Raw genomic sequence first — 132,255 nt, 5'->3', positions numbered from 1 at the left:
ACGCCATATTCAAACTTTTGCATTCCCTAGTGTAATTTTTTTTTTAGCTTTTATTTATTTATGTTTTTTTTTGGGCGAGGGGGGGTTGCATTTTGTCCTTTAATAGTAGTAATTTTATGACTCAAAACTCATTTATTATTGCTGCAGAAACGATATTCCATATTACAATTTGAATAAGTTAAGATCTGTATTTAGTAATAATAATAATAAATTATTCATTACAGCTAATTCCATTTTTATGCCTAAACCTGTGATTTCCTTTTATTGGAAATCTTAAATTCCTCATTTGTATGAAACTGAAAGTGTATAGAGACATGCTTTTAGCAAAGATTCGCCATTCCAGTAATTTCAGCTAAAATAAAATTGAATGCACATACAAATACATTCTAAAGCTTTTATTTTCAGTTTTCTTATGTTGCTGAAGACACTGCATTCCACATCACCATTTGATTGTGTACAATTATAAATGTTTATATATTAAAACGTAATAGTAATTTGCACACCATTTTTTATGCTAGAGTTCTGTCATTCTTTCTGTGTTTCATGTATAGTGGAAGGCTGAAAGTGTATGGACACTCTCAATGAACCAAGTTTTGCTTTTTGAGTAAATGTAGTTCAGGGGTGCCCAAAATCTTTCCTATAAAGAGCCAAAAAATTAAACTTGATTAAGGGCTGTGGGCAAATATTCAGTTCAATAGTTCTAACTTCTAGTTAAGTCCAGATTTCAGAGTTGAAAAATATACCAAAGCATATTACAATAAATTTACCAAGGGGAATTTCCTCATTTATTTTTGGTAATATTAAAAACGAAAAAGAAAATGCTGCTTTAAATTATAGTAACTAACCCAGTATCATTTTTAACATTTTATAATAAACTTATTACTGTACAAACATTAACAATTCCATTTATAACACAATGAAGTTCAATGCTGAATGCATTACTCAAGCTGCTCCTGCCTTCACCTTGATTTGCTCGCATGACTTGTGCATTGTCCTCGATCTGTCAAGTAACAGTATTTACTGTTAAATTCAGAATTATTAGCCCCCTTTGGAATTTTCTTTTTTTTATAAATATTTCCCAGATGTTGTTTAAGAGAGCAAGGAAATTTTCACAGTATGTCTGATAATATTTTTTCTTCTGGAAAAGATTTTATTTGTTTTATTTCGGCTAGAATAAAAGCAGTTTATAATTTTTAAAATTATCAAATTTTCAAAATTATTAGCCCCTATAAACTATATAATTATTCGATAGTCTACAGAACAAACCATCGTTATACAATAACTTGCCTAATTACCATATCCTGCCTGTTAACCTAAGTAACCTTGTTAAGCCTTTAAATGTCACTTTAAGCTGTATAGGAGTGACTTAAAAAATATCTAGTCAAATATTATTCACTGTCATCATGGCCAAGCTAAAACAAATCAGTTATTAGAGATGAGTTATTAAAACTGATGTGTTTAGAAATGCATTGAAAAAAATCTATCCGTTAAACGGAAATTAGAGAAAAAAATAAACAGGGAAGTTAATAATTCAGGGGGTTTATTAATTCTGACTTCAACTTTATATTTTTAAAGTCTGATTCATATTTGACATTTAATTTCAGGTCGTTCAGCGATAAAACAAAGAAACAAAAGATTTTGTTAAATTCAATACGAAGATCTCTGTCAAAAGCATTCGCTCCAACCCTCTCCATCATTCTCACTCTTTTCAGATGTGATGTTGGGCCAAATCTAAGGTTACCATGAGCCAACTTTGGCCTGCGTGCCCTACTTTGGGCATCTCTGAGCTAAAACTAAATTTAATGTTACACCTACAAATGCATTCTGGGGTGTTTTTTGAGGAAAACGTTTTTTATTTAACTGGTTATCCAAAAGTACTGTACCTATAGTGTTAAAAATGCTGCACTAATTGTGTATTTTTGTTTTTATTTTTTGAACATTACACACACACACACACACACACACAGTCTTGCTGGAATGTTGAAGTACTGTCAGTAAGCAGTGATTGGTCTTCCTCTTTCAAAGATATTTTCATGACTTTACCCCCAAATCCTGAAGTTGTAATTCCTTATTCTCTGATGTGTCTCCTCTGGCAGCACAGTTCCTCAATATGATTCACAGTAATGAGTTTCTGCTGAAAGCTGTAACTGTTTCAGAAGCGCCATATGCATATATTATCCTTTGCAATAACAGTTATTTCTCTAAAGTGCAATCATTTGCTCATTTGTGCTGCAATACCACAATACAAGTGACAGATGGCGACCAACGGTGTTTATAAAACTGCAATAACTTGCGCTGTTTTTGGTGACGTGTTTGTTCTTTTGCTCGGGACCACATGTATTCGTTTCTCTTTCTTTGATTTTAATATATATTTGTTTGGTATTTGGGGTATACGGTCATTTTCAATGGCTTCCCAGCTGTTTCTTTAGCTGACATTTAATTGTTGTGTTTATTGCGATGTACGTTCACCAAAAAAGACATGGGCTTGATGTAGTGTCTGCTATGACTGTGGAATATAGTTGTGATGTAAACAGTACTCTACAATGTTCATACTGTGATTGTATTTTCTAAATAAACACGATGTCATGATTCATATTTATTCTTTTCTTCAAATATTGAATCTTGTGAGTGACTGCCTGATAATTATTAGCTCGGTCAAATTTAAAAAAGGTTAGTTGCAAAAAAAAACAAAACAATGAGCTCTATTTTAACAGTTTAGGTGCAAAGTCTGACACGCATGGCGCAAAAGCATTAAGTTTGTGTCCGAATCCACTTTTGCTATTTTAAGGATGGAAAAATCTGCTCTGCGCTGTGGCGCATGATCTAACAGGGTTGAGATTATTCTTTTAATGAGTTATAGGTGTGTTTTGAGCATTATGTGCATTAAACCAATCAGAGTCTTGTCTCACATTCACTTAGAGCACAGGTGTCAAACTCAGTTCCAAAAGGGCCGCAGCTCTGCACAGTTTAGTTCCAACCCTAATTAAACACACCTGATCAAACTAATTGAGTCCTTCAGGCTTGTTTGAAACCTACAGGCAAGTGTGTTGGAGCAGGGTTGGAACTAAACTGTGCAGGGCTTCAGCCCTTTTAGAACTGAGTTTGACACCCCTGCCTTAGAGAGTCAGATGTGCCATTGGAATAAAATCAGTCATTAAGAACAGGATGAGGAGCCTTCAGCACATAATCATTCTCAGTCTCAGTGCTGCAGGCGGAAATGCAGAGGAATTTTAGAATATTAAAAAACCTAAAGACCTTGTCACTGGTGTTTACTAATGCTGAGTTCTTGTATGATTTTAGCCGATTTGGACTCGCTGACAGGTTTTGAGAAATCGCCGACAAATGCCTGAAATCACAGGCAAATCGGTGCTTGTTCATGCGAGTAACAATCACACAATAGGAAGTGACGATGTACAGTCATTTTCAGATCTCTAGAAATGTTCAATAGGATTTAGGTCTGGGCTCTGGCTGGGCCACTTAAGGACAGTCACAGAGTTGTTGTGAAGCCACTCTCTTGATATTTTGGCAGTGTGCTTTGGGTCATTGTTCTGCTGGAAGATGAACCATCGCCCCAGTCTGAGTTCAAGAGCACTCTGAAGCTTTAGAATAATAAAAAAACTAAAGGCTGTGTTACTAGTGTTCACTAATGCACTAATGAGTTCAGACTGCATGATTTCAGCTCTGATTTTGACTCGCCGACAGGTTTTGATAAATCGCTGACAAATGTCTGAAATCACAGGCAAATCGGTGCTTGTTCGCGAGTAACAATCACACAATGTGAACTATCAAAGATGCGATCTGAGAGAATCGCCGATGTCTGTGAGATATTTGCCATGCTAAATATTTGGAGCTGTCTGCGTTTTAAACCATGCCGTGTAAAATGAGTTTTGACTGAAAATAACATCGGCGATCACCTACAGCTACTGAGAGAGTGAAAGGTTGAAAGAGAAGTGATATTGCGCTCATTTTCAGTTTATTTGGACCCAACAAATGGAAGCAAACTAGTATAAATTTAGCAGGAGCACCCGTGTCTGTTTAATGTGTCATGTGAGCTATATCACAACCTGGTCAAAAAAACTCCCTTCAAACCCAGGTGAGCAAATATTTACATTTTCTACCCAATTAAAGGCTTCTTTCTCATTATGTGGTTAACAACAAAATATATACTACGTGTTTTTGGTTTTGAGATCTAGTTAGGACGAAGTTGTCGGCGATTCTTTCTATTGTAAAGTCATACAATGTGAAAGCCCCTGTTGCCCATTCATCTTGCAGTGTACACAAAGCAGTGACAAAACCCTAGCCCAGTGGCCCATTTCAGAAAGGAGGTTAAGTGAAAACTCAGAGTATTTTAACCCTGAAATGTGAGAAACTCTGGGTTTTCCGTTACAAAATGGCAGGTTTGTTGAACTTGAGAAAGCAGGGTAAGTCAAGCCTGTTTCTGAAAGAGAAGTAACTTTAACTCAGAGTCAGTTACCGTGGTAATTTACACCGTGAACCTAACCTGGTCAGAAGCAGATTTTATTCTTAAAACTCAGAGTTTCTATCGGTTTCCTCCCCTTTTTTAAAGATGAAGCTTGTTTCCACCCACCTATTTTAATGCTCATTTTGGATATGCACATAAAACCGAATTGTTGGAAACGTCATGATGCAAAAGAGTTTTAAAAATATGCATAAAAAACATGCGCATAACTAAGTAGGATAAACTTTTATTTGATAGAAAAGATGTGCCTAAACTACGATGAAAACATTTTTACTGAACTACTTACAGTATGTGCCATAAAAAAGGTTTGTTATGAGAGATCATATGATGATAAAAATGTGTGTGAATAGACAAACCAATCTTAAATGTTGTTTTGGTCATTCTAAAACGCCTTAATTGTTTCAGTATTAATGTTATTATATTATTAATGACATCCAGAGCATCTGGAGCGTGTTAAGAGCGTCTGTTCTCTGCGTCTCTTAACGATCCCACGTGTTTATTGTGTGTCAGCATTGTCTTCTAAAGCACAAGTACATTTATTAAGTAAAGAAAAGATAAACGCAGCTTCTCCTACACAGTAAATATTGTTTTTACTGTTGATATTTGGCGCCCGTTTAATCAGGAATTGACGATTTTGCTCTCTTTAACTTGTTGGATAAAAACGCTGCTTTATTTTCGCACATCTTTTATGCGTTATTACAGTTTTGCACATAAATTTATTTAATATACTTGAATGCAAACACAGCTATTGCCTACATTTCAGTCACACAAAGAAAATGTCATGTACAAGAATGGCTTGTCCTTTTTTTAAAAATAAATAATTTGCTTAATTTCACTTACCTTCAACAGGGACATGTGCTGTAACTATTCATTCATTCATTTTCTTGTCGGCTTAGTCCCTTTATTAATCCGGGATTGCCACAGCGGAATGAACCGCCAACTTATCCAGCACGTTTTTACACAGCGGATGCCCTATTAGCCGTAAAACATCCACACAATCATTCATACACACACTCACACACTATGGACAATTTAGCCTATACCCAAATCACCTGTACCACATGTTTTTGGACTGTGGGGGAAACCGGAGCACCCGGAGAAAACCCACGCAAATGCAGGGAGAACATGCAAACTCCGTGTGGTGTAACTAGATTAATGGAATTATTATTCTTTCTAAAAACTATTGCTTAGTTCTGCTTATATACTAAATGTCATATAAACCTCTATCACTTGATCAATAATAGAGGCACACATGTGCACTTGTAAACCTTTTAAAACTAATCAAAGTGTATAAAAGCGGGAATGTGTGTAAAAAATGTTATAAACGTCACACATAACATTACTTATTTTATTATACTGAAATATTTAAATAGTCTACTTCAAATGTAAAATTACGCATCAACTTAAGCAGCTGTTTTCCCACACCGTCTCTGCTTCACTGATGAAGTGGTGTTGCTTTTTTATATGATCATATTTGTTATAACTTTGCATGAGCAGATCAAGTTCAGCTGGAGAAAGAAATGCTGATCTCTTTTTTAAGATGTTGCCAGTCACTCATATCCGAGTTATAATATCTGCGCTCCATTGATAATGCCTTTTTATAGTTTTGGTGTGCGCGCTTCCCAACTCAGATCTTCTATTCTAAAACCAAAAACTCAGAGTTTTTAAGCTCTCGGTAAATCAACACAGAGTTCAAGTTTAAACTCTGAGATGGTTGAACCTCCTTTCTGAAACAGGACCCAGATAGTCATGCAGTGTGACAACATCTGTGAAACGATTACATCGAAAATCACACAGTCTGAAATTGGCATAAGGGGGTAAACCAATGGGTGTAAAAAAATGGCACCTTTTGCTATTTAAAGCATTGAAGGCAAAACGCCTCGTGACGGGCACAAAAGGTCGCAAAACATTGCTGAAATTTGAGCCTAGGCATGCGCAGAATATGCTTTATGCTTTGAAAGCCTTCATGACTGAATGAATGAAACACACTTGCTGCGTCCCAATCCGCATACTATCCATCCTAAATAGTATTTGAAAATAGATTTGAAAAGAAGATTGAAAAGATTATGCCAGCGGTTCCCGGATGATTTGCTATTTCCGTAAAAAAAAAAATTAAGTGTAAAAGCCTCCATACTCTTACCGCTAATATTGCCCACAATACATTGCGCATTGGCGAGGCAGTGGCGCAGTTGGTAGTGCTGTCGCCTCACAGCATAAAGGTCCCTGGTTCGAACCTCGGCTCAGTTGGCATTTCTGTGTGGAGTTGGCATGTTCTCCCTGCCTTCGCATGGGTTTCCTCCGGGTGCTCCGGTTTCCCCCACAGTCCAAAGACATGCGGTACAGGTGAATTGGGTAGGCTAAATTGTCCGTAGATTGTAAGTGTGTGTGAATGTGTGTGTGGATGTTTCCCAGAGATGGGTTGCGGCTGGAAGGGCATCCGCTGCGTAAAAACTAGCTGGATAAGTTGGCGGTTCATTCCGCTGTGGCGACCCCGGATTAATAAAGGGATTAAGCCGACAAGAAAATGAATGAATGACATTGCGCATTGGATTTGAATTTGATTAGAACTATACAAATGCGTGTGAAAAGTGTAAATAAACTACAAACCTGATGGATGCGCGAGAACAACCATCAAGTAGAGAGGCTTCGGTAAAAATGTTTGTATGACTGTTAGTCAATATCTAGCCCACTGGAACATATTTAAATGGCATGATCTGTGTTATATTTCATTTGCAACAACAATACTGAACTTATATAAAGACACGTTTGAACGTCTGAATGCATATTTACCCAAAGACCTGAGGAGATTTCTCTGCATGAAAGACCCGTGAATGGGAGGTTAACCTGCTGCTGCTGCTTCTCCAATAAGGTAGAAAAATAAATATGACAGAAATTTGGACGGTGTGGATTGATTGACAGGGGGCATAACTAAGCAACACAACGATCTGTTAAAGAGGAAGTAGTATGTCCCAAAGCTTGCATACTCTTCTGATGCACACTCAAAAGTATAAACTTTTCCTTTTACGGGAAAAAAATACTTTTAGGGCGTAGTATAAGAATGCAAATTGTGACGCAGCAACGGTTTTCCACCAAGGCAACTTGTGGGGCTGAAATATAATTGGCTAAACAGGCAGAGGGCGGGTTAAATGTCTAAAACAAAGACAGAAGTTTTGGCACGTAACAGAAATTTTCAAAGCAAAATATCTGACTTCAGCTTTTATTTTCAGATAAACAAGAATGTTCACTCAGCATAGTTCTTAAATATCTGCAAACATGTCATGTATTTTGTTTGCTTTAGAATATTCAAAAAAATGACATACAGCTCCTTTACACATAAAGAAAGAATAATTTACTTGTTCCTTGTGACCCAGAAATGTGCATCTGATAGACAGTTTACCTTGAGACCACGGAGTCCAAACCACAGGCTCATACCTGTCAACCTTCCCGTTTTTCTCGGGATCCTCCCGAATTTTACAGTTCTATCTCGCTATCATTCCATAAAGGTGTTTTCCTGTATTTCTCCCGTATTTTCATTGTTTCTCTGAAGGGTGGCAAGAAACATTTAAAGGGTCACAAAACACCAAAACACATTTTTTGAGCTGTTGACGGTCGTATATGTGTCCCACACTGCTAAAAAACACTATTAGGACACATATATTTCACTAAAACGTGTAAATTGTTTTTTTTTTTTTTTTTTGCGTTATTTCAAGCAAATTCTTCCGGTTTGAAACAAATTTTTGAAGCTGCGTCACGACCATGACAAAATAGCGTTGTATTCCAGCGTGTAGACTGGACGTCCGTACCAGAGTGTGTCTTATTACGTCTTACTGTGTGCTGCATTAATGCATGAGTAAAGCTTGGTTCAAACCAATCAGCGCACCCTATTGTGCAACTTCATTAATATTCATTACTGTCACAGTGTTTAGACGACAGAGACGCCACGTTGTGTTGGCAAAACAAGCGTGAAGTGTTGCTTTTATAGTTTGCTGCAGTTAAGTTTTGTTTTCATTTTCTCTCTGTGAGAGTGCAGACTCACGTGTGGATTAACAGTGTACGCAACGCTCGACAACAATAACTTACGTGTCTAAGGAGGATTATTGTTTACCTGAGAGCTGTTCTCATCTGCAAACGCTGAGATCCGGATTCGCTTGTAGTATTCTCTTAATAAAGACGCGGCTCTAGTTGCTGGTGATTGTCCTGTCTCTACAGATTTGGTAAGTGAGCGAGCAGTGCTCTTTGTTTTTTCAGTTTGTTCGTATCGAACAAACTATTGCACTGAGTGTAACCATGTTAGCACCACAACCAAACTTTAACCATGTGTATGATTTTCACGGCATTTTGTGACCGGAACAACACACGCGGCTTTCTGACGCTACCAGCAGTTTCTGGGAAATGCTGAGGGTTTTTTTTCCTCATTCGCCGTGCGGTATCAAACATTGCATGAAAAATACACACTTAGAGCAGTTCCTCGAATCAAATATCTCGTTTGTCATGAGGGACGTGAATGTATTCCCTGAATGAAAGAGCCAAACTGCAGTTAAAGTCCACCATTTAATAATTTGGCAAATAATTCGACTACAGATGTCCATGTAAACACAGTCACTTTCTTCCCTGTGTGTGTGTGTTTTGACTCTGAAACTCAGCACGCCCAAATAGACACTCCCACACCATCCCACTTTAGTTCCTCCGACACTCCCCCCTAAACAGAGCTGGACATGCCCACTTTTCAGACTTTTTCCAAAGTAGACGTGTGAAAACACCCTGCTGAAACAAGGGGGTTTCATGGCCCTTTAAGAGTCGAGCCTCCCTAAACGCAACCCATACCGCCGAACAACTAGGGGCCGCCCCTGGCTCCTAAATGTGAGTCTGTTTTGTGCTTTCACTTTGTTTAGGCACGAAAACACTGAAATAAATATAAAAATGGCGCGATTCCCTTTACTTTTCATTACAGGTGCCGTCACCCCTCCTATGCAATCCTCTAAACAGTCATATATCGGTGCGTTACTGTCAGCTACGATCCATAGTGATAAATAGACGCTGTTTCCCTATTGGACTGTACGCGATTTGAAGCGGATCGAAAGTGGCTTTTGGCTGCGTGTTTTACTTATACACATAACTAATAATAATAATATCTAAAGATATCGATGTTGGTGTTTTTTTCTCAAATACAACAAATTTCGTCTTAAATGAGCATAAAAAGCAGTCAAATGCCTTCATTATATTGTTAGATTTGTGCATTTTTAAAGTGACACCTGTTATTTAATGTAATCAAACAAAAAAAATCTATTTTTTCTTTGTACATAATATTAATAATAAAAAACATATTACTGACCATTTGACTGTATCCCTAATTATTAGGCGTATCCCTAATTATGGTGGGCATATCCCTTATTTTCACATCCCAATGTTGACAGGTATGCAGACTGGTCCACGCCAGACAATTTCCTTGTGAACTAAGCTAATGCTATAGTGACCTCTGCTGGTCAATAATAATGTAATTACAGTGGCAATTTCAGTTAACTTTAATCAAGTTGTTTTGTTCTTTGGCAACCAAAATGTTTTTTTTTTTATTTTTTTTATTATTATTATTTTTTTACATATAAAGGGTTAACATGAAAATATGTTTAACATATATAAACATTTTCATAATTCATTCATTCACATGATGTTCTAAACCTTCGGGATGTTTATTTTTTCACAAAAGAAGACATGTTGGTACTCAAACCATTTGAGAAAACCTTTTGTTTCAGTTTTATGCCTTAATGCTAACAAAAACCCATACATTTCTTAAACTGTCTTAAAACCACCTACACGATTGGAGCAAATGTGCATGTTAGAAAAAGTTTTTAAACCCTGTAATTTTAATTTGCAGTGCATACAGAAAGTATTCATAGCGCTTATTTTTTTCCACATATTTTTATGTTACAGCCTTATTTCAAAATGGAATAAATTCATTTATTTTCTTAAAATTCTACACACAATAGCCCATAATGACAACTTGAAAAAAATGTTTTGGACATTGTTACAAATTTATTAAAAATAAAACTGAAAAATCACATGTACATAATTATTCACAGCCTTTGCTCAATACTTAATGCACCTTTGACACCTTACAGCCTCATGTCTTTTTGAATATGATTCCACAAGATGCCACACCTGTCTTTTGGAATACTTGCCTATCTTTGCTGTTTCTCTCAAGCTCTATCAGGTTGGATGGAAAGCGACGGTGTACAGCTGTTTTCAGACGTTCAGTAGGATTTAGCTCTGGGCTCTGGCTGGGCCACTCAAGGACATTTACCAAGTTGTTGTGATGCCACTCCATTTATATTTTTTCAGTGTGATTTGGGTCATTGTTCTGCTGGAAGATGAACCGTCGCCCCAGTCTGAGGTCAAGAGCACTTTGAAGCAGGTTTTCATTCAGGATGTCTCTGTACATTGCAGCATTTATCTCTATCCTTACCTCGTCTCTTTCTTTCACTCTGTCCTCACTAGTCTTTCAGTTCCTGCTGCTGAAAAACATCCCCACAACATGATGCTGCCACCACCATGCTTCACTGTAGGAATGGTATTAGCCTGGTGATGAGCGGTGCCTGGTTTTCTCCAAACGTAAAGCCTGGCATTCAGTACAAAGAGAGAATTTTAGTCTCATCAGGCCAGAGAAATTTGTCAGATACCTTTTGGCAAATTCCAGGCAGGGAGTGGCCGCTCTACCATACAATCCTCTCTCCACAGAAGAACGCTGGAGCTCAGACAGAGTGACCATCGGGTTATTGATTGTCTCCCTGATTAAGGCCCTTCTGTCCTGATCGCTCAGCTTAGATGGTCGGCCTGCTCTAGGAAGAGTTCTGGTGGTTCCAAACATCCTCTACTTTCAGATTGATGGAGGCCACTGTGCTCTCTGGAACTTTCAGAGCAGCAGATATTTTTCTGTAACCTTCCCCAGCCTTGTGCGTTGAGACAATCTTGTCTCGGAGGTCTACAGACAATTCCTTTGTCTTCATGCTTGGTTTGTGCTTTGACATGCACTGTCAACCCTGGGACCTTATTTAGACAGGTGTATGCCTTTTTAAATCATGTTCAATCAACTGAATTTTCCACAGGTGAACTCGATTAAACTGCTGAATTGTCTCAAGAATGATCAGTGGAAAGAGAATGCTCAATTTACAGATTCACGGCAAAGGCTGTGAATACTTATGTACATGGGATTTTTCTGATTTTTTATTTTTAATAAATTTGTAACTTTTTTCCAAAAACTCTTTTTTCACATTGTCATTATGGGGTATTGTGTGTAGAATTTTGAGGAAATAAATTGATTTAATCCATTTTGAAATAAGGCTGTAACATAAAAAATGTGGAAAAAGTAGAGCGCTATAAATACTTTCTGGATGCACTGTAAGTAAATTGATGATTATTTTATATAAATTTAAAATACAGTCAAGTATTTTTGATGGGCTGGGGTTACAAACAAACCTAAAGTGCAAATTCCCTTATTATTTATTATATTATTATTATTATTATTATTATTATTATTATTCCACATAATAATTAAGGTTAAGTTTTTTAACGGAAATGTCTCAACAAATTTAAAAACTCAGAAAGACATAGTTGTACTTAAAGATATAGTTCACCTCAAATTGAAAACTATTTAATAATTTACCCACCCACTACTTGATTAAAACACGTTTGAGATTCGTTCTATTGTTGAACTAATAGAATAATGTTGGAAGCTGGTAGCTATTGACCATAGTGTGAGTGTGTTTTTCTACCATGGATGTCATGGCTATATTTTCCCAACATTCTTCAAAATAAGAATGTTGTTTCTAATGTGTTCAGCAGAAAAAAAAAAAGTTTTGGAACAAGTTAGGGGAAAGTACATTTTATTTTGGGGCAAACTCTTTTACGTTCTCCAATTTTTACAGTTATTTCTTTAAAAATAAATTTTTTAAAAACATTGAATTACTTTCAGTAGTACATCTGCTCTATGCAAGATTCCAACATTTAAATGCATATCATATGACATGAGAGAGTACTGAGCCGTTTTGAAAAGAGTGCCATTTGGTTGAAAAGGGCCCTAATAAATTGTCTCTTGAACTCTGATTATATTTAAAACAATTGTTTTAGGCTCATAATTCCAAAGTGTGTTTTGATACTCCTACAAAAGGTTTACTTTTTATTCTGATAATACACAATGCATTATAATCTAAATGAGAGGCTTACTTGACACTGATTGGTCATCATAACCCAATCTTTTGTGACTGGTTCAACTTTATAGTGCACACTGGAAAACAAACAGCCAACAACACCATATGTGAATTTCAGCACTTTATAGCTGGGTTTCTATCACCCTGAGTTGTTGTGCATTTAGAAGTATTACATAACACAACTGTAAGCTCACAAAATGGTGGGTGTCCACCAAACCTGTTTTTCACCTTCTATACTGTTGTTATCATTGGAAGCATCTCATTTTTAGAACGCCCAGAGCTGATCGCTTTCAGCTTTTTAAAAGCTTTGACTGTTGTAGAAGTGCTCCCAGAGTGTTTGCACTCGCATTTCTGCTTCAGTTGACGCACATTCTTAAGGTAAGTTTGGCTTTGTTTTTGGAAAACAAAGGGTTTATGCGAATAATAGGAGATGGAAACGCTTTTGCAGATTAATCTCTGACTTATATGCGAACATTTCACCCACTCACAGCTGTCTCAGACATGCTTGCCTTGTTTACTGTTAGTAGGTTACCAATACTACAGTCTGTTACTCTAACAACTTAAAGGAAACGCACCTTATTTAACTTAAAAGATTCACTTCGCATTAGGATGGAAACATCAGTTCAGACCTACTGTATGTTTACAGTTATGCAATTGACCCTTTTATGCGAAGCAACTCACTTATCTCATGAGTCATAACATTTTATCAGTTCTTGCTTTCCCTGGGAATTGAACTTAAAACCTTGCCTTTGCACAGCACACTACTATTCGAGCTTAAGGAAAGCAATTTAAAAAGCAGTCTAAATTAAATGTTAGAAGTGATTCAATGGTCAATTTATTAGGTACACCTTACTAGTACTGGGTTCGACTCCCTTTTGCCTTCAGAACTGACCTTTATCCTTTGTGGCAGAGATTCAACACGGTACTGGAAATATTCCTCAGATATTTTGGTCCATATTGACATGATAGCATCACGCAGTTGCTGCAGATTTGTCAGCTGAACATCCATGATGCGAATCTCCTGTTCCACCACATCCCAAAGGTGCTCTATTGGATTGTGAGCTGGTGACTGTGGAGGCCACTTGAGTACAGTGAACTCACTGTCATGTTCAAGAATCCAGTCTAAGATGATTCGTACTTTATAACATGGCATGTTATCCTGCTAGAAGTAACCATCAGAAGAGTGGTGGTCTTAAAGGAATAGACAAGGCCAGCATCAATACTCAGGTAGGCTGCGGCATTGATATGATGCTCAATTGGTACTAATGGGCCCAAAGTGTGCCAAGAAAATACCCCCCAAACCACTACACCACTACCACCACCAGCCTGAACTGTTGATACAAGGCAGGATGGATCCATGCTTTCTTGTTGTTGACGCCAAATTCTGACCATATCATCTGAAAGTCGCAGCTGAATTGAAAACTTATCAGAACAGGCATTTTTCCCATCTTCTAATGTCCATTTTTGGTAAGCCTGTGCGGATTGTAGCCTTAGTTTCCTGTTCTGATCTGACAGGAGTGACACCTGGTGTGGTCTTCTGCTGCTGTATTACATCTGCCTCAAAGTTGGACGTGTTGTGCATTCAGAGATGCTCTTCTGCAGACCTTGGTTGTAACGATTGGTTATTTGAGTTACTGTTGGCTTTCTATCAGCTGGAACCAGTCTGGCCATTTTCCTCTGATCTCTGGCATCAGCAAGGCATTTGCGCCCACAAAACTGCCGTTCACTGGATATTTCCTCTTTTTCGGACCATTCTCTGTAAACCCTAGAGTTGGTTGTGCGTGAAAATCCCAGTAGATCAACAGTTTCTGAAATACTCAAACCAGCCCGTCTGACATCTACAGTTATGCCACATTTAAAGTCACTTAAACCCCTTTTCTTCCCCATTCTGATGCTCGGTTTGATCTGCGGCAGATTGTCTTGACCATGTCTACATGCCTAAATGCATTGAGTTGCTGCCATGCGACTGGCTGATTAGAAACTTGGTTTAACGGGCAGTTGGACAGGTGTACCTAATAAAGTGGCCGGTGAGTGTATACAGGAGAAAAACATCATAGAAACACTTTAAACATTAATTTCTGCTAACAGGCCTGCAGAATAAGTCATATGATACCAAGGAAAGGGTTAACTGTGATCACGCATCGCCCAGCCCTCTAAAACCCTTTCACCTTTAGTGAACCTTTTCACACTTAGTTCAGCTCAGTTCAGCTTTTCATGTGTGACATTAAACCTCAAACTACTGTTAAAATCATGCTATGCATTCTTTAATGTCATTTTAACTTAGTTAAAGATTATTTTAACACCTGCAAGTCTCATCTGCTGGTTCATCATTAACTGCACATTTCAGAGCATTGTGAAAATCTAGTGAAGCCGTTTATGATAACATTTATGACCAAAGATAAAGTCTTGCATGTCTGTGATGTCCGCATTTTTTTTTAACAAATTGTTCATTCCAGTTTGATCCACCTTAAACTGGTGCCAGCCAAGACAACCCCTTTCCTTTGAGACTTCAGATACGCTCATTTGGTTGCATAACAGGCGAATTTGAATGAGACGCCTGCAAAGGAAAGCTTCGCTAACAAATAGGGAGAGAAAAACATCATTTGAACAGTTTTGAGCACTGACGTCTTCATTCAAAAGGTAAGCATTATTACATGTGTGTTAAGCTTGCAGCATTTGTTTAGATTGGTGCCTGTGTTTAAATCAACATGTGCTGGCATGTCATGTTTTATTAATGATTAACCAATAAATAGCAGATCTGTGCCAAATATTTTGAGTGAATACCTTTGCAAAAATGCAAGGCACAAGCAATGTGGGGACACTAATAAAACGGTTTGTCCCTAAATAATAACCTCCATACGCATGCTTCTTTTCAAGTGATCATTGCATGTTAGACTGGCAGCATGGTTAAACGTGTGGCTGTGATTGGAGCAGGCAGCTCTGGTCTGGCTGCCATCAAATGCTGCCTGGATGAAGGACTGGAGCCGGTGTGTTTTGAAAGCAGTGATGATATCGGAGGACTCTGGAGGTTTAGGGTAAGCTTTTCAACATGAATGAGCCTACTGAAGTTGCACATATAAAAAAAAGAAAAGACCCTAGCACCGACCCCTGAGGCACACCTTATTAAAGACAATTAATTAACATGTAATGAACAGCTTCAATATAAAAGTCAAGTTGTTATTTTTTTCCATCAACAAAAACAAATGATACTCCAAGAACGAGTGTTGACAAGTAAAGGATAACACACATCCTCTCAGGTGTTGTCATGGAATAATCTCCAACAGTTTGATCAAAACTAGTATCAACTTTAATAAACTCAATGCTTTCACAAAGAAAATGTTTGCTATATAGTAGTGACTTTTAACTTTACAAATGAACATGTGGAACTAAACAAACACCAGAAGTAATCAATCACAAACATGTTAAACACAAGGAAGATACACTTCAGAATGTTGGAAACCAGAGGCCATTGACTTTCATAGTAGTTTTTGTTTTTACAATAGATGTCAATGGCTACTGGGTTCAAACATTAAGCATATCTTCATTTGTGTTCAACAAAAGAAAAACATTCATAAAAGTTTAGAACCACTTGATGGAGAGTAAATTGTAAGGATTTTTTTTGGGTGAACTATCGCTTTATTTGATACAGAACAGTCATGACATTTATCAGATGGCATTCTATGACATAAAATCATACCTGTTTATTATTTCATAATCCATTATGGTGTTTAAAACAAAACATCCTGGCAAGATGAGCAAAGCATCACTCGTACAGTAATATCAATGTCATCAGATATCTTTTATACACATAAAGAAATCTGATATATGGCAATTTCTGAAAAACACATGTGTGACATACAAGTTCATATTTGGCTTCACAAATACTATCTACAACCCCAAATCAGAAAAAGTTGGGAAGGTGTGGAAAATGCAAATAAAAACTAAAGTAGTGATTTCTAAATTTACTTTGACTTTAACATTATTAAATTTGTTCCTCATTATTATTATTTTTTCAAAATAAATAAACATAATTTTGGTTCTTGCAACACCTTTTAAAAAAGTTGGAACAAGAAAGCATTTAGCATTTTGTAATGTTCCCATTCCTTTTCACAACACGTAAAAGCTGTTTAGAGACTCAAGACACCAAGTGATGAAGTGTTTCAGGTGTAACTTTGTCCCATTCTTCCTGCAAACAAGTCTTAAAGTGGGCAACACCACAGGTTTTTTTTTTTTTAGCATTTTGTGCTTCAAAATGCACTAGACATTAGGAGACAGGTCTGGACTGCAGACAGGCTAGTCAAGTACCTGTACCCTCTTCCTGCACATCCAGGACTTTGTAATGTGTGCAGTATGTGGTTTTGCATTGTCTTGTTGAAATATGCATGGGCGTCATTGAAAAAGAAGGCTGCAAATTGTGCGTCAAAATCTCTATGTACTGTATTTTACAGGCAGTGGCGCAGTAGGTAGTACTGTCCCCTCACAGCAAGAAGGTCGCTGGGTCGCAGGTTCGAACCTTGGCTCAGTTGGCGTTTCTGTGTGGAGTTTGCATGTTCTCCTTGCCTTCACATGGGTTTCCTCCGGGTGCTCCGGTTTCCCCCACAGTCCAAAGACATGCGGTACAGGTGAATTGGGTATGCTAAATTGTCCGTAGTGTGTGTGTGTGTGGATGTTTCCCAGAGATGGGTTGCGGCTGGAAGGGCATCCGCTGCGTAAAAACTTGCTGGATAAGTTGGCGGTTCATTCCGCTGTGGCGACCCCGGATTAATAAAGAGACTAAGCTGACAAGAAAATGAATGAATGAATGTATTTTACAGCATTATTGGTGTATCACAGAAGTGCAAGTTATCTTTGCCAAGGGCACTGACACAACCCAATATCATGACAGACAATGGCTTTTAGACTTGTTGTTGGTAACAGAATGGATGATCCTTTCTTCTTTGGTCCTGAGCACACAGTGTCCACTTCTCTTCAAAAAAATACCTGAAATACTGATTCATCTGACCACAGAACATGTTTCCACTGTATTATGGTCTATCCTAGATACCTTTGAGCCCACATAAGTCGACAACAATTCTTTCTTTTGGCACAGTACAGCTTTAACTGGCATTTGTGGATGTAACTACGTATTGTGGTCCTTGACAAAAAAAAATACCTGGTTTGCCAAAGTAGTCCTGAGCCCAGATGATTGCTTATAGATGAACAACAATTTTTCATGCAGTCCTGCCCAAGGGATCGGAGACATGTTTAGGCTTGTGCCTTTGTCCTTTACACGCTGAAATTCCTCCAGATCATGCACTGTTGAAAGTGAAAAATCCAAATATCTTCCTACCTTTCTTTGAGAAACTATCCATCCTTGGCCCATCATTGCTCCTAAAGGACTAGACACATTATTATTTAACCAATTTCCCTGATTACCAGTCATAAACTGCTCTGGTATGTGTTGAATGTTGGGTCTGAATGACAGGAAAGAATGTATATTTATAAATGAAATGAAGTTGACTAGACATAACATGAAATATTTTGTGTTCATATTGTCTGCTATAAAATAAAACTCAAAGTAAATTTGGAAATCACTAGTTGGTTTGATGATATAGTCATGTTAAAATATTTATTAGTAATAATATTTTGTAAAAAAGTATGATGCAGTATATATGTATTTCCTTCTGTTTATTCACAGGAAAAGCCTGAAACAGATCGTTGCAGCATTTATCACTCTCTCACAGTGAACACCTCTAAAGAGATGATGTGTTATAGTGATTTCCCTGTGCCCGATAATTTCCCAAACTTCATGCACAACTCTTTGATCGTGCAATACTACAGGCTCTACGCTGAGCACTTCAACCTGTTTGAACACATCCACTTTCAGGTGAGTAAATCCACATTATTGTAAATTTGTGTGTGTGTTTTTGATAAGTGTTTGATGATTACTAAATGATGCAGGATTGTTGTTTATTTCAGACCACAGTTCGCAGTGTGAGGCAAAGGCCTGATTTCTCTGTCTCTGGTCAATGGGAGGTGGTGACCGCAGACAGAGACGGACAAGTGGAGACACATATGTTTGACGGTGTGCTGGTGTGTGTAGGACACTACACGCAACCCATTAAACCCCTCTCAGAGTTTCCAGGTGCTTAACTGATATAATATATAATAATTCACTCAGTGGATAATTCATTGTTACACTTTAAAAAATTCTGGGCTGGAAAATAACCAAGACATTGGGTAACTATGGATGGCTCAGTGGTTAGCACTGTCACCTCACAGGAAGAATGTCGCTGGTTTGAGTCCCAGCTGGGTCAGTTGGCATTTCTGTGTGGAGTTTTCAAGCTCTCCTTATGTTGGCGTGGGATTCCTCCAGGTGTTCCGGTTTCCTCCACAGTCCAAAAGACATGCACTATAGGTGAATTGAATAAACTAAATTGGACGTATGAGTGTGAATGTGATTGAATGATTATTTCCCAGTACTGGGTTGCAGCTAGAAGGGCATCCGCTGTGTAAAACATATGCAGCCTAAGTTGGCAGATCATTCCGCTGTGGAGACCCTTGATGATGAATAAAGGGACGAAGCGATCAGAGAATGAATGAATGAATGAATTAATGAATGAATGAATGAATGAATAACTATGGGACAGAACACTGCTAGGTTGTTTTGACCCAAGTTACTCAATTACTCATCAACCCGCATGTTGACAGATCGAAAACTGCAAAAACAGTGAAATCATAAACTAATAACATGATTTTATATATTTAATATTGGTTAATATTAATATAATCTCATTAGTTTACCTTAATCCTGCTTTTTTGGAGCTCAATGACATCAACATTGTGATGAATTCAAAAAGTTTCATGTACAATGAATAAACCGGTTGGGTCAAAATGTTCAACTGTATGAGAACTCCTTACTGCCCTTTCAGTTGGGTTAAGCATGGACCAAGTTCAGCACTTCCCTTGAAGTATGGTGATTGTTTTGTCTTGAATCATATATGACTGTTCAACTATTTTAAGCACTATTTGAGTGCCAGAATCTGTACTACACTGTAAAAACAAAACTGTCATTTTGCGGTTTATTTCCGGTTGCTCAGGTATTATTACGGCTGTTAAATTATAGAAATTTATCGTAAAATAATGGACAGTAAATTACAGAAATGTTCTTTAATTAAAATTTCTGGTAAGTTTCAGTAATTCAACTGGTTATTTTACAGTAAATTTCTGTAACTTAACGGCCGTTATTTTACAGGGTTTTTCCTGCACCCCAGCTGCTGGGAATAAAACGTAAAATTATGGATTTCTTTTACAGTGTAGTCAGACCAGGCAACTTTTATTTAATCTTCTATTGTTTTATTGAGTCTGTCTAAATTATAGTCTCAGATTCTTGTTTTGTTATCTGCCTAGAGGGCTCATCTTCTTTTGCTACTGTTGCTTATCTGCTTCAAGGTTTGATGTGTTCAGCGATTCTCCTCTGCAGACATTGGTTGTAATGAGTTAATATTTGAGTAGTTACTGTTGCCCTTCTATGAACTCAGTCTGGTCATAACTTTTGTCATCAACAATACCTTTTTCTCAGAGAACTACATCTCATTGAATTTATTTTTTTTTTCTGACCAATGTATTGAGATGGTTGTGCATGAAAATCCAGATAGATCAGAAGCTTCCAAGACACTCAGATGAGCTATTTTAGTTCTGTTTAAAAAACCTAAATTTATTTTCTTTATCAGTCTGCTCAGTTTGAACTACAGCAGATCTAAGCAAACCGAGTTGCTGCCATGTTTGCTTATAAGTTATTCACATGAATAAACTGTTGTACCTAATAAAGTGGCCGACTAATGTACATTGTGATAACAGAATGGTTAAAATGGTTTATATTGTTATAATTTAACACTGAATGAAATACAGCTCTGTGTAATAAAATACATTAATTACATAACTTTACTTCAATTTGGTCTGTTACAGGTATTGACACATTCCCAGGAACAGTAATTCACAGTTGGGAATATAAGAAGCCTGATCAATACATTGGGAAGAAGGTTTTGATCATTGGGATTGGAAATTCTGGTGGAGACATTGCTGTGGAGCTCAGCAGAACATGTGAAAAGGCAAGCAGGAATTTGTAATCTAACATTTCTTTACACATATTTGATCTATTTTAGGTTCTCAGCAGGGTCACATAAACATACAGTGGGCACGGAAAGTATTAATACCCCCTTAAAGTTTTGTTGACATGTTGACATTTTTGCAGATTTATTATAAAATGAAAAACTGAAATATCACATGGTTTAAAGTGTTCAGACCCTTTGCTGTGACAGCTTTTTATTATTTAGCAAAAAATGCCCAAACAAAAAAATTTTCAACCAGGACGTTAAACAAAAAAGGCTAATAATATACAAAAGTAAAGGCAATCGTGTAATCTGGATGTTAAAATAATGACACAATAAGCAAATCTCAGGCATGTTCGTCACATTTTTGTTACGAGTCAGGTTTGATCTAATCTTTTGTGTTAACTTCAGCTGTTTCTTCTTTCAATAAGCGCTGGCGTGCAAGCATTACTCACCTGTTTCCATTTGAGTCTATTGGTCCCTCCTTACCTGTTCCCTCTTGTTACTCTTTGTCGGATTGTGTGTTAATCTATATTGATGTACCTTCTCTCGCTCTCTAATAAATTCTAAGTTATACCCAGTCTAGTCTAGTCCAGTCAAGTCAGTCCGGTTTCCTAGATTTACACTTAAAATTTGCTGCACTTAAGGTCCCTTAGAGCACAGTGGCCTCCATAATCATTGAATGGAAGACAACTGGAATATCCAGAACCCTTCCTAAAGCAACTATCGGGAAGAACAGCCTTGAAGAGAGTGGTAAAGAATATCCTAAAGATCACTGTGGCTGATCTCTAGAGATGCCGTCAAGAGTTGTAGAAAGTCAACCATCACTGCAGCCCTCCACCAGTCGGGGCTTTATGGTGGCCAGACAAAAGCCTCTACTCAGTGCAAGACACTCTAAAAAACATCTGAAGGACTCCAAGATGGTGAGAAATAAGCTTTTCTGATTTGATGAGACCAAGATAAAACTTTCTAGCCTTAATTCTAAGCGGTATGTGTGGAGAAAACCAGGCACTGCTCATCACCTGTCCAATACAGATCCAACAGGGAAGCATGGTGATGGCAGCATCATGCTGTGGCGGTGTTTTTCAGGTGCAGGGACAGTACAGAGAGAGTACAGAGCAAGTACATGGATATCCTGGACAAAACCTTCTCCAGAGTGCTCAGGACCTCAGACTGGGCCAAATGTTTACCTTCTAACAAGACATTGACCTTAAGCACACAGCTAAATAACAAAGAAATGGCTTCACAAGAACTCTGTCACTGTTCTTGAATGGCCAAGCCAGAGCCCTGACTTAAACCCTATTGTGCATCTCTGGAGAGACCTAAAAATGGCTGTCCGCCAACGTTTACCATCCAAACTTTGGGTCTTTCCCAATTAGATCAAAAGGTGCTTCTACTAAATACTAAGCAAAGGGTCTGAATACTTACAGTAGGACCATATTTCATTTTTTCTTTTTTTTCTATAAATATGCCAAATGTTCAACAATTCTGTGTTTTTCTGTCAATATTGGGTGCTGTCTAGACATAAATAAGGAAAAATGTAATTTAATTATTTTAGCAAATGGGCGGGTCGTCATAATACTTTCCGTACCCACAGTAAATAAAACAGCAACTTAAATGGTCCTCCATCATCCTTCACTGTCAGCAATCCTCTGAGCTTTCTGGAGCTCCTGTTACCCTTTTCCACCAAGGCACTTCAAACAGTGGTTCAGAGAAAGAGTCTAGTTTCAAATCAAGTTACAGGCTGTTTATCAATATGTGTTCCTCCGTGATCTTGCGTCCTTGTAAAATGTCATTATCAAATGTCAAAGTTCATTTCCAAAACTCAAGACCACAATAACACGTTAAAGTTCCCGGATGTCTTCTTGATATTGAGAATAAATCAATGCAGACTTGAGCGCAGCACTCGCTTTAGAAGTCACAGAAGTCATAGCGACTCGAGGTGGGAAGCGCAGCATTTTATATTGATTTATTATTAAAGTTCAGAGATATAACTTATTTACCTCAGGAGTTTCCCTAAACGAAATGGTGAAAGTAAACATTACTATGAAAAGTCCTAATAGAGGCATAAACACATTAAGGGTGTTTATTTGCTGAAATTTGTGTTAAAATTTGTTTTATTTGTATTGTGCTAAGTATATTTGTAAGGTCTCTATGCATAGTATATATTGTGAAAAGGGGGGAAACTATAAATTGCCTAAAAGCTGTAATGTTTAAATAATTTTCTGTTAAAAATGTGTAAAGGTCATGTGACCATCAGGAGGAACCATAGTAGAATGCAGCATCTCATTTCTCACAGGATGTGTTCTCTGTTTTCCCGGTCTTCCAAGTTGGTTCTTCCGTGGTAACTTGGCAAGACCGGTCTCCACAAGAACACAAGTCTGTTTTTAGCGCTTTTAAAGATTGAGAAACAGCCACTGGCTCTGAAACAGAAAGTGTTTCTTGAGTAGCACCAAAATATCGCTGGGCTAGAAGTAAGAACCACTTGTGTCAGGTACTGAAGATAAGGTTATTGTGACCAACGAGATTAACAGAAACAGTTTTGAGCGTCATTTGAATTAATAGTGGAACATAACTCTGAACACATTAGCACTTCTAATCTGTCTTCTCAAATGATGGTGGGTTTAGCGAACACATTATTCTCCCATGTTTTAAGCCTGTGGCTTCTTTTTGAAAGCCTGTCACTGCTTCCTTTGCCTCCATTTGCTTTGTTTTTACATCCATTATTTTCATATTAATTTGGCCAGCGGAGAAATGAAAATAGTCGTGCCCAACTGAGTCTGGTTTCTCTCAAGGTTTTTTTTCTTTCTTCACTCTCCTATCAGTGAAGTTTTTTTTTTCCCCTCTCCGCTGTCGCCTCTGGCTTGCATGGTTCAGGATCGGTAGGGCTGCGCATCGTTGAATTTGCTCTTCAGAGTTTGGACTCTCAGTAATGACTTTAAACCACACTGAACTGAGCTAAACTTAAAACTAAACTACCCTGATCCAGTTACTATGACCATTTATGTGAAGCTGCTTTGACACAATCTACATTGTAAAAGCGCTATACAAGTAAAGCTGAAATGAATTGAATTGAATGTCATTACCCATTTTCTCCAAGGATTCTGTGAATTTACTCAGGATTCTATCAGGTGTAAAGTATCAAATACAAATGCAGCATTAATGATCCTGATGTTACTAACTTTGCAAACCTATATCAACATTTAAACATGGATAAATTTAACATGTTCATGCAGCTTGTCATAGTTAAGGCTCTGAGAAATTCCTGTGTTCTAAGAAATCCTTTATTTCGGATAGTTTACTTTTTTCTTACTGTCCATTTTCTTTGATTTCAGCATATCTACCACAGTTATACCAAGTAATTGTCGTAGGTCATTCATCGTTTAAACTAGTTAAGGAGGGCTATTAAGATTTACTTACTCAGGAGCTCTGTGTACTATCTTTTTCTATTGCTGCCACAACCGGAAGTCTTTATTTAAGAATCTTAAACATTTACCGAACTCATTCTTCCTGATTCATCTTTCATCTTTATTACAGTGGGAATGTCTACAAGCAGTTGCTATTTATTATTTTGTCAAACTCAGATGGTCTCTGCTTAGTCCACTAATTCTGACTCTACTTTGTCCTTTCTGTTCCTCGCCTAGACATTCCTTAGTACCCGAAAAGGGTCATGGGTCATAGGTCGCATGGTTGAAAAAGGGCTGCCTCTAGACATGATGAACATTAGTCGAGTTCAAGACCTGATGCACTGCCTTATACCTCGAGCGCTAGTCAACTGGATTGGGGAGAGAAGCCTCAATCAGAGACACGACCACAAGCTTTATGGATTACAACCGAAGCATAGGTAAAGGACCAAAACTTTTTTGTAAAGTTGACGATTGAAGTAAAGTCCAAACAGTTTAGCTAAATATCAATATTCCTTCATCCACAGTGACCTCTGTGCATATTTTGTCATTCCAGGATCCTTGACCATCGTCCTGTTATCAACGATGACCTCCCCGGTCGCATTCTGGTAGGAGAACTGGTGTTAAAACCAAACGTGCAGACGTTTCACGGCTCAACAGTGGTCTTTGACGATGGATCTATTGAAGAGAAGATTGATGCAGTGATCTTATGCACAGGATATGATTACAAATTCCCCTTCCTGCCTGACTCTTTAAACTCTAGTGCTGATGGAGGCATGAAACTCTACAGAAGAATCTTTCCTCCTTCTCTAGAGCGTCCAACACTGGCCATCATAGGCTTATTGCAGACCAGAGGTCCGATCATGCCAGCTGCAGAACTGCAGGCACGCTGGGCAACCAGGGTCATCAAAGGTAATGAGCGAACTAAATTTCGAAGTCGTTGTTACTCCAGTATGGAGAATTCTTGTTTTTATAGAATATTTCAGTGTTTATCCTGATTTACTCATGCAGCTACATGTTGAATTACAACATTACAAGTCTTGATTTGAACACAAAGAACACTGAAAACCAAACAAAAAAAATAAACATATCAGGGGGCCAGGAGACCTAAACACAGGAAATGGCAGCATGAAAAAGAAACAATACATCAAGATTCCCAACAACAACATCAGTCAGTCTGCTGAGAAACTTGGCCTTGGGTACCAGTGGACATTTCAGCACAACAACGACCTAAAATACACAGCAAAAGTGTATTAATACACATTAATATTTTGCAGTGGCCCAGCCAGAGTCCTGACTAAAATCCAATAGAGACATCTTATTATCATTTGGGAGAAGTCTGTGTCATTTCAGGTCAATAAAAACAAAAATCTTGCTGGATGAATAAAAGTAACTTTAAGCTAGAATTTGCGAATGAATAATTTCGCCTTGACTGTATATACATAAAGATATTTAATATTTACATTTACATTTAGTCATTTAGCAGACGCTTTTATCCAAAGCGACTTACAAATGAGGACAAGGAAGCAATTTACACAACTATAAGAGCAACAGTGAATAAGTGCTGTAAGCAAGTTTCAGGTATAATAGAAGTGTAAGAAGCAAAACATTAGTGATTTTTTTTTTAATTTTTAAAGTTTTTTATGTAGTTAGTGGAGGAGTCAGAGAGGGAATTGCATATTAGTAAGGAAAGTGGAGACTAAATAGTTGAGTTTTTAGTCGTTTTTTGAAGACAGCGAGTGACTCTGCTGTTCTGATGCAGTTAGGGAGTTCATTCCACCAACTGGGCAGATTGAGCGCGAGAGTTCGGGAAAGTGATTTCTTCCCTCTTTGGGATGGAACCACGAGGCGACGTTCCTTCACAGATCGCAAGTTTCTGGAGGGCTTATAAATCCGCATGAGTGAGAGCAGATAAGAAGGAGCGCAGCCAGAAATCGCTTTGTAGGCAAACATCAGAGCTTTGAATTTGATGCAAGCAGCAACTGGCAGCCAGTGCAAATGAATGAGTAGTGGAGTGACATGTGCTCTTTCAGGTTCATTAAAGGCCGCTCATGCTGCATCGTTCTGAAGCATCTGAAAAGGTTTGATATAACTAGCTGGAAGCCCAGCTAGCAGAGAGTTGCAATAGTGTAGTCTGGAAAGAACAAGAGCTTGAACAAGGAGTTGAGCTGCATGTTCAGATGGGAAGGGTCGGACTTTTCTGATGTTGTAGAGTGCGAATATGCACGATCGAGCAGTTCTAGAGATGTGGTCAGAGAAGTTTAGCTGGTCATCAATCGTTACTCCAAGGCTTTTCACCATTTTGGATGCAGTAATGGTTGCCCCATCCATCAGGATTGAAAAGTTATGTTGTGGAGTCGGGTTGGCAGAAACTTCAAGCATTTCTGTTTTTGTGAGGTTAAGCTGAAGATTATGATCTTTCATCCAGAGTGAAATGTCTGACAGGCAGGCTGAGATGTGAGCCGGAACCGAGGGATCATCAGGGTGAAAAGAGAGGTATAGCTGGGTATCATCAACATAGCAGTGGTAGGAGAATCCATGCTTATATTATGATATATAAAGATATAATATTCTATCTAGGTTTGGATTGTCCAGCTTTTCTTCCAATGGACTTGCTGTTGGACAATTTCAATCACTTTAGAACTGCAGTAATATTAGCAATTTATAATAATAAATACTACAGTGTTTTAAACCATACCATAGTTGAGTTCTTGAATTAGTCTGTTGTGGTAATTATGTCAATCTAGGCTCATTCTGAAAACCTAGTCCCACAAACGTTTCTGGAGACCGCGGAATACATCCCGGGAAATACGTATTTTTGCAGTTTTTGTTTTTGTAAATCCACGAGAGGCCACTGTCTGTGCTTTTTTGCATCTCAATTGCCTCTCACGAGTGCTGTTCGTGCATGCGCTGTTCTCACATAAACCCCACCAGTGGCCGCTGTCGACCGACTGAATGACTGTATGATTGACTGGGCGACCGGCCAATCGACCGACCCATCCTCCTCCTTCCCTAAACCCAAACAATTTTACCGATTGACCTGGCCACCTGCTTACTTCCCTAAGCCTAGCCAATGGTTTACAAAAGCCGTCTAGAAAAAGAAAACCCCTTGTCTGATTTTTATCACACTTTTGGATTTTACCACATTCTCACCCTGTTGTTCACTTGTTCGTTTTATTTTTTGGATTCTGTTTTTGTCTTACCTGATTTCTGGAAGCGCTCTTTCCAGTAGTCGAACCAGGTCATCTTTGTCATCACGGTCAACTCAACTCTGCGTCTCAAGTCCGCCAATGTACACGATGAGCTAACTGGACAAACTGGTTGTGGCAGGCAAGCCCTCCACACGGAGGTAAGCTGTCAGCTGATAAGTGCAGAAAGGAACGGCGTCATACCGCCCCGTAGCGCTTGCTTAAAAAATGAAATGCAACCATACGCACCTCCGGCTACGTAATTTGCGGTCTCCAGAAAAGTCAGCAGGACTACGTTTTCAGAATGAGCCTGTGTTGAATTATGTAGTTGCTATGGTAATACAACTATGTTAATATAAACAGATCACCCAATACTGGTTTGTTTTCTACAACTATAGGGTATTTTATAATAAACCACACATCAGTTTAGTGTAATAAAACTAAAGTATGTTACAGTATTTGTAACAGTTTATCCATTCTACCTACAGTTTAATAATACATCAGGTGCCAAATTATCACCAAAATCTAGAAGGAAATGAAAAGTGCCTCTAATTTTCAATAGTATTCCTTTTGAAATATCTGATTTTATTCAAGTATACAATATACAACATTTAATAACAGTATTACAGTATAATAGCTACAGTATACACTATTTATTTTACACTTCATGAAATTAGGCTTATAAAAATTCTCTCTTGCTCCAGAGCTTTAAATAGAACTACTACAGATTTAAATAGATGCATTTTTTTAATGTCTATTAAATGCTAATGAATTCCAATGACAACTTTTAATAATGACTTTTGCTTTTCATTTATCCTGTCTCTCTGTTCTTCAAGGACTAAACCACCTTCCATCTGCTGAAAAAATGTCAAAAAGAATTGAAAAAGACATAAAACCATATTTGAAGAGGTAAATGTTTACATAATTTTATCACATGATCATTTTAAAGTGTTAGTGGTAACGCTTTAATTTACAACCTACAAAGTGCCGCGTAAGTACAGTGAAATAACAGTGTACTTTTCTGTAAGTATGGGTTTTATAACAAGGGGTGTTTGGTGAATAAAAGGTTTACAACCTGTTAAATTATAACACTTTATTGTATACTGTATGTATTTTAAATCTGCATTTCAATTTAACAAGGTGTATGCAGTTTATGAGGAAAACAAATGATTTTTAAATATATAGAATTCCATACACTACTTACCTTATAAAAGCTTACTCGTAGATTTCAAAACTACTTAATCTAATTAAAACTGCTGCTTTAGTTTTCTCTGTTCTTACTGTTCAGATGTACACTTGTGTGTTAAAGTCCAGCTTCTTCCCTCCTTGTTCCCTGTAGTTACAGGGTAAATGCTGCATGTGCGGGATGTAAATTAAAGCGGTGTGTTGTTCCCTCCTCGTTCCCTGTAGATACAGGGTAAATACAGCATGTGTGGGTTGTAAACTAAAGCGGTGCATTGTTTCCTCCTAGTTCCCTGTAGTTACAGGGTAAATACTGTATGTGCCGGTTATAAACTAAAGTGATGCATTGTTCCCTCCTTGTTCCCTGTAGTTACAGGGTAAATACTGCATGTGCGGGTTGTAAATTAAAGCGGTGCGTTGTTCCCTCCTCGTCCCCTGTAGTTACAGGGTAAATACTGCATGTGCGGGTTATAAACTAAAATGGTGCGTTGTTCCCTCCTCGTTCCCTGTAGTTACAGGGTAAATACTGCATGTGCGGGTTGTAAACTAAAGTGGTGCGTTGTTCCCTCCTCGTTCCCTGTAGTTACAGGGTAAATACTGCATGTGCGGGTTGTAAACTAAAGTGGTGCGTTGTTCCCTCCTCGTTCCATGTAGTTACAGGGTAAATACAGCATGTGCAGGTTGTAAATTAAAGCGGTGCGTTGTTCCCTCCTCGTTCCCTGTAGTTACAGGGTAAATGCTGCATGTGCGGGATGTAAATTAAAGCGGTGTGTTGTTCCCTCCTCGTTCCCTGTAGATACAGGGTAAATACAGCATGTGTGGGTTGTAAACTAAAGCGGTGCATTGTTTCCTCCTCGTTCCCTGTAGTTTCAGGGTAAATACTGTATGTGCCGGTTATAAACTAAAGTGGTGCATTGTTCCCTCCTTGTTCCCTAGTTACAGGGTAAATACAGCATGTGCGGGTTGTAAATTAAAGCGGTGTGTTGTTCCCTCCTCATTCCCTGTAGTTACAGGGTAAATACTGCATGTGCGGGTTGTAAATTAAAGTGGTGCGTTGTTCCCTCCTTGTTCCCTGTAGATACAGGGTAAATACAGCATGTGTGGGTTGTTAACTAAAGCAGTGCATTGTTTCCTCCTCGTTCCCTGTAGTTACAGGGTAAATACTGTATGTGCCGGTTATAAACTAAAGTGGTGCATTGTTCCCTTCTTGTTCCCTAGTTACAGGGTAAATACAGCATGTGCGGGTTGTAAATTAAAGCGGTGCGTTGTTCCCTCCTCGTTCCCTGTAGTTACAGGGTAAATACTGCATGTGCGGGTTGTAAACTAAAGTGGTGCGTTGTTCCCTCCTCGTTCCATGTAGTTACAGGGTAAATACAGCATGTGCAGGTTGTAAATTAAAGCGGTGCATTGTTCCCTCCTCGTTCCTTGTAGTTACAGGGTAAATACAGCATGTGCGGGTTGTAAATTAAAGTGGTGCATTGTTCCTTCCTTGTTCCCTGTAGTTAAAGGGAAATTACTGCATTTGTTTCCTCCTTTTCCCCTGTAGTTTACATGGTAACTCTTAAAGTTGGCAAAATAAATATACAAACACAGAATATATTTCTCTATTTTGTAAACTTAATTTTACCAAATAGGGATTTTAAAACACTTCATCTCTCTCAAATATTTTCTCGTCTCTATGCTTAAAGAACAAAATTATTAAATATATTTACGTGGTACTTTGCCTGTTGCATATCTGGTTGTTATCCCCTTATCAGGCAAACATTACAGTTAGTTCCTTTACATGTGTTTTTTATTCTTATACTATACTTGCTTAATTACTTTCTTTATTCTTATACTACACTGTTATTTCACTGTACTAACATGGCACTTTACTGGTTGTAAATTAAAGCGTTACCGTGTTGGTTAAGTGCAAAATTAAAATTATGTGTGTACTTATTAAAAGAAATTTCTCTTGTTGGTGAAACTTTTAAATAGATATTAGCTTGACTGTGTATCTCTGCTCATCTTGAACTCTCTGCAATTTCTCTACAGTCACCCCTGTCCCAAGCTGGCTTCCCTTCAAGTGGACTACATTCCTTACCTGGACTCAATAGCCAAAGAAGTGGGTGCTTGTCCCAACATTGCTTGGCTGCTCATGACGGATCCTGCTTTGGGTTTGAGGGTTTTCCTTGGGCCTTGCACCCCCTATCAGTTTCGGCTAAGTGGACCAGGACATTGGAAAGGTGCCCGTCAAGCTATTCTTACCCAATGGGAGCGTGTGGCCAAACCCATGAAAACTCGGCCCATACCTGAACCTTCGTCCTTCAGTTTGTTGTTTTGGCTGGGGTTGTCAGGTGGGGGTGCTGTGATTTTGGCCATTATAGCACTGCAGAAGAAGATCCCATTGTTTATGGGGATCAGTTAAATTCTAATCAATCAATCAACAATATGTAGCACTTTACTACATGCAAAGGGCTGCCACCAATGCTTTATAATTAAAGCACTTTAGAAAATTAAGAACATAATCAAAACAAGAATGTCAATAAAACATTAAAACAGTTAAATAAAGGTATGATTCGATCCTGGATGAACATCTATGTTAATCCTGGAACGTCATTTTGGTTTAAAAATGTAATCCATACATAAATCCTACACTTAAAATCATTCACAACTGCAAATTATTCCCAAATCACAGGGAAATAATGGATAACAATCATTTAGAAGTAAGTTTATCTCTTAATTCTGATTGGCTGATTGGAATGTTGTTCCGGGATCAACAAAGATGTTGATCTAAAAACATGTCTTGGTGAAAACACATAAACCTTATGCAAAGTGGGGAGGATGCACTACTAAACATCAAAAGCTACTCTAAATAATTGGGTTTTGCTTTAAGCAGTGCTACGTTAATGTGTAGATTGATGGGCAGGGTATTCCAGGCTTTCGAGCCAGCCTCTGAAAATAAGCGATCCCCCTATTGACCTTATTCTAAAATGCGGAAGTGCGCCTGTTTTCGCGATTGTCTTAGAACATCCGATTCAGTCGCCTATGGGAGAAATGACTAGGAATAATAAACGGCAGAAAACGGTCAAACTACTTGCTCTACAAACAAATGTTTGCATGACTATACAGACCAAGTAGAATAATATTATAAGAAAATATCATATTGCAACATCAAGCAGCGTAATGAGCAGTTTTTAACGCCAAAAAATGAATGGAAGTGAATGAGACCGGAAGTCTCAAGCCAAAAAGATTCAAATGGCAGCGCCCACTCGTCGGCGGAGAATAAGGTGAATTGTTTACACCTGGAGTGGGGATTTTCCAGCAACATTTAGCTATGCAGATTGTTGGGCCCTGTTAAACTTGTGAACATTTAAAATCTCACATAAACATGAAAGCGCAAGGTCATTAACATCATTAAAAACAAGCAAAAGTTGTTTGATGGGGACCTATTATGCAAAAACCACTTTTATCTGGGTTTAGACACAATTGTGTGGCAACAGTGTGTGAATATAGCCAGCCTATAATGGTAAAAATGAATTAATTGTATTTTTTATAATCACACTTGATAAAAAAATAAAATAAAATTCTGCAGAAACACTTTGATTGACATTCTCCCTTTGTACGTGTCATTAGAGGGGGAAAGCCCCGCCCATTAGTGACAATCTCTCCCTTATTAGCATAGACAGCCCTGAGAGAGAAGCAGCCGTCCACCATTAGTATTTTTAATCTGCTGCTATGCTGAAACATAGACGTTTATAGTTCCACCCACTTTTTAAACGGCCAAATTTGAATTTAAAGGAACAGAAATTGTACAATTTGAACTAAAACCTAAAAAGGACAGTTTCGAAGAGTTATAAAAGTTATTTGTGGGATATTTTGAGATGAAACTTCACATACACACTTTACGGACATCAGAGACTTATTTTACATCTTGTAATTTGTGGCATAATAGCCCCCCTTTACAATCAAATCTGATTTTAACAGGGAGCCAGAAAAGTGAGGGAAAGAAAGGACTGGTGTGGTGTGCTCATCCTTTCGACTATTCAACAGGAGTCGAGCAACAGCATTTTGCACAAGTTCTAAAAGATGAAGCAATGATTATTTAAAGAGCTCCATTATACATTGAAAAGGGTCATATTTTGGGTTTAAGGGTCTCCACCAACAGGGTGATATGCATGCAAGCTCAAAAAACACACTCATTGTCTTATAATATGCATTTAGTTTTATCTAATTATTCTAGCGATTCCCATATGATTCGTTCAGCGATTCATTTGTTCCCAATCCCCTCATTAGCACAAAGCTAATCTGTGCAGATTGGACCAATGCCAGTTTGTTGCGATTGGTTGACAGCGTTCAGCATGAGACAAAGAGAAATGCCCAGCACGGCATTTCAACAATATTGAAGTAGTCAGAGTGCGTAGTGTATGTGTGGGCATACCTGCCAACACTCCCGTATTTTAGACCCATCTCCAGCCACGCTCTCATTTTGTTATTTATCCCGGAAAACTTGCGAAATGCATGCACTCAGTTTTGTTTTCATTCAGGCAGAGAAAATTCTCTAACAGCCAAAATTTGATACAACAACTAAACATCTGTGAAGAGATTTAAGTGTATCAAAAGAGTCTAATGCAACAGGAAGATATATTTGAACATGATCAGCGTACAGATGAAAAGAAACCTTAACATGATTGAACCTAACAGCAACATGTTTAATGAGAATAAAACAGAGTTCATTAGGTTAACTAGGCAGGTTAGGTTAATTAGGCAATTTACTGTATAACGATGATTTGTTCTATTGAAAAAAGTTGCTTAAAGGGGCTCATAATTTTGACCTTAAAATCGTTTTTATTTTATTTTATTACTATTATTATCAAAAACTGTTTTTATTCTAGCTGAAACTTTCTTAAGCAGAAGAAATTTTATCAGACATACTGTGAAAATTTCCTTGCTTTGTTGTGCATAATTTTGGAAATATTTTAAAAAGAAAAGAAAATCAAAGGGGGCTAATTATTTTTAATTCAACTGTATATACAAAAACATCCATTAAAATAATAATATTATAAAAACTCATAAATAAATAAAAATTGCCCACTTTAAGTATTAGAATAAACTTTTTGGCAATAAAATGTAAAAAAAAATATGGGTTAAATGATGTTAAAACTACACATTTGTGATCTTGGACAACATGAATGTTGAGATTCCTGATTCGTGCTATTTTTTTTTATTGAACATTATTTGACAGAGATAAAAATATTTGTAAATCTGGAATATGTTCAAAAAAGAACAATAATAAAAATGGGAAAATCTAAATTAAGTGCTTATCAATGCACATTCCTAATCAAAAAATTTATTTATACAGTAGGAAATGTATAAAAGCAACAATGGAACATGATTTTTATTAAATGTTCTAATGATTTGTGGTATAAAGAAAAATCTGTAATTTTGACTTTAGTGTAATTTTGACTGATGACCAATTCAACGATCACATTTGTCAAAAATACACTTTTTTAATGGGACGTTGAAATCCCTGTAAAATAAAAGAGGTGACTTTACTTTAAAGTGAGTAAACCTATTGTTTTAAAAGAGTTCAGTTCCCTTAAAATTATATGCAGAATTATAAAATTTGTTCCCAGCTTAAAAGTTACACTGACAAATAAAATTTAAAGAAAACTATTCAGTGAAATAATTTTATTATTTTTGCTGAATTTAAACTGTGAAAATTTCATTTACTTAATATTTTTTGAGGTAAAAGGTTTACTTAATTTTATTTAAGTTAACTATATCACTTTTAAAGCAACGGGTTTACTCACTTTTTTAAAGTAGTCACTAACATCTTTTTTACCATGTCTTATTGTTTCTTTTAAATGTTGTAAAATATAAACAGATGGACTTTTGTCCCAAATTTAGCATGTTAGAGATCATTCATTGTGAAATCTTTAAAAAGGCATTCTGAAATTATTTCAATAATGATAGTCATTTGACAGTCCGTGACGTCATTAAAGACCCTCTGAAGGGGTGTTGTGAAATTTGTTTATTGGTTGTAAATATTAGATCATTTTGTGTTTTCATGATGTGATAATATGACTTAGAAAATTATTTAAATCAGTGAAGTGCTGAAAAGGACTTTTATATGCAGTAAATAAGTATAAATAATGCAAAAAGAAATGTATGTTGTGTATTGTGTGTTGTACAATTTGTTCAAGCATCGTTTGATAGAAGTAGCTGGTGGAAAGTCTGCAGTATAAGCTGAAATAGTAGTTGGGTCATTCAGGGTAATGTTTATTTGATCAAAGTGGAACTTTGATTGGATTGAGTGTGATGTATAGATTATAAATCCTCTGTCGCCCTGTCTCACCACACTTGTTGTCTTTATCTCACTGATTGACAGCAGACAGATAACGATTTTAGCACCTTATCTGTGTCTAATAAATGAGTACTGTTTAGCACTTTCAGATAAATTATTAAATATTAACATTTAATGCTTTTTTGTGTTTATTTGTGTCCTTGCTTTAAAATCTAGTTCTTTAAGTTTTTATTTTTGCAGACAGTGTCAGTTCTATTTACAGTACATCTTATTGAACTCTCAGAAAGAAAGGTACAGGAGCTGTCACTGGGTGATACATTTTTGTACCTGAAGGGTCCATAATGGTAGCTCAAAGGTACTGTTTAGGTACATTTGGGCACTAATATGCACCGTTGGTGTACTGTGAACTCTTGAGGTACAAATATCTACCTTTTTAAAAGGTACTGCCCCAGTGACAGATCCTACCTTTATTTCTAAGAGTGTATACTGGAGGTGAAATGGACCCATGTGTTTAAGTTAAGATTCTCTGCATTATTTTCTGGACCTTATAGTTATTAACATACTCTCAACTGTTAAATGATTTCTTTCTCATGATGTCTGTTCATTTTAACTTTGAGATTGTAACTTTAATCGTCAGCAAGCATTTTAACTCTGATGCATTTGGATCCATTTTGACCTGGAAAGGAGAAATAAAAAAACTTTCAAATTATAAACTTTCCCCCCTCAGATTTATAAAACTAGATATAACCATTAGTCTGACATTAAAAAAACTTTGAGTTGAATGAACATTTTAGGTGTCAAAACACTTTTCATTTTTGGAGACATTTCAAACGTATTTCACAAATTGCAAAACTAGGATGTCTGGTAACAGGAAGGAGAAAGAAAACTTAACACAAAACACAACCCCCACACCCTGGCTGGCTTAGACCCTCCTCAGAGGTCAAAGAAACACGAACTGTGAAGAGCAAGAGAGGGGGATGAAAAGAAAATAATGATAACAATTATACAAAATTAAATAACAATTGAAATGACTAAAATAATGACTAAACTCATTAAAAACCTGCCAATAACATTTTATCACGTATTATATCTGAAGTTATAGAAGCGTCTAAAAACTTTGTAAAAATTAATTAAACCATTCTACACACATTTGAGTCTGAATTGTAAAAGCCTATCTATTAACCCAATGATGAAACTAACAGCATGGTCAAAGGTTAAATGTGTGTAAGCCTTTTCTAGTGCTTCTGAAAAGAATTATGTTGTTTATTATGGTGGCTTAAGAAAACCAACATACTGTTATACTACATAAACTTAATATCAGGGTTCATACGGTCATGGAAAACCTGGACAAGTCATGAAATTTTGACAAGGCATTTTCCAGGCCTAGAAAAGTTTTGGAAAAACATAAAAGCCACAATGGTTTTGGAAAAGTCATAGAAATTACATTTACATTTAGTCGTTTAGCAGACGTTTTTGTTCAAAGCGACTTAAGTTGTGGTCACACTAGAGCTTGTGCTTGCAAAATTCTGTTGTATGACGCTGTGAAAAGGGGCGGGGTTAAACAATATGATTAGACATTTAAAAAAATGAGGTATTGCTCCATATTTTAAATTTCTTATTTTAAATGATCTTCTATTGGTCTCATGCAGTCACCTGATGTGATTTCACAAGTGATTTCTCAAGCTTGGGGAAGTTCACCAAGAATGCTGTGAAATGCGAAACTTGTCGCACATGCTTGCATTTTGGTCTGCCGCATTCGCATGCCTATGAATGGAAGTCTATGGAGCGAAAAGTGCAGTGTGATCGTAGCTTAATAATAGAAGTAGTTTTACCTACTACTAGTTTCACAAACTATTAGTTACTAATAGTTAAAAAAAATATTAAGATTATCTAAAATTAGTTTTACAAATACCTGTATAATGGAATGGAGGTTAGTTGTTTTTACTTCTTCTTTTTTTTTTTTTTTTTTGGCCAAAAACAGGCTCTCATATTTTTAGTGCTGTGTAAGCATCATCTATTTTACAGAGATATAAAAATACATTGAAACTACTGCATGTTTTATGATATGTTGTAAAAAATTTAAATGTTTCTTCTGATTTACTACGGCTATGTAGACATTAAATGAAACATAAGACCATGAAAATTGACTTGAAAGTCCTGAAAAAGTCATGGAATTTTTGTAGTAAAAATGTGTAAGAACCCTGTATTATCTTCCGTCTTCTTTTTCTTAGACTATTTTAAGAACGAATCTCCTCTTAGACCACTCATACTAAAAACAACAAACTAACTCCAAACCTAACTCCAAACCCCAGTCAAAACATCACTGAATTAAGTTGCTATATCTTTTCCAACTGATCTGACTTACAGTTTTCTGAAAACTGACCCGGTAAGCTCAGAAAAGTCCGTTTGACTTAACATTGAACCAGACTTTGTGACCTCATAACTTTGCGCCAGACTGTCATACACACTTACATTTGGCTCATTTTACTCAGATTACCAGTCTGCCAACCACAAATGTCCCATAGACTTCCATTGAAAAAAAAACTGCCATTGACATTACATTTGACATACTAACAACATACCAATCCATACTAGAAACATACTTACAAACATACTAATCATACTAGAATACTAACAATACACCAAACCAAACTTTGTATTTGGACCCTCTTTATAATAAGGCAAATAGATTAGTAATACTGTAAGTAAAGCTGCTGTTTGTGGAGTTGCTTATTGATCAATTTGATTCTCTGCTGAGATTTTAATAGATTCAATGTATTATATTTCAGCTGATTTTGTCTAAAGCTGTGATCATAGAGTTTGAGCTTCTGAAATTCTGTTGTACGGCACTGCGAAAAGGGGCGGGATTAAACAAGATGATTAGACATTAAAAAAGCGAGCGATTGCTCCATGTTTTAAATTTCTGTCCAGAGAGGTCATGTTTTGATCCTCGATTGGTCTTACGTAGTCAAGTGATGCGATTTTGCAGGTCAGAGATCATCAAGCTTGAACTTTGCACCACAGCGAACTGCGAAACTTGACGCATGACTCTGCGTTTCCGGTCTGATGCATACGTGTGCGTATGAATGGAAGTCAGTGGGGAGAAAAGTCTAGTGTGACCGCAGCTTAAGGCTGTGATTGAAGTCAGCAGTAGTTTTGTGTTTCTCTTCTGTTTCTGCTTAATAACAGTAGGTGTTCATCATCCTTGTATTTTTAATTGCAGGAGCCGATCACATTCATCATTTTTAACTCCATTTAGAATTTAGATTTGTATCTGATCCCATACTCTTCAGTTATATGCTCATTAGGAACCAAACGCCACTTATAGTTGCACGCTCTGGGATTTTGTGTCTTCTCACGGACACTATCTCGACACTCTGAAGTTATCTAGCAGGCACATAACATCATAGGATGTTATTAGATTAGATTTGGGTCATGAGGTCAGGTGACCAAAATGCAATGTCTAGTCTAAGACAATTTAGTCTAGGACATTGTCTAGGATTATTTTGATGTCCAATAACATAGTCAAATTACGTTAATATAGTTGATTTTAGGTTGCGTTGAAAAGTGACCAAAATCCAACGTCTGATAGATGTCACAGTGGGAACGTCCACACAATTTCAAGGTGTAACATTATTAGAAGTTAATATTTGGTTGATTTTAAGTTAGACATTGGACATTAACGTCAGCCTGATGTTGGGATCCAACGTCAACCCGATTTTTATTTCCAAACAAAATTCAACGTCCCACAATGTTGGGGTACGTTGGGGTACAGCATCAATATGACGTCATGTTGATGTCCTGTGCCTGCATGGCAGTCAGAGGATGCAGGGTTAACTAATACCCAATTAGTCCAGTTGCCTCCAGCTCACTTGTAAAAGAGTAGCTAATAATTTCCATACAACTTGTTTATATCAGTGATTTGATGATTAAATGCTGCTATTCCACACTACTCTGTACAGTCAAATGTGCCTTAAAACCTAAAAAAGTAAAAAGTGTTAGTGCAGACACTCCATAATCTACTGGATATAAAATATTTTTTAGGAGAATTCAGAAGGAATCAAAATGTAACATTTTATTTTCCAGATAAAAGTGTATTATTATACCAATTACAGAATCAAACAATAAAGACCAGTTCAGAAGTAACTGCACAACATCAATTACTCAAAGATAAATCTAAGAGTTCAGATGGATGAAATATGTTGCAACATATAACCCAGCAAACAATTTTGTGTTTAATAGACGTCTAATAGACATCTAAATGTAGACAGGCTAAATCAAGGCTAAACTTGGGCTGACAGTGAAAATCTATTAGACGTCTAAGAAAAGCCCAAAGCTAGACTAGGGGCCCTATCATACACCCGGCGCAGTGTGGCACAAGGCGCGGCGCAATAACCTTTTGGTAGTTTCAGCTTGGCGCAAGAGTCATTTTGAGGCGTTGCGCTACGCTGTTCAAATAGCAAATGCATTAGCGCTCTGTTGTGCGCCCATAGGCGTTTTGGTCTAAAAAAGGAGGCGTTCTGAGGCGGACCGCTGGTGCGTTGGTATTTTGAGAAACTATAATAGATTTTTCATTAGACCAAAACTAACCCGGTCTAAACTCCGGCACAGAGTTGCGCCTCGCTTACGCACTGCTTAATACGCACAAGAGAGCAATAGGCAAATATCTTTACATATGAAAAAATGTAAATATTAAGGATATATATAGGATATAATAAGAATAAATATAGAATATAAATAAATAATACAAAACATATTATTTTCTAGCCTACATAAATATGAAAAATCACTGCTTTTATGTCTTCATCTCGGGAGGCTTTTTCAGTTCATTCATAACAATTTGCTTTTGTATAATGTTATTATTATTAGCAGTATTATTTATTATATCCATATGTATATTTGTTTTATTAAAAACAAGCTTAGATTTGTCCACCTGTCAGGTTTTAGACCATATGGGGCACAGCATGTATTTTAGGGTATAACTCAGGTTTTTGAGCACATTTTGTTATTATTGTTCATTTATTAATTTGCTGGAAATTAGAACTGAATTTAGAAATAGTTTTAAAATGAATATTTGCGCTTAACAAACAATAGTATTTATTTATAGGCTAATTGATGTCTGTGCATAAAGGTTTCCCTATCCAAGAGCGAAAGTGAAAGTGATCCATTATCTCTCATTCTCACGCAGTAAATGCTCTGTTTAACAGTTTTATGTAAAAAAAAAAAAAACTGTCAACTGTTAACTGTTTGCTTGTAAAATGCTCATTTTTTCCACTTAGACTTACTTTGCGTCCTGCAAATAGCAAATGCGCTTATGGCGCGACGCAGCTGACTCATAAAGGGAATGGGAGATGAGACTCTAATTGGTTTATTCTCAAAACACACCTATAACTCATTAAAAAAATAAACTCAACCCTTTTAGACCATGCGCCAAGGCGCAAAGCAGATTTCCCGTCCTTAAATTAGAAAAACGCGTCCTGACACGCCCTGAAAGCGTTTGCGCCCTGCGTTTTGCGCTCTGCGCATGGACCGTCAAAATAGAGCCTTAGTTGTAAAATAGGCAGATTAGAAAGATGTTATATGTAAAGTCATTCATTTCTGTTTATTTGATGACTAGTTTAGTTTTGTCCTATTCTTAGACGTCTATTAGATTTTTAACAGCTCAAATTTATCCATGCAAATGTTTTAGCCGAGACGACCATGCTTAGAGGTCTATTAGACATCTATTAGACATCTTTTAAAAACAAAATATGCTTGCTGGGAAGTCTTGATGCAAAAGCTCAGAGATTCAAATGCTTAAACGCTCAACTCAGAACAAATAGCCATAAATTCAGGACAATAAAAACTTCACAAAAGACCCTTGTCTGGTAATCAGTTGATGTGTAAAGTATTTTCCCTGGAGTGGAGCATCTGGCAAATATCTTATCAAAGTGAAAACCCAAATCAACAGATATAACAGGAATTGTAAAACATTACTGTGAAATTTATACCACTTTACCAATCACACATTTTTGTGAGAACTATTTATTGAGAACTTGGTGGTTCTGTGTGGAGCTGGGTTTGTGGGCTGATCTGATGAAGAAGGTAAAATAGAGGGCAGAGAGGGGGCCTCAGGGTGTGTGACTGGGACAGTTGAACAACTGGTTTTGTAGCTGATCTTCTCAGATTAAAAGTTTATGGAGTCAACCTCAAGCCTCATGGAATTCCATAGCAGTTCTTAGTAAGCCTGGGCCCAATAAACAATATCATATCTAATTGCTATAAAATTTATGTCAATAGCAATGATAAGCTCTGGACTTTTTAAATCCATATTGATCTAAGCCAATCACACAGCAGAATTCTGCAACAATGGGAATCTAACAGTGTATTGAGATTAGAGATGTATCAATTTTTCGGCCACCATTCCGAAACCCTCTAATTTTTGAGCAAGTTGCTTTCTTCGGGGTTAATTATTGCAATATCCTTACTGCAACAGAGAAATACTTTAGACTTTAATACTGCAGGAAGATCTCATTGCATATAACATGTCATTGCATGTCACGTTCAGCCTTATAATCTTAAAATGTAGGCAAAATAACCTGTTTTACGCTAAAGAATCATTCAAATCCAAGCTGTAAAGCGACGTTATTGGACAAATTAATGTTATTAGTATAAGATACAACTGTTAGATAATCTGGGAGGGTAAAAAAATATAAATATTAAAAAAATCACCTTTAATCACCTTTGTCTAAATGAAGTGTTAAGTAATGCACATTACTAATCATACATTTTTGATAGCCTATATTTATGCTAGTTTTGATAGCCTATAATTATAGTAGGAATTTACTAAATGTCTAGTGAAACTGGATATTTTACTTAACAGTCTAATGATTTTTGGCATTAAATAAAAATCCACAATTATTTTAAGGTTTTACACAATTGACAAAATTAAAAGTTTTTTTTGCTACAAATAATAATTAATAAATATGCTGCAAAAAGGATTAAGTATATATATATATATATATATATATATATATATATATATATATATATATATACATATGGTGCGACGATGCGGGCCCCCTGATCACGCCACTATATCTGTTCCTTTATTCAGAACTGTTGAATTACTTTGCAGTATTTAAGCAATTATAGGTAACTCTTATTAAATGACCTAAAATGTTAAGTAATCCTTTACTTTTTCAGCAGAAAAAAGTAATATAATTACAGCAACAAGTTACAAGTAGTAACTAATTACATCCAACACTGTTAATATGTAGCCAACATGAATGCATTTTGACTGCTTCTGAGCTATGTTAGTTTTTATGCTATGCATTATTTTATATAGGATTAAAATGTAGATATTTACTATTTTTACCAAAGTAATACACAGATTTTCAATGCACTGTAGGAAAGACTATTCAGCATTAGCCTACTTACCATAGTGAATGGCGGCAGGGTCTCCTCCCCTTCTCCATTTGAGGGTGTGGTCTCCAGCAGTGGAAGTGTGTTGTGTAGCTGAAGGGCTCGAGTAGACTGACGGACATCTACTGCCGCTGCACACTGAGGTAAAGTGCGCCACAAACTTATTTTTTTTACTGTATTATCACTTATCGTCTGAAACGGGTGTATTTATATAACGTGACTTCTCTAACGTTTACGGTTTGTAGATGTTATTTTATCCCTGCCTCACTGAATAGAGGGTTCGTGCTTAAGTTTGTTGTTTTCATCGCTTTTGCAATTCAGTTTGCAAATCAACACTGCGTAACGTTAGACATGATTCAACAGCGATGAATAAACCGACATTGACTGCGTAATGTTTTTTTTGCTGCTTTTTGTACTTTTTAACGGCAATGATTATCTGTATTGTTGACCATTATTTCATAGGCTTTCACAAAAAGCCTCAGTTGTGACCATGGACAACAAAACCAGTCATCGGTGTCGATTAGTAGATTTGTTTACACATCACATGAAAGCTGAAAAAATAAGCTTTTAATTGATGTTAGGATTGGACAAATTAATGTTATTTGTATAAAATACAACTGTTAGATAATCTGGGAGGGTAAAATAAAAATCTAAATATTGACTAAATCACCTTTAATCACATTTGTTTAAATGAAGTGTTAAGTAATGCACATTACTAATCATACATTTTTGAAAGCCTATATTTATGCTAGTTTTGATAGCCTATAATTATAGTAGAAATTTACAAAATGTCTAGTGAAACTGGATATTTTACTTTACAGTCTAATGATTTTTGACATTAAAGAAAAATCCACAGCTTAAGGTTTTACACAATTGACAAAATTAAAAGATTTTTTACTACAATTGATAATTAATAAATATGCTGCATAAAGGATTAAGTGTATACAGTATATTTAATTTATTAAAAATAAATAAAAGTTTGGATCAACAAAAAAAAAATTTATTAAGAGTGACAATGACAAGAATAACTTGCTTTGCAAGAACTCATAGTAAACAAATGCTATCTGCATTCTTTAAAAATGCTGATAAACATTTTCTCATGAATTATATTACTGGATTCTTATTTCTCCCTCCACTTCCTTACCAATGCCTTTCCCACAATCTTTCTCATTTCATCAGGATGCTTCACCAATTTTTACCAAGATGCTGGGTTATATGCACATAGTGTTTTTCAGCCAATGATGAACTTCCAGTGAAAGGATTATGTGACTATTTTAAAGTTCATAAGGCTCCTTTTACAACATTAATGTTTTAATGTAATTCAAATATAATCAGTCATAGATTTAAGCATCCATTTGGTTGTTAAAGCGTAAAAAGAGACGAAAAACCAACGCCGGCGCTGTCATCAGGCTAATGTAAAACTCCATTGAAAAGACTGGGGTAAAATGAATTTCCATATTTTAAAAACATGATACAGAAAATAGAATTTATTTGCAGTGCTGCTTGTTTTTGTTTTTTTATATCCACTTTATATTGTATCTCAGCCAAGCAGTGAAGATCACGGTTTTTAAATAAATCAGATCTTAAACTTTGTGATTTTGTATTGGATGACAATTCATATGAACTCCTGGGGCTGACTGACTGAAATTAAAAGTGTGTGCATATATCCCATTCCAAAATAATCTACATAATGCACATTTTCAGACCCGTAGCCAGGGGTGTTCAACTGGTTCGAAAGGCCGACGCCCCACTGACAAAGTCCAGAATTTGGCCCCTATATCAGCTAATTTTTTCCATTTTTAATAGTATATCATCATAAATTGTTAGACTTCTTCGATCAGTTATTTTCACACTGACAGACTAAATTTTTAATTATTCAAGTGGACAAATTCTGAATTAAGGAAATGAGCTGGCCGCCTATAGGCTATGGCTTTTAATTTAAATCAGGTATTAAACCGTTTCATGATAGTTTTTTTGTTTTGTTTTTAATGATGAATAATATAAATTTGAATTAAAAAAGCGTTTTTTCTTATTTATTCAAACCTTTTAAAAATTATATACAAATTTCATAACATTATTAAAAGTTATTAATAATTGATAGTATAAATGCACATTTATAAACAAATTGTTTGTGGTAAAATATTATGGTTTAACAAAATTGTAGGAGCAAGAAGGTTGCTGGTTCAAGTCCCAGCTGGGCCAGTTAGCATTTCTTTGTGGAGTTTGCATGTTCTTCCCGTGTTGGCGTGGGTTTACTCCAGGTGCTCTGGTTTCCCCCACAGTTTAAAGCCATGTGCTATAGGTGAATTGGGTAAGCAAAATTGGCCGTAGTGTACGAGTGTGTATGGGTGTTTCCCATCCACTGTGTAAAATATGCTGGATAAGTTGGCGGTTTGTTCTGCTGTGCATATGTTTGTTCTGCCAGATAAATAAAGGGACTAAGCCAGGGGTGTCCAAACTCTATCCTGGAGAGCCGGTGACCTGCAGATTTTGGCTCCAACTTGCTTCAACACGCCTGCCAGGATGTTTCTAGAAAGCTTAGTAAGAGCTTGATTAGCTAGCTCAGGTGTGTCTGATTGGGGTTGGAACAAAATGTTGCAGGACACCAGCCCTCCAGGACCGAGCTTGGACATGCCTGGACTAAGCTGAAGGAAAATGAATGAATGGATGAAAATTGTAGGAAATTTAGCTTTCATCAAAAAGTATGATGATCACCATCCGACAATCTAATCCAGCACAAATTAGTGCTTAAAAAGTGACCAAAATGCAGTACTTATAATTGAATAGAAAAAGAGGTTAATAACTGAAAAAAATGTCCACTTATTGAGGAAAAAGAACATTCCCTTTCAATATGCTGGCTACGGGCCTAATGTATATATAATAAGTTTATCACCTTTATTAATCCCACCATGGATCCTTCGCAAAGCCACTCTCAAAAACCGCCATCCACTAATCGTGGCTTAGCAACTGTAGCTACGCGCAGTGGCTCTGTCAAGCTTTCAAGCGAATACATATGGAATGTGCAAATCTGATACCCGGTCTCCTTAAAGTTTGAACGGGATGGTGGAATTTTTTCCCTTTTCAAAACCTAAACCCCTAGAGGAGAAATGACAGCGTGGATCAAGCTGTGTAAGGGGCGCTAAAGAAGCGGAGCTAAGTTGGTTTTGTTTTGATATTCCTGACACATTCAGTGATATACAGGCGGCAATAACTCACAGACCTCTTACCCTAAACAGATCTAAACTGTGTTTCCTACAAAAACACAAAGCAAGTTATGTTTCACAGTTGTCTTACTCCTTTTTTTCGCTCGATATTATGATTAATGCTCCTTTTAAGCCTTCGCCATAACGTTAGTAACGTAGTCATACTAATAGCGAATAGATCATAATGACATGAGTTATTAATCCGGAAAATCTGAGAATCTGTTGCTAACTTTACTGAACTTAATATTTCCATCTATTTCAACTACGAATATTTGAAATTACAAATCAACAGAACAAAACCGAGATATGATCACAAACTGAGCATCTGCGATCAATATACTTTACCCCCAGCTGTTTTTCGGTCATTTATAAAGAGCACACAAACATACTGTGAGTAATAGGTAACTTACTGTACATTGTTATGGGTCAATGATGCTAATATTCGGCACTAATCCATCAGTTTCCCTTTCTGGCTGTTCTTTCTATGAATGAACTATGTAAAAGCACTGTCATGCGTGTTTTCTCACGGGTTAGTAAGGTTATATTTCATTGCACACCAATGAATTAATCAGGCTTTTTGGCTAAAAATAGAGAAGTCACGGTTTAATTTATTATTATTAGATTATTTTTAAATGTCACCTCTCCTGCTGAGCAAGAACTAAGCTGTTGAATGGTTAGCGTATGAGGCGGCTAGGCTAAGCTAGCTTCAATTTTGATTGATTTATTCTCTAATCGGTTGCCTATTATGTGGTGAATATACCCCTGTAAGGCATACTACTTGTCTGGCTTTCTCGTATATCTCACCTGTTCACCAAAAATGACATTATATCCCTTGCTGGCAATGACTGAAACCGGCGCACACACATTGAAAAAGCTGTGCCAGGCACATAAAGCTTGACAGGCGTAGCAACAGTAACTAAGGAGGGCGAGGCTTAGTGAAGGGTCCATGGGATTAGGGTAGTGGCATTTCATGATACAACAAACTCATAAAGAGACAAATCACTTGCAAACAATATTAAAAAACACAATTCAGCATGCTTCATAATGGCTTCATAAATAGTAAAAAAAAACATAGCAAAGACCCATTTATTTAAAAGGTACATTTAAGAGTTGCTTAAATGTAGTGTTGTTAAGCCTTATTGCCTTTGAAACAAAGGTAAATTTATATCTGTTGGAAGAGCATTTGATGTTTCTTAACCTTCTTCCAGAGGGCAACAAAACAAACAAAAAAAATGCTTTAGAGGATGGGAGCACACATTGCTACATCTCTTAGCACACTTTGAGTTTTCCTTAATACTTTCTTTTCATGTAACCCTGTTAGACTCCTCAGAGGTAAACCAATAATCTTTGGGCAAGTCTTGACTAAGTTTTGATGTTTATAGGTTCTTCGTATGCTTCTGTTGAAGAAGTGAAATATTACTATTGAATAGAATACATTCTTTAAATTGCAATTTCATTTATTCATTCATTCATTCATTTTCTCTTCGGCTTAGTCCCTTTATTAATCCGGGGTTGCCACAGCGGAATGAACCGCCAACTTATCTAGCACAATTTTATGCAGCGGATGCCCTTCCAGCCGCAACCCATATCTGGAAAACATCCACACACTCATTCACACTCATAAACTACGGACAATTTAACCTACCCAATACACCTGTACAGCATGTCTTTGGACTGTGGGGGAAACCTACACGAACGCAGGGAAAGCATGCAAACTCCACACAGAAATGCCAACTGACGGAGTCCAACCAGCGACCTTTTTGCTGTGAGGCGACAGCACTGCCACTGTCCCCCTTTATATATACTGTATATATACTGTATATATATATATATATATATATATATATATATATATATATATATATATATATATATATATATATATATATATATATATATACTGTGTGTGTATATATATATTCTTTACAATTGAATTTCAGTTCTTCTCACCTGAACGTGCCTGAAGTCTGACGGTTGTGGATCATCATGGCTAAACGTGTTGCTATTATTGGAGGAGGAACCTCTGGACTGGCCTGCATCAAATGCTGTCTGGATGAAGGGCTGGAGCCTGTGTGTTTTGAGACCAGTGATGATATCGGAGGACTTTGGAGGTTTAAGGTGAGCTTTTCCACATAAGCCCACTGAAGTTGTGAATTTAAAGAAAAGAAGAGGGCTCAGCACTGAACCCTGAGGTACACCTCATTACAGAAAATTATGGAGGCAGATGGGTCTCAAAGATAATACATTTACAAAATAGAAATCATACATCCAAAACACATTTTACATTTACAAAATCCGATTCGTAGGTTCAAAACATGATTCAAAAATACACATCCAAATTTTGCAAATATAAAAAACTATTTTAAAAAAGTGCTAATTCAATTCATAAACTCAAAATAGGATTTAAAATACACAAATCCAATTCGTAAGTTCAAGACACGATTCATGAATACATTAATCTAATTAATTTGGTGAAAATATTTTAATATGAAAAATGTATTATATTATTTACTTGTAAATTTGTGAATTGTGTTTACAGATGTACAAATTGGGTTTTGTAAATGTGAATTGTGCTCTGCATGTATGAATTTCATTTTGTAAATGTATTAATTTTTAAACTGATCTGGTTTTATAAAAAGTCAATTGTCAAGAGAGAACCTGATCCAATGTTTTTATGCTGTATTTCCATCTAAGGAAAATCCAGATGCTGACCGAGCCAGCATTTACCACTCACTGATTATTAACACTTCGAAGGAGATGATGTGCTATAGTGATTACCCAATCCCTGCTCACTTCCCTAATTACATGCACAACTCCCTCATCATGGAATACTTCCGCATGTACGCTGAAAACTTCCAACTTAAACGGCACATCCGTTTCCAGGTCAGAACTGAAAGTTATTATGGCACTAAAAAGCATGAAGTTATGAATGCATCTCAAAATTAGCTAAGGATAATGGCAGATTTACAGGTCATGCTTTGTGCTCCTCAGACCAGAGTCCTTCATGTCACACCAAGGCCAGACTTCCCTCACTCTGGACAGTGGGATGTAGAGACCGAGTCTAAGGATGGTCTAAGAGAGAAGCAGGTGTTTGATGCTGTGATGGTCTGCACTGGTCACCACTGTCACCCCCACCTTCCTCTAAAAGACTTTCCAGGTGCAGTGACAAATAAGGCAAACAGATTGTGTGCAAAGTACAACAACTTTAAGTCAATAAAACATTCTGGGTGTACAAGAGTCACTAGGCCTTGTTGTCAGACCTTATATATTGCATTTACATACATCAATATCCTGTCCTTTACATCAGAGGTTCTCAAATTTCATATCACCGCGGACTGGTCAACGATTGACAATTGTACCAGGGGTGGGAGGGTGTGGCGGTGTTATATAGGTTGTAGGTTGCTAGGTGTCCATCAACCGTTTTCTCAGAAGATAAGACAAGCTGTCATTCTGATACAAGTTTTATTTATGAAGAAAATTACAAAGCATTGCAGTGTTTGGGTGTTCTGTGTTTGTCTGGGATAATTAGTCTTACCAAAATGTGTATTTTCCATACAAGCTGCTGAAGCTGATCGGTCAATTTTTGTCCCGTGACTTGCGGGATTCTTTTAACTGGGCGCATCATGCAGCTTGTGCATGCAAGGCGCACACTTCCATTGGAAACAACCAACTTGTATGCACTCTATAAAATGTCGCGATATGTGAACGGCTCCCCTAAAAGGCCACCGTCATTTGAGATCCCCAGCAGTTAATATTCTTGCACAGCCATGGTGTATTCACCTGATTTGTTGACAAATTGCGGATCCATTCCTTGGCAGTTTGTAAGTCCTTCACTGGGCCTTCTTGTTAGAAAAGAAATGTTACAAAGACGTCTGTTTCTTATTCATTTAGCTTCTTGTGGGTTAAATTTGGTTGCTCAAGTGAACAAGATGTAACCAAGAGAATACGGTCATTTTTCAAAATAAAAGACTTTTTTTTTTTAAAAAAAGATTCGGATATTAGAAGACTCGGATAATAAATAAAACGAAAATAATTAATGATTTTTTATGCGACCCGGAACCAATTGAACCAGTGGTTGAGGACCACTGCTTTCCATAGTAATGCTTACTTGTTCATATCCTCCCTTTAGGAATAGACACATTTAAGGGGAGATTCTTCCACAGTCGTGACTACAAAAACCCTGAAGACTGGCGAGGGAAGAGGGTAGTTGTGATTGGCATTGGAAACTCTGGAGGAGATATTGCTGTGGAGTTGAGCAGGATGGCCCAACAGGTGAAATGCCAAAACAACATAAAATAATTATAGCTTTTCAGTCATTATAATCTTATTAAGGAATTTGTGTACCTAATTGCCTTCCCTTTTTTCATTTCAGGTTTATCTGAGCACACGAAAGGGATCTTGGATATTGAATCGTGTGGGTAACAATGGCATTCCATCAGATATGTTGTTTAATAGGAGATTACAAAATTGGTTCCTTAAAATGTTGCCTGTTGGATTTGTCAACAACATGGGAGAGAGTCGGCTTAATAAACGCTTTGACCACAAGCTCTATGGGCTGCAGCCTGAGCACAGGTACTGTGAATACTAAAGAACAACATTTACATCCCATTGGTTAGTCTCAGTATTTGTACTTTTTCATGATGTTATCTTTTTTATGTTTTATTATCTGCCCTATTCAACATGTATTATATTACGTCTGTTGCTAATTTATCAGGTTTTTCAGCCAACATCCCATGGTCAATGATGATTTGCCAAACCGGATCCTCTCTGGTACCGTCTCAGTCAAGCCCAATGTGCAGGAGTTTCGTGGATCTAGTGTGGTGTTTGAAGATGGCACTGTTGAAGATAACATTGATCTGGTGGTTTTTGCCACAGGCTACACTTTCTCATTCCCCTTCCTTTCCTCACATGTGATCCCTGTTTCAAACAACAAGGTATCCCTGTACAAATTTGTATATCCTCCAGGATTGGAGCGCTCAACTTTAGCAGTGATTGGTCTGATCCAGCCTCTTGGAGCCATTATGCCCATCTCTGAGATGCAAGCGCGCTGGGCCACACGTGTTTTTAAAGGTATCAAACATGATGTTGATACACAGAAAAATACAGAAAGTTTTTAATACGTTATATGATATATTTCAAGCATATTTAAAATCCTCTACTTGATTTCTGGTTCATAAAAAGCCACTGCTTTAGAAAAATCAGGCCATACCAACTAAGGGAATGCTGAACCAAGAGCCAGCAATAAAATCCTTTGTGCTAGGTTCACACCAAATGCAGAATTAAGTATTCACATGAGTAAGGTTCAAACAAAATCAATGCAACACATGGAATTCAGCTCAATCACGTCACAAGTAAAGGCCAATCATGTTGGCCAATCAGAAAGGAGCATTGGTGTACACACTGACCAATCGGCAACCTCCCGCTTTCCCTCAGGAAGCCAATACGGAAGTAACTAAAACTGCAATTCATCCAAAATTCCGCTAGTCCTGGCCGCTCCTGGCTCCAAAATAGAGCAAATTTCAATTGAGCCCACTGTTAGAATGGCCAACTTTACAGCAGAAAAAAAGGTGTTTACAGTCTGGTACAAAGAAAGATTTTGGTTAATACAGCTAATATTACCCTTCAAGACAACTGTGAGGGGGATTAATTTTTTTTATAACTCATCTGTTTCCTTTATATTAAGTTATATTAAGTTTGCATAATTAAGGGAGTGGCCACTTGAGTGACAGCTAGGTCTCGTTGGTCGCCGTCACGTCACCTCAGCTGAATCCTGCAGATTAGCCACTGAACTCGGCATATTTATCATATTTCTGTGTTGTTTTATGTGGCTTTACACAGTCAACTGCCTTTTGGACTTGTTCCCTACAATTATTAGATAGCATGGCATGCTGAGTGCACTTAATTGTGCTCACAATCCATTCACATGGCCTCCGTTTCCCATGTGAGTAAAAATATATACTTATATACCATCTCTATACATGTATTTGTTTTATTTAAGATCATTTATCGTTTATATTTATATTTAGAGCTGTAATGCACTTCAGAATCTGTCAGATTGATTAGCTGTAGGCTCTAGAACAGTCATCTGAAGCGTTGTCATACAGTGTATGCTGGATTTCATCAATAGTCTTACATTAACTAACACAGACTATATCTGAAGTGTTTGGAAGTAATTTGCGTTTTCCTCCTGTTGAAAAATGTCATAAGAACAATGTTTAGTGGCTCAATGTATTACAGCAGTGTTTTTAAAAGTCTAAACACTTTATTGATATAGTATACAACCAAGCACATGTGGTCAGAATACAAACGAGTCACAGGTGATAAAGTATTAAGCTTTCTTCCAAAGTAAAGTGTGTCTGAATCAGGTCCAAGCAAACTGTCAGCAGGTGTCTGTAGCTCCGCTCACTCTCTGCCTCTTTGACCTTGTTTGGTATCCCGCCGTGGGTGTGATGACGCGTGAACAAAATGGCGATGGTTGGCCGCGCCTCCTTGTGGCTTCTTTTGCGCTCTTTAGAAACCAATGGGTGACGCCACGGATACTACGTCCATATATTTTACAGTCTATGACACTGACTGACATCATAAGAACCCAGATTTTCATGGTCACATGACCACCCTGTTACCTGAGTTTCTGAAAATCACTTGGGCCAAAGTTTTCCAAAAGTTTTGGAATCAGTCACCTGATACAGGACAGTAAACCTTTTGGCACCCACCAGTTTAGACACCAATGATTTGATTTATTTTCCTAAAAATCACATCAATATTTCCCTGACTACCTAAGGACAACAATGCTTAAAACATTAGGACGTTATCTTATTTTAAAATATTACACACTGATTATTCAGATTGATTTTGAAGTAATACAACATGTCAAAGCATTAACTGTATGCAACTCTTATGTTCACCCAGGACTGTGCAAACTGCCTTCAATGAATGCAATGATGAACGACATTAAATCTAAAGAGGAAGCAATGGCTCGAAGGTTCTCTGCACTTCACCTCACATTACTACAAAACACATCACTTTCACAGTTTTGAAAGATAAAATGCAATATCAGCATGATTAATGACTCTTGATTGTGCTCTCATGCAGGTATGTGGTCAGCCAGAGGCACACCATCCAGGTGGACTACATCCCCTACATGGATGAGTTGGCTAAACAAGTGGGTGTCCGTCCTTCTATCCCGAGGTTGCTGCTGACAGACCCAAGACTGGCTTTCAAAGTCATCTTTGGGCCCTGCACCCCATACCAGTTTCGCTTGCATGGACCAGGCCAGTGGGAAGGTGCACGTCAGGCCATCCTGACTCAGTGGGATCGAGTTATGAAGCCTCTGAAAACACGCTGCAGAGAAGAACCACAGTCACAGAGCTTCTTACATTCACTCATATTCTCAGTGTCTGTTGCAGGGGTCCTGTCTGCTCTGTACTACGGCAGAGCCAGTCTGCAAACATTCTTGGAAAATCCTTCAGCTTTACTGGACAAGATCAGGGGGTTTGTACCATTGCCCACACAGTGATCATGTTATATTAGTCAGAAACATACTTAACTTCATATGTAATCTAACATTAGTTTAATTGTCCTTATTCAGATTGATTTTAAAGTCAAACGAATGTCAGCATCATGAAAATGTCAGAATTGAAACAGAACTTTTATACAATGCTGGGTTCTTCTATTTATTAGAAGCAAGTGCCTTAAATTTGGAACAGCTTGTGTATAAAGAACATTTAATTTGATTTGAAATAACGATTTTGTGTGTTTGAATAGACTATAATTGTTGGTGTAATTGTATATTTGTGCCATTTTATTCACTAGCATGCACTACTACTACTAGCAGTCTTTGTTGTGTCAATTTAAATAATATTTGTCTGTTAAGTAATATATGTCTGTGAAGCAAATTAAATAGTTTCAAATAAGATCTATAAAATTTTTTTTTTAAATGTCAATTTAAGTGCACTTTAATGATACCTACTTTTATGATAATGCACAAGTGTACTTTTGAAAAGTGCATTTTTGATTTAATAATAATGTTATATTAAGATTTGATGTTCAGCAGCCACATCGCCCAAGAATTAGGGAAGCAAGCAGCCATTTTCTGCAACACCTAGGGAGCAACTAGAGTTAGGTACCTAGCTCAGTGGCACTTAAGTCAGAGTGGAAGAGAGTGCTAATTAATTACTTACCCCGCCCACAGCATTCTTGTCTGTACAGGAAATCGAACCTGCAACCTTTAAGCTAGAATTTCAACTCTCTTCCCATCAGGCTACAAGCAAAATCCCACCATGAAGCTGGAGTCGGAGCAAATGCCAGAGGCTTTCCATTGTTCGCTAGGCCAAGCTCGTTGCATCACTTGAAGTGCATGACCCTGTACCTTCACTTGACATTAAAAAGGCATTATTGTGTAGTATAATGGCATTATTTACACCCCTTTACAGTTATGTCACTGAGGGTGAGCTGTGTCAGGTTCCCAAATATACATTTGGTTGTGTGGTAAACAACTGTTTTGAGAGCCTACAAATTCCAGTATTCTGATTTCAAACCAAATCTAGCCACAACAAAGTTCTTTTTAGTTCAAAACAGCTTACCATAGTGAACTTTTTAGGGAAGTTCCTTTATTTCAAAACACTTTTGAGCTACCATTTTTTCTACAATGATTACACAATTGGTGGATGTGTCATGAAGCTCCATCTTTTTTGACGTACTTTGTATTCTTACAGTTTATAGTCAGACAGAAGAAAAACATCCAGCACATCAACACAAAATTAGCAACATGAATACATTGGAGGGTCGAGAAGCAGAACTGGTACAGATGTATTCGCACCTGTACTATCACAGCAGACGAGAAACGCAACTGCGTCGTGCCACCTCTGATAAAGCTCCAAACATTGTTCAGTGTCTGTCCACCACAGTAGTCTGTCTATGAAACAGTTATTCTCAGCTGCTGTTGTTGTGTTTAGCAGTAGGCTACTCAAGCAGGAGGACACAGTTAGAACATAAAACTTTGTTTGAAGTATACCAGGGCCTTAATTCTATCTTGTTTCTTGTTTCATTTGTCCAGATCCAAATCTCTATCATGAATGGTCCAACCCAGCCTCCTCTATTTTTGGGTATTCTGCTGCCTCATCTCTGCCTTATTCCTTAATCCCCTCAGGTTCTTTTCCTGTGGCTTCATTGTGTTGTTCAGACTTGCCATGGGCTTTCCAAGCATCGGCTCTGCCTCAGTCATTGGATTCCTCAGCTTTGCCTTGATCCTCTGATTCCATGAATCCACACCCATAGGTTCCCCCAGACCTTATTGACCTTTTGTCATCTATTATCATTCTTAGGGATACCTTGGGTCTCAGCCTGAGGCTATGTCCATAGATAACACCTACTAACATCCCCATGGCAGAGGCAGTGCCAGCCACAATGGAGCCCAAACTCACTGACCTGTGCATTCTTTACTTATGTTTTAAGCCATGCTCACACTAGGAGATTTCAGCTACAAATTTGTTATCTGAGACAAACTTGAGAATTCCTAAAAGATTCCTGAAACCTTAGGAAAAAATCTGTAATCTTTGATCATTAGTTTGATATGTTAACAGACAGCCGCTTAGCGCCCTTTGAGATCAGATTTTTCTTTCGATAAAGTTATGGCAGTTTCAGGAGACAATTCAAATGACAGCGGGAAAATGTCACAACAGTTTTTTTTTAATCTTCCTAGTTATATTATTTAGACACACTGTGTGCAAAATTGCTGCTACAAATTGTTTACGTTTTATGTAAGGAATCATTTCAGAATGCAGGATAGTAAAAGTGTGACGGGTGGATGACGTCAAACTCCGAAGGCTTTTTCTTTCGTGTTTGGCAAATCTTCATTGCTGTTAAAAACTTTATGACAACTGAGATCTTGCAGTGTGTCATGAGAGCCATGTTCGTGCAGTCTGACATGCAACATTGGTTCAGGATTATACAAAATCACACAGTGTGAGCCGGCCCTTACCCATAAAGCCATTACCCTGCTGGTTTGGTTCAACATATTGCATTGCTCTGCTGGGATTGTATACCTGTAAGCACTTTTTAATTCTGTCCAGTTCCCTGTCCCAGACCCACTGGTTCTCCTCTGCTTGATAGGTCTCTTGGTACCATTCTCTTGCCTTGCTCTTACTCCTCTCTGGATTTACTTCTTTTCTTGCTCATCATCCTCTGACATATCGGCTACTCTGATCACTCCTTGGTCCACCATTCTTCCCATGGCCACAATCTGGTCTACAGAACTAACGTGGTCATTAGAGTTGTCGTATGAGTTTAAATCTTGATGCTTCTTTAAACCAGGCACAATGTGCCTTGGAATATTGATCCCCCTGCTCCGGTGTAATCTGTCATCCATCTGTAGGTTTTGGCTTCACCAGGGTCCTTTGTCTTTCCAGGCAATCCTTGGTTTTGGGCTCCACCTCTGTTTCTGCTCCAATTAGTCGTCTAAACTACAGATTCTTATGTCCTTAGAAAATATTTTTAAATGTACTAATAAAAATTACATTTAAGTTTAATTATATTATTTTTGTTGGTACTTAATGTGATTTTTCCATCTGTATTTTTTGCATGTGATTATCAAGACTGTGACCATGAGATGTAGTGCAAAGGCAAACACATAAAATTAAATGTCAGCATTTTCTAAATGAACATTGACCAGTCAAATTGACAGGAACCTCCGCCCCTTTTACAACCCTACAAGGGGAGTGGTGAGTGTTAATATTTCTCTGAAGTGACCATTATACATTAATTTCTTCACCCACAGCTTCACAGTTGGTAAGATACAATGCAACATACTTTGCATTTACACTAATGTGACTAAAGTTTGCTAAACTATATATTACTTAATTGTTGCTTAATTTTAAAATGATGTGTTATTTCATCTAAATGTTTTATGCTGCAGATAATTGTGTGTACTAAGCATCAGTACTTTATTATGTCAACTGTAATATACATTCCCACATGTGTTGACCTAGGGATGACGCAGCAGTCTTTCAAAAGGACTGTGCAGTAACGGAGCCATATGGCTACAACCATTAGTGGCGCATATGTAGTGTATACATTACCTAAAGGATTACATAAGAAAAATAGACCTTAACCTTTCGTAGGGTATCGTCAGAAAGAACTGCATATTTGTTTTGAATGTGTGCTTAAAATTGTATTTTAAAAATACTGTACCTAAAAATATATAAAAAATAAGAAAATAAAAAACAAAAGAGAATCTTTTTCTAATTTAAAATTTGTTTTAGGTAGGTATTTTTGCTGTGATTCGGTTTATTTTAATTGCAACATCAATAGAATTGTAATTAAAATCTATTTTTTTGATCATTAAAAAAATGTTTCTGGTTGCACATAAATTGGCCTCCACTTGCCTTGGTTGCACCACAAGTAACAATGGCCATATAAAACGTTATCATATATAACAATTAACTTTGCTTTAATGGTATGCTATAAACTCCTTTCTATAAAAAAAAAAAAAAAAACTTACTCCCAGGGATGTTTATATCGAAGTTGACATTTAGCCAAACGCTGTTGGTGTTTAGTAACATCTAATTTTTATGGAGATGGGTCTTTAGCCCAACGCTCAACCGCCAACCTGGAGGACCAAGACATACATTATAGACAATTTTGCTTACCCAAGAGGAAAGCTAAATTGTAGGGGAAAGAGAAACACCCAGAGGAAAACCCATACGAACACAGAGAGGCAAACTCCACACAGAAATGCCAACTTACCCAGCCGGTTCTCGAACCAGCGACCTTACTGCCTGTGAGGTGACATCGCTCTGCCACCCATAAAAACAACAATAATAATTATATATTTCATTATTAATTACTGTCTCCAGCACATACCTAAAATCTAACGGTTGTGGATCATCATGGCTAAACGTGTTGCTATTATTGGAGGAGGAACCTCTGGACTGGCCTGCATCAAATGCTGTCTGGATGAAGGGCTGGAGCCTGTGTGTTTTGAGACCAGTGATGATATCGGAGGACTTTGGAGGTTTAAGGTAAGATTTTCCACATGACTGAGCCTATTAAACTTGTGCATATAATAAAATGATGAGGGCTCATCATTAAACCCTGAGGCACACCTCATTACACAAAACAACAGTCAAGAGATAACCTGATTCAGTATCCATTTTGCCTTTCCATCTAAGGAAAATCCAGATCCAGACCAAGCCAGCATTTACCACTCACTGATTATTAACACTTCGAAGGAGATGATGTGCTACAGTGATTACCCAATCCCTGCTCACTTCCCAAACTACATGCACAACTCCCTCATCATGGAATACTTCCGCATGTACGCTGAAAACTTCCAACTTAAACGGCACATCCGTTTCCAGGTTCTGACAATTATTATTGCTTGTTAAAAGGGGGAAACTTATTAATATAAATAAATATATATATATATATATATATATATATATATATATATATATATATATATATATATATATATATATATATATATCATAGCTAAGGATGTTTTTGACTGGCAGAGGTTTAAAAAGTCATGTTTTGTGCTTCTCAGACCAGAGTCCTTCATGTCACACCAAGGCCAGACTTCCCTCACTCTGGACAGTGGGATGTAGAGACCGAGTCTAAGGATGGTCTAAGAGAGAAGCAGGTGTTTGATGCTGTGATGGTCTGCACTGGTCACCACTGTCACCCCCACCTTCCTCTAAAAGACTTTCCAGGTGCAGTGACAAATAAGGCAAACAGATTGTGTGCAAAGTACAACAACGTTAAGTCAATAAAACTCAAAAGCAGACACCCATAGTAAACTAAAGGCCTCACAACAATAGAAAATGATTGATACCATAAGTCTAGATAATGGCCAGATCTGACAGAACTTACTTATCCATATAATGAATGTTGGAATTGCTAACAGGGCCCATGAGTCATAGATGAAATAGTCATATGTGTATATATATCTCTTTCATTACAGTGGAATCTTGTACCAATTTTCTTTTTAGGAATAGACACATTTAAGGGGAAATTCTTTCACAGCCGTGACTACAAAAACCCTGAAGACTGGCGTGGGAAGAGGGCAGTTGTGATTGGCATTGGAAACTCTGGAGGAGATATTGCTGTGGAGTTGAGCAGAATGGCCAAACAGGTGAAATGCTTGACTTACATGAATTATTATAAGTTGGAGATGAAGGTCTGAAATGAAGTACTCAATTAAAAATACAGATACTGTGAGGGCAGGCGGAGCAGAAGATGGGATCACCACGATAGGGCAAGTAGGGAAGATCACTTGTCTGTGGATGAAGACCACTCTGACCAGACTCTGAAGTCACGGAGAGAAGTGTGCTCTGGAGTGGAGTCACAATAACAAGCTCTGGAGCAGGAGTCACCAAGCTACCTTCCTGGAGATTTCAGTTGTAACCCTGACCAAACACACCTGTCTGTAATTATCAAGTGCTGCTACCGGTTCTAATTTATTAGTTCAGGTGTGTTTAACCAGGGTTGGAGCTGAATTTTGCTGGCGGGTAACTTTCTAGGACAGGGGAGTCCAAACTCGGTCCTGGAGGGCCAATATCCTGCAGATTTTAGCTCCAACTTGCTTCAGTATGTCTGCCAGGATGTTTCTAGAAAGCCTAGTAAGAGCTTGATTAGCCAGCCAAGGCATGTCTGATTGGGGTTGGAACTAAATTTTGCAGAACACCAGCCCCCCTGGATCGAGTTTGGACAACCCGGTTGGTGACCCCTGCTCTGGACGGTCAAAAGCAGTAGAGCACTGTGCCATCCACAAACACAGGAAGGTAATCCACATAATGGGCAGAGCAGCAGAGAGAAACCCACTAAGTATACAGCAGGGTTGTCAAACTCTGCAGAGTTTAGTTCCAATCCTGCTTTAAAACAATTACCTGTAGGTTTCAGACAAGCCTGAAGAACTCCATTGGTTTAAACAGGCATGCTTGACTGCGGTTAAATCAGTGGTCTCAAACTCAATTCCTGGTGGGCCACAGCTCTGCACAGTTTAGTTCCAACCACCTCTAATTCACACTTGCTTTATAGTCTCTAGTAGTCTTGAACACCTTGATTAGTTGGATCAGATGTGTTTGATTAGGGTTGGAGCAAAACTGTGCAGAGCTGCGGCCCTCCAGGAATTGAGTTTGAGACATATGGGTTAAAGTTAAACTGTGCAGAGCTGTGGTCCTACAGGAACTGAGTTTGACACTTGTGGTCTATGGAACTAGAGTGCCAAGGCTCAGTGGCACTTGAGTGTAAAGACTCTGCAACATTTCTAAGTGAGGACTCATGTGTGCCAAAACGTTAAGCAACATAGTGAACTCTTATAACTATAATTGCATGGAAAGAAAAGAGTGTTCAATTTTAGGTGTATGTGGCTTCAATTTCAGGTTTATCTGAGCACACGAAAGGGATCCTGGATCCTCAATCGTGTGGGAGACAGCGGCGTTCCTTTCGATATGATGTTTAATAACAGAGCAGTAATGTGGTTTCTTGACTCGTTGCCTGTTAAATATCGTAACAAACTGGGAGAGAGTCATCTGAATAAACGCTTTGACCACAAGCTCTATGGACTGCAGCCTGAGCACAGGTACTGTAAATACTGAAGAACTACATTCAGATCATGCTGGTTACAGTTAAAAACAGCATACTGTCTTATATTGCTGTCTTCAACATTGTGGTGAATATTGCTGTTTTTTAATCTGGCAGAATTTTCAGCCAACATCCCATGGTCAATGATGATTTGCCAAACCGGATCCTCTCTGGTACCGTCTCAGTCAAGCCCAATGTGCAGGAGTTTTGTGGATCTAGTGTGGTGTTTGAGGATGGCACTGTTGAAGATAACATTGATCTGGTGGTGTTTGCCACAGGCTACACTTTCTCATTCCCCTTCCTTTCCTCGCATGTGATCCCTGTTTCAAACAACAAGGTATCCCTGTACAAATTTGTATATCCTCCAGGACTAGAGCGCTCAACTTTAGCAGTGATTGGTCTGATCCAGCCTCTGGGAGCCATTATGCCCATCTCTGAGATGCAAGCGCGCTGGGCCACACGTGTTTTTAAAGGTATACAAGGTGTTCTTTTATCATGAAATAAAATACACTTTCAGTTTTAAAGAAAAATATCTTTATATATTACGTATAAATACATAAATTTGTCATGTGTTATGCTCACTAGGACTGTGTAAACTGCCTTCAAAGAATGCTATGATGAAGGACATTAAAGCCAAAGAGCAAGCAATGACTCAAAGGTCCTTCACATTTCATATCACATGATTATATAACAACATTAACACAGTTTCTGGGGTTAAACTGTAATTTTACTGTATCCTATTGACTCTTGATCTTGCTTTCATGCAGGTACGTGGCAGCCCAGAGGCACACCATCCAGGTGGACTACATCCCCTACATGGATGAGTTGGCTAAACAAGTGGGTGTCCGTCCTTCTATCCCGAGGTTGCTGCTGACAGACCCAAGACTGGCTTTCAAAATCATCTTTGGGCCCTGCACCCCATACCAGTTTCGCTTGCATGGACCAGGCCAGTGGGAAGGTGCACGTCAGGCCATCCTGACTCAGTGGGATCGAGTGGTGGAGCCTCTGAAAACACGCTGTACAAAAGAACCACAGTCACAGAGCTTCTCACATTCACTCATATTTTCAGTGTCTATTGCAGGGCTCCTGTCTGCTCTGTATTACGGCAGAGCCAGTCTGCAAACATTCTTAGAAAACCCTTCAGCTTTACTGGACAAGATCAGGGGGTTTGTACCATTGCCAATGCCCACACAGTGATTATGTATGAGTAAGAAACATACTTTATGTGAAATTAACATCTCATCCTTCTATTCTGATTAACTTTACCAGTGTGTGTATAGAGCAGGGGAAAAAGAATGTGGTAAATTCTGTGAATTTGTTATTGTAATACTGATACTTTGATTTATCAGCTTAAACTTTGGAAAAGCAAATCATGCATAATCTACATTTCACTAAATCTGATTTCAAACAAAGTTTTGTGTGTCAGCCTAATTATATTAATTGATGTGTGGTTTTAACAAACCGACGTTCACTGTAAAAAAATATGGCATTAGGTTAAATTATACTTGTACGACTTCTAGCTATTATTGTAAATTGAAAATATAACAAATAACATTTGAATAAATATATTTGTTGCAATTCTTGGTGTATATTGAATGCATAAATGTACTTTTGTGGTAAAATACATGATGTTAGCAGTTGAGCATACTAAATTTTATCTAAATAGTATAAAAAATCATTAATATTATTATGAAGGAATATCTTTAAGTTTTGTTGTTGTATTGAAAAAGAATAATAAATAACACAAATAAAAAAAACTGTAAATCTTTGTTTTAATTTTACTGGATCATCATTCACAGTCTAAAATTAACTATGAAGTGCTCTCTTGGGTGACGTAGTGGCGCAGTAGGTATTGCTGTCGCCTCACAGCAAGAAGGTCGCTGGTTCGAGCCTCAGCGTTTTTGTGTGGAGTTTGCAAGTTCTCCCTGCGTTCGCGTGGGTTTCCTCCACAGTCCAAAGACATGCGGTACAGGTGAATTGGGTATGCTAAATTGTCCGTAATGTGTGTGAATGAGTGTGGATGGATGTTTCCCAGCGATGGGTTGCGGCTGGAAAGGCATCCACTGCATGAAAACGTGCTGGATATGTTGGCGGTTTATTCCACTGTGGCGACCCCAGATTAATAAAGGGACTAAGCCGACAAGAAAATGAATGAATGAAGGAAGTGCTGTCTTTTAAATTTTAGTGTAGTAAACCTATAGAAAAATAATTTTATTAACAGAGCTGTGAAAGATGCTCATTGTTTAATATAATAATAATAATAAAAGGTATGATGTAATTTCAGTTGTGTTCAATTGCAAGTAAAACATTGCTATTATAGTAGTACTATAATACTAGTTAGAACGGTTATTTTAGTAAACACATACTAAAATTGTTGGTCAAAAACATTTTTGTTGACTGAAATAAAATTCAAATTAAACTAAAAGAAACACCAGTCACTGAACTAACTAAAAATACAACTTCACAGAAATAAATAATAGTTTTCTAAATTCAGAAGCACAGTCGGGTGGAAAATCTGTGGCTGTTTAGAGAAGTGCCTGTAGAGCTCTTACAGCCAAACACATCAGTCAAGTGTATTATTTAAAATCTATATAAAAAAGTTATATTTTTTTAATTTCTTAAAAAATGGCAATGCTTAACATATGGGCATGTTCAACATATAGAGTATGATCTTTAATATTAATATGTTTGTCTGAATTCTTTAGTTGTTACTTTTATTTGTTTTGGATTCAGTGTTTTTGCACACAAGTAAATTTATTAAAACCTCATTATTTCATTTTTTAAATTAATTTATTAAATTAATTAATTACTCTTGAAATATTGCAATTTATTTCTTAAAATAGTTGAGCAAGTACATGTGCAAATTAAATAAAAATCAATCAATATTAGGTTTAAAAACACTTTTCATATATTTAATTTCTTTTCAGCTCTTTTTCACATACTTTTATTGTACAACATACAGTATATGCCATGTTTAAAATTAATGAAGATTAATGAATTAATTAATAAAACAAATGAACAAACTGAACAAAAGGCATTACACACACTCACACTACATACCCTAATAATATCATTTATCCATATTCCTTTTTGAGCCACAATATTATAATGTAGCTTCTTCTTTTGATGTACCTTAAGGTAAATATTAAATTGGCATTGCTGTCTATTGAAGGTGTGTGCCTGCTGTCAGCAACGATCAGGGAGGGCAGTGGTGGTTCTAGTTTAAATGACACCCTGGGCCAACCACCCCATACACCCCTTATATTGTTATATTTGTTTTTCAATAAATATAACAACTTAACTATATTTATTCTAAATAAATACAAATATTATTAATATTATTATACAATTATTATTATAAATAAATAACAGAAAGCAATCCTAAATGTTTCTGGAAAACAATGTAACAACTGCTTTCACCAGAGTTGAACCAGCGCTAAGGGGAAGAGGCAGTGAATCAACTACACACTGTACGTCAATGGCACCAACAATAATTTAGTGCATTTTATTTATTTTTTTAAATATTAGGAATTTACATTAGCACATTAAATTAATTATATCAACAGCAAAATCCTATTGGGGGGGCCAGAGTTTACCCCTTGGGGGCGCCCCTGCAGGAGGTGTAACTTGTTTGTGTCAATTGGTGTAACCGGTATTTTTCATGAAAATATAAATATATTCATGGAAATAGTGTTAAATTAAACTTAAAACGAGCGCCACAGTGGGTAGCACGATCACCTCACAGCAAGAATGTTGCTGGTTTGAGCCTTGGCTGGGTCAGTTTGCATGTTCTCCCCGTGTTCGCGTGGGTTTCCTCTAAGTGATCTGATTTCCCCCATAAATACATGCGCTACAGGTGAGTTGGGTAGGCTAAATTGTCAGCAATTTATGTGTCTGAATGAATGTGTGTGTGGATGTTTTCCAGTGATGGGTTGCAGCTGGAAGGGCATCCGCTGTCGCTGTGTAAAACATGTGCTAGATAAGTTGGCGGTTCATTCCACTGTGGTGCCCCAGATTAATAAAGGGACTAAGCCGAAAAGAAAATGAATGAATGAAAACAACATCAAGCTTGTATCCAGCATGTTTTTTTTCGATCTGCAATCGATCACTGGGAAATACCCATACACTTATTTACACACAAAGACTACGGACAGCTTACCCAATTCACGTTGTTTTCATGGCCAATAAAAACAAAACACAAAAGAAAGCATACCTCTCATTTTCAAGCCATTCCATTCAGTCTTATTATTAGGCTGGCTTGTGTAGCAAGCCAGACTATTGTTATCCTCTGAGACTAAAAATTAAACTCTATCTCCTCCTAGAGCTTTCAAGCTTTGACCACCAAACTCCCACCAGACCTCCAAACTGGTCTGACTCGGGTTGCTATATCTTTTCCGACTGATCCGACTTTTGGTTTTCCGAAAAACGTCCCGGGACCGTCTGAAAAATCCCATTGACTTAACATTGGACCAAACTTTGTGACCTCATAAGTCTGCATCAGACTGTCCTACAGGCTTCTAACTGGGCTCATTTAACTCAGACTACCAAACTACCAATAACTGATGAGCTTTTAACTTTTTAGCCACACCCCTAACAACCAGATATGGCACCCTAGCAACGGTCCCATAGACTGCCATTATAGAGGTTCAGATTGATATTGTCATGCTGCTGTGTGATAGAGACATGGGTGTTGCTTTTAACTGTTCATACTGGCAAGAAGCTTTGATACATCATCAGTCAACAAAACAGACTAACCTAGCAACGATACAACAGCAGCTATATCTCAGTATCAGAAAATCGTAGAGAAGCGGGGGTTGGCTTGTTTGACTTATGCTAGCACACCATCCATCCATCCCTCCATCATCTATCTATCTATCTATCTATCTATCTATCTATCTATCTATCTATCTATCTATCTATCTATCTATCTATCTATCTATCTATCTATCTATCTATCTATCTATCTATCTATCTATCTATCTATCTATCTTTTCATACTTTTTAAAACTGTTTAAACTAAATAAACTATTACCGTCAGGCTTTCACAAGCCAGCCTCAAAGTTTGTTCTCAAACTTTAAGAATCTAGTTTGAAGTGATATGCTTCAGTTCTCTAATAATGGAAGTTTCCCGAACCGGATGTGCAACCCATAATTTGAAAAGCAGAAGTCACATCAGAAAAAAGGCTGAATCTACACTATTAGTTTGTTGATATGCACACTCTGCAACCGTTGTGTATAATTTTGTATTATCACTTCGTTTCAATAAAAAATAAATCAGTGCCAGAGATGGAACAATCTGGCTGCTAAAACGTACAAATGGCGCCATCTGCTGTGTCTAGGCCTTTCCTCGGTCACTAGCGCTACGCAGCGTCTGTACGTGTTGACGTCAGGCTCTCGTGGATTGGCGCTCTGCCATCTTTGATTGTGCGACAGGCCGCGGCGCGAGCGGGGCCTCTCTCGAGCGCACGAGAAACCGCCAACCGCCCGTTACTGCTCACCTCACACCGGCGGCGCAACCGGAGAGATACCAGGAATTAAAAACAACCGAGAGGGGAGGAGAAGCGCGTCTCTCTCGTCTGTGAAAGGGGTTTTTGTGGGTCGCTAACCGCTCGGCTAGCTGGAACTAGCATAGCACGAGCTTTTGTAATCCACAGCCGGCCTCTCTCACACACACGCGCTGAAAGACACAAAACAAAGGGCCCGGACGCAAAGCTTCTGGACGGAATAAACCACAAGGTTACACCTGAAGAGAGAGACGGGACCGGCGGAGACAGGTATGGTTACGGTTGGTCAGCGTGCAGCAGCTGCTGTGTTTGAATAGAAAGGAGTCAGTCTGGCTAATGTTAGCACTGCCATGAGCAACGACAAACCACGCAACCACAACCCTTCACACCTTCTCTCATACCAATCACGTTTATATGGGAAGGATTTGTGTAGAAATTGCAGAAAGATGTTAACCGGGTAGCCGGAGGCAAAAATCTGGGGGAGATAGTGGGGATTTGGAGGCCACCTCACAGGGCCCAATTGACATGCTCTTTCCAATAAATGACTCATTTGCCGGCGAAATACTAATAGGGACATTTGGACATTTTTTGGCTTGATGAATTCATCACGATCTCAAACTAGTAGTTTTATTGTTTCATTTTTAAAGACGAGTTCGCAGCCACGAGGAAGGCACTGGTGGTTATACAGTGTCCTATTCTTGGTTGTGCTTGTGCAGAGGTAGGTTAGCCAAAGGTGATGGTGGCTCACATGACTTTTCCAAGTACATCAAACAAAACATTAAAATCAGTGCATGCAAATGGCCAGTCACTGTGTGCATGGAGGTACAGAGTAGTGCGAAGTTGAATTGTATGCAGTATACGTGTGGTTTAAAAATCCTGCTGCATCTCACACTGTACCAAGTGTGCACAGAGCCAGAGAGGAGGAAGGTGGTGCTATTCATTTATCCTCCCAACCAGGTTGACCTGTGCATAAATGGCATTTAATCCTAAAAAAAATCTGTTGTATGTGGCAAGTGTGCCATGTAGACATGTGCTTAGTGTTATGCAGACTTAAAAGATATTGCATGTCTGTTTCCCATCCAGGTGCATGAATACGTTTATGAACTGCATGAACTGTTTCACCCATAGATCTTGCTAAATAGTTGAGAAATCCATAGTGTAGTAGAGAAATGTAATAGTGTAGATGTTGAAATTCATAGAATAGTACTATCTATTTAGTCCCAAATCATCCTGACTTCTACATGCATGTATGAATTAACGCCCGAAATCCTACAGTATCTCTTAAAACTGCACGATATTGGAAAAAATTGGCATTGCAGTATTTTGTTTTGCTGCAATATATATTGCAATATGAATATAATTTTCCTAGATTATTTGCATAGATCTATTTGTAAACATTTAATTCCTTTAGATCACCTGCATTCTTAGAAATGGAGGTTCAGGAGCTGTCACTGAAGCAGTGCCTTTTTAAAAGGTACATATTTGTACCCAAATAGTCCACAGTGGTACCTAAAAGGTGAATATTTGTACCTAAAAAGTACCTTTGTAGTAGCGTTGTAGACCTTTCATGTACTAATATGTACATTTTGAAAAGGTACTGCCCCAGTGACAGCTCCTATACCTTCATTTGTAAGAGTGTGGGGTGATTATTGTGTATGGTTCATCTGTATAAAATAAACAAATGACAAGAAATAGAGCAAAAATAAAAGTTAAATAAAAGTCTTTCATTGTTCTAACTGAATTGAAATATGGAAATTGAATAATCAAACATGAAATAGCATGGTTATTGTATTCACAGCACAATGATATCTCAGCAAGAAGGTCGCTGGTTCCCGGCTGGTGAGATGGCGTTTTTTTGTGGAGTTGGCATGTTCTCCCTGTGTTGGAAATGGTTTCCTAAAACATGCACTATAGGTGAATTGATTGTGGAAATTTGAAAGTGTATGGGTGTTTCCCAGTACTGTGTTGCAGCTGAATGTCATCCGCCGCGTAAAACGTATGCTGGATAAGTTGGCGGTTCATTCTGTTATGGTGACCCTGATTACTAAAGGGACTAAGCTGAAGGAAAATAAAAAATATTTTATAAAATAATGTAAAATAATATGTATTAATATCTTTATTCTTTAATGCTTAATAAAAAATGAAATCCTGCGATGTGACTATTGCAAATACACGCATTGCGATATCGATGCTTAAATGATATATTGTTCAGCCCTAGTATCTAAGCATGAGGGAATAACTCTTTTCAAGGTATGTTGTGGTTTGGAAAAGTCAAGGTTTTAAAACTGGTAAAATGTTCTGCTATACCGTTCCTAAGTTATGTGCAAGATTTGTAAAAAAAATTTTAGGACAACACTATCTCCAGCAGAAAAGATATCCAAAGATGTCATCTTAAATTGCAAAGAAATGTTTTTTTTTTTTAAACAAATGAAGACAGCAGAATTCATTGATTTATTTGAATTAATTAGCCCAACATGTTTACTGTTCCAAAATATTATAAATGTTTCTCAAACTAAAATATGTTGTTTTCAAACGGGAAAAAAAAGTTTTTGTTTTTCACCCAGACATTTAAAAATAATATATTTTGAGCAGTAATCACAATACCATGAAATACTGTCAGAATCTTATACCGGCCCATGCCTACTAGCATCTCATTTAGTTGGTGAATGTCTAAAGGATCTCAATTATCAATTAGTTTTGTTTATCAGTTTGGATACTCCAGGCCTTTTGGGGACTTTTAAGTGCGTTTCTCTTTGCCATCATTGTGTTGCATCATTTGCTTTGTCTCCACCATTAAAGCTACAGCTCTTTGTCCTTCATCTTTCAAGTAAGATGATAATTATCAAATGGTTATATTTTCCATTTGATAACTATCATCTTACTTGAAAGATGGATTATGTAGAGCAACACAATGATTTATATGAGTTTATGTAAGGAGTTTGCTACTCCTTTACATGGATCATATGATTAAATTGAATATCAGAATTTCAACATAATAATGCTCTCATTTGCAATGGACTGGGTATTTTGAGTGTCCAATATCCATTTTCAACATTATATTTGTTGTAATTTATCAGCCTTTGCATGGTACGACCTAAAGGGTTAGTTCACCCAAAAATGAAATTGTGGTAGTAATTATCCTCATTCCATTCCAAATCACTGAGCCTGTCATTCGTCTTTAGAAAAAAATACAGTTCTTCCAGGATTTTGCGAGAAAAAAAATATTGCAACAAATGGTTGTGGTGAGTTTTGTTAAATTTATAGCAAATTGTGTTACATTTCTTATATTGGTTTGCTGTGAAAATATGCACAAATGTACACCATAATTATTTGTAATTTTTTTGATCTCAAGACTTATTGATTATGGTAATTTGTGTAAAGGAAACACTGAAAGAAACAGAATGTAGACTTTACCCCTAAAGCTGCTGTTCAATCCCGAAGGTGAAATCTTTGACATCTCTTACCCTCCATAGAGAGCAATGCTCCTGACCTATTCAAAGTCCAGAAAAATACAAAGAAAAAGACCATATACCTTCAGTGGTTCAATTGAATTTCCAAGCTACACTAATCCATTTGTGCGCACATAAAACAAAAATAATGACTTTATTCAGCATTTCGTTTTTCTTTACGTATATACACTGAATGCGTCCGTGCTTTGATTACAACACAGGAAGTCGTGTATTGGGATCTGGGGTAAACCTTGATGCACAGTGCTCTTGTGTGTGTACACCATATACTGACAATGAGAAGAAACTTTTGAATATAGTTGTTTAATTAAACTAACCTTAAAGTGACACCCCCCCCCCCCCCCCCCCACCCACCCCACCCCAAAAAAATGAAAATGCTTATTTGATAAAATATTTACAAGCAAACCAAATTTATATCAGTGGCTTCTGATGATGCATTGAGATGAAGGAAAAACATTCGCCCCTGGCTCATGAATGCTGTCAAGACAATTTTTATGTGGATTAACGGTACTAATTGTACTCGTCAGTTTTTTTCTTTGACTGATTGTTTTGGCCTTTTAAGACCTTGATTTATTGTCAGCAGCCATGGGCATTATTAATTTTCAAGTTCACTAAGATCCAGTAACTGTTAACTTGCATGTGATGAATCACCCAAGATTACAGTTTCAGCAACAAAAAATAAAATAACATTCTACTGATGGAGAAGAAAAAGTCTTTGAGGGTTTATAAATTAACCACAAACTTATATTTTTTGAGGATGAACTATCAATAGATTTTATTTTTATTTTTTTGTGGCTCTTGAATCTTGAAGCAAGTCCGAAGCCTTTGAGGTCAACGCACAACAGTGTCTTTCAGCAGATGCAGGAACCAGTCAGATTTGATTCATCAAAGTGACAGCAGGAGGGAAGATATTTGTGAGCGTCAGGAAAGGACTTAAGCATTTAACTTTTGCTTTAAAAGCTTTACATATTCATAAGGGGAAATGCCACCAATGACACCACTGGTTAAAGCTGGCCTTGTGTGTTTTAACAAAGGAAGGGATGGAGCCACAGGAACAGGAGATCAAGTGAAGGATTTGATGTTTCCTGGTAACGGCGGATTTGTTTGAGCTGTGAGGTTTCATATGAGTGCATATCTCTCTGCTTTAAGAACAGCCCTCGTCAATATTGAAAAATATATTGACTTTTCTTATCCCCTAGGGGCCGTGGCTCAATGCCAGTGATTGCTTTGATGCTCTTTTGGGAATGTCAAGGGAAAGCAGGGATTGGCTTGTACATTTGGGAGGCAGATGGCCAGGTGATGGGGGCATGGTTGGATGTCAGAGGTTGGGGTTGGAAGAGTAATGAAATTTGACTGAAGCCTTCAGTGTATCTGAGGCTCAGTATTTCATTGCTTAATATAAGATTTACACATTATCATTCTAAACTGTGTGGAGATTTCTCAGTCATTTAAAATGTAAGTGAATTGCTTCACAATTCTGGAATCATTGGCTTAAAACTCGGTCTTTCCAGTCTTAAAGGGCCATGAAACCCCCTCGTTTCAGCAGGGTGTTTTCACACCTCTACTTTCGAAAAAGTCAGAAAAGTGGGCGTGTCCAGCTCTGTTTAGGGGGGAGTGTCGGAGGAACTAAAGTGGGATGGTGTGGGAGTGTCTATTTGTGCACGCGCGAGTTTCAGAGTCAAAATACACACCCACACAGACAGGAGAAAGTGATGGTGTTTAACCTACATGGACATCTGTAGTCGAATTATTTGCTGAATTAATAAATGTTGGACTTTAACTGCAGTTTGGCTCTTTCATTCAGGGAATTCATTCATGCCCCTCGCGACAAACGAGGTATTTGATTCGAGGAGCTGCTCTAAGCGTGTATTTTTCATGCAATGTTTGATACCGCACGGCGAATGAGAGAAAAAAAAACTCTGCATTTCCCGGAAACTTAGATGCACACGGCAGGTAGCGTCAGAAAGCCGCGTGTGTTATTCCGGTCACTAAATGCGGTGCTAACATTTCTGCACTCAGTGCAATAGTTAACTTAATTCGATACGAGCAAACTGAATAAACAAAGAGCACTGGTCGCTCACTTACCAAATCTGTAGAGACAGGACAATCACCAGCAACTAGAGCCGCGTCTTTATGAAGAGAATACTACAAGCAAATCCAGATTTCAGCGTTTGCAGATGAGAACAGCTCTCAGGTAAACAATAATCCTCCTTAGACACGTAAGTTATTGTTGTCGAGCGTCGTGTACACTGTTAATCCACACGTGAGACTGAGCTCTCACAGAGAGAAAATGAAAACGAAACTTAACTGTAGCAAACTCTAAAAGCAACACTTCACGCTTGTTTTGCCAACACAACGTGGCGTCTTTGTGGTGTAAACACGGGGACACAAATGAATATTAATGAAGTTGCACAATAGAGCGCGCTGATTGGTTTGACCCAAGCCTTACTCATGCATTAATGTATCACACTGTAAGACGTAATAAGACTCACTCAGGCACAGACGCCCAGTCTGCACGCTGGAATACACGCTATTATGTCATGGCCGTGACGCAGCTTCAAAAATTCGTTTCAAACAGGAAGTACGAATTTGCTTGAAATAACGCAAAAACAACCAATTTACACTTTTTAGTGAAATATAGGTGTCCTAATAGTGTTTTTAGCAGTGTGGGACACATATACGACTGTCAAAAGCTCAAAAAATGTGTTTTGGTGTTTCGTGACCCTTTAATCATCTTTGACTTAGACTTCCCAAGAATGACTCGCACTCCACAGGGGGTTTTATGCATTCATCTGTCTGTCTCCACCTCTTGACTTGGCAGTCTGGCATAAAGAGGCATTTGAATGATGTTTTTGATGGTGCTATTGTTGAGCTTAACTACTTATAACTTTTTCTCCATCTTTAATATGCCAGACAGTTGCATTGATGGCATCTTATCAGGTCTGGATTGGAAGAAAGTTGTTAATGGCATTTAACTCATGACTGCACAGAGTTTTTTCTTGTTGTCCCAGTAATTGCTGATAGTGCAGAGTAAAATGTGACTGCTTTCACTTTCATTACACCTTCTGTCTTACCTTGTGCTTTCTTTTTTGTGTGTGGGGGTTTAGTTGGTTTGCATATTTTTTTAGATTTAAGTCTTATACAGTCTTTGTGATTCCATCAATATTTACAAGATATTTGTAAGATATCACATTGTGCAACATGGATCTAATAAATTGCATGTAGACTTCTGATAATGCAAGAAATATTTCAAAAGTGTAAATGTATTTACTAGGGCTGGGCTTTATATCGAGTTCTAGGGATGTATTGATATTAGGGGTGTAACGGTATCAGAATTTCACGGTATGGTAATACCTCGGTATGAATGTCACGGTACGGTATTTATTGAATCATTTACAGGAAAAACAAAACTTATGAAAATACTCCAAAAAAGTGCCAAAAGTGTCAATGACATACAAATTAGCCATCTATCTGTAAGCTTTGAAACAGGAACTTCAATTTTAATAACAAAAAATTATTAAACCATGTAAAAAAATAAAGTTTCAATTTAGTATTGTTGAAAACTCATCGCATTCAACATTTAATCACTCACTCACTCACTCACTTAGATAGAGATGGGTTTTAAGGAAAATTATCATATAACTATAATCTGGTAAAAGCTGGTATCTCTGGGTATTTACTAGGGTGTCAAAATTAATCGTTTCTTTGATGCACTGCGATGCAGACGCGGACAATTCGGTATCGGTTCAGTAAAAGTCATAACCGGTTATTACAATTTTACTGTGTGTGTTTGCTAGATCAGTCTTTCACTGACATAAACAACAATAGCCCCTATTTCACTGAGATCGAGAGAATGAAAGTAGCCTACTCCATTTCTCTCTCTCTTTCTCTCGCTCTGTCTCTCTCTCTCTTTCTCACACACACACAGTGGCCCATTTGACCTGCTGGCGTGGCTTTTCTTCTCTTCTCGGCTGTTTTACAGCGTTACTTTTGCGTACAGAAACGAGCGCATGTCTGCAGAGTTTTCTCCACCGTGTCTATCATACATCAGCTGTGAGATCGCCGCTGCCGCCTGTCGCTTATCAGTATCACTCATCTGTGAAGAACGTAGCGCGCAAGAGCCAATCGCAACCGTTTTTTTTTAGGGTGTGACCAATCAAAGGGGTGTAAGAGAACTAGACAAGGATCAGAAATTGAGCTGGATATTTATATTTGTTTATATTATTTGCTAAATGCTCGTTTTGTTTAAAGTTACAGTTTATATATCTGACTGTATTAAATGACAAAATTGTATTACAAATAGTATATAAATATAAATATATTCATACATTTTAATACAAGAAATGCTGCTGTGAAGAAACTATAAAATTGTGTATGGAAAGCACTGTCAATGCACCGTGATGCACCGAAATATCGAATTGAACCGAATCGATGGCATGATAATCGTAACCGAACCGTGAGACTAGTGTAGGTTCACAGCTTTAGTATTAACATTGTCCCCTGCAACAGAAAAAACCCTCTCATTTGGGACTGAGGTTTCTGGGACAGAGATATGACTTGGCCCAGGTTGACAGCAGTGGGTAACGTTGTGCATTGTCTTTCCCCCACTTGAGAGAACAAGCCATGAGTGAGATAGAGGTCTCTTTGCGGTACAAGTCAATGTCTGCATCAATCTGAACAGTGTGCTGTGTTTCTGCAGTCCCCATGACTGTTATTAGTCGTATTCCCTAACTTGCAGGCATGTGCACACATGGGACTCAACCTGTGCAGTGCACATGCCCGTTTTGTCTTGGATAGAAAATGCCCTTCCAAAATGATCAAAAGTGCCCCCACGACGCGACACACCCTCCGTCCCACCCTTCAGTAGGCGCGCGACAACACCGCTCTTGAGTATGCGCGCTCCACCCCCCCTTCCCACTTTACAGTACGCGCGCGACAATACAGCTGATTAGAACGTGCGCAACAACACAGCTGATCAGAACGCGCGCAACAACACAGCTGATCAGAACGCGCGCAACAACACAGCTGATCAGAACGCGCGCAACAACACAGCTGATCAGAACGCGCGTGACAACACCACTATTTAGTACGCACGCGGCGACAACACCCGCTTTAGATTTCGATCATTTCCAGCTCTTTTTCATCCCCGCTACTAGAAGCACACTCCATTTCCGCATTACTGGATCTGTAGCGACAACAGACCGCAAAGGATGATGGCCACACCTGGGCTGATGGGAATTGTAGTTTCCGCTACCTCCCGTTTGCTTCATTCGCCTGAGCAAATTTTGTCACAAGACCTATAGTTTTACTGAGTCATGCGACTATGGTAATTTCGGAAAAAATTGCTATTGCGATATGACGGTATTTACAATACCGTTACATCCCTAATTGATATGATTCCCCAACTCGATGTAGGATTATCCAATATCATTCATATCGATAGGGTTTGAGGCCACACGTGATTCCCGGACACATCTCACTCCCCTCTCGTGCACGCAGCTACACAGCTCACACAGCTAATGCAGCTGTCACAGCAGTCTATCTGAAATCATTTATCGAACAGTTCTTCAGCAATTGACAGAAGGAACGAATGTAGAAGCCTTGTGAAATTGACAAGCAGCACTTGAATGTGTTCAATGGAATTAAAACGCCAAAATAGAGGCATTTATAGCACATTTCGAAAGTGAAACCACCTCATATTCACTGATTAAAAGTTATAAATATTTATTACACGACAGTCTCTTCTTTACATTTGTTATAAGACATTTAGCTCTGCGTTCTGCTCTGTTATCACTGTTTACATTTATATGTTTTACCAGCATTTCATCACAGTACTCTAAAACAATTTTACTTCTCATATCTATAGTCTTATTTGTTTTCATCTCCTTATTTAATATTTAGTAAAACAAGTTTAGTAAAAACAAAAGTGTAGGATTTTTTACATTGAGTAAAAGACTTCTCTTTAGATATCTTCTATGTGCACTATTTAGTAATTATGCACATTACATGCATGTAAATCTGTAACTAAAACATATACAGCTGATTTAATTGTTTATAAATCACACTACTGTGGTATTACTTATAACAACACTGTAATTGTGACATAAAATACTGTGTCATTTACATTCAATGTGGTTCTTTTCTATCGTACAATACTTTTTGTTGTTTCTATTTAAGTGAGTTCCCTTTTTGCTCTGACAATGTAGCTGTTTTCTATGGTTCTGTTTACTTAATTTACACAACAGCTTAGAAGTGTTGAGTATAGAGTTAAGGAGGAAAAAATTATATTTGTATTTATTTATCAAAGATTGTTTATATGGTTTGAAATGTTGTGCAACATAGTTTTAAGCATTAAAAAAAACTTGTACTGTATTTTAATTATCAAAGATTTTATGCAGCTGTTATTTTTTTGTGCAGCCGTTTATTTGTAAACAGGGAAGGAACCCCTGTGTTTGAATTATATTTTGTTAAAAAAAAATGTTTGGTAAAGTTTTAATAAAGGCTTTAACTCTCAAGTAACCATTTATGGGAAAATACCGTCTGTATTGTATACCGTCATTCCTCCTAAAAATACCAGGATATGATTTTTTTTGCCCATTTTGCTCAACCCTACTATTTGCACACCCTCAAGTGCTTCCAAACCTGTATGAGCAAAAGAAATGCTATGGAAGTGAATGGTTACAGAACAAATGTTTTTTTAATGTATTTTTATTATTTAACAGAAAAAAGGGTACGTAAATTGAGCATTTTCGTTTTTGGGTTGTTATGTTTTTTATTAATTCACCTACATAAAAAAAGAAACCATCATAAGTTTAATACTGCGTTTACACCAGACCCAGGTGAAGCATCTACCATGAGTGATTTGCTTATTAAGTCAATGCAAACATGCGAAATCCTTCTGCCGAAAACTATGGGTGTCAAATAGTGTTGGGCGATATACAAAATTTTCAGATCACCACAGATTGCCGCAAAATGGATATAATACACATGGATGAAAGCAAATCAAATGATATTTATCTATGCACGGAAGAATCAAAATTGCATTACGGTCCTTTCAGACGGGATGCAGATGGAGGACTCGCCACCCACACGTGACTGTTTGTATGCGGTGAAGTTTTCCAATGTTTTGTTTAGTAGCAACAGTGTATTTGCTAAGATCAAACACAAAGTTGCGCTTGGCATATGTGTTTATTGTTTTCTGATAAGAGTTTCATTTTAGAAATGGCTGCGGCGAGTTGGCAATAGCCTATTGCTCTAGCTCGCACGCTCGTTATAATCAATATGAATATTCTGATCAAACTGAATACAATCTTACATCAATAACACATGGCAAGCAACGCGTTGATAATAACAAATAATCAGATTACAAACAACCGTTATGTTTGCACGTGTTGTAAAATGTGCGGGTCCTTCAACGAGACTGGGCTGCAGTTTGGGTGTGTGTGTGTGTGTGAAGCGGAAAGGGAGAAAGAAAGGAGGAGCTTTTTTTGGCAATGAAACTATCTTCACTCAGTGACTGATTTGTTGTACCACACGGAAAGTAATAAATATTTTTTACCAAGTTACATGTGTTCTCGTTCATTCACCGGCTGCAACTAAGAGAAGGCAGTTTACCCCGAAACAAATATTATTCGGCCCTGGAGTAAGAAGTTAATCTCCCCTGCTATATCTAACTAGGGTTGTAACAATATACCGGTATGACGGTCTACCACGATTTGAACGTGCACGATTATCATACCATGAACAATTGCATATCAACGGTTTTAACCCTTAAAGACTGAGACAGCCGCCCGCGACTAAAAATAAGTATTGCTCTTAAGTGTTTAATAACTTTTGATCCGCTGATCCGATTCATACAATTCAAAGATTGGCATAAAGAAGAGAATCTCAGCTTTCCAGTGCCCTATCACATAACATTCAGAGGCTCCGGAATCAGTGCGGTTACGTCATCAACATTTGACAACGCTGATTTGACAAAGAAACGCTCGTCACTGTGTCTCCGGACAAACCAGACATGATACATTGATGCATTGTCCCTCCTCCATGCCCAGATTGGTTCAAACTCGCTATATCACAACCAATAAGCATAGGTTTCGCTTTTGTTTGTGGACCAACAACGAGCTTTTTGAACAACACGGAATGAGAGATAGGCATACATTTATGCGCGGCTAAATAAAACGCAAAAAAAAAGTTTTGCATGAAATAATTCTCATACTAAGTACTTTTGCATGCACAGCAGCACAGAAACATGACAAAACAGTGACACAGCAAAGACGAACTGCTGCTCTTGCAGTTTTCAAAAGACGCAAATGAAGGTGCAGCTGTTTGTCTGCATTGCAGACAACCATATCCAAATCCATATCCACAGACAACCATATCCATGCTGGCACATAAAACCTAAGGATGTTCCAAATTGAATCTAGTTTCGTTATGTAACTATTTATAGTATAGTAAATATTTATATCTATTTTTTTACTGAGGATTTGCACCATGTTTATTTGGACTTTATTTGGACTTTGACACATTATTTATTATTTTCTTACTTTTTTATTTGTTCATTGTAAGTGGTGTTGTTTATAGTAACTGAAAATATATTATTTGGAAAAAGTCAAATTTGCTTTACTGTTCTATTATTTTGTAACATTTGTAACATACCGTATACCGCGAAACCGTCAAACCGTGGTATTGTTTTAGACGATTATCATACTGTAAAAAATTTATACCGTTACAACCCTATCCATGTATAGTTTCTAGAGGAGTTGCTGAACTCACAGAGCTGGGTGCGCCTCAGAAAGGATCTAGTGCTTCACTTTCTGTTTCTAAAAGAGTGTAAGAATCTGCACTTCAGTAACATTGTGCAAGTTATATCATGAACTCAAGTTTATCATAGACACATGGTGAGTGCATGCCATTGTTGCTAAATTGAAACAGAATTGTCCTCTTGTGCAGTGTGATGACCCATAAAAATGTGTTTCTTTTGACACCCCTAGCTTAAATGCATTATTAGTTACATGAATCCGATATTGTTAAATGTACATAATTTTGTCCTCAGCACATGAAGGACTTCATGCAAATGCTTACTGCATTCTTTGAATTTTGTGTCTCTGGCCATTCTGTCTGTCTGTGTTAACAATGCCATATATAGCTGTGGCATGTACACTGATCTACCTTGAAAACAATACACATATTCATGCAAAACATTTTGTTTATAAAAATCTGCTAAAGAAAAAATGTGGCATGTGAACGTAGCCATAGTTTTAAACGTAGATATAGTAATGTAAATATAGTTGTGGATATACAGTGTGGTCATTTTTACATGTATTAGCAGACTGGTATTTTGGCTCATGTACTGCAGTGTGTCTAATTTGTTGGACATGTTGAGGTGACCCTGTTGCTTATACTTTGTTGTCTTGGCATAAGCCCTCACACCACATCAATTATGAATGGAGCTCCATGTGGCTCACGGTAGATTGCAGCACCCCCTTCCCTCACTGTCATTTCACCATCTTCACTGACATCGGCATGGCAACGTGATATGCATCATCAATTCCAACCATTGACATTCAAAGATGTAGAGACCTTCTATCAGCTTCAAATTCACTGCTGGTGATCTGGGCTGGCCTTGTACATTTGGAGGCCCTAAGCTGAACTATTTTGGGGTCCTACCTTGCTCTATAGTGCATTATCACCATTGCAAACTAGCCCACAATAATTTTATTCCTTATTTCTTTAATACAATCGATGAAACAGAAAATAAAGCCTTAATATTACTACTTAATATCTCCCTGAATGACTAGGGCATTTTAATTCCTACTTAGCATCCTTCTATAGTGTTTAAAACCTATTTTATTGTTTTGGCAAACAAATTCAAGATTCTATAAAAGATTCCAGGTTGAGTTTTTGTTTTAATAAATTCCAAAAGTAAAAACCCTGCAATGAAACAACACTGAACAGTAATTAGCCAAAAGGGAAAATGAACTACTTAATAAAAGAATATACATTCTGAACTCATTAAAAACTCAAAAAACAACAAAACTATTAACATTAATGCAAAGATGGATTCATACATAAGAAGAACAATAAGCAAATAATATAAAGTAAATTTGAAAAAACATTTATAGAAAAAACATAGAAAAAAGGGAAGCAGCAAATACTGTGTTAATGTTAATACCCAAACACAAACTTTATTATTTGTTCAGTCTCCTTCCCTGTTCCTTATGTTTGAGATGCGGGGTCCAGAGCTTATATTAAACTATTATTAATTAAATTAAAACATAACTTTAATAAACATGTTTCTGGAAAAAAATATTACCAGTCTGCAAAATATGCCAGTGAAAGATGCTACAGTATTACAGTTCAGTAAAATGCATTTTAGACTAAAAACGGCTCTGTAAGGCGCAGTGGGTAGCACGTTCGCCTCACAGCAAGAAGGTTGCTGGTTCGAGCCTCGGCTCAGTTGGTATTCCAGTGTGGAGTTTGCATGTCCTCCCTGCGTTCACGTGGGTTTCCTCCGGGTGCTCCGGTTTCCCCCATAGTCCAAAGACATGCGGTACAGCTGAATTGGGTAGTCTAAATTGTCCGTAGTGTATGAGTGTGTGAATGAGTGTGTGTGGATGTTTCCCATAAAATGTGCTACTAGATTATGTCTTTAACATCATTATTAGCACTTAAAAGTAGAGGTGTGAATCTTCACTGGTCTCATCGTTCATTTACGATTATCATGCCTATCGATTCGGTTCAGTTCGTTATCATGGTGCATTGACAATGCTTTTCATACATAGGTTTATTTTTTTTTTTTTACAGCACAGCAATTCTTGTATTAAAATGTATAGATACATTTAAATTACAGTATATAATATTTTGTAATGCAATTTTGTCCTATAATACAGTCAGATATATACATTTTGTATATAAAACTTTTCGTTTGCGTTTATTGTCAGCGTTTTTCAAGACGTTTTTCTGTAATACAACCTAAGCGATTTTCACTGGCATCGAGCAGAAGAGTATGCAAAATCACTCCTTGACGTTACATGGCGCTACACAACTTCTGACACCTGCTTGTAACACAGAAGAAGAAACGCTTGTTATGGATGGTTCAAGCAGCAGCTCCGGCTCTAGTGATGAGGAAATGATTATTGTTCACCAGAGCAATAAGCAGCTCCACGCTTGTATTGCCTCTGGGCAACTTCTTCAATGTGCGCTCGCATTGACAGTTTTGCGCTTAAGCACCTCCAAGTGCTGTTTACTGTAACTTAAGCAGCTTCTTACATGTAAACAAAAGTGCCAATCTGATTGGTGGAGAAGGTTTTGACACGGCGCGTCAAAACAAAAAAACAAGCATGAGGTAATTTTTTTTTTTTTTTTTTTGAATGACGCTTTTACGTCGCCGTTTTGTGCATTGGTATGCACGATCACAGTGGCGCCCTTTATTTAGTCGCGAGGCATTAAACTTTCATACTTTTTCTGTTGTATTTTTTATGTGTTTGTTTTCATGATTCACAGGGTTTGTTGCATGTTTTCCCCTCAATGGTGTCAGGGTCAATACAGCAATGCTGTTTGTGTGCAGCAAGCATTTTTGTTGGGAGAGCAGTACAAGAATTGGAGAATGGCAGATGTTGTCTTTTATCAGGAGTTCATTCACATTTAGACAATATCGCCGTGCTGCTGTGTTTGCCTAAATCCTCTAGATTACCAACAGGGCTAATGGTTAAAATAGACCTGGCAAGAGACCTGCTGCACTGAGTCTGCATTCAGACCCGGGGATTGAGGGAAAAGTCCTCATTTATAGTGTTCATATGAACACGATTATCTTTATAATTATATAAATTGTTGTTATCTGTATATGAAATTATGAATTGCAAATGTAGCAGGGCATTAAATCACTGTTTATTTCTTAGCATTTTAACTTTGTAAACTATAAAATCATGCATCTCCTTAAGGTTTGTGTCTCATTTTGGGAGCTAACTGATAACAGTTGTTCGCTCCCCTCCTCCTCCCCTGCTGGCCCCGCCCATGCCTGCCCTTTTTTCGCGGAGCTCCACGCCCATTATTATGGATCTTTTAAAAAAATTCTGAGGTAGACCTAAACTGAAGATGGGGGTTGTCATTACCCTTTAAAATAATTTTGTGGTTGTCTCTTCTCGTTGTCATTTTCCCCCTCAGTTTTTGTACGTCTGAAGATTAATGTTCGTTTGGTTTCGTTTTGTGATCCAATTTCCAAAATAAATCCGTTATATAAAGGCAGGCAATGAAGCTTGTTGTTGATCACATGACTTTCACACAAAAGCAATTTCAACTTTAATAAAGTTAGGATTTTTTTCTTTTCAGTGAAATTTTTTCAATATTCAAGTACTAAATAAACATGATTTTAGCAAGGAAGCGGCTCACACCACTAGTGGGTTGAGGGGACTCCCTAGCCAGCCACTTAGTTTCCTTATAGGGAGGGGAAGCAATGCTGGTGATGGATATACTAGCGTGACAAACTTGTTGGTTGATGTTTTCAAATAGGTATAGTATAACAATCATATACATAATATATTTTGCACATTAAAATCTGTCTTGGGCAGAAGTAGGAGAGTTTGATTAAAGGCTGATTGTGCACTTGATGCTTTCATTTTCTCTGCAAGGCCATATAGCCTCAAATAAACCTAGTCAGAAGCACTGGATTCAGTTCAGTAATGTTTGTGAAACGAGAATAAAGGCTATCATGAGCAAACATTTGAGTGTTTCTTGCTCACATGTACATTTGTCTGTTTCTCTCTGTAGTTGCTCAACATTAGCTTCTTACTCCTGCTTTTAAACCTGACAGAAAATATAGCTTAAAGCACTTTATTATTGGTAAATATTAGGCAGAGTATCTGGTTTTACCATCTGCTCACTTAGTTTTTTTTATTTCTTGCTCTCTTCAATAAGGGGCTGGTTCTGAGGGGTGAGGCCGCAGGACCAGACTCAATGAGTTTCCAGCGAAATGTCCGAGAAGTCAGGGCAGAGCACCAAGGCAAAGGATGGCAAGACCAAGTATGCAACCCTTAGCCTCTTCAACACGTACAAGGGAAAGTCTTTGGAGACGCAGAAAACTGCAGGTGAGTCCAGCTAATCATTCTCACACACAAGCTGATTTAAATCATCTCAAAATTGAAAGCTCTGAACCACATTATTACAAGAAAGTGAAGAGAATGCAAAGAAAGTAGATGTATTATTTAACGTCATGAAATACAGACTTTTTATTTGGGGTTGAAAAGTAATCTTGTCACTTTTGTAGCTAGAGTAAAGGCTGGCGTACAGGGTGCCATTTTTGCCTGTCACTGGAGCTTGTACGAAAATTTTTCTTCTCCACTGAGACAATTTATGTGGAAATCGCTGATGGTCGTATTGTGTGAAAGCAATTTGCGAGCTGATAAAAATGGCTCATGAGCTTCTGATCATTAAAAAAACAGCAGCCATTGGGTTGAATTTGTGAAGCGTGTCCAGTAGGGTTGGCTGAAGCAGACTAATTTGGCATCGTACGATGACTAATGTGAAACATCACGATAGACAATGGCATCGTCATCATAGACTGCAGTGAATTATTTTTGAATAATTCATAACAAATTAATTATTTGTAGCCTACTGTTTCAACTACCTCACCCACACGGTCTATGTTTTACCCATAGCCATATCATAAGTTAATAAAGAAAAGATGCTCACGAATTACCACCCGTCAATCACTTTTTCCGCAGGACTCTGGCATGAATAGGCAGAGTGATCTGTGTTATAATGTTATAAAAGTACAAGCGTGAAAGCGACAGATTGAAGCAGTATACTGACGCTGTGACACGTTACCTGATAGATTCAAAAGACCGAAGAGTCATTAGATAGAGACAAAATTAATTAAATATCACGTTTAATAACTACAGTGAGATGAGATTCAGTGGTACATACTTAAACTGCAACGTGGTCTGCACTTTGGGGGTTTGTGCTCAAAGCACCTGCTGACTGCCTGAAGATCAGATGAGCGCAAGATTCTGTCTGTCTGTGTATGTGTGGTCACGTGATGTGTGCTTTCAGTGGTCTAGTGTGGACGAATGGCAAAAATGCTAGGTGACACCATTGTGGTCGTGCATCCTTTTTTGTTTTAAAACGCCACATTAAAACTTAGACGTATTAGGCTACGTTCACACTGCAAGGCTTAGTGCTCAAATCTGATGTTTTCTCAGATCTGATTTTTTGCATGACTGTTCACACTGCTCCTTTAAATGTGGCCAATATCAGATTTGCAGTGTGAACAGATCATGGTCCTAAACTGACCCGCATGCGCAAAAGTGCATTACGGAGAGCCGAAATGTCTAATTATCCACACACGTGAGTGCTGCATGAGTAAGCACGTTGTCAGATCATGCTTATATGATTATTACCCTTTTCACAGACAACCGGGGTCTATTTCATGAACTGTAAATGATTATTTTGCTACTACTAATGTTTATTTCAGCATTTGAGATCTAAAATAAGTCTCCTGTGATTAAAAAAAAACACTAATCTTTTGTGATTTATGACAACAGCGGTGCGTGGCGCTCTGACCACCGGCAGTGTAGTGAACTCATCAAGGGTTAATGAGCAGCCGCAGACTGAGTTGTGAAGGCGGAGTTGGTTTATCTCCGTTTGTGGAGTTATTTAATTTCACTTGGTTATAAACAGCAGACACGTGCAGAAGGGAGGTTTGGGTGCTCGAGCAACTGCCCTTTTTTTCTCTTGGAGAGAAAATTCTTCCTCATTTGCACACAGATCCCCCATCCGCAACACCCACAACGCTTTTTGGCCTCGCGATCTACCCGTGCTTCAATCGTTAACCAGATTATTTCATAAGCACCAGTTATGCCTTCAGATTCTTTTTCAACATGAACAACCAACTTTCTGTGGTACTGTAATTGCCTTCTGTGTTATTCTACTGTGCTGCTGAGGGGTAGAGGATGTTTGCAGCACAGAATGATGACGCATGTCACTCAAAGATTGCGTAAAAGTCACATGAAATCCGACATAACCGTTCACACTGCGGTCGCATTGCAAAACATCAGATCTGTGTCTGGTTTAAGACCACATATGAAAGTGGCATAGATCTGACCTTAAAAGATCAGATTCCATGCGGTTTGGGCTGTTCACACTGTCATCACCTGTGTCACGTGAGGGGGAATAAGAATCAGATCAGATTCGTGCCACATTTGCCTGCAGTGTGAACGTAGCCTTAGTGTAAACAGAGCCTAAGTGTGTATTTTTGATGAGCGAGTTTGCGGGTGGGGCGGATGATCGTGATGCCGGCTCAGCATCGTTATTGTCTATTAGCCCAACCCTAGTGTCCAGTTGAACACTGCATCAGAAATTGCTGTTTAATAAAGTTGTTCTATATCTATGATTTTCACATAAACTTACTCGTGACGATGGATCTTCTGACCTTCAGAAATACTTAGCAGATTGTACTCTTGATCAAGCATACTGGGTTAGCTTCCCAATTAGCCTCTCGTGCATTGCTGGATCAAATAAGCAGTCTTTGGCCACTCAGTCACTGCTGTTCATTCATACAAGCTTTAGAAAAGAGAGTGCTCAAGAATGTGTGTTGCTGCTTTTCACATTGTTGTTAAAACTTCACTGATTTTTAATCAGAACTTTCACTTTCATTTCCTAGCCTAAATGAAAGATTAATGTGTTAGCAGTGTTGGTAATTAATTTTTTCTCCTTCTTTTAGTTGCCGCCAGACATGGGCTCCAAAGTTTGGGTAAAGTTGCGGTCAGTCGACGCATGCCCCCTCCAGCTAACCTGCCCAGCCTAAAAGCTGAGAACAAAGGCAATGATCCCAATGTTAGCATAGTACCCAAGGATGGCAGTGGATGGGCTTCCAGACAAGATCAACCAGGAGACGAACGGTAATCTTTCAACCTTAAAACACTAAATTATAGGTAAACTCTTTCCTGCAGAGTTCACACTGTGCTAGATGTACTCTTTGTTTTTGTTTTGTTTGTTTTTTTTAAGTTGTTTTCACATTGCACGTCTCTCTGGGTTAGCACTCATTTGCTGCTAGGTTCATACTTCACAAGAGATTAACTGCACCAGAAACATGCAGAGACAACTCTGTCTGGCCAAAGACTATAGATATGCAATTACAATTTAAACGCATTACTTTGTATGAGGAAAAATACAATGCTCAGTACGACTGCCACAGCAAAAGTCCCGCCTACTGCTCGAAATAGCCAATCGTCAGTCTTTATCTGTACTGATCTGCTTGTTTTCGTTGTCCTGTATCTTGCTCTGTCATTGATTGTAGGTCATCGCTGATGTGTTTTTAGTCAGAACTTATTCCACACAGCATGATTTTTAATTATTGTCCGGTCAATATATTTAGCTTGCCAAATATTTTTTAGGGGGCGTCAGTGATTCTCTCAGATCATGTGTTTGATAATTTATACTTCATGATTGTAACTTTCATAAGCGAGCATCTGTTGGCCTCAGATTTTTGGGCATTTGTTTGTGATTTCACAAAACCTGTCGGCAAAGTGAAGAATCAGGACTAAAATGGTGCAATATGAACTTGGCATTACGCTGAATATAGTCTGCCACATTGGTTTCTACGTTTTGCCCTCTTTTGATGCTTCTGCTCACTGATCATTTTCTGATTTTAGGCAGCAAGAAACCCCTCCCCCACAGCCTAAGCCAACTGTGCCCCAGACCTCTGATGCCCCTCTGGGAGGAAGCCGCTCGTGGGCCAACAGCAAACAGTCTGGGCAGCAGGATGGTAAACTACTTAGTTGCTATTAGATTGCTCTGAAATTGCAGCTTTATGAGCTGTAAATGCATATTAAAATGAATTAGGCCAGCAGAATAATCATGAGTTTTGAGCTTCTAAAGCAAAATGCTTAAACGCTACTCTGTGTGCAGGAGCTCCTCGAATGAGCAGTCAGTTTCATCAGGAGTTTCCGAGTCTGCAGGCAGCAGGTGAAGTGGAGAAACCAGCCGATCAGGAAGATGAACCCTATGGACCAGGGCCCAGCCTCAGGCCTCAGAGTAAGACCATCATCCTTTTGATTGTTTACAAGCCTGGTGTAAAAATATTAAAGGGCTCTTATGCTGTTGATTTAATGTTTTCCTGTGTCTTTGGAGTGTTACCAGCCGTTCTGCAAATATAAGATACATAAAGTCTCAACCTACAATTTGCAAACTCAAAGAGACTTCCAAAATGCCTCATTTGAACATGCCTCAAAAATCTGTAAGTGGGAACATTGCCACAATGCTGCCATGAAGCATAACTTTTGTTCTCGCTGTAATATTGTTGCTGCTGACACCATGTTGACTACTATGTAAAATAAAAGCTTCTGTTACATTCTGTCTTTATGCACATTTTGTCAGTAAAGCCGCTTCTGTGATCAGTAATAAATCTTTATCATATTCACACTTTTAAATGGAGCGGCTTTTACTATACTACGACATAGTTCACTGACGCTACTGAATAATATTTTCATTATCACATGCTCACAATAATGCAAATGGTTGTTTTGGTGTAGCCTTGCTTAGTCGCACACTGTTTGTCATACCCTGATGCCAGTGTTGTTAGATATAGCTGACTTTTTCCAGCCCAAAAGCTGTCCAAAACCCACCCAAACACACAAAAATGCCCAAAATATTAGAATAATATTAAATGTAATTTATTTTGAATAATTTCTTATTTGATATTTATATTATATAATATATTAATATTTCAAATTACTTTTAGTAAATTGAAATTTACCTAGTTACTTTAACTGTCATAACTTTTAACCATACAGCAGCAAACACTGGCAGTCACAGAACTACAACATAACCGGATCACATCGAAACACTGCCCCCTCTCACCCACAAACTGCACTTAATGTTGTGTAAATGTTTAGTATGTCTTACTTTCCGAATGGGGTATAAACTTGTTCCATTTTGAGTTTTAAATTCGTTTGAACATAATTAGGTGCTGCTTGTCAATCAGACAATGCTTCTACGTTTGTTCTTGCTCTCAATTGTAAAAAAAATTATCAATATAAGTGTCATGATAAACCACTGAGTTTAACTGCAGGGGTTGCGTTTTGCATGTGCACGCGGAGGTGAGTCAGCGTGGTTCGGGAGTAAGACTTTCCTTCATCTCCTCTTGCGATTGTGCCCACCCAGTTTGTTCTATGCACTGGTCACTATTACCTGAATGGAGTAGGTGCACACAGTTATGATTTGTTAAAAAAAGTTGCATAAAAAATGTACGTTTCAAAACCGCTCAAATTTTGTCAACCCGGCTATGCCATTTTTTACACGCAAAATCGATTTCAAAACCACCAATCACTGTTTGATGCACACCTCTCAAAAAATGAAAATGCACGTCACAGCATTGTTGTTTTGCAATAATTACAGCTGTTTGCATCACTTCTCATGGAATTTAATAAAATAAATACTATATAAAAATAAATACTTCTTTGAGACTATTCTGTAGTTGTTTGCTAATTAGTCACTGAATTGAATGTGGAAATTTAAACACTAGATATAAAAAATAAATATTTTTAGAAATGCCAAGTGACCCTTTTAATGCTAAATATAAGCTTCATCATCTAAGTACTATATATATATAATAAGTTATAAGTTATAAATATATAAAAGTTACTCTCTCTTTTGTGTCCATTACCAACCAGATGTGGGTAGCTGGCGGGAAGGTGGAGGCAGGAACCTAAACGTTACTCCCAGCCCCTCGGAGACTGACAGTAAGCCCTCTGAGGAGTCGGGCATTGGTCGAGGCACACCATCTCCATCAGGCGACTCTGATGAGGCAGGGAAAACCTCTTCTGGTGAGGGCAGAGAAAAGAGGGATGCCAGGGACAGGCTCCCAACTGCTGCCCCTCAGCATAAACTTAATGGTGGCCAGCAACCACCAGGAGGGATGTCATCTCAATTCCATGCTGCCCAATTCAGGAGCATGATGCCGCCATATGTGAGTGACAAGAGTTTAGTTATTGTTTATAGTATTTCTACTTTGTCAAATGTAATTATTATTTTCATTTGGTGCTTGTTATAAAATGTGTTTTTTTTCCGGTGACACTTCACTTGAATGTGTGCTGTTTTTGTTTTTTTTCTCACTAGATGTTTAATGCTTACCCTCGAGGGCCCTTTCCACCTGCGCAAGGCAGCTTTAGGTACCCTGCACAACAGGAGATGTCCAAGTAAGTGATTCCATAAGGTCTGAAACTAAACTTAATTGGAAGAACAGTTGCAGAATTACTTTGTACTTCCTTTTATTTGGATAAATTAATATTTTTATTTTGTATTCATATTAGACAGTTGACGTTTGTTTTTTATCACCTATCTAATTCGTCTATGGCAAGTTTTAGTGAACATTCAAGTTTAGTATTTCCTCATGATCAAGGCAGGTTATCCATGATCCGTTCAGGAGTTTGGCAACTTAGTTTCACTTTCTGATTTTCTCTGTTTTGCTTAGGGGTCCACGCACTGGAAGACCTTCTTTGCCTCCCTCTCAGTCATGGCTGCAGGATCCAGACAGGCCATCAATTGTTAGTGCCACTGAATTAAAAGAGCTAGACAATCTGGACACAGAAGCTGATGAGGGTTGGGCAGGTGAGAATGACAGCTGCGTGTGTGCTTAATGTGGTGCGAATACAGTACAGCAGTAGAAACCATAATTTATGTACATGTATTTTGTGATTTAGAAGATGAAGATTAGGCTCAGTCTCAATTAAACATGAAAAACTGTGACTTTTAGCATCATAACTTACCATGAGAGTAATACTTTAAGGATTCAATTTGTGAAGTCAGATTATTTACAATGTCCTTGAATGTGGCATATCCAATTTGTATTTGTAGTAGTTACTTTAATTATTAGTGTATATATTTTAGTGTATCAATATTTTAATTTTATTTTATTAATATATGATATTAAGTACACACTTGTGCACTGGTTTCAATACCTGCCTGTTATGAGGAGTCCAATTTGAAAGGTCTTGAATGCAAACAGGCTATTTATTTATTTTTTTGATCTAAATAATAATAATAAAAAAATTATAAAGGGAAAAATTAGTTCAGGTAATGCAACATTTTCAACGGGAATGCACATTAAATGTTTAAACCAGAAATACACTATTTTTAGGTGCCCAAATGGAAGTTGACTATACCGAGAAGCTGAATTTTAGTGATGATGAAGAGAACCATTCAGCTAAAGAGAAAGGCGATAACTGGTAAGCATGCATGTTCGTTATGTTTGTAATTTTATGCAAATTTTTTTTTTTAATCTTATTTAGTCAGTGCTTCCTACAGGTTTGAAATATGCTTGTGGTGGTAGCTAGTTTGAAACACACCTTTTATCCATGGCACATGGTTAACTACATGCGTAAAAAACAAGTGCTTTTTAGCAACATTTTTATTTATTATGACACTGTTATACACTGTTTCTTTTCACTGGGTTGGAAGATTTTTATTTTTAATACTGGACATAAAAAAAACAAATCCACTGTTGCTATTATTCTTTAACTTTTATTCTATTCAGGAGCCATTTGCACCCATGTAAAATCTGCTGCTGACAATTTGTACAGTATTGCCAAAGCATGTTAGATATGTAAAAATATGTAATATATCAACTACATCAAAAAATAATAATACAGCAAGTGAGAAATAAACGACAGCGAAATAAAAACAGACAATATCTCTAAAAAGTATTATAATAACAAGAATAAAGTTTTAGTTAAACTGATTATTTAATGTTTTCTCACTCTTGCGGCTGCACACGTTGTCAGTGATAAAAACACATAATTAGTGATGATTTTAGAAACCTTCTAAAAGCGGTCCCAAAAGGTGCGTCTCCGCGGGTCTCTGTGGAGCACTTGAGATTGTCTGTCAGATTGTTGTCAGTTCTTGTGCACACACAGTGAGCAGTATGAAATGTGTAAGGCGAGAGATTTTCCACTGGTTAATCGATCGCGAATGTTTGGCTATTGTGCGGATACAAAAAAGTGTAAAAGGATAATAGTAGTAAAAAAATAAATGTCACCAAATATACTTGGGTGGCATTTAATATACCTGGGCAGCCCGTCCAAGTAAAATCTATGTGTGGAAAGCACTGTTAGTATTGGTTCTATAAAACTCTTTCTTGCTAAACCAAAGGGAGTGGATGGCTAAAGTTGATCGCATGCGGTCAAGGAATGCTGAGGTCCAGGAGGGATGGAAGGAAGGTACAGAGGAGAGGAGTGATGGCAAGAGCTCATGGGGTGAAAGTGGAGACCCCAGGGCTCCCTCTCCTGGCAATATTGTCCATTATAGCAAGAATATAATGCCACAAGACCAGCAGGTATGCATGAAGTTGCCAAAATTACTATTGCTGTATTTGATTTGCTGAGCTATGTAGTTGACAAAATAATAAATTGCACAGGGGCAAGCTGTTGGGCGTTCTATGGGAAGTGGTGGCCCTCGTGTTACAAAGCTGCAAACGACGGCACCTCCTGTTGGTGAGGAGGAAACGGAAGCATGGCGACAGAAACGAAAGAAGCAGTCAGAGCTCTCTGAAGCAGTGGAACGTGCTCGTAGACGCCGTGAGGAGGAGGAGCGGCGGATGGAGGAGCAAAGGCTTGCTGCATGCAAAGAGAAGCTTAAACAACTAGAGGAGAAAAGACGACCTTCGACCACAGAGGCTACTAAACCAGCTACGCAAGCTCACAGCGACCACCAGGAAGTGACTGAAATTGTGCCTAAACTACCTGCTGAAACTCCGCCCCCTCAACCTCAGCCACCACCTCTGCCTGCACAGCTACCCTGCCCTCCCATGCCAACTCATGAAAGGACAGAGCCCACTGTGGAAGAGGTGCCACAATTCATTACCCGGCAACCTAGCCCTCCTGTTCTTAGGACTATCCCAGAACCCCAAATCAAGGCTGATACTGCTGTAGCTGAGGAGGTGCATGGACAGGTGGAGAGACCGCCAATGAGAGACTACTTCTGTGCTGAGGAGCCCAGAGGTAAATGTTCATATTGCACTTAAACTAAAGTGATTTGGGGTGTGCTTTTGTCACTTATGACACTTTTTATGACTTGTGGAGGTATAATGTTAAAAACGGTGCAAGTGTGATAAACAAGTCAGTGGTTGTCAAATATTTTGTTTGTGCTTTATTTTAACTTGTTACCTTGTTTGTTTATTTATTTTTCTGTATCTTTTTCTTTTAATCTTCTTTGCCCAAAGACCAATGAATTAAGGAATTTATCTGGTTTGATGCATGTAATAAATGATTCATTAAATGGATTTTGTTCGTTTTTTAGATTTAGATTGGTCAAAAAAATGTTTTCCTCTTTCAGTTGAGGAGCCTCAGTTATCATTGTCCAGACTAGATCATTCTGTTAGCGAAGATGTTCCACTTCCATCTCAACTGGAGAATGAAGGAGATGCTGGGACTTCCATTCGTCCTTCTGTAACCTCTGGATACTCAAAACAGTTCCAGAAATCTCTGCCACCTAGGTTCCTTAGACAACAGGTACTTCACATTGTGTTGACTTTGTTTCTAAAAGATCAAAATGCATTCACTCATTATATATTTTTAAATCTGTTTATTCATATTGCCTCACTGGTATTGTTAGAGATTCTTTGTAGATCCTGCGTTTAGCTATTAGAGCTTTCATCTTTGTTCTCCTAAATTCCTCAGGAACAACTTAAACAACAACAGTGGCAGCAGCAACATCAGCAGCAGCAGCAACAACAGCAGCAGCAGCAAGGTGGAGGAGGTCCGGTCTCTCCTTCAGGGGGTTCAGTTCCTCCTCAGCATAGATCTCTGTACCAACCTCTTGGCCCCCACCACCAACATCTTGCCTCAATGGGCTTTGACCCAAGGTGGTTAATGATGCAATCTTACATGGACCCTCGTATGATGTCTGGAAGACCACCTATAGACATTCCTCCTATGCACCCGGGTATAACTTTTAACTTATGTTTATTCCAGTATGTTGCATATAAACTTTTAATACCTTAAACTTATTTGTAAATGCAAGTATTCTAAATCTTTGTGGACCCTAATCATTTTTTTATCATTATCAGGGAGAATGCCTCCTAAGCAACTGGTACGACGAGAGCCCACGGACAACAGCAGCTCTGGATCAGACACTTTTGATCATCTGACACGACCAATCAGAGAACATGGAGTTCCCAGCGAGTCTCGAATGGTCTGGGGTTCTGACCCATATCCCTCAACGGAGCCACTGCCCTCCACTGCAACTGCTAAAGGGCGAGAAGATGGCAAAGACCCAAGGTAACCATAAACAAGTTATAGGTATTTCTCCCTCGTTGAATGTTAATTGATCAAGAGCTCATTTTCCCCCCTCTTCTAATTATAGATTGGATGCTGGTCTGGACCTGGATAGAGGTCTATCTGGTGTCTATCATCAGGACCATAGCCCACTGGAGCCTCGGAACAAAAGTGACTTTTTCAGGGATTCATCTGAAACATTGTCTGCTTTTAGTCATGTTTCAGATGAGGTTCCAAGTCTCCTACAGACTGACCGAGCACCAGTCATCCCTTCCTTTGAAACTGAGGAGGCTAACCTCACCGCTACTGATGAGGTTGAGGCCATTGGACAGGCTGTATTGAAACGGAGTATCTCTCAAGGCTCCAGTCACTCTCTAAAACTGGAAGAACCTAGATTTGAGGGACTTACTATAGCACAGAAGACCGTGGACTTCACTGAAACTGTGGAAAGACCAGAAGAAAAGTCCAGAAAGGAGGCCTTTGGTCAAGGCCCTGCCATCAGCAGCCGTTCCACTCCTCCTGTGACTAACGATAATGTGCATAAAGGTGACAAGCTTATCTTACCGCCACCCAACAAACAGAAGTCAGAGATGCGCTGGGGATCCCGTGGTTCTGGATCTGGAAGAAGAGAGGGTGCTGGAGGAGAGCGACCGGTCAGGAGATCTGGACCTATTAAAAAACCTGTACTGCGAGACATGAAGGAAGAGAGGGAGCAGAGAAGAGAGAAAGAAGAGCAACATGAACGAGGAGATCGAACCAAAAAAGAAGGATTTGCACCCAAAGGTGCTTCGTCAGCTGCTATAGTGGCATGTGATGGAACAAAGCCTTCCAGTGATGGGAAGAAAATGGTGGTGGAACCTGAAACTGGTGGAGCAAAATCTAGAGATCTGCAGACAACAGCAGGTCCAGCAACTGCAACTGTTCCTGAGGAAAAGCCAGATAGGCCTCCATCTAATGACAAATGCCCTGAGCCCAAACTACCCTCTCGCAAAGAGTCCAGCTTCCCTCCCCGATCGTACAGAAGAGACGAGAGGGAGCGAGAGAGAGATCGGGACAGAGACAGAGATCGGGACAGAGAAAGAGACAGAGATCGGGACAGAGAGAGAGACAGAGATCGGGACCGAGAGAGAGACCGAGATCGGGACAGAGAAAGAGACAGGGATGCGGACCGAGAGAAAGAGTGGCCTTCTGATTTTAAAGGCCGTGGTCGGGGGGAGTACTATTCCCGTGGCCGCAGCTACAGAGGCAGCTATGGTGGGAGAGGTCGAGGTAGTCGTGGGCGAAGTCGAGGGGACTACCCTTACAGAGAGCCACGATCACGCTCAGACTTGCCATTAAGTGCCACTGGGGCAGTTGGTTTCCACTGCAGAGAAGAGAGTGAAACACGTAGCGAGAGCTCAGACTTTGAAGTCCTGCCCAAGCGCAGACGCAGACGGGGCTCGGACACAGACTCTGAAAGTGAAGGCAGAGAATCTGCTAGTGACACTGGAGCATCAGACCGTGAGCCTAGCACCAAACCAAACAGACCGCTCCGCCGTGAGCTGCCAGAATCTAGGTCCTCTAAACCTGCTTCAGGGTATGCGCCTGGACATGTTTCAGAAAAACCGGGGTCTCGTGATGAGGATGGGCGGCCTAAACCTGGTTTTCTGTTAAAGGGTGAGGTCGCACGTCGGGGCAAAGGACCCTTGCACAGCAGACGTGGAGGTGGCAGAGAAAGAGGTGGACACAGATCTGCACCTTTCCGGCGCGCTCCTGTCAAAGAGGGCTCTCAGTGGCCCTCGAAGCCCATGGAGACCTTTCGGCCAGAGGAAGCAGAGACCTCACGGACTGATAGCACGCCATCTGAACGTCGACACACCAAATATGACAACAAAAAAATTGGAGACGGTGGACAAAGCATTCGAGAGAGACCTAGAAGACCAAGAGCAGCCCGTCCTCCCAGGCAGGACAAGCCCCCACGGTTTAGGAGACTTAAAGAGCGTGAGGCAGCAGTGTATGCTGGTGAATCAACACCAGGCATGCCAGTAGCTACATCCATTTCCCCAACACTGTCTAAAGCTCCAGGGTCTCAGGTCACTTTGTCTGAGGGAGTGATTGATACTAATACAGCATCTTCTCACACTCCTGATGTGAGTCCCCCTGAGCTTCCCGTCACAGAGTCTGTTGTTCCTGAAGTAGGAACCACTACTGTAGTTGCTGCTGGCAGCAAATCGCCTGACTTGTCCAATCAGAACTCCTCTGATCAAGCCAATGAGGAGTGGGAAACTGCTTCTGAAAGTAGCGACTTTAATGAACGGAGAGAGCGAGAAGACAAGAAGCTACTTGAAGCAGCTGTGACTGCAACCACATCCTCCTCCTCTGCACCTGCACAGATCACTGGTGGACAGAGCAAATCACTCATAGAAAGTGTGGCAATCCCGAAAAGAGAGTTGGCTTCAGCAGCCAAAAGGAGCTTCTCCAGCCAGCGCCCTGTAGATCGACAGAACCGCCGGGGCAACAGTGGGCCTAAAACAGGTCGGGGGTACCCTGGAGGCAAGAGTGAGAGAAGGGGAGGATCTGGTGCCAAATCTGGACGGAGAGGGTGAGTTCTTGTTGTTCTGGAAAGCATAGAGTCTTTAGTTTGAATTGAACTGTTATGATTTAAGAGGTTTAAGATAATTGTAATTTTGATTAAACTTTTCGTAAGGTTTTCAAAGTTCCAGTTACTGACTATTGTCTTTTCTAATTGCCTTGCCAAAATGCTTTTATAATTACTTTATTAATTGACTTGCTGTTATTCTGTAGTTAATGAAGCATGTTATGGAGCATTATTAACAACAGTAGCTATTGAAGAATTTGCTTCACTTGGTCTTATGGCTTCTTGCTTTATTAAAACAGTAATTAATTAAATCTTTTTCTAATAACCCAATATTTTTTCTCTGCTATTCGCAGTGCTGCTGCTCAGAATGCAGAGGGTGCTCAGGCTGGTACAGGTCAGAAGCCTGGAAAAGAGCCAGCAACCAGCCGACGGAAGGAGGAAGCAAAACAAGCTGTTAAAAAACCCAAAGAGAAAGAAAATGCCTTGTCTCAGTTTGATCTCAACAATTATGCCAGTGAGTGTTCATGTAACCCAGTGTAATGTGATTAATTACAGTCCAGTATTGTTTTAATGATATCTTTATACTATAAGTATTAATGTTTATAAATTAAACAAAACTCCTTTATCTGATTTATTTTATTCCTCAGGTGTAGTGATCATTGATGATCACCCAGAGGTCACGACACTCGAGGACCCACAGTCTAACACAAATGATGATGGGTTCACAGAAGTTGTTTCACGGAAACAGCAGAAACGGTTGCAGGATGAGGAGCGGAGAAAGAAGGAAGAACAGACTGTACAGGTAAGAACCAGGAGGAAACATGTTTATTCCAATATGTTGCATTGATTGCACCATGGTAGTTCTTACACAAATCTGTCTTTCGTGCATCTGTTCACCTTCTGTGCAGAACTGGAGTAAAAAGGGCTCTGGAGAGAAGGGTAGGGGAGGTGGTGGTTCGAAACTCCCTCCACGGTTTGCCAAAAAGCAGCAGCAGCAGCAACAACAGCAACAGCAAGGAGCGGCAGCAGTGCAGCAGCCTGCAGCCCCAGCTCCACAGAGCCAGTCTGTCCCACAGCAGCCTCAACCACAGCCAGCTCTTTCTGTGCCACAGCACAATCTGCCCACTTCTAACCAGAGCACTGTCTCACCGCAACCTCTTGAGGGTGCTGTAGCACCTCTGGCCCCTCCACCTGTAGACTTCCCTGCTAAGAGTCAGACGCTCAACACCCTGGGTACTGAACTGTGGGAGAACAAAGTGGCTGGCTCCACCGTTCTCTCTGATGTCAAGAAACGTAAGTCCTTGACCTAAAGCAGGGGTGTCAAACTCAGTTCCTTAATAGCCACTGCTCTGGACAGTTTAGTTCCAACCCTCCTCCAAGACATTTACCTGTAGGTTTCAAACAAGCCTTAAGGACTTAATTAGTTTTATCAGGTGTGTTTAGTTAGGATTGGAACTAAACTGTGCAGAGCTACGGCCCTCCAGGAGTTTGACACCTGTGTCCCTAAGCCATGTTTTACAAGACTTAGTACTTGACTAATTTGCTTAAATGTTTCATGATTTGTTTTGTTTAGTTTTTTTCCATGTTAAAATTAATTTTTTGATTTAGATCTGTATTGATGGTTGCCCCATTTGTCTTTGTTGTAGTTGGACCTATCAGTCCTCCACAGCCTCCATCTGTCAGTGCCTGGAACAAACCACTCACTTCGTTTACTGGCACTGTAACACCTGAGGTAAGAATAAATGAATCAAGTCTGTTTTCCAGTAGGTTAAATGGATAGTTTACCCAATGTTAATTTAGCTACTTTTTCTGTACCTCTAGTTTCTTTTATCTGTTGAACACAAACAAGAAATCTGAAACCATTGACTTGCATAGTATGAAAAACAAATTCCTACCAGTTTCCAGCTTTCTTCAAAACATCATCTGTTGTGTTCAACAGAATAAAAAAACTCAACTCAAATAGTTTTTGATCAAATTAAACAATGGGAGAAAATTTGGTGGTGATTATTTAATATTTAATAATATATTTTAATATACTGACCAACACACACACATTTTACTTGACTGCATTTTTATCTGTCTGTTTTAGGGTGTAAAAGCAGGTGTAGAGAGTGGAGTTGAGCTGGGCATGGACAGCATCCAGTTTGGTGCCCCCTCTTCAGCAGGTAGCACTGACAGTGATGGAGTGCCTGCCCTGCTGGAGAAAACCTCTGACAATAAATTACCCGAACCCAAAGAGCAGAGGCAAAAACAGCCCCGTGCTGGACCTGTCAAGCCTCAGAAGGTAGTGTTTCATGAAGAGGGAAGTGAATCATGAAGAGTAACAGATTTATAAAATAATATTTAAAGGCACAATATGTAATTTTCAACACTAGAGGGCAGGTTTTCACAACAATGGCATATTTTGATGACGCCTTGATTTTCAGCAATAGAGGGCAGACTTTACAACAAACAATGGCGTATTTTTGATAACACCTTGACTTGGTGTGAAATCATGGGAGTTGTGGTCTACTTTAACTCATCCATCGACATGATTTCTGCAGGATATAATGCATTCAACACTTATCATCATAGTTTAAAGCAGAGTACAGCTGAAAACTGGCAGTGAAATGACAAGCTGAAGTCAACTGCTTCCTGTTTTTCTGCTCATGATGAAGTAGCACTGTTATATCATACTAAATATATTTTAGGGTTATGTTATCTTGCTGCTCTAAACGGTCTGGTGTAACACAACATATTAAAGCATCTTTAATCTGTAAATTGTGGAATTGGGACAATACTAGCATGGCCTCACATGGCATGGTCAAAGTCACTAGTTAAAATTGCTCTGAAATTCTTTAAACCATTTAGTATAATGTACTTACACAAGTCAGCAAAAAGATACTGCACTATTATAATGGTAAAAACGTACATATTGTGACTTTAAAACTTTTAAAAACTGAAATATAAGGATAAAAGATATTAATAGATTTAAATTCATGTTTTTCAAGTTCAAAGTGATATGCTTAATTGTAGTCCTAGACATCAGACATGGCTCTATTTAAACAGTGTACATTATTTAAAACTAACTGTCTTTTCCACAGTTACCTGACATTCCTCCTCCAGAGCACAAGGAATATAAACCAGGTCCCATAGGTAAAGAGCGTTCGCTCAAGAACCGTAAGGCTGCCAAAGATGTGCGTCAGTCTGATGGAGAAGGCTTGGATAACAGTGGAACTGGAGCCAGTCGAGACCGAGACTCCAGCTCACCCGCTAAAGACAAAGTTCCTGAGCTCGGTGGAGACATTGAAGGCATGATCACTGCTCCTGCAGCAGAGTACTCCAGCAGCTCTAAGGTGCGACATAATATCCTGCCGCCATAATGTCACAATGTATACGGTTTAAAGGTTTGGGATCAATGTTTTAAAAGAAATATTAATCATAATACCACAAAAATATGAAGCTGCAGAACTTTTTAATTCCGTTATCAGCATATTAGACAGTCCCACCAGGATTTTGTGGGACTTTTTTTTTCTGAATGCGGTCTAAAATGACCTTTATTTGTGTCAATTTACTGTAAAAAATATATACCACAGACTAAAGTCTTTATGTAATTTTTTTTTAAAATTATTTCTAATAATAATTCTGACTTCAGCTGCTGGTAAATAGAAACAATAGGATCTGTGAAACAGCCATGAATCAGGTGTTCGCGGGAGGTGCCGGTTCGCTGCTTCTGCTCATACGCTGCTAACACACATTGCTTTTTCCTCTTGCTAGTGCGTGTGCTGCGAAAGAGATGTGACACAATGCCTGTGTTATGTGCTGTGCCCACGACAAGTCTTTAATAAAGTAATTTCACTCACCTCAGGTTTTCAAGGTTTTCATGATGTGTGTTAAATCATGGCTTAGGGAGGGTTGTTTGTGCCCACATGTTTTTTCTTTTTTTTTTTTTTTTTAAATGTTCAACAAGAGTACAAAAATATACAGAAAAGGTATAAATCCTATAATAACACAGAATAAACAGCAGAACAAAGCAAAACTAAAATAGAAACAAAAAATTATGCCAGGGGTAGTATAAACTATGATTACTTTAAATCTATCTTAAAGCAAGGTCATAGTGATGTGTAAAAGGTCACATAGAATACAGTCAGCTGGGTATTTTAGAAAAGAGACAATACTGTAAGATTGACATAGTGTTATTGATTTAAAGCTGTAACATTGCTGGAGGTAAAGATTGTATCCAAATAGTATTTCAAATCTTTACAAAAAATAAGAAACTGACAAAACTTTGACTTTATAGACAAAAATTTGTGATTGTGTGTAAAAACATTGCTTGTAAAATAAATAGATTTATTCGAAATCGTATAAAAAAACGTATTCGAATTTATTATTAAAAATGTATTCGAATTTAGTATTAAAAATTTATTCGAATTTAGTATTTAAAAATTGTACTTTATCGACATAACCAAATAAAACATCCTTGTATAACAGAAAATTTATCTAAAAGAGAGAGACATGAATAAACAGAATTCTTAAAAAAAAAAAAAATCATAACATGGGCACATTCCCAAAAAAGATGATTGACAGATTCATCCATTATTCCACAAAATGGATGGTTTTTTTATATATAAACATTCACCAGATAAACTCAATGTAGCAATTTGAAGGAAACCTTTTTAACCTTATTTGTGATTTTAAAAATGTGTTGGGTAAAGACCACACAATCTTCCAAGGAATATCCTGAAATTAATTATTCAAGTGAAATATGACAAGAGGAATAGGCTATTTCATTCTAAAAAGATGTCCAATCTATCCATGTCTGAGAGAATTAAACATGAAACAAATTTTTCCAAGCACTGTTTCACAGGCATTAATCAATGAAGTAAAAAGGAGTACAGAATCAAGGTGTTTTTTTATTTTTTTAAGGGCAATAGCTCCACTGGGAATTGCGTTCATGACTACGACAAACTCTTGTGGGGTTATAGGAATACAGTGTTTACTTAAGATAAGTTGAAAAACTAAGCAAAAATTGTCCATAAACCAATTAGGAAAAAATATAGATTTGTTTTTATAACAAATTTCATGGTTATTCCAGATATAATACCTATGGGGACTGAAGTTGTTTATATATTAGATGCCACGCCAATAGTACTTGCTAATGGGAATTGGATAGTTTAATAGGAAGTTTAGAAATATTACAATTAAATACTATCATAAAGGGAGACCACCAACTGATATGCATACAAGGTCAAAAAACTCGTTCATTGTCTTATAATATGCATTTATTTTTACCTAATTGTCCAAGCAACTCCCTTATGATTCGTTCAGCGATTCATTTATTCCCAAACCCCTCCTTAGCGCAAAGCTAATCTGCGCTGATTGGACCGATGACAGCCTGTTGTGATTGGTCGACAGTGTACATCACAAGAGAGTAAAATGCTCAGAATGGCATATCAACAATATTGAAGTAGTCAGAGTGCATTGTGTATGTGTGGGCATACCTGCCAAAACACCTGTTTTTCCCTGGAATCTCCCGTATTTCAGACCCATTTCCAACCATCCTCGCGTTTCGTTATTTAACCTGGAAAACCTGTAATTTCAACAAAATTAGACTCAATATGAGAATATAAAGAGTTAACCAGATACAGTACAAGCGGTTACAAGTTACAAAACACAATTTAATACATCATTTGCAAGCTAGAGAAAATAAAAAAGCAACCATTTTAATCGCACTCACACTTGTGAAATGGAGGAAGAAACTGATCCATGATCCATGATCCACTGATCCTTGTACTGATAAAGTTCCTGTTGAGCTCTGACAAAGTCCTATACAAAAATAGTCTTTTCTGATCCTTCCCCTAACAAACGGCCGACGAATCCCCCGTTGTAAGCATGTGTGGATTCAAGTAGCACTCGTCAGAAAAATGACGGGAACTGCACAAGGCTGGGCTATAATGCTGAGGTATTTTTGCAAAAATTAACCTCAACCACTGACACTTCACATTTTCATCTTTGGGTAGATAAAATAACTCTGACTTTCCTGCACGCTTCCAATAATATCCAGTTGAGCACAGCAACTTCATGACTTGATTCAACCGGGATCTGCTGCAGTGCTTGTCTACCTCTTTTTCTTTGCTACTGTGTTTGTGAGCGGGGCCGCAGGTTTCAATCTTCCCGGGTTTGTGCGGCACAACAGCTGGACGGAGCTTAAGTTTTGCATCGACATCACACTAAAATAACAAAAGACTCGTTATCAAGATTCATTTGAAGCACTATGAGTCAACTCTTTTATAAATGAGTAAATGTTTTAAACCCAAAGAGCTTTTAGATTTAAGCCTTAGCTGGATATTTCGCTTCACTTAGAGTTGTGTTACACAATACATGGAAGGTCATTTTCAAAAACCCATAATAGGGGCTCTTTAAGTCAACATTAATACATTTTAGGTTAGTTTTCTGACATTTTAGGTTAGTTATCTGACATTTCAGATACATTTTCTAATGTTTTTGATGAAATAAACTGTCTTGCTGGGCATTCTTTTTTAGAATCAAAAACATCTATTTTGGGAGTATTTTAATAGGATATTACAAAGATAAATGATTTGTAAAGAGTTTTTTTACTGACAGTGTGCCTTTTTATTGTGCAGGAGTCTGTGACTGACTACACAGTCCCGTCGTCCTCTTTAGCTGACAACGTCCCCACTGCAGGAACCAAGATGGAGGAGAGTCTTGTGTCACCTGTTAGTGCTCAAGTGCTGTAATCAATCTTCGTTGGTATAGTTGTTTTTGTGTGTGTGTTCTAATTTGTGTTCTGGTTGTTGATTCAGGTGGCCCTCCCGCACCCATTGCCTATTCAAAGAAGAGAAGCCCTGCAGCAGAGCTCCAGTCTTGCTACAGTCTCTCCTGCCACCGTTGACCTCACACTCAAAGTACGATACACACACACACACACACACACTGCTTCGCTAAATAAATGTAATGTTTTACAAATTCTGACCCCCTTAATCAAAACTGGTAATATACAAGGACTAGTGTTATCTTATTGTTTGCAATTTATAAAAATGGTAACTATAGTAAAAAACCTTGCATATTAATGATAAAATCTGAAATCTGCCTCTGCAGTCTGGAACTGATTTAGTAAGGGCTGTTTAGTGTAAATACAATAGTTCTTAGCAATAAATAAATATATTACAGTAGCACATGTGTGATGATATTTTGCATGCATGCTTTTAACAAAAAGATTTACTCGTGTACTTTTACTCAATTCACTGTTGCAACTGTTGAATGAATTAAATGGTGTATTTTTGTGACGATATATGGTTTCAGATCATAAAGTTTTAAAGAAATCAGTTTTATAGTATTCTATACAATAATTAAAGCTAGGTCGATTAGCATTTTATTATAAAAATGCATCTTTATTCAAAAATATCCAGGTTGTCTTTAAGGGGATGTGTCAACCAAAGTAAAAATGTGCCGTTTACTCCAAATCTTTGTGAGCTACTCTTAAGAAAGCTTTAAACTGGTAGCCATTGGCCCCCATAGTAAGGAAAAAAGATACTAATGGAAGTAAATGGCTACCAGCTTCCAACATTCTTCCAAAATTTTCTTTTGTGTTTTTCTGCATTCAACAAGAAAATTTGGTCACACTTTACAATAAGGTTCATTAGTTAATGTTAATTAATCCATTTACTAACATGAACAAACAATGAACAATAAATTTACTACAATATTTATTCATGTTAAATGTTAGTTAATGAAAATACAGTAGTTCATTGTTAGTTCATGTTAACTCTTGGTGCATTAACTAATGTTAACAAGCACAGACTTGAATGTTAATAATGCATTAGTAAATGTTCAATTATGATTAATAAATGCTGTACAAGAGTTGTTCATGATTAGTTCATGTTAGTAAATGCATTAACTAATGAACCTTATTGTAAAGTGTTACCGAAAATTTGGTAAATAAAATTTTTTATTATTTGTTTGGTCAAATGTCTTTATAACAATATAGATAGACCATATATTACCACAATCATGTGTTTGTGTTCATTATTGATTTCTTCAATCATGTACTCTACTACAGATAACTGGCTGGCTTCTGTGCATATCTGGATTTTAGTGCTGGGTTTCTGAGGGGTCTTAAAGTCTAAAATTTGAAAATCAAAATTTAAGACTTTTAAAAGTATTAAATTCGCTGTTCTAGGTCTTAAATATTTTTGCACAGGTCTTTTTTTTCCCGAAAAACTATCTATGTAACTCTACATCTAATGCTCATTTAAATTCTTTTTTGTTGGTGTTGCTAGGTTTTCGTGTTGTTTTAGTTCTTTATTTTACTAGTTTAATTGTAATTTGCAATATTACAACTGCAAATTAGGTCAACATGAATGAGTCAATTAGCTTTTTGTTACTGATCTTAGTGTGCGCAGCAAATGCGACGTCATCGATGTTTGCGGAGGTTCGCTTTGGGTGCGCGCTACATGATTTTGGCTTGTGGAGTATGGCATTATTTCACTAAAAATGTCGTTAGCGCAGTCGAGAGCGCATTCATGTAATACGAGAGAGTAAATCTCTTTGCTCACGTGCCGGTTTCCTCTGTTCATGAACAAAACGGTTTCCTAGCTCTCAATACACTGGCTGCTCGCGTGTGAATTATCTGCTGTCGCTACTGTAATGTAGCTTCGTTCATATCATCCCTCTATCAAGAAAATTTTTTGGGTTTTTAGTCATACAGAATCATACTCTAAACATGCTACCAAAAGCACAATTTTTAAACCCGCTTCCTTGTATGCTCTTGCAGATGGAATCGGCAAGGAAGGCTTGGGAAAACTCACCCAGTCTGGTTGAAAAGAGCTCTCCTGTCACCTCCTCTGCTTCCCCCATCACCAGTGGAGGAGGAGCAGGCAGTGCCCCCTTCAACTCCTTCTCCAGTGCTTCAGTGCCACAGATACCTGTGGCCTCTGTCACCCCCAGCACCTCCCTGTCCGGTATGAGTTCACGCTTTTCACTCTGACAGATAATATTGTGTTGTTCTGGTATAGGCAGACATGGCCAGATTGACCTTTTTTATTTCTCTATTACACAGGGTCTGCAACTTACACAACATCCTCTCTAAGCACCAAGAGCACATCAGCTTCTGACCCTCCCAACATCTGTAAGGTGAAGCCGCAGCAGCTGCAGAGTTCAGGAATGTCCAGCACTAACTTTTCCCAGTTGGGCTGTGCTCCTTCTCTGCTCCCACCGCAGCAGCAACAGACCCCACAGGTGTTCGTTTCCCAGTCTGCAGCAGGTACTTTCATTTGTATTCTACATTACCATCATGAATCTGTTTATAAGTGCTGCTCATGTAGTTAAATACACTGCCCTTTAGGGGTGTGAACCTACACTGGTCTCACAATTTGATTTAGTTAAGACTATCATGCCATCCATTTGGTTCAATTTAATATCTGAGTGCATTACGATGCATTGATGCTTTTCTTAAACCATTTTGATATTTTACTTAGCAAAACAATTCCTGTATCAAAATTGGTCATTTATAACTATATTTAAATATTATTTGTAATACAATTCTGTCCTGTAATGCAAGCAGTCTTATACATGTACTGTAATTTGACCTGCTCAAAGAAAACACTCTTTTTGAATGCATTAAACAAAACTCAAGCACATGCACAAAACAACATGAGCATTTATATCAAATAAACTAATGTAAATATCTGCATCACGATACATCGAAGAAACAATTAATTTTGACACCTCTACTGCCTTTAAGATTTTTGGAATTGGTAGTACTGATTTATAAATTCATTCCTATATTTTATGACACCAAGCTTAAAATTCAGCAGCTGATTTAGGGCGTAAACACTTCTTGCAGTTATTAATGAACAGTTAATGTTGTTATGAACTATAAAAAGAACAGGTAAACTTGTTGGCATGTTTTTAGGGATGTGCTGACATGGATTTTTTGTGATTTATCATTTTTATTTTTTGTCATGACTGCTAAAACAAAAGGCAAACACAGTGAACTGATTTATTAAAACAAAACTGGTTTCTGAACTTTATTAGCTATCCTTTTCCACGGCCAACGTTTTTAATACAAATAAAATCTGAAAATTACAACCAAAAAAAGCATGAATAAAGCAACCAAGTCAACGAACATTAACTGAAATCAAAATACCAGTAAAATAATAAAGTGGCATTCAGAAAGCACATGACATATTCAATGTGTGGAAAAATCTGTTATTTATTGGTTTAAACATTAAATTAATAAAAAAAAATTACCAATAAGCAATTTACGCTTGTGTTTGCCAAGAAGTCTCAGCTTAAAATATTTCACAGGTTATTTATTATAGCGTATTATCAATTCCCCTTTTTCGACAAGGAAAAAATCCTTGGACATGACAATACACTTCATTACTTTAATACTCAATTGGATATGTTGTAAGGGTTGCACGGCATTGGAAACATCTAACATTGAGATTTTTTTTTTCTGCAATGTGTATTGTAATATAAATACAATCTCACTAAATGTGTTGAATAACTATTTGGAAACATTTCGAATTTTAGATTGTTTGGGATGATTCTGTAGTGCAGTGCATATGCCAAATGCAAGTATTTTTAGCTGTGGCGGGTTAAATAGACACTCCTACTGGCCACTTTTTTTACTGGTTTAAAATCATTTTTATATTGTACTTTTCTTAAAAACAGGGTTTGACAATAGAGATGGCCCAATATGCATGCAAATGTGATTTTTAGAATCGAGAAGCAGCATGTCTAACAAAAATGCAAGTGTTTGCGTGAGCAAAAGAAGGCTGAATATCGAATGAGAGGGCATCACTCATGCTTATAACTCGCGCGCACAGGTAATGTGATGACTGTTTAGAAAGCGTGTATGCGCCCGTTTCCTGGCGTGAAGCAACCATGCCTAGAAACGCAACTGCTGTTATCGGTTCTCTTTAAAAATGAACTGGACAAACAGTGATGCTTGTGCACCCACTGTCCAGCTGCTTTCAAGAACTCCAGACATTTAAATAAAATGTCTTTTGAAAGCAGCAGTGGTTCTTGTTTTCGCAAACCAATGTTTAAATCGATTATGGGCCTAACGTTACCCGTGTGCATGTAGTCATCCTTCCATTATTCCACGCTTTCTTTTGCTTATAGTTATTTTGGTTGATATGGTTCACTGATCTGGAACCTTTAGCCGATTACTGTGCCTAGTTTTAGATACATGGTAATAATTATTTTTAAATGTCAATTGGTTAAAAAAAAAAAAAAAAGGTTTTGTTGAATAAAAAGTGGATGTATACAGCTATATTTTGCTTGTTTTGACACATTTAAAATTTGTGCCTAAGAAATAATTCTTTTTTTTTTTTTTTTTTTGTATGGTCTGACAGATAAATTTGGTAAATCCCTAATTTTAAGCCCTGAAAAGTCATGTAAAGTAAAATAACTAATTCCAGTGCGACACTATGAAATCACAACCTATTTGCTCAAGCGCATTAAACAAGTTCATACACACACAAAAAAAAATGAAATGAATAAGAACTCGTGGACATAACACAAAGTCTAAACCAAGTCATTTTAGCCTGTCAAAGTCAATTTTTTTGCATATAGAATATCTTTTCCCAACAACAAAAGTGTGGCTACTGAAAATGGCGAGTGGCTAGTAATGTTGGAAAACTACTAGCCACAGTCAAGACCTGATTATAATTCAGACTCAACATTGCATATACTTCATGGAAGAAAACTCAGCAATACAATACAGACAAATCAGTACTCCGAAATAATGCTAAAATTGTAGAGAGTCTTTTGAAAAAGTTCATTCAATTGTTTCTAATCATGTAGGTTCTGCAGCTCAAATCCCGGCCTTCTACATGGACACCAGCCACTTGTTCAGTGCACCTCACCCTCGCCTGGCTCCTCCCTCCATAGCACAGCAGCAAGGCTTTCAACCTGGACTTTCACAGGTATAAATCTCTCCCACCAGCAATAGTCTCATTTTCTCTCATGTTCTTAATTGACACTCTGGTCTCGTCATAGCCCACAGCAGTGCAGCAGATCCCCATCCCTATCTACGCACCTCTGCAGGGGCAACATCAACACCAACATCAACACCAACATCAACACCAACACCAACACCAACACCAACATCAACACCAGCATCAGCACCAGGCCCAGTTGAGCCTTAGCACTGGACCTCCGGTGTCTCAGCCTCAAGACCTCTTCAGCTCCTCCATACAGCCCTACAGGTATCACTAAGAACTTTTCAGAATCAGTCATGTTATATTTCAGTATGTTTAGATAGTTTTTGTTTTAAAACAAGAGAGAAAAAAGAAGTTGTTTTCAATCACGTGGTTCTGGTGACGTGCAGAATTCAGATGGAGGGCAGGAAGTAAAAAACTGAATGGGTGACAGAGGAAAGACTGTATTTTTGCAATTTTTAATACCATATTTCAAAGGCGATATGAATAGAAAATAACCACATATGTTGGGCGTGAACCTTATAACATGAAGAGGCCTGAGTTTTCAACTGAACTAAAATATATTTGCCTGTCATCGAGGCGGTAGATACTGTATAAGCTATTACGTTACGTGAAAAAATACTAGTAAATACTATAGTGTTTTGAAGCATACTTATTGGAATTAAACTGTTGTAGAAATTTTGTTGTTGCTGTGGTACAACACAACTGCAGTATTAAACAAATTATTCAACAGGCTTCAGTTTTCCAAGCTATAATTATACATCATCACAATGATATGTTAAACATTAATCATAATGCAGCAGAGTTTACACTAACGTTATTGTATTTATTACAGAATATTCATGAACACTGGGTATTCACCACAACAAGCCATTGGTTGTTTGCTCTCTGATTTGTTACTAGTCAGTAGAGCTGTGATAAAAAATCATTTTAGAAATTGGGTCTTCATCATTTGTGATTTTCTAAATGCAATGCAATTTGTCTCTTGAATCAATTTTGAGCTTAATTTTTAACAGTAGATAGCACTGTAGGCTTTACAAACAGCTGTACTCTACATGAATCTTTTTTTTTTTTTTTTACAAATACTACTTGAATCATAGTTAAGAAATGTTAAAGCCCATTCAAAAGCGTTTTCTTCATGAGCATTGAAAGTATGGTTAAAAACAAACCTAGAGCACCATCTGCTGTTAAAATCTCAGAATTGTTTCGAAAGAGACTAGCAATGCATTTTGAAAATACCATGCTGGTCTGAGACCACACCAGATGAGGAAAAAGTGTTGAGCAAATTATGGATTGTACAAGTGCTTATACACCTCCACCTTGTTATTGTCCACATTAGTGTCATATGAGAGGGATTGATAAGTAAGAGAAGGATACACCAATCAGGGAGCAATAGTGGATAGCAACACCTCTGTATTTGAATCTTTTTGGCACGAGACTTCTGGTCTCATTCACTTCCATTCATTTTTAGACATTAAAAACTGTTCGTTTCGCTGTTTGATGTTGCAAACTGATATTTCCTTGTTATATTATTCTACTTGGTCTGTATAGTCATGCAAACATTTTTTTGTAGAGCAAGTACTTTGACCGTTTTTTGCCGTTTATTATTCCTTGTCATTTCTCCCATAGGCGACTGAAACGAAAGTTCTAAGACAATCGCGAAAACAGGCGCACTTCCGCATTTTAAAATAAGGTCCATACTGAAAACCTGCCTCTGCATGTGGTCTTGCAAAATGAGGTCTTCTGTGTTTTCAAAATGTTGCTTATGTGGATCGAAAACCCCAAAGAACTACATTCTTCGTACCTCACTTAAATAATCTAAGGCCCCGTTTACACTAATGCGTGTTCGTTTTAAAACGCATACGTTTTGCTACGGTTACGCCATCTGTCCACACTATGCACTATGAGTTTCCGAGTGCCGAAAACGCTGGAGAGGCCGTATACATTATAAAACGCTGCTGCTTCGTCTCAGTGTAGATGGGGGAAAACGGAGACATCTGAAAACGGAGGCGGGGCTGCTGACATTCTGATTAAGGCTTTTCCTCAATATTAAGTAGCCTACACACACAGTTCAGTCTCGCATCCTCTCCCTGTAAGTTTAGACTTTTGCAAGTTTGATATGGAAAACAGACCCTCGAGGACATGTCTGGTAAATCTTCAAAGGGAACAGTGTACTTTATAACCTTATTCACATCATACTTTATACATACTTTATAACCCTATTCACACCTGGCTACGTTGTTTCACTTTCTCAACAATAAAATAAAAACATGAAGGAACTGCCTATTTTCATTTTGATATTAACAACTTAACAGACAGCAGAAATGTTGAGGTGTCGTGCTGCATCTTCACTGTATGCATATTTATAATAAAACAGAGCCTATAACATTACTGCCTCCTTTCATTTTCATAAAAAATACGAAACGTATCCTCTGCTTTGCTGAATGTCAGTTTTAATAATCAATAATAGCCATTATGAAAGTATAACGCACAATAAGTTTATACATTATAGGAAATAAAGGCAAGCGATCAGTCAATATACAGAATGTACGTGGTTACATTAATTATTAACTTATCTTTGCGCTCTTTAGCTGCAGGCTTTACACTTTCATTTGTCCAGAGTATTCATCATGTATTTCAATGCATATCAATGTATTTAGGTCTACATTTAGAGAAGTTTTTTTTTTTTTTATTGTAGCCTAGGCCTACTCAAGTTTTTTTAATCAGTGTAAGGAATAACTATAAATTAATTTTGCATTAAAAAAGCATTTTGATATCGGTAAAGGTGTCAATCACCTGCATAATAGCAGTCAAAACACATGCTTGACTGCATAAATTATTATCCATTTAAAAAAAAAGTCAAATATTGTGCATTTACGCATTTGTATTTAAAAATATCATATCAATAAATTTTCTCTTTGAACGACCAAGTGGCAGTCTTTGTACTACTTTTACTTCGGAGTGCAGATTGAACAAGTTTTATTAATATATATTTTTAAATATACATATATTTTAATTAATTTATATATATATTTATATATATATATATATATATATATATATATATATATATTAGTGGTGTCAATCGATTAAAAAAATTAACTAATTAATCGCGCTCACGCCCTACTCAGATACGTTGCTCACTCCACCCCTGACACCCCTCAACGGGCCTGACACAGACACACACACAACGCGGTGCAGACGTTTTGGCCCCAACGGCCTTCCATACTGGAGCGACTCCCCTCAGATTCAACACGCATGATCACGTTCATCAAATTTGCTTAAACTAAGCGTCCTGAAGTATTACTATATTTCACAAGGATTCTGACACAACAACGCGAAGCATACGCTTTCGTTGTGTTTATTGAGGAAACACGCTAAACTTGGAGGGCTCATGCTGAAAGGCAGAGTAATGCCCTGTCTTTGACAGCTCGCGACTTCTCCAGAGACTTTGAGTACATTCACATAAGACACCAATACTCCGATTTTAATATGATTAAGATTATACTCTTATTATAATTCTACCGTGTAGCCTAAGCAGTGATATTATTACCTTAAAGCAGGGGTCTCAAACTCAATTTACCTGGGGGCCGCAGGAGGCAAAGTCTGGGTGAGGCTGGGCCGCATAAGGGATTTCACTAAAAAAAAGTCCTCAAATGTCATTATTAACAGTTTTAATTATTTCTTCTGAACATGAAGTGTCCTGAACATTAATAGAACATTGAGTGAAGATTATGAACAGTTCTTCTGAACATGGCATCTTTTGCCTACTCCTTGCTGCCAGAGACTTGACAGCGCTTCTTTTCACAAATCTGAACCACATTTGGCTTTAGAGCGGAAGCAGCTGAGACCCTCAGGGTGGGTGGGGGGGATTGATGCGTGCGTACTTAAGAGCGGTGTTACCGTGCGCGTACTGATCAGCTGTGTTGTCGCGCGCCTACTGAAGGGCGGGACTGAAGGTGTGCCGCGTCGCGGGGGCACTTTTGATCATTTTGGAAGGTGCAGATCTGCAGAGTGGATGCGCGCGTACTGATCAGCTGTGTTGTCGCGCGCGTACTGATCAGCTGTGTTGTCGCGCGCGCGTACTGATCAGCTGTGTTGTCGCACGCGTACTCAAAAGCGGTGTTGTCGCGCGCCAACTGAAGGGCAGGACCGAAGGTGTGCCGCGTCGCGGGGGCACTTTTGATCATTTTGGAAGGTGCAGATCTGCAGAGTTGATACGCGCGTACTGATGAGCGGTGTTATCGTGCGCGTACTGATCAGCTGTGTTGTCGCGCGCGTACTCAAGAGCGGTGTTGTCGCGCGCGTACTGAAGGGCGGGACCGAAGGTGTGCCACGTCGCGGGGGCACTTTTGATCATTTTGGAAGGGCACTTTCTATCCAAGACTAAAAAGGGCATGTGCACTGCACAGGTTGAGCCCTATGTGTGCACATGCCTGCCCTCACCTAAAAAAAGGCGTATATATGTATAAATAAAACACCCCCACCCCACTCCAGTGACATCAGTCTGTATCTACCTATAATATATATAAGATGCAGGCTGTAGCTAGGTAGGTGGCAGGCTGCAGATAGGTAGCTAAGTGGCAGGCAGGGGCGGGAACAGCTTACCTTGGTTCTGGCCGGCGCGAGTTCCCTCCTAACCCGCCCCTTTGTTTACACGGCGGGCGGGGAATGCCAGTGACCGCTGTGTGCGGATAGAATCAGCGGAGCGGGGAGCGCTCTCTCTCCTCTCTCCGCTGATTCTGTCAGTGTACAGCGGTCGGCGCGGGCCACAAAATATTGCACTGAGGGCCGCAAATGGCCCGCGGGCTGCGAGTTTGAGACCCCTGCCTTAAAGGAACACCGAGTCACGAAATGCAGAGAATTTTCTTTCTGTTCGCCATGCGGTATCATCTTACAACAGAAGTCGAAAGTTAAAAATGAAACACCCAAAATTGCATAAAACTCTGGAGAGCCTGGTGATGCGACTAATTGTTTTATACTGAAACTTGCCTTCAAAAAGTGCTTCCTTGGTCTTATACACATTTCTTGCATGTTAAACACACGTCCACCACAACAGAAAGTAAAAAAAACCTGCAACTGCGTGTATTGCGTTACTTTTTTTAAACACGTTAATTACTTAAAATTAATCGCATGCGTTAACGCACTAATTTTGACAGCGCTAATATATATATTTACTTTTTTATTACTAAGTGTATATAACTACTGTAAGAAAATATCAGCATTTAGTACATACTTTCAGTATCATCTTTGCTTGAACTGACCCGATCTAATCCTGTTTTTAAAAATGAACCTGCTCCCAAGCAGGTTTGAGCTACCAGAACTGTTGCTATGACAACAAGTCTCAGATGAGTTTTGAAGAACGAAACAATCCTGGATCGTGTCAAATCGTCAATAACCAAATTCAGCTAATTGAGTAATCAAAATACGAAGAACGGACCCCAGGTGTAAATGCTTTCTTACTTTGTGCTTTTCTGCATTCACAGGTCTCAGCAGGCATTCATGCAGAACAGCCTCTCCCAGACGTCTCCCATGATGCTATCTGGGACTCCGCTGCACAGTTACCCTGGAGTGCAGCCTCCAGACTTGGGCAAGCCTCAGTCCAGCTTGGCCTTCCAGCAGACCTCAAACACCCAACACATCCCTATCCTATTTGAGCCCCAGCTGAACCAGCCTTCTGGCATGGGAGGATCACAGCTGATAGACACTCACCTGCTGCAGGTCAGAGATTAATTTTTTGTTGCTTATATACTAATAGCTTTTTCTTCTGTCAAGTTATTCGTCCTGATCTAAAGTGTTTCCTTTTTGTAATCTGCAGCGTCAGGGGTTGGGTCAGCACTCAAACCTGTACTCTGGGCAAGTCCAGCAGCAGAGCAGCTACTACAGCTCAACACAAAGCCCCAGCTCTGCCCTGCAGCAGGTGACCGTTCCAGTGCCTGGTTCACAGTTGTCTTTACCCAACTTTGGCTCTGGTGGAGGTCAGCCGCTCTTGGCTTTGCCTCAGTCTCTTCCGCCGACTCCTCCTCAAGCGCCACCTCCCAGCCTCAACCGGCAGCCACCCAACAATCCGCCCTACCGTGGCCTCATTGGCCAAAACACACACAGCATGATGCAGCCTTCCAACAAGGTCTGTGTGCAGATGCAGTAATACATTATTATACCTTATGCTTTTATAGCTTTTTTAAAATGTACTGCACTTCATATACTCTAAGTCGTATATAAAGTTAATGACTAAACCATAATAACCCATGTGGTCTGGTTTACTTAAACTCAAAAACCTAAATTGAGTGTAAATGAGGTGTTAAATGTTTGGAGCTTGTTCTTTTATGATCACTTCCAGAAGGTAAAGTAAATTGTGAGTAGCTTAACTGCTCATGAGCTATGATCAAAAAGCCATCATAGGCCACATTCTCTTCTACTGCTGACCAAACATTAGATTGTTATGGGATTTTTCGTGAGATAAAACAAGCAAGTTTTCATACTTCACATCAATGTACCAAAAAACATGTATTACTGTCAAAATAGCTTCCATTCAGATAGTTTATTCCGTTTCTTTCTTGCTCTCCAGTAAGCCATCAAACACGGGTTGTTCATTCAATGTTACTTGTGTTCTCCTACACTATGTAAACTTTGGTGAAATAAGAACGGTCTAAATGAAATTTGACCGCAACAGCTGCATTTGGTTGCATAAAAATGCAGATTGTCACAGTGAAGTGTTTTGGCTGATCACTTGTTAGCAGATGACTCAAAAAGCACATTGATAATCGCTCAGAATATGACTAAACTGAACTTTTTGTTTTAAAAATTGGTACGTTTGTGTTGTTTTAACTAATATTTAGGGAGTTACACTATAAATTGGTGTTTTCTGAATGTAATGTTTCTACTAGGGTTGTCAAAAGCATTGACTTCAGTACCAGTTGGTCATTCATTCATTTATTTATTCATTTTCAACCACTTTTCTGGGGCGGGGTTGCAGAGACAGCAGTCTTAGTAGTGGACCCCAGACATCCCTCTCCCCAGACATTTCCTCCAGCTCCTCTGGGGTGGATCTCAAGGTATTCCCAAGCCAACCGAGAGACATAGTCTCTCCAGCGTGTCCTCTGTTTTTCCCGAGGCCTCCTCCCGGTGGGACATGCTTGGAACACCTCCCTAGGTAGATGTCCAGGAGGCGTCCAAAACAGATGTCCGAGCCGCCTCAGAGGAAGAGGAGCAGTGGCTCTACTCCGAGCTCCTTTCGGGTCACAGAGCTTCTCACCCTATCTATAAGGGTGCACCCTGCCACCCTGAAAAGGAAACTCATTTCGGCAACTTGTATCCGAGATCTTGTTTTTTCGGTCATGACCCAAAGCTTATGACTAAATGTGAGAGTAGGAACGTAAATTGACTGGTAAATCGAGAGCTTTGCCTTTTGTCTCAGCTCCTCCTTTACCACATCGCTTTGGTACATTGACCGCATTACTGCCGCTGCTGCACCAATCCACCTGTCAATCTCACGTTCAATCCTTCCCTCACTCATCAACAAAACCCCAAGATACTTTAACTCCACCGCCTTGGGTATGGACTTTCCTCCAACCTGGAGACGGCAAGCCACTCTGTACCAATCAGTATTATTTTAATAAGCAAAGTGCTCTTGCTAGCTTTTAGACAGATCAGCTGATCCACGTGGCTTCGAAACGCTTCAGTGTTCTTGTGTCTGTGTTTGCACTTGCTGAACAGTGGTGAAGAGTGGTAAACTGATGACCTTCATGTCCAGCCACAATCATGAACTCAATGGCCAGTCAGCTGTGCTTAATAACGCACTCAAAACTCGTCCGATGTTATCAGAAAAAAATCAATACATTTGACCACCCTAATTTCTAGTTATTCAAACTGGCGAACATTTTTACTATCAGTTTTCATGGGTGACATTTCTAAAATCACTCATGGGCCATGTTAAAATATTAGCTTTATCTGTTGCAGATGTGTGAGATGGATCTGAAGCTCTTCAGTGGTGGAATTGATGTGAAACCTGGAACGCCACCTGTCAGCGCCAGGAGCACCACCCCCACCTCTAGCCCTTATAGGTGTGTATGCCAACAAAAGCAGATTTCAGCGTTGCCATGTGTTTTGGGAAAGTGTTGCACTTGAACAAATCACAAGACTACAGCATAACCAAGTTGCTTGTTGCTACTTGAACATCCCTTGTCTTTAGTGGGCCAAATTAGTTTCCTTACAGCTTCTTCCTTTGTGTTTTCAGGGCAAGCTCCACAAGCCCTAGTAGTCAGTCTAGCAAGATGAACAGCATGCTTTATCCAAAACAGTTCCAGACAGGATCTGCAGGAATGCGCATAGCCCAACACTTTCCAGGACAGTTCAATCCACAGGTCAGCTGCTACATACACAAGGAAAAATTGTTGTCTTAATTCAGTTGTGCAGTTTAAACAATAATGGATTTTGCTCTCTCTTTCACATGTTAGATGTTGTCTCAAGCCAACATGGTGTCTCCACTGGTACGTCCACCCCATGCAAACTCTTTTCCTGGAGGGGTGCAGCGTTCAGCCATGGGTCCACCGATGTCTACTAACCTGACAGGAGGTCTGATGCCCCATCCCAGACCTCAACATCCTCCACGTGGCCCTTCAGGTCCACCTTTAGCCCCCCGTGGCACACAGGCAGCCCTGAAAGCAGAACAAGACTTAAAGGTGGGAATTGTGATGACATTCATTTTAAACAAACAGTGAGTTTGATTTGAAAATTGACGTTATGGGTTTTGATCTCTACTTGCCGATATTCTAAATTTCCATATATCATGACAGTGCCTCTAGACACAGTATATATATATATATATATATATATATATATATATATATATATATATATATATATATATATATATATATATATAAGCAATATTTATATATATATATATATATATATATATATATATATATATATATATATATATATATATATATATGCTTATATATATATATATATATATATATATATATATATATATATGCTTATATATATATATATATATATATATATATATAAGCATATATATATATATATATATATATATATATATATATATATATATATATATATATATATATATAAAAATATTGCTTATATATATATATATATATATATATATATATATATATATATAAGCAATATTTTTATATATATATATATATATATATATATATATATATATATATATATATATGCTTATATATATATATATATATATATATATATATATATATATATAAGCAATATCACACAAGTAGCAGTGCGATTATGGCTGTATATCAGCACTGGTGGGAGGCGTGCGTTGGCCTCTTAACAGCAGTTATACTTGTCAAACTATAGTGTCTGCCATAGACTGTGCACTGCTTGTTGCTGGCTGTATGTGGGCGAAGTAATACACGAAGGGTAATCAGGCTGTACTTATGCTGATATTACTTAAATATCTCATGGCTGTCAGCCAATCAGATTCAAGAACCAGACAGAACTGTTGTATAAATATATATAAACCTGGGGGATGCATTTGTTAAAGCCAAAAGAGGTCATGGCAAAAGTTGTTTACTGGAAAGGAATATTTGACCTATTTGTTACAAATATTTGAACATTTGTAAACCTATCAGTTTACAATATACTGATGGCCTGTTTTTCTAGGCTTTATTGGTGTTAGGTTCAGGACACCCCGGAGAACTTTTTTTTATATAAACAGATGTGTGTGTGTTGAGCATCAGTTAAGACAATGTTAGCACCTGTCAGCTTTAATTGTGGGGAAAACTGGATAATTTTGAGCTTTTGTCAGCTAATTTCAGCTTCCGGGTTTAAAATGAGTTTTGGGGCGGGATCAAAATCTGCAACGTAACGCAGTACTGCAAGTGCAATGATGACGTGTCGGTTTCTCATTATTATTCATAGCGGAGTTTTCTTATCCTATGAGAAGAGCCGGCTGCTTAATTATTTATGAGACCTGCCAGACCTGCCAGTGTCAAGCCCGAGCTGAGAGACACAGAAACCACGGCACAGTATTAGCCGTTCATGAAGGCTCATATGCGTTTGTTTCCATCATCCACGGGGTTTGTTGCATGTTTTCCCCCGCGATCTTGTCAGGGCCGATCATACAGCAAGCTGTGTGCGTGCTGCTAGCATTTTTGTCGGATGAATTTTAGAGAATGGCGGACGCTGTCTTTTATCAGGAGTTCGTTCACATTCAGACACATCGCCGTGCTGTTGTGTTTGCCTAAATCCTCCAGATTACTAGCAGGGCTAATGGTTAAAATAGACGGGTCAGGAGACCTGCTGCACTGAGTCTGCTGGATACGGGGATTGAGGGAGAAGTCCTCATTTATAGTGTTTACATGAACACACATCTTTATAATGATATAAATTGTGGTTGTCTGTATATGAAATTACGAATAACAAATGTAGCAGGGCATTAAATTACTGTTCTTTTCTTTGCATTTTAACTTTGTAAACTATAAACTCATGCGTCTCCTCTTTGTGTCTCATTTTGTGAGCTAACTGACAACAGCAGTTATTCGCTCCCCTTCTCCCCTGCTGGCCACGCCCACTCCTGCCCTATGCTCGCGGAGCTCCACGCCCATTAATCATGCATCTTTTGAAAAAGTTCTGAAGTAGACTTTAACCGAAAGAGGGGGGGTGTCATGGCACTTTAATGGTCAGGAATGTTTGATCATTTTTGGCTTTTTAGCTTATAAGTAGAGGACAGAAATTAACCAGCCTGTAATGTATAAGTTGTAGAATGGGCAAAATAAAAAGGTCTGTATTTTTTTTTGTGTTCTTTTTTTTATTATTTGCTTTTATTCTTTCCATAACAAAAATATAATTGTAGAGCAACCCATGTTCTGTAGTCATTAAAATGTAACTATAAGTAAAACTATCCTAGATCTGAACAAAAGCAAGTAATACTTTAAAGTTTGATTTAAAAAATCTTGAATTGTTATGAAAATCTTTATAATTATTATTGTAAATAACAAAAACAATTAGTTAAAAATCTTGAATTATATTAATAATATGCCTCATCTGTTTGAGGTGCGAGCGCAGTCAGTGGAGGTGTGCGATGCGGCGCCAGCTAAAATTATAAATCACCCTTAAGATGTTTTTTTTTTTTTTTTTTCCTGTAGTTCAATGGTGCATCTAATGCAGAGTTCAGACTGCATGATTTTCAAAGCACTCGTAGTCATGATTTTCAAAGTAGTCGGATGTTTTCACACTGCATGACTATATGGGCTAGCGTTTTGTTGCTGCTTTGTTTACACTGCAAGATGGATCGGCATGACTTTACAATAGGAATAATCGCCGACCACTTCATCCAAACTACATCTCACAACCAAAAACACATAGTAAATCTTTTGTTATTAACTACATAATGAGAAAGAAGCTTTTAATGGAGTAGAAAATGTACATATTTGCTCACCTGTGATTTAAAGGGAATTAGCAATTTCTCCTCAACTTTCTTTTTTAACTTTCTGTATGACACGTCAAACAGACACGGGTGCTCCTGGCAAACCTAGTTTTTCCTCCATTTCTTGGGTCCAAAAATAAAACGAAAATGCGTGCTTTTAACTTCTCAATCTCCCGCTGGCCTGCAGGTACACACACAAGTGAATGCTGCTTTCTCATTGGCTGAAGGCGATTGGCGATGTTATTTTTAGTCACAACTCATTTCACACAGAATGATTTGTATCGTCGACAGCTCCAGAAATTTAGCACTCCAAATATCTCACAGGCATTGGCAACTCATCTGCCATTTTCTCATATTGCGTCTTTGATAGTTCACACTGTGTGATTGTCACTCACATGCAAGAGCATCGACTTGCCTGTGATTTCAGGCATTTGTCGGCAATCTATCAAAACCTGTCGGCGAGTCAAAATCAGGACTAAAATCATGCAGTCTGAACTCAGCATAACCTGTCTTCAGTATTTGCCACAAACTTTGTGATTTTTTTGCATTTTCTCTTTGTGTATGCATGTTTTTGATATTTCGATTTAGATCTTAAATTTAATACTTAATGGTCTTAAAACTGTCTTTGAAAGTCTTAAATTTGACATTGTAATATCTGCAGAAACCCTGTTTATACTTTTTCTAGTTATTCCATGCTACTGATCTCATACTGAACCAGACAAAACATGCAAATATTTTTTAATAAATGCTTATTAGTCCTGTATCTAACCATAAGACTTGCTTTTGTGGACATTTGTCAAAATGTGGAGAACCACTGCTTTATTTGTTGTATATAAAGACATTTTTTAATCTTCATCTTTTCTCAGGCTAAACAGCGAGCTGAGGTATTGCAGTCAACCCACAAGTTCTTCTCAGAGCAACAACAGCTCAAGGCTCCAGTCAGCAAGCCCACCCGCATAGAAGGAGCTGGCAAACCCACTGACAGCATCACTTCGAATCACCAGGGGGCGCCATCCGACCGCGTGGAGTCCGACAAACCTGCACCTCTAGCAACAACCAAACCCATCCGAACGGGTCCGATCAAACCACAGGCCATCAAACCAGAAGAGGGCAAATAGTGTTCAATTACTTCAGAAAGGACAAAATGGATGGAAGGATGGACTGAGAGGCCAGATGTCAGGGGGGAGGGGGGGGGCGACATACTACAGCACCTGAAATCATCAGAGAATTGTAGGGAAGTAGAGTGATGGAGGTTAATTTTACGAGGTGCTGTGCATTTTTCTCCCACTTACTGTGCGCTTTTTCCTCATCCTTTTATCAGTCCATCCATTCTCTCCTCTGCTGTGGTTGGCATTACAGTGAAAAGCGCTCCTCCATTGTGTGAACTGCACATCCCCCAGTGAACAATGAAGGTAGACATCAACATGTTACTCTTGCTGCTGAGAATGCCATTTTATAGCAATATGATTTCCTTCTGACTTTTACACATTTCCTCATGTAGAGAAACGCATTGTAGGAAGGCAGATTTCTCTTCTTTTTGATTTTCCCAGTTTATTTTGATTGCTCTTTGTGTTCTCAAGCAACATTTTGGTTATGACAGTTAAGATACAATGAACTGTACACAAACACACACACAATCGCATGTCACTATTGTGCGCTTTTGTGTGTGTGTATGCCTCTCAAAATGACTTTCACATTTTCACTTCAACCATGTGTATTGGCCTTAAATAGTATGTCATTTTTGCCGATTAGGGATTGATTACCGACATATTGGAGTAATTAATCGATTGAAGTCTCCACTGTGAGCCTTCCCTCCTGCCTTCTCAATAGTCTACGCCTGCAAGAATCGAAGATTGTGCATTTGCGTGTACACGCAAAATTACCTTGAATCTTTAGCCAAAGGTCAGGCATCAAAAGACCTGAATCCTTTTAGATAAATATTTGATTTGACAAAGATGGCTCAACTTCGTCAACAGATAGAATTATGGTGGGTTTTTTTTTTTTTCTTTGTAAACGGTTCCTCCAGACCAGGCCTATGTTTGATGTGTCCTAAGCTTTAGCCCCTCCCCTTTTCTGTGATTGACATTATGTAGACACACCTACTTCAATAGCTCCAGTCTTTCACCTTCCAGCCTCTCCACACAGCACCCAACCATGCTGCTGACCAGCTCTGACTCTCCTGACCAATCACTGCAGAGGAGGGGCGGGGTTTGGGTTGGGGTGAGTGGTCAAGCATTTTAAGTTTATCGCTGAAAAGTGTAGCTGCAATTTAGACTCAGTATGGGGTTTGGGGCAGGGGTGATGAAAGTTTTGAACAGAGGTCCCCAGATGTTTTGGACTACAAGTATACATGGTCTTTCTCCAAACCACTCCTCTTGGGTTGCTGTTGCGAAGAGGGGGGCCTTCAGTTGAACACAAGATTCAGTACGGCCCCCCCAGTTCTTGTTTGTTTAGTTGGAATGAGAAACTACAAACAGAAGGGGAGGAGAGGGATTTTTTTTCTTTTTTTTTTCTTTTGATTTTGTTTTACTTGTACAGGGGTTAAATCGCTGTATTAAAATATGTAAGGTCTTATTTACATTCTCCTGGTTTGGTTACAGAAACTAATAAAATAATATGCTGTAAAAAATGAACTGTGGTCGTGATGCTTCTGTTTTTGGGTTAAAACTGCCTAATTCCAGATATGATACATTAACAATATACTTTTAAGCTAAATAAATTATAGCCTCTAAAGAAATGAAAACACTCATTGGCAGACTTTATAAATCTTTATTTTCAAGTTAATACGCTTCCAAAGCCACAAAATCCCAATCTTAACATCTCAAGCAGCATGTGAGATTTGCAGCAAATTCAAAAGAGAGAAGGGAAAATGATCATCATATACAGAGTGAAGATTATATGATAAAGTATTAGAGCACAAACACAACAAGCAAAGGTTTAGGTTCGTAAAGTTGCGTACTGCTCAATGATATATGAATTAAGAAGCAGGCTTGCTGTAATCAGTTGTTTGCTAGTATATTTTCCCCCTTCCTTGAATTTATTCAGTGCCATATACACAAAAACAGACAAGACATTACTTACATAGGTAGAAAAATAATTTCTCTATTAACATGTTAAGTGGATAAAATTATTAAGGATGTGAATATCGACATGATTTGATACATTATCCATTTTGGAACTTGTTGGTCAACATCTTACTTTTTTTATCAAAGATAAATCTATGATCGAGAAGGATATACAATGCAGTTAATTGTAAGGTATTTACTGTATATAAGGGGAAAATCTTGAAAAAACTCTGTTTTTATGTTACCAGGAAAGTGTTTTATTTGGTATACACACACACACACACACTCAGTTTCCTATACAAATACCAGCAAAAGCCTGATTGGTTGACTTATCCAGTTCTTTTTTCAGAAAAAAAGTTCATTGTCTTTGAAAATCAGTAAGTCCAACAATTGACGTCCTACTGGATGTTTTAAGTAAAAAAAAAAATGCAAGCTTTGATGATATGGAAATTTACAATGTTTACTCCTGCTTGCCAAGTCTCACACTGTAAGACACCATGTAATAATTATCCCAAGCATACAGCTTTCTTTTTGCGGAGTTGTAGTCTACCATGCTGTTGTAGCGATAACGGTTTTTGAAGGGCACTGATATTGCTTTACCCTGGCTGGTTGCAGTGTCAAACATGTAATTAACCGTGGTGTTTGGTGAGGTGTAACTAGCAACTGTGTAGAGCTTGCCACAGATCATAAAAGCGTTAGCCACAGATGTCTTGCGGATTTTTGTTTCCCAGGTACCCTTCACCTCAAGGTTGTGAGGGTCCAGCTGGGAGATCACGATAGCACCCTTGGCTTTATTTGTGCTGTATATAGCCCATAAGCCATTTTCATCTATTGCCAAGTCAATGTCTGTGTAGCCACCCCATGAGTAGGGGAACTGACCATGGAAACCAGCATGGGGTAGATCACGACGAGCAGCAATGCTCTCAGCATGTAGGTCGTATCTTATTAGGGTGCGGCTGAGCCTCCGCTGGTAGTATAAGGAGCCTTTATACATGGTAGCACCTGTGCTCTCTACAGATTCTGGCAGGAGTAGAACCTTGGTGGGAAAGCCACGTGTCAGCTGGTCCATGTTTTCATATCCGAAGAGTTGACGCACTTCAGAACCGACAGAATCAATACGCCATACCATGTCTGGACCATAAGGTTCCTTGGCTTCTGGATCTTGCATCCACACACCATATTTACCAGCAATACTATCAGCTTTACGATGCACCTCAGGATTTTCAACCCACACCAGATCACCACAGCCTAAAGAAATCAAAAGACACTTGTTGGAAACCAAACAATTTTGAGGAATCCTGAAATTTATTATAAGATGGATCCAGTGACCGCTTGAAAGGGAACTCTCTCAAGCTAAAATCTGCTAAAGAGGACACCTTGTCCTACCATTACTGCTAGTGTAAAAGATTAGTAGCATACTTACCCTTTCCTAAAATACCCTGTAAGAGAGAAGTACTGGGGGAAGGTATGCTTGGCAGAATTCAAAGGACTTAATGGGGAAAAACCCGAACCTTAATATCTTTTAGTGACATGGTCCTATCAAGTGATTTGCATTACCATTTTGGCTTGTTACTAAACATATACGGCTCCTTTTATAACCTAGCCTGTTTTAGATGCAGATGAATTGGTAAAAATAGTAGTATTTTGTTAGTGCTGTCAGCAGGAATGATTGCTATGTGCGCGGTATCATCTTTTCAGGCATCTGAGATGAACAGATCTAGGGGCAGGGTGTATTTATATACATCAACATGTTTTGACAGTTCAGCTAGTAATGTCTACTAGATTGTGTCTCTTTGTAAAAGACTAGGTTTAGGGTGGGACTCTTACCTGAGATGTCTGCTGGACCGTCCTGATTTGGGGCAGTCACCTCGGTGACCACAGCCGTCAACTCTTGGTATCCGGGATTTGAGTACTGCCATGCGGGGTCTGGGAAAGAAGGAAGACCGAAATTCACAGTCAAATTGAGACATGCATGTGCAGGTGTTGAAAACTACATTAGTCAAGACTTCACTGTCAGAATGACAGCTAGTCACATGCAGTTACTAACAAGAATGCTAAAGAATATTTATTTTTGTTAAGACTGTCCATTATGGAACTGGAACATCTTTTAATAATGCACATTGTTCTCTGCAGAAGCAAGCGTACTCTTCTCACCCCCTACCTCTTAAACTACTTTTGTCTTCTTGTGGATTGCCAGGTCTGGATGCCAAGTTGGAGGGTACATGCCCTAAAAGGAAAAGAAATATAAACAAATTTGTAAATGTTTACTGTCCCTAATTATATGATTTCTCCAGACAACAAATATGAAAACAGACCAATCAATAAATTTGTCAAATGACATTCATTGTTATTCTAGCACACCAAGATGGCAGTTCAAACAAGTCAGGTAGGACAGACTTCTATGTTATTGGTATTGTTCGCCTGAGACAGAGGTATGTATGTTTGTTGGGATGCATGGTTTTGGAAGACTGGCAGCTCTACTGACAGTCAGGAATCTAACAGAAGGAAATAAACAGCCTTGAGTAGATTCCCAGCTGTCCCGGAGCCTGCCAGACTACAGACCTCCCATTACACTTCCGAAACTCAGACGTGCACTCCAGCAGGGTGTATCTACAAGGGCCCTAATTAACAATCTCAGACAAATGCAACATTTAATGCTTGTGTCTTTGTTTATCTTTTCATCTTCTCGCATGTATGTAATTTAAGCATTGCAAAGTTTGAGTTACTGGGCTTGCGCCCACCATTTCATGTACACAAGGACTGATTTGCCTCTGTTAGCCTCTCTGGCAAGCTGTGACGCAACATTATCATTAAACACTGATCATGTGCTAACCTGTTAACAAGCTTTTATAATGGCCCAACATCTGTATTCTGACTTAGATTGATTGCTGTGATGTGCTGATGATGACAGCTTGTTCACACCTGCAGTGGGATGGTCTGTAGTTACTGTCCTTTATCCCTATAATCAACACATGCTCATGGGCACGTCTTCGCTCCACAACAAGGTAACAAAAGCATGTAATTGCCAAAGTTTGTTCACAGGTGTTTGTATTTATCAGTATACTGTCTGAAATTTCTCCCCAGAGATCAAGCAGAGGCTCTGGGCAGCTGGTAGTAAGTAACAGGCTAGTTTATTTCCAAGAGTTTTTTAATGAAACATCTTAAAGACTTTTGACTTTTTTTTTTCTCTTCACTGAATGCTTTTTGGTTTTGTAACTCTGCTCCATGAACCAGATGCCAGCTCGTATTATAATTGTAAATGAGAGGAGAATTCCTCCTGTTTAAAACATTGCAGTGAAGATTTCCAAAGCAGATTGATCTCCAGAGGAAAAAGATTATGATTGCATATTCGTATGCCCGTACTTAATGAGGTGACATTGACAGCTACCATGTGGCTGAATGGAACAGGGCTCCTATTCTTTTTTTATTTTAAGGACATTTTGCATTTAGACAGCTTCATGGCTGTCATTTTCCCCTTATTATTTTGAACCCCCCCCCCCCCCCCCCCCTGGTAACTTGGATCATATGAACGCCAATACATTCATGTTATTATGTGTCAAGTCATCCCAAGACCACCATACCACCCTGATCAAGTACTAAGTGCACCTTTGTAATTGTTCTATGTAATTACAGTGTTCATAACCTCTTGTTTAAATACTGTTTATTCACTCCCTTTCTGAGCTTACATAGGCACAATATGTAGGATATTTAGAGAGCTATGGGACTTTGAACCTAAAAGCAAAACATTGAATCTAAGAGGGTGAGGACATGCAAGACGGATGGTCTGTTCTTTCTGTTTCAAAGTGCTGCAATCTGCTTTCCTGTTTAGAGTGTCTCCACTGCTCTCGTTAAACTTTTAACATAATTTACGGTGCAGATGTAAGGAGCTGTGGTGCTGGTCACAGGTGTGAACGTCAGAAGCTGAACAGATGTCAAATGTGGAATGTGGTAAAGGAATATTTAACCTTTAGAACTAAGTACATTTTTGTCCGATTTTTTTCAACCATTGTAATAGTACATATCAGTAAATCTTAATTAATGATTTTTTTAAAGATGCAAACAATAGATTTAAACAGTCACTAACAACCCCAGCAGGGGTGAGTTAGCCCTAATCTGCACCCCACCTCAAGCAGCATCAGTCAGCGGGTCTGCTGGGAGTTGTCAGTAAGAATTTACTGCTGAGTATTAGCACAGTACTTATGTTTTACTGCTTCAGTGGCTCGCCCCCTAACACCTTCATGTCTCTCTCAGTCACTCGCTCTTATGTTGCCCTGTTCTTATAAACTGTGACATGGGGATGTCACCTAGTTCAGCTATGATCTATCTATACCTCCCCTTTGTGCTTTAAAATTAACACATTGACCTCTCCACCCATGCCACCCAATATATAAATCACACACAGCCAAGTATAACCATGGAAATACACATTAACCTTTAATGTCTGTTTTTCGTAGTGCCAATGATTCTAGTGTTCTCATTTGCTCAAACCCTCTGGTTTCTCGAACACCAAACCTGTTTATGGTTCAGCAAAAATGGCCTATATGATGTGTTTTATGCACTTTAGCAGTGCATCTTTTTAAATAGCACCAAATATGTGTTCTCTAATATAGAATTGCAGAATTGGACCTTGATTTGTTGAAGCAAAAAAGTAGATTTTCCATGGTTTACTATAAATTTACTTTTCTTTTTTTTTCTTCTTTTTTAGAAAACTAAAGACACTAAAGAGCAATATGGGCATCTTTAAGGATCAAAAGTTTTGCACATTATACACCCCCATTATTACTCCAAGGAACTTAAATGCACTAAAGAGCAAATAATTTTCTTTGATATTTTCTGAAATGTACAGTTTTTTTCTTTTATTACCTTCTGGGAGTGGAATATTTTCCAAGCAGATAAACTGTTGACACTGTCTTGACAATTCTCGAATTGTCCCAAACATCCCACCCCCAGTGTTTGGTTGTCCGTGCTTACCTGATCCCGGTCTGAAGCTGTTGTCTTTTTGCGGCACTCTGGAAGAAGTTTGCTGCATGCAGGGTCTGCTCCTCAGCCTCTCAGCCTCTTGGCGGAGCTCTTCCATCCTCTGCTGCAGGTCCTGAACTTGTCTGTCTAGTCTCTGCTTTTCTCTCTTGAGCTGCGCGTTCTCCCCCATCACCTGGTTGTAAGAGTCCTGAAGGCCAGATCCCGAGCTCTGTGATGATTCTGGCATGGCTTCCCCTCCTACGAGACGAGCAACCAGTGCCTCTAGCAGCCCCAGGCGAGACATCAGAGCCTCCATCTCGGGAGTTGAACCTGGCGATGGACAGCTGGCCTCAGTAGGGCTGTCCACCATAAAGGTGTACTGACAGCGACCATTCCCAGCATTTGCTCGACGAAGGTTAGCACTGCTCTGAACCTGGGATCCCATCAGCAGGGAAGAAATCCACAACACTGCTAAAAACCACATGTTGGGGTGGACCAAAGATAACTTCTTTCTACTGTTGCCTGAAGCTCCTTGTCCAAGGTTTAATGCAGTGGTGACTAACTCTTTCTGCAGCTCACTTGTCCTTCCTGGTCCTCTTCGGCTCTAGCACTAATCTATTCCTTCCCTTTCACCTTCCAAGTGTAACCGGAGCCCCGTACTTCTCTGGCGTTCCACTAATGACCTCTCACCTGAGTCTTTTCAATCTTTCGCTCCCACTGACTTTCTCTCGCTCAAGCTAAACGTTGCCTTCGAGGGGCTGGTTGGAGCTTCTTGCTTTGATTGGTCGTTGATCCTTCAGTTTGTCTCCTCAGGTTTGGAGGCAGTTTCTCTGAGTCCAAGCACATTACACTGGGACTTATTTATACAGTCAGATAGGAAAGGGAGGGAGGGAAGGAGTGGGACGGAAGAAAAGGAGGGATGCTATGTGCTTGAGGGATTGCCCCAACAAAAAGATCCTTCCAAAGATTATTCTTTGTTGCCTCCTCTTGGAGGGCATATCAGAGCATGTGTGGGATGGATTTGTGTGCTGTTTGTTTGGCTTTGTGTTCAGGAATGCTGGGCCGGCCACAGGTGAACACAGGGGTTGTTTATCTCTAACTGTTATTTAATGGTTTGTTTTTTTACCGCAGGGTATTGAAGTGATTACTTGCGTAACGGGTCTAATAAACGATCTGGGTATGTGTTCTTTCTGAAGGTAACTACTAGGGAGTGCATACCCCTCTGCTGTCTAATTTAGTAGTGCTATCAGTTGCTGCTGGTGATTCACAGCCAGGGGATCTCGCTGTAGGGAGCACAAGACTTGCTGCTCTGAGGGGGTAAATCTGGATAGAGTTACCCCTACCGGACAGCCCATGGGGGAGGTCCGCAGTGTTAGTTACATCTGCAGATTAGCTAAAGGGCCCAGAACGTGACGCAAAGCAGAGGTCAGTATGTTGGAGATGTAAAGGTGACCTGAATAACAGCTTCAGTCTCCAGAATCAACATTCCCCATTGCCCATTTCTCGTTCTGTCACCAACATTCACAATTGAGTGTTTTGCTTTCTCGTGTATTTGTGACATCCTACTGTCATTTCCACTTTCCTCCACTCTGGATTTCATCACATTCTCCCAATGTTTTTTTTTCCTTGTAGTTTATGTTAGTTTACTCCGTAAACTTAGCCTCAAAATACATTCACACTCTTTTATCTATAATGTAGCTCAGATGGCTCAGGACTGGAATCTCTCTTCATGGTGGCCATTCGATTTTTTTTTTTGTTTGTGTTTCAATGAGATAACTACACTCACTGCCCACCTAAGTCTTCTGTGAAACTTAGTAATGTCATGACATTTAACAAATACCTCAATGGTACACAGTCTTTGCTTTGGACAATACTGGTAAACATTCTTACCTAACAATTCCTCAGACCTTCCATTGCCATCTTGTTTTTGTGTATGTGTGCGGATAAATAGTTCCACACTGCATAGGTTTTTATTTAATTCAATTTGTATTTCAAAATAAGAGAGTTTTAATCAAATAAATCTAACCTTTCAGACATCTTTTTGCCCCAAAACATGTTTGTAATGTTATATAATGACCACAAAAGGCAGGTCTTTTAAATTAAATCTTGTGTTTGTGTAGTTTGTAGTAAAAAATCTCAATTAAAATCTTTTTCAATGACTTCATTATGTCTGATGATGTAATGTGTGACTACCTGTCAATCACACACGATTTACTGACAGCAAACAGTCCAATCCATTTCTGATGTACAAAATCAAATCCCACCAACTTATTTCTTGTTTGAAAAGCTGTTTCAGAGCATATGGAGATTGTTGCATCTTCTGTTTAATGTAGACTTTACCAGAGAGTTCCTTCCATTCACTTCCACTAAACTTTCTCATCCAAAAATGACCAAATAGTTTCTTTATTTTGAATATCTCATTTAATAATTAGTCAAACTTATGTATGTTTTGCATGAAAATATAACTGAAGTCTTAAAAATGAATGCCACTTTATAAATTTATGACATCAATTCATCATAAATGTGTCCAAATATCGTTTTACCTCTTAATTCTGGCGTCAGCACCTTTGCTTTCAACTTTCTGGCTGTTCTTCAAGACCTCCACCGAAGCTCTCAACTCTTACCTTGTAGGCTTCATTTCGTTTGTTACCACAGCAGATTTATGAAAGATTGAAGAAACATGCCATTTACCAGAAACTCTGAGTACTCTTGTAAAAACGGAGCATTTACAAGACCGTGCTTGAAATTTTTATTCATCTAAATCCTGTGTCAAACACTCATTCAGTGGCAGTACCTGGAGACCGCTGACAATGAGTGATGAAGTACAATCAAAGCTTGCATTCCTTCAGTCAGAGCAATTCTTTAACATTCTCTCAGTCTTTCCAGCCCATTCATGCGATCTCATTCATTTCTCCGTACAGGCATGATACCCATCTCAAAGGACACATAACTTTTCTTTAAATATTGAACAGATTTCCAGCAAGTTCAGAACTGCAGACTTGCAACAGACTCTTTAAAGCTTTAACGTCTACATGTACACTTACTTACAAAGGTCTTGTCGCCTATTCAAGTTTTAGAAACAACAAATAATAATCTGACTTCTAGTAGGTCATTTGGTATCAGAAGTGGCTTATATGAAAGGTAAAGGCCTCTAGATTACGCTTATTTTACCAAAATAAAATATGATCAAGCCTTAATTTTTAATTATTTAGGAGGCTGAAGTATGAGAAGGAGCGCTATTCTGCTGAAGAATTTGCCCTCTTCTGTGGTTTGTAAAGTAATGGGCAGCACAAAATATGTTAATACCTCAGGCTGTTGATGTTACCATCCACTCTTCACATCTCTCGCATACCCCCATACTGAATGTAACACCGAACCATGATTTTTCCTTCACCAAACTTGACTGATTTCTGTGAGAATCTTGGGTCCATGCGGGTTCAAATAGGTCTTCTGCAGTATTTGTGATGATTTGGATGAAGTTTAACAGATGATTTAGCAGAAAAATTTACCTACTGACACTAATCTAAATGATCAACTAGAAATATTGGTTGCTCTTTTAACTGGGATCAATGACAAGACTTTTGTCAGGTAGAGTATACATACATTTATTTAAATGCATGTTGACAACATTCAGGAAATTACTTTTTGAAAGGACTATTTTATGATCGAAGTCAAAACCATGATTGAGTTTTACCATGTTTGAATTAGCTTTTGTCCAGGTCTGGCAACCCAGGTTAAAAAAAATAATTAAAAATATGCTTGCTCTTAAATACACCTTATTTAATCATACTTAGTACACTTTTTACTAAAAGTGCTCTATTTTCAACGCACTAATTTTGTACTTAATGTACTTTTTAGTTATAACTACTAATACACTTGAACCCTAATTTTAAACATTTATAAATATATTTAAGAATAGTTTAAAGTATAATAGTAATATATTAAAAGAATATATAAAACGTGAAAAAGGTGTGCTAAAAGTCACTTTAAGTATACTTTTTCAGTACTGGACTAAAAGTGCTCTGTTTTCAATGCACTAATTTTGTACTTATTGTACTAAAAATAGCATTACATATATTTTAAGATGAACTTTATACCATCTAAGTGCACTCAACTGTGCACTTTATAGGTAGTACACTTTATTTCCAACACTAAAAATTCTATTTAAATATATTTTTAAAAAGTTCAATTTAATTTATGCTTACAATAACTGTGTAAAAGTGTACTAACTTTGAACTATATTTTATAGCATTGAAATGATATTTTTAAGCATTACACTTATAATATATTTTTGAAGTAGTACACTTTGTCTATATATTAAAATTCTATTTAAATATATTTGTAAAAATTAAATTTAATTTATACTTACAATAACTGTGTAAAAGTGTACTAACTTTGAACTATTTTTCAAATGCATTCAGATTATACTTTTAAGAAAGTATACTTTTAATTAGCATAAATTAATTTAAATTATTTGCATTTTTATAGTGTGTATTTTTTTTATTTTATTTAGTATAAAAACAAAAATTGTACTCACAATTCACTTAATTGTTTTTCAGTATATTTTTTATGCCTAGCTCAGCATAAATCACTGAATCGGATAGGACCATTAGCATCTAACTCAATTAAAGATTTAAAACATTTAAAACTTGTCTCTGTAGATGCATTGAATACTAAAACTGACAAATTGTAAAGTTGTTATTTTTCTAGGTTGGTATGACTAGGAACTGTACTCTCATTCCATCGAGGAACTTTGCTGTTGTGGCGCAATGATATTGTGCTGTGCCTGAAAATAGTCCCCAGCTACAGTCAAGCCTAAAATTCAATAGTATCTGGATGCAGCCCTTTATGATGCAAGCTGAGACTGCATCACTCAGCGATGCAATGTCAGACACAATGCACTCAAATGGAGCTAGTGACGTCACTGTGATGGGTATGGTTAAGGGTGGGGCTAGATGAGCCCATTAAAAGCATTGGATGCAGCTCAGATTGCACTGCACCAGGTCTGCAGCCAGACCCCTCTCCTAAAATTACAAATACCCTAGGGGCAACTTTTAATTATTCGTCAGTCTTAATACACAATGTAACTACAGAAGAGTCAATCTTTAAATAGGAAAACTATTTAAAAAAAAATTTTTTTTTACAAGAAAGATGCTAATGGTCTAATCCAATTCAATGATTTATGCTAAGCTAAGTTAAAAGTGCTTCCGCCAGACATGGAGATTGACTGAATGGATTGAAAAATGGTAAAACTTTACTGTTTCGCTCTGGGGAACTTGTAAAATAAGCATGTGGCGTGTTCCTTTAATGTCTAAGCCTGTTTTGAATGGGATCCTCACAATCAAACACACATAATGAAGACATTTTGCTTGGGGAGTGAACAGAACATAGATTAAAACTTGGTTACGTAAATAATGAGAGACATGTCAGCGATAAAAGGCCGATTGGGGAATTTAATGATGCAAAACAGAGCAGCGTGACCTTCCATGAGAATCTCATGCATCCTGAATCAGACAAACTTCACCTGGTGACCAATTACTTGTTCTGGATTTCTCTTAATTCATTATGACTTAACTGGAACTGATGAGCCATACAGGGAAGTGGAATTAAAGGAAATAAAAGGAATGTCATTGATATTCCATCTACAACTATGGTAGATCAGTCAACTTTTGCATCTGTACTGTCTTTGTCCTGCACTGGTAGTACAGATGGCGTGAAGCTGTCTGCCATGAACACATGGGAACCAGAGTATGACTGAGATGAGAAGAACAGACAAAGATATAAAAAATGCAGGAAAAGAGGGATAAAAGACTCAAAGCAAAGTAATCCAGTGTGAGGAATGTAATGATACTGAAATGGGGATAAAAACAGATCTAAAGGAGTAAAACTGCTGTTAAAGTCAAGTCTTTAAGCACCGAACAGGGAGTTGATACTGTGTTAACGGAGGAAATACAATCCACACTATAAAAAATTTTATAATAAACCTGTATCATAGGCAAAGCTAAACTATGTCTG

At 38.2% G+C, this 132,255-nt stretch overlaps 5 protein-coding genes across 7 annotated transcripts; 4 read left to right on the top strand and 1 right to left on the bottom strand.

Moving 5' to 3' along the window:
* The first annotated feature begins 13,010 nt into the window (after positions 1 to 13,010).
* si:dkey-239i20.4 lies at positions 13,011 to 35,006 on the top strand. Of its 3 annotated transcripts, XM_005160421.6 has the most exons (10): positions 13,011 to 13,059; positions 15,138 to 15,321; positions 15,559 to 15,716; positions 18,359 to 18,547; positions 18,640 to 18,805; positions 20,629 to 20,771; positions 24,416 to 24,615; positions 24,732 to 25,087; positions 28,200 to 28,272; positions 30,580 to 35,006. In XM_005160421.6, the coding sequence occupies exons 3-10, from the start codon at positions 15,585 to 15,587 to the stop codon at positions 30,950 to 30,952; spliced, it is 1,632 nt and encodes a 543-aa protein (XP_005160478.2). In that variant the 5' UTR covers positions 13,011 to 13,059; positions 15,138 to 15,321; positions 15,559 to 15,584; the 3' UTR covers positions 30,953 to 35,006.
* Positions 35,007 to 42,336: 7,330 nt separating this feature from the next.
* Positions 42,337 to 53,371, top strand: fmo5 (flavin containing dimethylaniline monoxygenase 5). Its single transcript, NM_198910.1, is given in 9 exon segments — positions 42,337 to 42,378; positions 47,379 to 47,556; positions 48,133 to 48,321; positions 48,430 to 48,595; positions 49,568 to 49,710; positions 49,811 to 50,010; positions 50,153 to 50,508; positions 52,348 to 52,420; positions 52,531 to 53,371. Coding segments are annotated over 8 exon segments (1,683 nt in total). The 5' UTR covers positions 42,337 to 42,378; positions 47,379 to 47,424; the 3' UTR covers positions 52,955 to 53,371.
* A 2,826-nt stretch (positions 53,372 to 56,197) lies between these two features.
* si:dkey-239i20.2 lies at positions 56,198 to 61,773 on the top strand. Its single transcript, NM_001044829.2, is given in 9 exon segments — positions 56,198 to 56,223; positions 57,291 to 57,455; positions 57,606 to 57,794; positions 57,983 to 58,148; positions 58,428 to 58,570; positions 59,820 to 60,019; positions 60,139 to 60,494; positions 60,607 to 60,679; positions 60,789 to 61,773. Coding segments are annotated over 8 exon segments (1,689 nt in total). The 5' UTR covers positions 56,198 to 56,223; positions 57,291 to 57,323; the 3' UTR covers positions 61,219 to 61,773.
* A 3,651-nt stretch (positions 61,774 to 65,424) lies between these two features.
* prrc2c (proline-rich coiled-coil 2C) lies at positions 65,425 to 120,845 on the top strand. Its single transcript, XM_009294615.5, has 33 exons — positions 65,425 to 65,795; positions 81,905 to 82,074; positions 84,708 to 84,885; positions 85,639 to 85,751; positions 85,895 to 86,020; positions 87,658 to 87,953; positions 88,103 to 88,182; positions 88,458 to 88,594; positions 89,124 to 89,211; positions 90,134 to 90,317; positions 90,399 to 90,981; positions 91,316 to 91,491; positions 91,660 to 91,924; positions 92,049 to 92,259; positions 92,345 to 94,837; positions 95,188 to 95,348; positions 95,482 to 95,636; positions 95,743 to 96,127; positions 96,481 to 96,566; positions 96,924 to 97,118; positions 97,918 to 98,169; positions 101,458 to 101,550; positions 101,638 to 101,739; positions 103,608 to 103,794; positions 103,893 to 104,096; positions 106,649 to 106,770; positions 106,844 to 107,052; positions 112,272 to 112,506; positions 112,604 to 112,912; positions 114,745 to 114,848; positions 115,022 to 115,148; positions 115,242 to 115,466; positions 119,083 to 120,845. The coding sequence occupies exons 2-33, from the start codon at positions 81,960 to 81,962 to the stop codon at positions 119,332 to 119,334; spliced, it is 8,448 nt and encodes a 2,815-aa protein (XP_009292890.2). The 5' UTR covers positions 65,425 to 65,795; positions 81,905 to 81,959; the 3' UTR covers positions 119,335 to 120,845.
* Positions 120,846 to 120,965: 120 nt separating this feature from the next.
* Positions 120,966 to 127,035, bottom strand: myoc (myocilin). Its single transcript, NM_001015062.2, is given in 4 exon segments — positions 120,966 to 122,529; positions 123,109 to 123,207; positions 123,443 to 123,508; positions 126,253 to 127,035. Coding segments are annotated over 4 exon segments (1,425 nt in total). The 5' UTR covers positions 126,725 to 127,035; the 3' UTR covers positions 120,966 to 121,741.
* Positions 127,036 to 132,255: the final 5,220 nt, after the last annotated feature.

Source organism: Danio rerio, chromosome 20, assembly GCF_049306965.1.
Source record: "Danio rerio strain Tuebingen ecotype United States chromosome 20, GRCz12tu, whole genome shotgun sequence".
NCBI classification, from domain to species: domain Eukaryota; kingdom Metazoa; phylum Chordata; class Actinopteri; order Cypriniformes; family Danionidae; genus Danio; species Danio rerio.
The sequence above is the reverse complement of the archived record's forward strand: the minus strand, read 5'-3'. Positions and strand labels throughout refer to the sequence as shown.

Coding starts and splice junctions, on each gene's coding strand:
- si:dkey-239i20.4 (XM_005160421.6), top strand. CDS start 15,585: ATGGTTAAACGTGTGGCTGTGATTGGAGCAGGCAGCTCTGGTCTGGCT. Junction 18,548..18,639: donor TTGAACACATCCACTTTCAG/GTGAGTAAATCC, acceptor TGTTTATTTCAG/ACCACAGTTCGCAGTGTGAG. Junction 18,806..20,628: donor ACCCCTCTCAGAGTTTCCAG/GTGCTTAACTGA, acceptor GGTCTGTTACAG/GTATTGACACATTCCCAGGA.
- prrc2c (XM_009294615.5), top strand. CDS start 81,960: ATGTCCGAGAAGTCAGGGCAGAGCACCAAGGCAAAGGATGGCAAGACC. Junction 89,212..90,133: donor AAAGAGAAAGGCGATAACTG/GTAAGCATGCAT, acceptor GCTAAACCAAAG/GGAGTGGATGGCTAAAGTTG. Junction 107,053..112,271: donor TCCTCCATACAGCCCTACAG/GTATCACTAAGA, acceptor CTGCATTCACAG/GTCTCAGCAGGCATTCATGC.